The sequence below is a fragment of the Parus major genome, chromosome 2, assembly GCF_001522545.3.
Source record: "Parus major isolate Abel chromosome 2, Parus_major1.1, whole genome shotgun sequence".
Lineage (NCBI taxonomy): Eukaryota > Metazoa > Chordata > Aves > Passeriformes > Paridae > Parus > Parus major.
The window spans coordinates 15872173-16014508 of NC_031769.1; the positions used below are offsets into that span (position 1 = coordinate 15872173).

Below are 142336 nucleotides of genomic sequence, written 5' to 3' on the forward strand. Positions count from 1 at the left end.
CTATTCACTAGCTGCTTGACTACCCCCATGTATGCAAAGTAACTCAGCAGCACGCTAAAAGAAGGATGAACTGAAAGCTTTTGCAAGGATGTATTTTCTTGTCTCTTGCCCTTTGGCATGTAGAAGCACAGGCAGACACTCAGTGAGGCTGAATGAAGGAATAAATGTTTTTGCCAGTACAAACATACATCTCTAAGTCCTTTCTGGCTTAGAGCCCAAGTCATTTTGGCATGACTGAAAACATTATTTGAAAATTTACCACTGTGTTTGGAAAGCTGAGAGTTGTAGCTTTTGAGAGGTATTGGCAGAGTGCTTAATAACAGCAGAGCCCCTAACAATATGGCAGGATTAGGACTGACAATAACAAGAAGCCAGAAGAATACTCAAACCATAGGCTTATGTGATGAAAATTTTGAGTAGCAACTGGTTAAAAATGTTGCTTACAGAGTCATTTTAAAGCCTGAAAAGTTAGAAAAAAATGGATGTTTCCTCCCTGTGCTGGACACAGCAGCCTCTAGCAGACAGCAGCATGTTGATTCCTTGATGAACTGATGTGGAAAGTCCTCTGATTTCAGTTTAAGTTGGCAGTGATTTAGGTCCTTTCCTTCAAAGCAGAAGAATCAAAGCCATTAACTGTACATCTAAGGTCATGATGCACTCCTCTTTCTATCTGAAACTAGACTTCTGTCCTCACCAAAAGCAAATTTCAAGTATTTACATGACCATCAGAAAGTAGGGTATTTAGAAGTTTTCCATGTATGTCTTTGTTTTACTTTTTGAGCTGACTGCAGGGAAGAGAACCACTGGTCTCTCTTTTTCTCATGTTTTGCCAAAGGGAGTGTTTTGCTTTGCTTTTCAGAAAATTAAGATATTCTAAAAAATTCACCTTGTCATTGGGTAAAGGAAGACAGGTCCTCTCCCTTTATTTATTTAATTTTTTTGGGTCTACTCTACAGTTAAAAAATATTGATTTCTGTTGGTTTTGATAATTGTAGAGTAAGTGTATTTGCTACCTCTTTGAAATATCAGGATGAACATCTTGTTTTGCTGCTCATTAGTTGGCCAAGTTGGGAAGCTCTGAATATTTTGCCAAAACACCAACCCAGTTCTGAATTTATAACTAATATCAGGAAAATCAGTAGGGGAAAGTGAAAGCATGTGTAGACTGTGTAACAGCCAAGGTCAATTCTTACATGATAATTTTTACTGTAATAATTTTATCAATGTGGTACACAGACAGCTGCTTCCAGTTCATAGGAGAATATATCAGTGAGCAGCTTTAAAAATATGCTAACTGAGTAGTTTCATAATGAATGTACATCAGTGAAATCATTTTGGGAAATAGAAGCATATTTTGGAGCTGAGTCATGATCAAGTGATAAATGAAACAAACCAAGTTACCTCAAAGTTATAAGAAACCCAAAGATCTTCAGCCCTTCAAAAGAGACACATAAAGAAAGACCCAAAATATTCTGTTAGAACAGACAGAAATACAGCAAAAAGGGAAGTACTGAGAAGCAGTACGATGCATCAGGAAAAGCTTTCTTTAAGTGTAACGAAGCACTGAAGCAGGTTACTTAAGAGTGCTGTGGAATTGTCATTGCTGGAATATTTCAAGGATCAGGCTAAACAAGTGTTTGCCAATAAAGGTTTTGGGAGACTACATCCTGCTTTGGATTATCTCTTAGCATGTTTCTTTGAGTTTGATCAGTATGGTGGACAGAAATAAAAAACCTTAAACAAATCTTCCATCTTCCTACACTCAGTCCAGAGCTAACTGCTTTCCCTAAGAGGTTTCATAGTTGTAATTCTTTGTCAGGTTCCAATATTGTTTTTACTTCCCTGGTTTTGACATTTTTGACCAAAGCATTTCAGTATTCACTTTTCATCTGGCTGCTGCGGTCATGACTGTTACCACATACTTGAGGCAGCAGATAAAGTGCTGCCAAGGCCTCAGCAACAAATAAACATGGCAATTAAAAGCAACAAATGAGCCCTATGGAAAGAAAAAAGGGAAAAAGAGAAACCAAGCAGGCTGCTGGCCGCTGAAATTTTTCAGGAACTCTGTTTCCTGGAGCTGGCATCTCATCATCCTCCTGCCCAGCTGACAGGCTCCCAGCCCGGTGCTGGTGCAAGGGAGAGGTGCAGAAGTGTCAGGGCATGGCCAGAGCCACGGGGGGAATGTGGCAGGGACAGCTCACCCAGCATGGCCTGGCTGCGAAGGGAAGGGAAATGAACTTGCATGCTGAAATATGTTTCATGTGGTATCTGTCTCCTGCAGCTCATTGATCAGCTCCCAGGGAGAAAGGAGGAACACCTGAGGGGTGCTGGGGTACAGGGTGAGGTTGAGGGTACTCACGGGGCTAGAATTGAAGACTTTGAGGTTTCAAAGCCTTTAAGCTACTGCAGTACTGCAGGGACCTCCTGTGGTCAGTGGAAACAAGGCACTGCACCCAGCCCTGGAGATGGGGCACGCTGGCCAGAGGGCTTCCTGCTGCACTTGGCCCTGACCAGCTGCACAGCACAGGGGTGTCAGCCTTGGGAGGTTCTCACATACACGAGGCTGAGAAATGGCTCTGGGACTGGGAGTTCCCCACTGAAAAGAATGGAGAAGCTTGATGCAAGCGAAACCCACTTCCTTGTCCCACCCTTCCTCAGAAATGCCCCAAATACAAAGATACAGCTCACAGCTCATTGCACTGACAGAGAAGTGATACTCCCACTGCTTTCAGCTTTGCTGCATCTTATGTAAACACTGAAAAAACTGCAGGGGAAAGTAAAATTTTCAAGAGACAAATGTAGATGATGCTACAATTAGTGGCAGTAGTCAAAATTTTCATGTTTCTTCTTTGTTCCATAGAAGCAATTTTATTAATTTTATTTTAATTCTTGGAGCTTGTGACGTTTCATCTGGCATAAATTTCTTCACAGTAGCTGGTATGGGGTTGTGTTTTGGATTTGTGCTGGAAACTGTTGATAAGTGAGGGATGTTTTAGCTGTGGCTAAAACTTGAGCAGTGTCAAGGCCTTTTCTGCTCCTCACCCCACCAGGGAGGAGGCTGGGGGTGCACAAGGAGTTGGGAGGGGACACAGCCAGGACAGCCAACCATAGCCAGCCCATGGGATACCCCAGATCATGCAGTGTCATGCTCAGGACACAAAACTGGGGGAAGAAGAGGGAAAGGGTGATGGTTTTTGTCTTCCCAAGTCACCATTACACATGTGCTAGAGCCCTGCTGTCCTGGCTGAACACCTGCCTGCAACGGGAAATAGTGAATTCATTGCTGATTTTATTTTTCTTGTGCATGCAGCTTTTGCCTTTACCTGTTAAACTGTCTTTATCTCAACCCACAAGTTTTGTGACTTTTACCCTTCCAATTCACCTCCTCATCTCCTGGGGAGTGAGTGACTGGCTGTGTGTGGATGAGTTGCCAGCTGGGATTAAACCATGACAGATGTTCTGCACCTGACCTTTCTCTTTATTTGACAAATGTAGTAATGGATTTAAGTTCAGAAAAATGTCAGGTCAGCCTTTGTATTTTTGCCCCTGTGTCCTCTGAGTAGTCCAGACCTGGCAATGAAAGAGCCTTTGACAATTCTAGGTTCAGAACTTCTCAGCAGCAGAAATACCCAGACAGGCCATGGATTTCTTGTGATCAAATGGGTACTGTGGAATGGGCACTCAGAGAAATGATTCAGGTAAATTTCAAATGATGCACAAAGGGGCTGGCAGTCTGTCATACATCCCAGATCAAATGGGTTTGTGATATCCAGTGTTGTTTATGATATCCAGTGTTAGTGTGCCAGTGTCTACATATCACTTGGCCTCTCTTTGAGGATATGTTTCTATAAACACTTGGGGTTTTCTCCTATTTCTGTGCTATTGCTTACCTAAAAACAACGCAGCATCAAGTTTTTTGTGCATTTCTCAGTGGCCTCTGAAGAAGAAACAGCAATCCCAGGCAGTGTTAAATCCACTTCTGTTGGTTTAAATTCAGTATTATTTTTTCCTTGGTTTCAAGTAGGGTATTCAAGCTGTGAAGCACAACTTGGATGTCTAAAAGATAAGGACAAACATTTCTCTTTTTGCATGCTTGTTCTGGTTTCAGCTGAGATATTTATGAGTTAATTTTCTTCTTACTAGCTAGTACAGTGTTGTGTTTTGGATGTAGTATAAGAATAAAGTTAATAACAAACTGATGATTTCTTTGTTCCTTCTAGTTCTTACTCTAAGTCAAGGACTTTTCCATTTTCCATGCTCTGCCAACGAGCAGGTGCACAAGAAGCTGGGAGGGAGCATGGCCAGAAGAGCTGATCTGAAATAATCAAAGGGTTGTTCCATATCCTAGATCATCATGCTCCATATATAAACTGGGGGGATTGGCCTGGAGCTGCCAATTGCTGCTTGGAGCTGGGATGGATCAGTGGGCGGTGAGGAATTGTATTAAGTATGACTTGTTTTTCTTGGGTTTTATTCCATTATGATTACAATTATATTAATATTACTATTCATTATATTTTATTTATATTATATTTATGTATTTATTATATTTCATTATTGTTACGATTACTATTACTATTAATATACTTCATTTCAATCACTAAAATGTTCTTATCTCTACTCACGAGTTTTACTTTTTTCTGCCTCTTATCCCACCAGGGGAAGGAGGCAGGGGGAATTTAGCAAGTGGCTACCTTGTAGTTTGTGGCCAGCTGGACTTAAGCCATGACAGTGCTAAAACCAAATGTTTCTGAAAAGCACCAACAAACCCAGCATTTCTCTGGGCAGGTAACTTGGCAAGTCCAGAGACAGCAATTGATTTCTCACTTTCAGCTGCTCAACTGTGGTTTATATTTTGAGAAAAGAGAAATAATTCCAGGCTTCCCCTACTGGGAGGACCAGTCTATATTTTCATAAGCTATTTGAGGCTTTGTTTCCCCTAAACCTATCCCACCTCAGCCCCATATTTTCCCAAACCCACCAGCTTCTTCTTGCTTGCATAAAGATGATGAAATCAGGCAGTTTCACTTCTTCATAACCCTGTGTGCGTGCATTCAAGGACCACAGATATTGAATAATCTCTTCCCTGATGTGATGCAAACATCCTTTGAAGAAGATTTAATTAACCCCAGTTGATTTTTAACCAAGTCAGTCTTCGGAGTAAGCACTTTTGAAGATTGCTCAATAGATCAATTATCAACTTGGTAAATGGACTAAATGGAGTCTTGAAACTGAGCAGGGTTTGCAGCCAGAGTATGGACTGTTCTCATTTGCCACACTAGTATTTATAGCATATAATCTATGAAATGCATCCATAATGTTCATTCATAAATGTCAACAAGAACTATCAAAGCTGTTCCTACCATGTTAAATCTAGTGTTCAATAACTCAAATGTTTCCACGTATTTTAGTTCCTTCTCTATACCTGTGGGGATACATGTCTCAAGTTGTAACAAACATCACTCTCTCACCCTGAAACTACTGCCTTTATGACCCCCAAAATACTTGAATCTGTATCTTCTGTCCCCATGTCACAAATTTCAAATGTCTTTCTGCTAACTGAGAGGAATATATGACTTCTACAGTATCTTCCTCCCTCCCACCAGAGAACACTGGGAATTGTTGCTTTCTTATTTCTGGTCTGAACGCCAGCTAACAAAGATTTCATCATGACCTCAGAAATTCCCTTCTGAAAAACATAACCTGGTATTTGAAGGTCTGGGTTATTTTATTCACCATTGTGCTGCTGCAAAAAGGTACCTTCTTGCTAATCACAGACCATCTCTTGTGTTTTTATACCTTAGGAGCTGTCCCTGGGAGTTTACACTCACACTGTTAGCTGTAAGTAGAAATTGTTGCTTCAGCAGGTCTAACCAGTTTAGTAAAGGGCTTATATTTGCTGTAATGCAACTTCAGGCAGCAAACTTTAAACAGATTTTTGTTTAAATAACATTTAATGCAATTCAAGTCCTTATTCATTGAAATTATTTGGAAGAAGAATTTTTAGCAAAATTTTATTTCAAATATAGATAAGTCCTACCTTGAAAGCTCTTTTGTCAAACAGATCTCCCTGAAAGCAATGCTAGCACAGCAACTGTGGTGCTGCTTAGAAGGTGGGTTCTTGATTTGAAAATATATTGCAGCATGAGCAAGTAAGTTACATGTGGATTTAAGCTGTTTCCAAAGAAGCAGGTACATTCTGCTGAGTTTGTTCAATGCCATCCTGGCCACAAATTGGATTCCACGTTGTCCCATAGCCACATCTAGCCCCAGCAGCCAGCACAGGAGGTGAAGCCACAGGAAACATTGCCCTGTGCCCATCTGCCCTGGTAACAAAGGGGTTTATCAAATAACATCTGAGAGGTGAAGAACTGTTAATCCAGATATCACAATAAAATAGATGAGGAAACATGCAAACTGTTCAGGTAATTAAATGTGACATAAAATCCAGTCATCACCACTGTTTCCCATGGCTTTCCTAGAAGAAAAGCCAAGGTTTACAAGACAAAACAAGGGTTAAATTCCTGGAAGCCTAAGGAATGGCTGTCTGTATGCTCACTGGGACAGGCTTCCACAGCCCATGGAAAACAATGTTATTTACTTCATGGAGAGCAGTATTTGAGTTTCCATGCTAAAAATCTGATTTGAAGTTTCAGATTGCAGTAACATACCTACTCAACAGGAAGACAGCTCACACCATGCACATTTTCTGCTGTGTACACTATGTTTTGATAGTAAATCTTTCCAATACTATTTCCATCTATTCGTTTTGTCTGTTGCCAGAAATTATCAGTTCCATCACCTAGTGGCTTCATTACTTAAAAAGCAGAATAACCAACTTTTTTCTCTTCAGTTCACCTATGTGAACATAGTAAACACATAGTCACAGTAAAGGTACATTATGTCAATATGAAACATTGCGCTCTCTGAATTTCTTAACGGTTTGGCAATAAATGGTATCATGACAAAAAATTGCATTTCTGCACAGAAGCCTGTTTTTCCTGTTCTGAGTCTTGAAAAGAAACCCACCATCTGAATGAAATCTTCCTTTACTCTCACATGGAAGATGTGTGTCTTTCTGAGCCAGTACTGTGGCTCAAGCAGTTCCATCAGCTGTCATCCGTGTCACAAGCATGGACAAGGCTACTCCTCTGCTGGGAGCTGATACATCTAGACTGGAGTAACACCATAATGAATTTTGTCTGACATTTTCTATATTCAGCCTCCTGTCCAGTTGCACAGACTTCTGCCAAGCATAGGCAGGCCAGAAGGCTACAGATTTTCCATCCATGCTTTTGCAAGTTGAATTTCTGTGAATACCAACAAAATCAGTTTGGCTGTCTCCAAGAGAGCACTATGTGAGCCTGTCCTGGATTCCTCCTGCTGCCAGCGGTTAAGCAGGTATTTTGGAGAGGGGAGTCATTAGGCCTCATTCAAATCTATTGAATGGTTTATCTTGGAAAATATTTCTTCTTTCATTGTGTCTGAGTGCATGGAGTGTCTGTGGCTAACTTTGCGTTGAAGATGTAGCTCTGCTAAAACGATCCATGAAAATAATAGGAGAATGGGTCAACTTCTTTCCTGCAGGGTCACATGCTGTTGTCCAACTAGTCAAAACTAACACTGCAGCTGCAACAAGCAGCCTGTCTGCTCTGTGAGATGTGTCAGCTATTCTCAAAGCACTGTTACCACCCTCGACTAATCTAGAATGATTTGGTCTGACCTGAAGAGACTAACTGAAGAGGGTCTTTACATGAAGCAGTAGGTAAGACTGTCATCTCCTAATGAATTCGAGGTAGCATATAAAGTCAGAGGTAATGACAGCATGCATGGAAATCATGTTTTGTGTTTTATTGATTTAAGTGGAATTTAAGTTTGCAATAAAAAATGCTTTCTTAAAAGTATAAAAATTATGTCTTAGATGTCAAATTGAATATGATGGTCTGATTTTAAACAAAAATACTTTAAAAATAGTCTTGGATTTGTGGAACTGCCTTACTAATACATAAATATCATTAAATTTGTCTCTCTGGGCACTTCTTTCAAAAGTGGGGGGTTGATCTTCCCTTAGAGCATGAAGGGTGGTCAAAAGGGATATATATAAAGGAGGAAGAGGGAAATCAGTCACAGGCTTCTGAACTAATTTGTTTTGTTTTTTTTTCCCACAAGGGTCTATTTGATGTGGTAGTGTCACACATTACTCAAGTTTTGAACTTATGGAGATGATCAAATCCATCTGCCAATGGATTTCACACAATCACAGCAGCTTGGGACAGATCTCCAGAAGCCATCTGAACTAACTCCCTGCTCAAGCCAGAACACATAGAACCTGTTGCCAGGACCATGTCTAAAGGGCTTTTGAATACCTTCAAGGATGGAGACTCCATAACTTCCCCAGGCAACCTGTGCTAGTGCTTGGTTATCCTCCCAGTAAAAAATCATTTTCTGGTGTTCAGAGGGAACCTCTTATGTTTCAGACTGCACCTGTTTCCTCTGACTTTGTCACTGGACACCAATGAAGCCTGACTCTGCCCCCTTTGCACTCCCCACATGTTTTTACATACACTAATAGGATCCCCCTGAGCCTTCTCTCCTGAATATTCCCAGCTGCCTCAGCTTTTCCTATATGTGAGGTGCTCCAGTCACTTCATCATCCAAACAGCCTAGTGTGTCTGAGTAATTTTGCTGTAGCTTTCCAAGGATCCTGCAAAATATATGTCTTGTTTTGTTATTAATGTCACCATTTCTTATAACTGTCTCTGAGCTCACAGGTACAAACACTAAGTGGCAGAGTCAGGATTACATTCCACCAGCACCATAGGAACAGCATGTTGAGTAATACATGTCTTAGTCTGTTGACTACATTAAGTAAAACATTTACATGGGTCCGTCTAGGATATAGCATTTTTACTTTACAGCGATAGTCAGTGTTTGATGTACTTGTAAGGCATGACTGAAAGAAGCTGTTATCAGTAACATTCCCACTATCAGCTGAATGCCTATTTCTCTGGAGTGTTATCTGAAGAAGAAAACACATGTTGGCTTCATGAGACCCTGGGGCTTGGCTGCTTGGGCCTGGGGCCAAGGCAGCTCAGCTGGGACCATGGGGAAGAGGCTCCCAGAGGCACAGTGCAAGGCCATGGCCACAGCCAGCCCTGGCAGAGCTTTGGCCACTGCTGTGCTGTAGTACTGCCACAGGCTGGCTGTGGCCCCTGATCCAGGTGCAGAACACCCAGCATGGATGTTATCAGGTGTTTTATGATCCAGGTGAAACCAGAAACAGACATTGGTTTACTTGCAGGATAATGCATTTATTAATTCAGCCTGCAAGATCCTGTTATGCAATAGGAGGATGTTTTGATGAAGTGCCTAAGCAAAAAGTCCATCCGTGAGCACATTTTCCAGAGAAGCATTAGGGCTCTGTGCCATTAATTCTGTATTTATGCTGCTTCTGTTTAGAACATATCCAACTAATTGCATTTATGGTTGTACTCAGAGAAGGGAAGCCAGGTGTTTTAGCAGTTTGTCCAAATGCTATATCACTTCAGGCTCTGCCTGGAAAAATTAATAATTTTTCAAGTATTGTCCCAGAGTCATATTTATCTAATTACTGAATACGCATCCTGTTAATGGGGTCCTTCATCTGATAACAGTATTGAGAGTTTGGATACTGAGGGCACAGAATTATTAAAAATATCCCTATGTTAACAATCTGAGATTAACTGCAAACAACAAAGAACATTGTCATTAGAAGCCTTCTGTTAAACACAGATACAGATTTATTTTTTTTTTCACAAGTAATTTATGTAAGTACAAATCAGGTTTTGAAAAGAACATAATTCTTTTCAGGAGGAAGTGGCAGTACAGGTCCCTGCAATCATTTTGACAGCAACTGATGAAGGGAAAAAGACCCTTTTAAACCTATTTAAGCTAAACTGGGTGAACACCAGATCCCAGAGTGTGATACTCAGTGGCACAGGGTGTAGCTGGAGGCCTGTCACCAGTGGGGTTCCCCAGGGTTCAATACCAGGCCCAGCATTGTTTAACTCACCCAGCAATGGCTTGGATGAAGGGGCAGAGGCCTCCTCAGCAAGTTCACTGTCAGCACAGAGCTGGGAGGAGCGGCCGATACCCCAGAGGGCTCTGCAGCCCTTCAGAGGGACCTTGACAGGTTGGAGAGATGGGCAGAGAGGAACTGTCTGAAATTCAACAAGGGCAAGTGCAAGGTCTGGCACTTGAGGAGGAATAACCCCCTGCACCAGGACAGGTTGGGGGTAAACCTGCTTCAAAGCAGCTCTGTGGAGAGGGATTTGGGGGTCCTGGAGGACAACAAGTTGTCCATGAGCCAGCAGTGTGCCCTGGGGTCCAAGAAGGCAAATGGTACCCTGAGCTGTATTAGGAAAAGCATTGCCAACTTCAAAGGCCTGTTTGTCTGTTCCATTTATGATGTTTAGTAGGACAGAACAGGACTCAGGACTTTCTCACTGCTCTTACAACACTGCAGGTAGTTTCTATGTTTTTTGCAGTCCATTCTGCTTCTTGTAGATATCTTTGCCTTCTCCTCCAGCTGGTTGCTGCCCTCAGGACATTAAACATATCTTTGAGTTATTGTGTCATCTGTTTGAACTTTGCAGGCTATTTTTCTGGTCATATGTTTTATGTATTTATCAGACACAAATAAAAGAGTACTCAGTGCTCTGCCATTGCTGCCTTACCCTGTGTTACAAATTACTAATTCTAGTTGCCCTGGCTGCAGCTGAAAATCCCTTTGCCAGAGCATTTCTTGAGATTAGGTTTCTCACTGTATTTCTGGAGGCTGGCAATGATCTTGTTTTTGTTCAAATATTCTGACCTTTGGGACATTTATGGCAGATTCACAGAAGCAGTCAAGAGCAAAACACAGAAGAGATGAGATTTCATAGTACTGACAGAACAGTGATTGCTTTGGCAAGAGAAAACCAAAGAGCGAAAGCCAGCCAAAGTTGGTGCTTCAGTCTTTCAGAATCAGAGCTGTCTGTATAAAAGCTGAAATCAATAGGTTCAGTCACAACTGTGCAATGTGGAAATCTATGAGAGATTGTCATGCACCTAACATCTGTCTGACATACCTTTATCTACTTCTGCTGTGCAAAGCAGCCCTGATAGATTACTGCTTTGACCTTGACACCAGTACTGCAAGTTTCTTGTGTTTTTGCACAGGGAACAGGACAGAAAATGAGTACAATGAATATGTGTTTTTCTGCTTTGTAATTTGTTTGGCTGTTGATCAGGCTATGCCACACCAGAACCACTCTGGATTTGAAATCTCCTCTGTGCATTTCTGCATGTGTATGTGTATGTGTATATGTATTTGTATATGCATATGTATAAAGTTAACTGTTCCTCACTTCATTACTGTATTTCCCTCCAAATGTCTGGGCAAGGTCACAAGCATTTCTGCCCTAAGGGACATGAATAAAGAAGTGTTCAGGAATAACCATCATGGATTTTCCACAGAGGTATGGTGACTGTCTAGCCTGATTATCTTGAAGAATGAAAACACTGAGGAGAGAGTTTTTATGCACCTTGATTCCAGAAAGACTTTGAGCAATGTCTCAATGCATCCTTGTAGCCAAACTGAAGCTAGATAGATTGAAAAAGACAACTGTAAACTGGGTGGAGTATTCACTGGGCTGCCATGCCTAAAAGGTGATATCACCACAGCTGGTGACAGCCAGGCTGTGCTGAGTCCATCTGGCAGTGTGTCAGTAGCAGCATCCTGCAGGCTCTTTATTAACAGCCTGGCCAACATCGAGTTAGGTGAGAGCACTTGGCACATCGAAACGGAAGGCCACTGTTCAGAGGGACAAACAGCTTTACAGAAAGTTCATTATTTCCATCCAAGGCTTTGCACCTGGGATGGCTTATCCTCCCTGCACCTGTTCTGCACATGAAACAAGTGAAGCTTTGCAGTCTAGGGACTGACTGGCTGCAGAGCAGCCTGGATGGAAAGGACAGGGGGGTCCTGATGGGCAGTGGATTGAACATGAGTTCACACACAATGAAAGCCAGCAGGCAGCTGGGCAGGGAGCTCTGCATCACACCGGTGTAACATGCACAACCAGTACACCACCCTTGATTCATTACACCCCATCGAGAACCCTGGTCCAGCTCTGGATCCTCCACTGTGAGAAAGGTATAGATAAGCCTGAGTACTTTTGGCATAAGACCACCAATATCTTTGGGGCTGGTGCACCAGAGCTAGGAGAGACTAAGGGAACTTTTCAGCCTGGGGATCAGATTATTTCAGGGGGACCCCACAGGCCATGGATACTCTGTGCAATGGAGAATATTACCAGATCTGTAAGGCACAACTCCTCATAATTAGGGAGAAGAGGAGGAATAATACCATACCCTATTCCCATGTTAAGAGACTATAAACAAGTGTTTCAGTGTCTTTGTGGAAAAGTCTGCTTTTTCTCACTGGAACAAAAGAAGGGCAGGTATTGGGGTTACAAAATTTAAAGTATGAGAGCAGATGAGTGACAAAAAAATCAAATAAGATAAAAATACACTTTAGGAGGCTTTTTTAAACATTTTACTACTCTTTTTTATTTGGGCTTTCATAAAAATTGGTTAATTCATAATAAAAAAAAACTTGCTTTACTGTATGCTTCACAATAGGTAACAATTGGTAAATTGTTAATATTTTTGAAGACATAAGCAAGACATTAGATTCACAACATCAGACTTTCAAAAAGTAGCCTGTATTTATAAACATTTGGTAATGTTAAAAAAATAATTACATATTAACAATAGAATATGACAAAAATGCTGATAAGTTTATTCAGCTTTATGTATGTATTTACTATTTAGAGGTGCAAATATACAGTTTTCATCAAAACTTGAATACAGTTAAAAAAAATGCAATGTGCAATAAAATACAAAGGAATTTACCTACTTATTACCAGTTAAAACTATTGAAAATTATGGTAAAAGACATTGAAAGTAAAAAGTCAAACAACTGACTGAAATCAAAACAGCTAGCAGAATAATGTCAGAAGAACCTGGCAAAGGGGTTTCTGGGTCAATGCAGAAGAGTACATCCAGAATCACCAGATGTTCTACCCTGTCTTCAATGACAGACATATTCTTAGATGCTGCAAAGGGTCTGAGTATTGTCAAAGTTACACAATTCCTAATTGGGAAAATTACTATGGCAAGGTATCATTTTCTGCACTTTCAGCCACAGCATTCTTCTTTTCAAGTGCTCCATTTGCATTGCTTGTTTCTTCTAAAACTACCACTAAACTTGACAGAGTTGTGTGAGGATCAAGCAGTTTCACAAGGGGTATGTCCACCTTTCGCTCCTGAAAGACACGGTTCTGAATTGTCATAGCTAACATAGAGTCTATGCCCAAAGATGAAAGTGGTGTATTCATGGTTAGTTCATCTGCTTGCACTCCTGTGAGGTCACTCAACAGTGAGGTGATGTAGTCCTCAGATTTGAGAAAGGCAGTCTCTGGGACTTCAGTTTCCTCAGAGGTTTCAATCTTGTTCCTGAAATCTTCTGACATAAGTGATATAAAGCGACTTTTGAGAGAAATAATCTGAGTAAAAACATGATGATACAAAGCTTGAAAATTCATTTTGACAACTGCTTGCTGTGGGTTGTTTATAAGTAAGGTCTTTCTGAGATAGTCCTGAATTTCATGCACTTGCAGAATGTCTATGCCCTTGGATGCCAGGATGCTCTGAATGTGGTTTTGATTGAGCAGAATGCCAAGGTTCAAAGCACCCCAGTTAATGGCCTGGCCTGAAAGCCCACAGTTCCTCCTGTAGAGGCAGAAGACATCCAGGAAGGAGTTTGCAGCTGCATAGTTTGTCTGGGTGGCATTGCCCAGAAAGGAAGTAACAGAGGAGTAGCACACAAAGTAGTCAAGCTCCTGGCCTCTGGTAGCCCAGTGAAGATTTAGGGTTCCTGCTACTTTTGGGCTCAGCACTTTGTGGAAGTCAGCCAGCCTCAGGACTTCAACGTGGCCATCATGTAAAGCAACAGCACTCTGGAATACCCCTTTGATTGGAGTCCCCACAAAGGTGTTGGCAATGGACTGGAAAGCTTTCTCAACATCACTGGTCGAAGCCACATCACACTGCACAGACACCACTTTGCTCCCTTTGTACTGCTGCTGCAAAGCCTTCATCTCTTTTTCCTTCTCACTGCTGGGAATTCTCCTGGAGAGTATTGCAATGCACCCTCCTCCGTTCTCAGCTATGAATTTCACTGTTTCAAAGCCAAGTCCAGTGAGCCCCCCAGCTACTACATAAACAGCATTCTGCTTAAACAGCTGCTTCTGGGGCTCATACAGCGGGATGTCTGAAAGCACACTGATGTCCTTCTGCCTTCTCAGAACAGCAAGGGGGACAGAAGAGCAGGTAAAATAGGACGTCACAGATTTTAGCCCTTCAAAGTTCTCAGGCTGCTGAAAAACAGAACCTGAGAGATAGTTAAACTGTTTCATATCCATGGAACTGATCCAGGCATGTACAGTCTTCTGCAGTTCCTTTAGAGGTGCTTTCCGGAAAAGGCTGGCAACAGTGAGGATATGAAAGGTGATGTTTTCATTATCAATTTCACTGACATTCTGGATACATTCAGACTGTTGATTGCCACACACTATCACCACATCTTTAAGAAAGTACATGTGGGCCAGATCCTCCTGAGACAGTCTGTTGACTGGAGGAAGAATAAGAAGGGCACTGCACAGGTTGATATACTGGAACACGTTAGGAGTGGGCTTTGCAAGGACTGCTCTCCAGCCCATCTCTTCTGCTGCTGCTGAAAGAACATGGCACAAAACTGATGATGGCTCTGTAGTAATAATACCCAGTGTTCTGCCCTGTTTCCCCTTGGGTAACCTCTGAGTGAAGATTTCCCATGCGATGATGAAGTATGACACACAAGGGACATTCTGGAGGAATGGGAATTTTCTTGCATTGAAACAAACTGCTCCTGGAATCTCAACTCTGGATGATGCAGCAGTGGGATAGCATGAAACCACATAATCTCCCACTTTGACTTTTTTTACATCAATGCCTGTTGCAGTGACGGTGCCACTGAAATCAAGACCTAGAAGCCTGTGTTTGTCTCCTGCTTGTGAGTTCCAATACAGTGTATTACCAAAGTTGCAGCTAGAAACACTAATGGGAAAATAATCTTCTGAATGAAGACAAATTTTATCTACTTGAATTTCAACACTCTGTTTGTCAAGCTGAGTAGCAGCATTGGTGCATAATTCTCCAGACAAATCCTTCACTGTGTATGGATCAGAAGTGTACAAAGTGAATGGCTGTGATTCCTGGAGAGATTTTACAGGTTGGATGTAATCTACATCTACAAAAGGAGTGCGTCTGACTTCAGACACATAAATTCTTCCCTGGCTGATGCAAACTTCTGGATAGTCCCCACCTTTGTATTTGACAAGAACATCTGCTAAGGCTGAGATGTCCAGGGAAGTGGAGGAGCTGAGGTCAATCAGCTGAAATGTGACTTCTGGAACTTCAACAATACAAGTTCTGGTCATGCCATACAATGCAAACCCACAGTTAACGTGGTCCACATATCTCTCTGTTGTTCTGTAGGTGATCACTCTGACGGAACAGCGGCACGTCTTCTCTCTTAGGGCCACCACTACCTGGCGATAGGCTTCACAGCACTTTGCCAACTGATCCACTGCTTCACTTGGGAAATCTTCATTTAACTTTTGAATTCCCCACAAGAAGAGGATTTCATCATAATCCTCAACTTCTGCTCTCATTTTATTCTGTGAATCATCTTCCACAAGGTATTCCCAGCCTTCATACATAACATATCTTGAAGCAGGATGCAAGTATTTTTTAAGCTGCTCAGCTATCCCAAATTTGTCTGCAAACACGACAACTCTGGGCTTAACCCTCAGATGTCCAATCGTCTGTGAAAGAGAGATTTCTTTCCACATGTTTTCAAACAGGAACTCATTGTCCCTGGAAGATGCTTTCTTCACGAAAGTGATGGCAACACGCTTGAGCTCAGCCAAAACAGAGCCGTGTTTGTCCACAAAGCATCCACAGACCTCAAGGCAGTTTCCAGTGGATTTGCTCATTCTCATGTATATCATCATTTCCTCCTCCAGCGGGCGGAGCACCACCAGGCTGCCTATCCCTGAAGGAAAACCTGCTCTGGACTGGAGTGTCCTTGAGGTCAAGACGGCGGTCATCTGCAGAAAACAGTCGAGCAGCACTGGGTGGATACAGTGGCTGTACATGTCTCTGACAGTCTCCTCCTTCACCTTTATGCTTGTTATAGCTTCCTTTATCTCCTGGCAATAATGAACATCACTGAGCTGCCTGAATATGGAGCCGTACTGAAAGCCAACCTGAGACAGTGCTTCATAAACCTCCTCTTTCCTAATCACTGACCTGCATCTTTGATAGATGGCTTGGAAGGAGATGCTGCTTTCTTCCACCACACCTTCAAGCCCCTTTGCCACTTGGCCAGCAGCATAAACTGCATTGGAGGAAGAGAGGACCTCAAAGGTTGTCACGGCTTTTTGTGGACTCAGCTTGATACTCAGCACTTGGGAACTCTGTGTGAGAACACATGGCGCAGAAAAGCTGATACTCAGCTGGCAAGTGCTCAGAGGCACTTTAGGTCTTGAGCTGCTCATCACAGAGGCCAGACCAAGCTCCACATAGAAAGCACCAGGGACTAAGGCCACGCCATTGTTCTTGTGCTCATATAAGTATGGTGTTGTGTCCTGAGACACCAGGCAGCCAAACTCCATGTTGTCAGTGTTTATGCCATAAATCAAAGGATGACTGGCATTGCCACCTCTTTGGTTTGCTTGCTGATGGATATCCAGACAGCCCATGAGTTTTTGGCGATCAAATTGATATCGCGGAATGGCTGCAGGAACACTTTGATACCCGTTATAAAAGTGCTGCCAGCTGGGATTAAACCCCAGTTCAAACAGATTTCCTACCAGGGTGAGGAGCGTCTGATATTCTGCATCTGTTTGCAAAGAAGACAACACTTTTGTGTCTTTTCCTAGTGTTTCTTTTATGTTTCGCTGCAATGCTCGGTGAGGACTTATTTCTACAAACACCACGTTTTCCCTGCCTCTGGCTGCAGTTTGGATGGCCTGTGTGAAAGCAACAGGCTCACGAGTATGCCGCACCCAGAATTTGCCCTGAGCAAAGTCATTTTCAGATGCAGCCACTCCAGTCAGTGTTGAAATCACTTCCATTTCCCCCTTCTGCTTTTCTAAAGGCTCTATCTGTTCCTCCAGCTCCCTGAGTATCATATCCATGCTGGGACTGTGATATGCAACTGGAACATTTAAAACATGAAGAAAGATGTTTCTCTGTCTAAAAACTTCAGCCAGCTCTCTCTGGACAGCTTCCACAGCGTCTACATTCCCAGACAAGGTGCAGGAAACAGGGCTGTTGAAAGCAGCAATGCACACCTTTCCTGAGTAGGGATGAAGGCGCTCAGCAATCTCTTCAACAGGGATGTTTCCGACCACCAGCATTCTGCCACGGGCAGTCTTTGCCTGCAGCCTGCTCCGGTGATAAATCACTTTGACTGCATCTGCCAGAGAAAGGTACCCAGCAATATGTGCAGCAGCAACTTCCCCCAGTGAGGCGCCAACAACAGCAACGGGATTAACACCCCAGTGCTTCAGGAGGGAAGCTACAGCAACCTGTAAGGCAAACAGCAAGGGCTGGGAAAGCTCTGGATTCAACAAATCCTTTGGGCTATGATTTCTTGCTGGCAGGAGGCTGATGGTAGTGTGCTGCTGAAAAAGGTCTTCTATCTCCTTACACTTGTCTCTGAACACCGGCTCTGAGCTCAGCATTGCCTCACTGAACTCCTTCAGCGTTACACCGTTGCCGCAGAACACAAACACCAGCTGTGGTTTCACTTTGGACATGGCAGGTTCCATGCTCACTGCTGACTTAAGCTCTTGCTGCAAGTGTTGGAGGGAATTTGTGACAAATGCTTTTCGGTACCTGTAGTTGGCATGGCTTCTTCTGCAGGCAGATGTATAGGCCAGGCTTGGGAGAGTTACGGAGTTCCTTGTGCTCAGCTGCTCAGCTGTATCAGCCATTGTCATCTGAAGGGACTTAGGGGATGCTGCTGACAGCAGAACTAATTCCAGGGGCTTCTTAAAGGCGGGAAGAGGCTCTGGCTGCTTCATCTGCCTGACTACAGCATGAGCATTGGTTCCTCCAAATCCAAAGCAGTTGATACCAGCTACTCTTCCATACTCACTGGACTCTTCCCAGGGCTCCACAGCTGTGGCAACAGCAAGGTTTAATTTTTCTGTATCAATGCTGCTCATCTCCTTCGAGTAATGCAAGGATGGAACAATCTTTCCATGATGCATCATCAGGAGCACTTTGATTAACCCAGCTGCTCCAGCAGCCGATTCAGTGTGTCCAATATTTCCCTTCACTGAACCAATTTTCAGAATGGAAACTCGGGAAGGCCTGTTTTTGGTAATGACACTACCCAGGCTCTCAGCTTCAGTAGGATCTCCAGCAGCAGTTCCTGTGCCATGGGCTTCAATATACTGCAGAACTGAGGGATCAACATGACTTTCATAAATGCTGCGCAGTAACTCCTCTTGCCCTGTTTGAGACGGTCTCATGATTGGAGTTGCGGACCTGCCATTCTGATTGACTGCACTGATGTTTATCACACCCCAGATTTTGCTGTAGTCTTCCTTTGCCTGTTCCATGAAAAGTTGAATTATCTTTAATAAACTCATCCTTTCTCTTTAAAGAAGACAACAAAACACCACAACAAAGCCAAGAACAACTAGAACATGACGATGAACTTTTAAATGTGGGATCCTTTCCCTATGCTATGGGAAGTGAACAAATTCTTAAGAAATGCTTCATTAATCTTAAATTTGAATTGGAGAAACTTCTCTGGAATAGTCATTATTAGAGCTGAAGACACAAAATTCAGGCAAGCAACCAGTCTTATTTCAGGCTGCTTCACAAGCAATCTTACCTTTTTCAGTGGTTTGAGGAAAACAACACCGCAGCCTTCTCCCCTTCCATAGCCATCTGCTTTTTTGGAGAAGGGTTTACTTATGCCCTCTGGAGAAATCATTTTTGCTTTACTGAGAGATACAAAGGTGCAGGGATCAATGATGCAGTTTACCCCGCCACAGATTGCTGCCTCACATTCTCCTGGAGTCAAACAGAAACATACCCATGTTGATACGGCCCAGGTGATAGACAGAAACAGTAGAAATACTGATTTCATTGTCCAGCACCTCTTCAGTTCCATTACCTGATTTAATGGCTTGCAAGGCGTAGTGCAGAGCAAAAAGAAAAGATGAACATGCAGTGTCAACAGTCAGAGATGGTCCAGTCAGATTAAATGTGAAAGAGACCCTGTTGGCAGCAATGCTCATTGCTGTTCCAGTTCCATCATAATGATTTATTTTATTCAGTGCTCTGCTGGCTATGATTTCATAGTCTCGATTCATGAGACCTGGAAAACATCAGATTCGCGTCAAGTTAACCCAAGCCAACAGTAGGTATGTGCATCTCAAAAACTGATGGTGTGGTTTGGTTTTCAGTGTTAAGATGAAACAATGTGGCATCAGTGATCCTGCCATGAAGCTTTGCTCCATCACAAGTCAAAGGCAAAACTCACAGCAATTCCCCCGTATTCAGCTTACACAAACATACCAAACACTTGAAAATCCTGCATTCCCAGGAAATGACAGGTTGTTCATGATGACTCAGCTCATTGTAGGATGTAGCTAAGGTCTCTCTAGTCTGCTGAGACCCCTGTATCTTAGTTTGAGATGGGTTGGTTTAGTTTAGCTATAAGAATATTTATCAATAAATTGCAAGGAGAGTAGTTCAGACATAAATGTACAAGAACTTAGCTTCAGTTCCTCAGATGTACCAAGGTAAAGGTCACAGCACAAACTACATCCAGTAATTTGTATTTACCTTTGTTTTTCACATTTGCAACCAGTAAGAAGTAGTAAAAAAGAACTTTACTATTCTGTTACTATGCCTGTGAGAGCAGTTGTGTGCTCTTTCTGGGAACACTATGCTTGAAATATTGTGGATCTCCAAGTCCATGAGCACGTGTGGAAAGTGCAGTAGCTCTCTTCAGAGAGCAAGAAATAGTGCCCCCAGTGGAAGAACAGCATCTCTCAGACTAAAAGGTAATCTAAAGCATTTCCCCTATATGTACATCAACCAAACTCCCCCAGAAAACTCCTTTTTAAAGAGACATAGATTACACCAGCAATAATATGCTGCTACTCTAGTATTGTCTCTTAAATATCTTTCAACAACATCTGGGATCATCTCCTCTGTAACTTTTTGGGTACTGACAAAGGAAGTTGGACAAGTGCACTGTGGTACCATTCTAATGTCCACAAGGAGGATTTCTGCTTCTTTAAAGAGATGTTAATCCCCTGAACACCTTAACCAAAATTATACTGGAAAACAGTATACTGGGGAAAAAGTGTAGGCCTGTGTAGAAGCCCAGAAGATAAGGGGCTAATGTGGACATCAATTGCCAGATAGCCATGGAGCTAGGCTTCTAGAGCAGCCTGGTAATTCTTACCAGAAGTAACCAGTAGTGCTATAGTACAGTAGCCTTAGATCTCCAGTCTAGATCCAGCCTAAAGCCGGTTCTAGATAACATATTGAAAGGTTATGAAGGATGCCTCCAATCTTTGTGAGGTTCAAACACACTTTGCCATAAAATTTTCATCTTACCAATAAAAACACCTGTTTTGGTGCCACTGACAGATTCTACAGGAACTCCTGCATCCTCCAGGGCTTTGTATGTGCACTCTATCAGTAATTTCTGTTGTGGATCCATACGTTCTGCTTCCATATTATTAATCCCAAACAGATGGTTGTCAAATGAATTAAATCTGAAATACACAGACCAAAATAGGATATGACACAACATACGTGTATAAGATACATTTACTTCTAGACTCACAGTAAACATTTTTTGCAGCTTCATGAAAACCAGAGCAGTAACTGGTGTTTAAGTCACAGTTCCCTATTATGAAATTCAGATGAAAATATTTATAAGCCAAGTTGTTTTATGTCCCACCACAAAATATGTCAACTTTTCAACAATACTGCATTTCAGAGTTAAGAGCCCACTCCTGCCCATTTTTATTCTCTTAGTTATTGCACTACTATCAGCTGGATTCCTCAAACTATGAAATGTGCAGAATGAGACTCCCTCTGCTGTAATGTGGCCATAGACAATAAGTTATAAACAAATACTGTTTTCTACATTGTTTTTAGCCAATACAGACCAATGCTTCACAATTGAAAACAAAAAGTAGAGGATCAGCTCAGGTATTTTCAAGGGATACCCATGCCTCTCCTACAATTCATTCAAAATGCTTTCTCTGTGTATGTGTGTGTCTTTAAAAGCACCTTCAAAATAGGCCTATGCTTAAAAAAGATCCTGTTCAAATGTAATCTTGTGTCCCAAGATCAGATTTATATTGCCTTCTATCTATTGATTCAGTCCAGGATTCAATATCTAACATGGGACTAAGCACTAAATTAATTCTGGGTCCTATGGTTCAACCCTGCCAAGTATCAATCTCAGGAGACAATACGATTTCTTCTGTGCATGTCAGCTTCTCCTTTGACTGAAGCTCTACAGCCTGAGGATTTAAGGTGAATGTGGAATTCAAATAAAAGACACCTATGCTGACTTTACTGTTGTTTCCTATTCTTCACACTTGTCACAGCCCCTGAGCAGCTGTACCCATAATCTAAGTACTACAAAAATCAGTGGTGCAGCAGGAAAACAGACTCACTCATCGAGAAGAGCAGCTCGTGTTGTACATATTTTTCCTGGCTTGTTAGCATCTGCATCATACCACTCCTTGACATTAAATCTCTCAGGGGGAATTTCTACAGTGCAGTTTCTGCCTTCCTCCAGGACTTTCCAGAAATTGTCAATTCCATCTCCTGTTGTACAAAATTTTTAAAACAGATTAAATTATGCACATCCCCACCCCATGCAGACTCAGAAATGTGCAATCAGCAACAAGGACCTCCCACATGTAAATCTAGGCTTCTCAGATAGACTTGGAACAGAAAGAAATGATCATGCTTTGGTGAGAGGAAAATAGAAAAGTATGACTGATCCCCTCACTGTTTGTCTGAAAGCAAAGGAACCCCACAAAATCCTTAACCACTTTCTCTCCCCATTTCCCTACCATCTCATTGCATCTATTGTCAGGACTGTAATAAAGCAGGAAGCTTTCTTCTAGGAAAACCCAACCTGTTTATATTACAGGCATTGCTGATGAGAATGTCCAGCCCTTCATCTATCCTGTCCCTATGGCTCTAGAGTCCTGTTACAATGCACAATCACCCAGCCAGTGAACACACAGAAAGTTCAAATCATCCCAGACCCATTCAGGTCATTTGTATGAGTTTCATGTGCAGTTCAATGCCCTGTCCACAGCCAGCACTGCAGCTTCTTTTGTGTCTGTCTGTCTGCCTGTCTGTGTGTCTGAGACAAATTCAAGCCAAGTAGTTTCCACCACAGTACCACCTTTCAAAAAGATCCACAAGCAGCAAAACAACAAATTCGACTAAGGGACAAACATGTTGGTTTCCTCCATTTCAACATAAATAAAAGACTCTGCTTTTCACACTCACAGCCTGCTTTGCTTTTACCCCAAGCTTACCTCCAGGAAAGTTGCATCCTATTCCAACAACAGCAACTTCATCTGCAGTCTCAATCTCCATCTCCTGGGCTGCACAAGACAGGAGTCATGTCAGTCCAGTCCAACAGCTATGCATTTACCATTGATAAATACTAGGTTAAAAGGTGAACTTTCCACAAACACACAAACTTGTTTAAAACGTAATTAATCTGGAATGATCTACTGTTGGTTGTGATGACAAATGATACTGCCCACAAGTGACCAGAGCTGTACTATGTTTTTCCTCTTGTCACTATTTTTAGGGGAAATTACCTGTTTAATTCTCGAAATTCTCTCATCCATCATGCATCTCATGCATCATTTTACTGTTTAGCCTCTGGTTTTACTGTTTAACCTGATTTACCAGTTTAAATCTAGTTTACTGTTTAACTCTGGTTTACTGTTTAACCTCTGGTAAAAAAAAGTAGACATTTCCAATAAATCAGATGGCAAAGACAAGAGTTCCTTGTGACATCCAATTAAATATCTCAGGATAGAATTGACAGATGGTTTCATTTTCCTTGATTTTGGGAAAAGAACTTGTCAGATGAAAATCAGTTTAGTTGAACCAATTAGAACTCACGAATGCCAAACTTTAAACCAAGCAGTTGATGCCCAGCTCCAAGCCCTGCCACCCTCCTGGACATCCTACAACCCACAAAGAGGAGAATATTCCTCTAGAAAGGTTTTGTGGGGGATTCTTGGCAGTGGGGAGAGTTTCCCATCTCAGGGATAGCACAGCAGGTTCCAAAGAGGCTTTCTCAGTCACTGACTGACAATAGTGAAGCAGAGATGAGGCTGTTTCACAGCCCCACACATCACTCAGAGTTACCATTTCTTGGAGGTTTGCTTTGAAAGGTGAAATTAAGAGTAGCTGCTTAGATTCATACTTTGAAAAATTTACTTCAAGTTCCATTAAAAACAGAAAAATACAGAAAAAGAGCTACCTAGCAAAAATTAGGAAACCAGGATCTGGCTTTCTAGGAGTAAATTCTATTTTACTAATAATGTAAATTCAAAATTGACACAAGAATTGTTTCCTCTAAATTCTTTCAGAATTATCTATGATTTCTATGATTCTATGATTTCTTATTTTAATGTAACTGCTAAACTAAAGCTGCAAATCCCAACAAACTTCTTTCATTTCTCAAGTACATTTTAAGCATTTTTCCTAAATTATCACTTAAATAGCAAGTAATAGAAAATTAAGGACCTTCCAGTCATAACTTAAAACATATCTTGGTCATCTCTAGAGCTATGTAACTCTTACCTTATATAATCCCAGTGGTGTGGAGCAATAGGCTGTCTGTGGAAGTAGTTTATATAGGATTCTGCGTGGTTTCTTTTTCAAGCTGGCATGCTAAATTGGTAACGCCTTTTAAAGGAAAAATGAAAATGAGTCATGTGATTAGTCAGTAAACCCGACTAAAGTTCAAAACTAATTCCCTGAAGTAGTAAATTCTTGATGTCATAAGTTTTCACACCAAAACAGTAGTAAAACCTCTGTCTTATCTAACATTTTACAGTTAGAAAGACGGTTAATTTGAGATATCTTGCCATGAAATAGCCCATAAAATCTTTATGATCCTAAGACTATGATTGAAAAAACTGTCTTTAAAATAACAACTCAACGTGGTTTGCTCTTAATATCAATAAATACAAACAAGCGTTAAGTCCCAACTATTTGTTGAAGGCATCATTTGTGAAAATGAAGAACTCTCTATAAACTTAAAACCTAAGTCTCATGTTTGATTCCACGGCTGATTTCTTTTACTGAGCATGATCATTTAAATGTACAAGCACAAAAGCCTTGTCAAAATACAAAAAGTCCTAAAATATTTCTGGGTCTACCACAGCATGAAAGGCAATATTGAGCTTTCTTTGTAAAAACTGCCAGCTGCTTAAAAGCCAAACTGGAATATCCAGAAGTAAACCCTGAAGGGAACAAGTCCAGTAGTCATTGCTAGATCCCTTTTTCACTCTTCCTCATCTAAATCCATCTCAACTACCTAAAATGATCTTTCTCCTCTTCTGACTTTGCCATGGAAACATAGGGTTACATTCTCTTATTGTTAAAGTTCTCCTTGATGGTAGGACCCAACTCTTTCCACAAAGACAGCAAAAAAAAATTGTGCTAAGAATAAACAGCTTATTCTACCACCAAGTAGCTTCATAACCTGTACTGAAAAGTTTTAAATTCTGCTCTCCATTTCATAGCTGAATATCTCACTCACTTTGCTGAATTCTGAGGCTGTTGGGAGTTATTTAATGATTTTTTACCTTAATTAACCCACCTCCCTGATATCATTACGAGGCTTATTAACAAGATGGCTAGTCTGAAAATGTCTTGAGAACCTCCATAGTTTACACATCTCTAAAGAGTGCTCTTATTAGTGCTGGTACCACTAACATTCCCTGGCAGAAGAGATTGTGGATTCATCAAGTGAACTAGGATTGCACTGTGGAACCTCTGTTACAATTTCACAATCAGCTCCTGAAAGCAATGGTTGCTAAGCCATATTTTGAGGTATTGGTTAGGTATTGGTAGAGTATTGAAAAGAAACCTGCACATCTGTGGCCATTAATTTCAATGCAAGTTAAACGAATCTGAACCTCAGTGATCCAAACACAATGGAACAATGTGAACACTGGTGCAGGACTAAGAAAGAGCTGTTCACATCATTGGTTCTGAACATTTTTGTTTACAGTTTAGCAGTGTGTTGCCTGAGTGCTGATGACTTGCACTAGTCTCATCATAGTTGGAATATATTAATAAAACCCAAGTGCTTTCCCAATCCTTTTAAGAAATGACAGAAATAGAAATAGGAACTAAGTATGGATGCAAATGTCGCAATAATGAATTGATTCTGTTACTAACGTTGCAGTCTATTTATAACTGAATTACATGTTGTTTTATCATCAAGTTACATGTTGATTTGTCATGCATTTAATCTAAATTTAAAAGTAAAAAGTTGAAAAGGGAGACAAAGACCTGTCACATGGGAGGCACTGCATTTGTTTTGTCTCCCATTGGCTTCCTCTATCCAGACCTATATCTGATAACTACAAAAAGGAAAATAAAATATAAGAATATTTCCCCAAACAATTACATTCAACTGAGACTCCAATATAGGAAAATAGCTATTTATTTGCTATTAGTCTTCATTATTTCAATCAAGTTTTTACTGTCTTCTGATGAGAAAACATGCATGAGTGAAGTATCTGTAGGGCTGTATGTCTTTCAAAGATAACACGGACAAAAAAAATTTTAAATGCTTTTCAATTCCAAGTAAATTTTAAGACTAAAATACTTGTGGGTTCCCCATTTCCATCAGGACACAAGAAGGATTACTACACAAATCACTAGATATCATTTCTTCACTGACGCAGTGCTCTGACAAGATAGGAGGTTGTGACAAATGTCGTTCTGCATTATCACGAAAATACAGTAAGAAAAGGCACTGGCTATTGGGCAAAACAATTTCCAATCAGTCAAATCTCAAAAATTAGATTTGCATATAATTATAATTAATAATTAATTCATGTTTCATTGAATAAGGGAGCAGTTTTTACCTATTTTATTTTACACCTATGAAGTTTTCCAGTACACTTATTATCACTGTTGTTTTTGTTTTAGAAGTTTTAATAACACCAAGCACAGCAGGGTTCAGCTGTGTTGGGAGCTGTACTAATCCTTAGGGAGAAAAAGGATCCCACCACAAAGAGTAATATATGTGACAATCCCTAGTTCTTTTTATTAGCTCTGAACTATGGGGCTACTCAGGAGGAACAGAAGTAAAAGGAAGAGCAGCTTTTGGCCTCTAAATTATTTTTCTTGGATTTTTTTTCCACTTTTATAGTAATCTCATGTATAATTGCAAAAGCTTTTTATATGACAGTAAATGATGTAAAACTGTCTGCATGCATTTGCTGAAAGCCTGAAACAATATCCAGGCCTTGCCTCATTCAGACCAACTGTGGATAGTGTAGTGCCAATGCTAATAGTCTGAGCATGGACAGAAGCTTTCCTGATGATCAACAAGGAGAAGAGAAGACATGACATCATCATATAAAGATGTTTGCAAAATTTTCCTAAAATTTGAATGATAAGGAAAGGATGGAGCACAAGAGGATTTCTCTTAACTTCCTTGAGTGAATCTGGAAGCTGCAAGCCTTGTATAAACTCTGGACATTGCTGGGACAGGGAGAGAGTTCACCCCATTTAACTGGAGCTACGCAGCCACATAGTCTGGGGTAACCATCTCGCCTTCTTCTCCAAAGACAACAGGAAAAACCTGCAGTGGGAAGATCAGATCAATTTAGAAAGTTAAAGTTGTATGAAACCACTTTCACTGGCAAATGCAGTAGAACAATAATTTCCCAATACCTATCCAATATTCCTTTTCATGTATGCAGGGATGGCATTAATTCTTTTTCCCCGCATTTAATCTGAGATGTGAAATAAGGTTATTATCTAACAGGACTCCCAGTTTCCTTTTCAGAATTGCAGCTTCTCAGAAGGAAGTACTCCTTCCTTTCAAATCCCCACTTTATTCTTGATACATGACACTGCATTCAGCTATCTCAAAAAGTTCCCCTGGCAATTCCACTATTGAGTAACTGCATCTGGTATCAAGGTTTAAATTTAGACATTTAAGATGTTATTTTTTTTAAAGATGGAACATATCTGGGCATAAATAGGTATACAAAAAAAAAAAAAGGTAGAACTAGCCTTGAGCTATGCATAGTCTTTATAGTAAATACAAACAAGCATTTCATAGTACCATAGAATACCAGGTTGGAAGGGACCCCAAGGATCATCTGCTGCAATCCTTTTTAGAAAAAGCACCAGATGGCCCAGCACCCTGTCCAGCTGAATCTTAAAAGTGACAAAATTGGGGAATCCCACTTCCCTGGTGAGATTATTCCAATGACTGGTTGTCCTTGTTGTGAAGAATGTTCATCTAAACATCAGTGTCCAGCTAGAATCTCAATTGCTGTAGTTGACCTCTACATATTCTGGTTTTCCTTATGATACAGCATGACTCATTTTCCTCTTCATCCCTGCCTGTCTTTACGAAACATCTATTGCCATCTATCGTGATTCTTCAATCATGTGGGTTGTCCCATGGTTCACTTATTCCTGAGATATCGTAACTTTCTGACTGATACACAAAGTTCCAGTTCCTCCTGTTTGTTCCTCAAACCGTGTGCACTGATCAACACACACTTGAGGTATCAGGTTGCTGCCTTCCGGTTCTATCTGACCAGGCAAATAAGGAAAATTTGTCACTACTCTGTTGGCCTGACTTATTCCTCAGTCGGTTGCAATGGCATAAGTGTTGCCACTTTGCACCCCACCCCCAGAGTCCTCCCATTTAAAGTCAAGTTCACCAAGTTGTCCAGTCTGCTACCAAAGATCTCCTTTCTGCTTCCAGAGAGGTGGATTCCATCCCTCCCAAATAGATTACAGTTATGAAAGAATATCCTGTTCCCAGGCCAGCAGATGGGTGCCTCAATACCCCTTAACAGAGTGCCACCCACTCACTACAAGCACTTGTCATTTCCTTCCGTGGCACCCACAGCCTGCTGCTGGTACAGTTTCTCCCTTCAGACCTTGTTCACGAGTGCCTACGGCAGCTCAAGCCTCATACCTGTTTTTGGTTGCAATGATGGAGGGTGGAGAATGAGGCAAAGTCAGGCTTTTGTGGGTACCAAGGGTCAAAGATGTCACATTCTCTGTGTTGTCTGCTACGGGTGTATAGTTCTCAAGTCACTTATCTATCTCCATCTCAGCCTCTCTAGTACTGCACAGCCTTTTAACTGTTTCCTGCAACTCAGCCAGCTGATGCAACACCCTGTGCACATCTTTTGAAGGATTTACCTTTTCTCCAGGAGAAGAATGTGTTCACTCATTGCAACCTACTGCTTCTACTGAAGTCTCCTTTCTTGCCATTCCTATCTGCATGGAAGCCTCAAACATCTCAGAGGCTTTCTCTGTAGAAACACTGGGTTTATGTATGAGGCATGTGCCCACTATTATGGCAGAGACTTAGAGCACCTCCCTGGGCTGTGGGCCCACAGGCAGTGTGCACAGCCCTTCCCAAGTGCCCTTCTGTGCAAACCACTGCACTCTCTTGATCCCCATCTGCCCATCCTGGTCACATTGCTCCCCAGGGCCATTTCAGCCTCCCACAGTTGCTCCTGGCAAGGCCTGAACTGCAGAATCCTCTCTCACGAGAGCTGCTGGCTGCAGGCAGGAGCTCCCTGCCCTGCCTTGGGTGTCCCTGGCACCAGGAACCCCCTGTACCCTTTGATCTACACTCAGCCATGATGCACCTTACCACAGCCACCCCTGCATGCCTCACTGACTTCCCTTAATATCCAAGAGCTGACTTCCCTTAATATCCAAGAACAGATAATTTATACTTTTCTTCAGTATTAAATTACTGAACAATTAAGAACTTTAATGCAAAAATAAATTGTGCACATTTTAATCTAGTCAGCAACCAAAACAGTTATAAGTAAGGCAGAAGCTGTCTATTTGACAGCTGCTAAATTGCAGCCTGAGGCCTCAAATAACAGCCCAATCAACTTTTCCTTTAAGAAAAGCTGATTTTCTTGCTGGTTTCTACAGACCTGTTAGCAGCCCTCAACTTGAGAGCATGTATCAGCCTTTGCAGATTGGCAGGCTGTTACAGGATTAGACAGCAAACAAGTTTTCACAGAAATTGCATCTTCTGGCAATTCACAAGGCTCTTTTGCAAGGGGTGAGACAACCATATAACTCTGTTTAAATATACAGGTATTACTGAATATACTGAATAAATATAGGTATTACTGCAGGGAGCCTCTAGCTGGCCAAATGTACAGGTTACTTTGTCAGTCTTGTAGGCACCAATAACACCTTTAACTATTTTAATAAATTTCACATACATTGACACACAAGACATGCAAACCTCACAAACATATACCAGGTCATGAAGTGCAAATAGCTAATGTTAGCCAATAGAGAGATAAGTAAAGTCAAAGGAATTAAATAATCCTTGCTAAAGATAAAGGAATTTGAAAATCCTTGCAGGATCTCAGATACACAAATTATACACATTCATACTCACAGTGAAAAAAAGCAACATACAACTTGTCATGCAGATAACACTGCACTGTAGAGATACCTCTGGGACTAACATGTGGGCAGAGTAAGAAACAGTGCTTCTCACTAACAAAAGTGCTCCTAAGATGTAATATGTGTTGTAGGCTCCTAGCAAAGTAAACTCAGATCCACCTCAGACATTTGCAGTTCAGGGTACAATTCCAGTATTTATTAATAATTCTTTACAGCACAATCACAAAAACAGGGGACAACAGATGAGCAACAGCCCAGGAGAAAGACTATTGGTGGCTCTTCTGTCTGCCTGTGTGTTTGCTTCCCTGCAGGCATGACTAATTGGCATGTCAACAAAGTTGTGGGAAATGCAAGTTTTCATAGAATCACAGAATGGTTTGTGTTGGAAGTGACCTACAGAGATCATCTGATTCAACTCCCCCATTCAAGAAGGAACTTAAACCTTGTCAACAGAGTTTGGTGAAAATTGCAAAGTTGAAGTGAGGCTCCAAAACACTTTAGTAATGGAAGTAGAAAAAAGTTACTAAGTAAGTGAAACTGCAGTGTAGAGACCAGCGTGCAAAGACCCTTTTATTTTCTGCGCTGCATGCCGCACTCCAACAAAGATTATTTTTGTTCTCTGATTAAAAACATCTTACAAAACATGTTCATCTACCATTGTCAACAGGAAGGCAATGTGGGCTATATCCTAATAAAGATTTTGAGAGCTATCTCAGAATTTCAGTGAATGTTTGTGACTTAACAGACAAATTTAATTCAAAACAAAACAAAACAAACAAAAAGACCCCAAAACTTAATCAAGAAGACCAGAATATGAACTGGTTAGATACCTCTGTCTTCAGCTTAGAAGAGCTGTCAAGACGTCATTGACATCCTGTTCAGAACCAAAACTTCTGTGTGCTGAAAAAGTAACCATCCTGTTCTAGCAAGCCTATGAGATTCCAGAGACACACTAGACACTCCTGTGAGTTCAATCTGGTCTAAAAGGCCCAGAGCACAACGAACATATGTAGATTATTTCAAAACATAGCACTGATGACATTCTATTCATTTAGTTTTGTGAAGATGGTGCCTTTTTCCAGAGATAATAAATTGCTCACCATAATGAAGTTCTCTGTTATCTACACACTACATAATTACTACAGAATCACCAGGAAGACTTTGAACCATCTACACTGAATTATTTCGCTAGTGAAGGCAGTAGCAATTTCTGATAAAACCCTTAGTCTTGATTCAGAAGCAGAGTCGGTCATTTTCATCCCCCAAATGAGTACCCTAGCTGCTAGGTTGCAGAGCCAAGCTCCATTCTGCTTGCCCTCTTGGCACCCTCTTTAACCTCCTCATGAAGCCACTCAGCTAAAGGCACTCATAACCATGCTCAACCCTTCCTGGACAGTGGCTGTAGGCAATAAGAGGCTACTGAAGAAGTTGTCACCTCTGTACCTGGTTGCTATTCACTTCTTTTTAACTCCAGGTACACTAAATTACCCATCTGGAGCCTGTAGAACATGGGATAATCTATGCCACCCAGAGTAATCATTTCCTTTTTTTTTACTGGTAGTAGAACTTCTTCCTACTCCTTAATCTCTGCATTTCTTGTTGTTCAGCATCCTGAGTCTCCCATTTCTTCATCCCACTAGGGGATTACAGCCACCTACCTTTGGCTTCTGGATTCACTGTGAAGTCTGTAAGCTTATCAGCTAGGTGAGTGTCCACCATCAAGGTGTTAAAGTCTTACCCACCAAATGAGTTTATCCTTTCTGGCTAAAGTCTTCCTTATAAATCCACAGCTGATTTCTTCTGAAGGCTGTAGAAAAGCTTCAAAGTGTCAAGTGAGATTGTATTTCTTGATAACAAGGTTGACAGCAACCTATGCCACAGAAAATTAGCCTAAAAAGACTCCTGAACTAATCTTCATCTTCCACATTTTCTCAAATGACAAAAAAAAAACCCCACAAAAAACCCACAAAAAAAACTGCAAAAAACAAACAATGAACCAAAATCATTGAACTTTCAAAATCACAGCCCATTCAGAGACAGGTATTATGCTCCAAATGAAAAAGACTAAGATGCACACTTGACTCAATTATCCTGAAGCAGATAATTAATTACCCTGCTTATTCCTGAGCAGGGCACTCCCTACCCAGATTATGTCCTCTTGTTTATCTTGCATGACAAGAACTCTCTGTGAGAGCAATCACAAAACAGAGGGAGGAAGACAGGTAAGTACCAATTTTCAAGGAGTCTTTGGAAGAAGAACAGCAATGTTCTGCTGCACCAAAAATTCTGCCTCTCTGCAAGAGGTTCTGTTCCACATCAACTAACAGTCCTCCCAGTAAGGAAGAATGGGTTGGTTTCTTGGTCTTTTGTTTATTGATTTTTTTTTAACTCAAGCCATTCCCATTAGGCAAGAGACCTTAAAGTGATTTGAAATATAATAGTTTGGGTTAGAAAGAACCTTTAAAGGTCATCTAGTCAAAGCCCCCTACAATGAGAAGAGATCTCTTCAACTAAACCAGGTTGCTGAGAGCCCTGTCCAACCTGCTCTTAAATGTTTCAAGGGCTGGAGCACCTAGCACCCGTATGGGCAACCTGTTCCTGTATTTCACCCCTCTCATTGTAAAAAATTTCTTCCTTATATCTACTATGAATCTACCCTCTTTTATTTTGAAACAATGAGACCTTGTTCTATTACTACAGACCCTATTAAAAAATCTGTCCCAGTCTTGCTTAATAAGCCTCCTTTAAGGACACAACAAGGTCCTCCTGAAGCCTTTTCTTCTCCAGGCTCAACAATCCCTGCTCTCTAAGAGCTATTTAATCCCTGCTCTCTAAGAGCAATGGCTTTGGGTTCTTTTGTGGCCTTCCTCTGGACCCCCTCCAACAGGTCCATGTCTCCCCTGTGCTAAGTACTCCAGAAATGAATGCAGTATTCTAGGACAGTATCACAGATTAAGTGATGCACTTCTCCCAGAAGAGAAAAGTAGCAATGTGTTTATTAATATAAACAAGCAATTTAACAAAGTCTGATAGTAAATATGACAGTGGTTTAACAAGACTTAATTCAAGGTACACTTGATTTTTAACTGCGTAAAGGTCAGAGTCAGACAAAACTACCAGGGACACTTTCCTATTGAGTCACAAGGTTCAGAAAAAACCCACTGCTCTCTAGACTGCTTTCCAAGAGGAATTTAGATGGATGCAGACTTAGTTCCAGACTAGGCCAGTGGTTTATGCCTCAAGGATAACCTGTGTACAATCAATCCTTTATATCACTCAGCTGTGATTTCAAAGTTTAGCATGCTATTAATCAGTTACCAAGAATCTGTTACAGCAAAAGTCTCTCAGCCATGAAGAGTAGACCTAAGAGGTGCCCCTGCTCAAGGGGAGATCCTGGCATGAATTCCCCTCCCATACAGGGTAGCTCAATGGGCTCAGACTGTCCACTGTTCGTAGAATAAGATTGACTTACATACCATGAAAAATGTATTTTGGATTGTTGCACGCTCAACTAGCCCTGACCTGTTGAGCAAAACTAACTGCCCTTAGGTGTCAAGTAAGATTTAGGGCTCTTAGCCATTGTGGTGTTATCTGTAAGTCAGACACAGACATCACAACCACCACTAGTGGCTATTACTTAAGCAGAAAAAGGCAGGGTGGGGACTACACTGTCACAGTAGTGTCCCACAAGAGGAAAGCAGAGGGGCAGAATCATCTCATCCACCACTGTATCTCCAAGTTGTCTCAGCAGGGTTGCTCTCCTTCCCTTCATCCCCCAGCCTGTATTGGTACCAGAGGTTGTCCCAGGCAGAGAACCTTGCCTTGTTGACCCTCGTGAGATTCCCATGGGACTACTTCTCAATCTTGTGCAGCTCCCTCTGGATGGCATCCTGTCCTTCAGGGCTGTCAACTGCACCATTGAGCCTGGTGTAATCTACAGATTTGCTGAGGGTGCACCCAACCCCACTGTCTATGCCATTGATAAAGTTATTAAATGCTACTGATCCCAATTTGGAAGCCTGATGACACCACTGATCACTAATCTCCATTTGGATATTGAACAATCCAGCACTAGTCTCATGTTGTGGAAATTTGGCTTTTCCTAAAAGTTTGTTTTGGTAACACTGTAGCCTTAGAATAAGCCAGAAGAAACTGAGCAGCTGAATTTCTGCTTTACTGACAGAAAAGTTCTTTGGAAACATTATTCTTCTGAGCAGAGCTCATGTAAATGTCAGACAGGCACGTGAACTGAAGATTCATATACTAATCTAGCACACATAAATTGAAGCCTCTTTACCTAGGACTGCCCACCCACTCTAGATGGTGACAGTACAAGGATCTACTTACATGGGAGATGAGTGTCTAAGTGTGTGCCTTTAACAATTTATGGAGACCTGGTGTGCTGGTTTGGGCTGGGATAGTTAACTGTCTTCACAGTGGCTGATATGGGGTTGTGTAATGGATTTGTGCTGAGCAGAGTTGATAATACAGAGATGTTTTTGTTATTGCTGAACAGAGCTTACACAGAGACAAGGCCTTTTCTGCTTTTTGTACTGGGGCAAGGAAGCTGGGGGTGCATGGGAGGTTGGCAGTAGACAGCTGGGACAGGTGGTCCAAACTGACCAAAGAGATATTCCATACCATAAAACATCATACTCAGTATATCAAGCTGGGGAGAAAAATAAGGAAGGGGTGGGAGAGACACAACACATTTGGAATGACGGCTTTTCTCTTCCCAAGTAACTATTGCACATGCTGGACCCGTGCCCTCCTGGAGATGGCTGAACACACCTACCTGCCAATGGGAAGAAGTGAATGAATTCCCTGGTTTGCTCTGCTTGTTTGCACAGTTTTTGCTTTCCTTGTTGAACTTTCTTTATCTCAGATTATGAGTTTTCTATCTTTTATCCTTCTAATTCTTTTTCCTAATCCTGCAGGCGAGGGAGTGAGTGGCTGCCTGGGGTTTAGCTGCTGAGTGAGGTTAAACCACAATAACACTTGCTTGGTGCCCAACATGGGGCTTGAAGGGTTTGAGATAATGACAGATCTGACTGGGTTGTGCTGGACTGAATTTATATCTGTTAGTGCTGTTTAGCTGGTGATGAGTGGGTACCTGTTCTTGCCATGGGGCTCACTTTCCTGACTGCATGTTAGGGCCTGGTGCTAGTTAGTGACTGCTTTTTGCTGCTTCTCTCCTTATTGAGTTGTGCCTGGGAACATCTTGATAACAGCCATGGCAATGTGCTTGGGCTGGCAGGTGGCCAGGGTGCTCCTGCTGGTTTTTTGCTGCTGCACTGGACAGGTCTGAACCTGAGCTAAAGCTCAGAGGGAGTGAGCAGCTGTGTGGTGCTCTGTTACTGCCTAGGGTTACACCACAACATCTGGCCAACTAAGGCAGTGGAGCACTGAAGAGAGCTGTGGAGCAGCCAAGTGGTTACTGGACTCCCACTCCAAATGGATACAATGAACATGAGGAATGGCTGAGAAAGGAAGAAAAAAGACTCTTTCAGTTAGAGGATAATTCCTATCTGAGAAAGGGAAAGGGAAAGGAAGACAGCTAGCATTACATTTGTGTTTTACAATTAGTAGTCCGAGAGCATTTCTAACTGAACAGGAGTGATTTCCATGGACCATATTCCAGCTGACCAGTCAGGAAAAAGAAAGGGATGAAGAAAGACGAAGGTACAAGGGGAACACTAAGGTGGGATCAGGATGCACTCTGATTCATTGCTGAGAAGTAATATTTAATGTGGCTGTAAATACTCAGGGATAAAAAAGGTTTTTTTCTAAGGATATGAAGTCTCCATGTGACATGTCAGCATTCTAAGAAACATACTCCCAAGCTGACAGGCATTCAAGAAGCTGAAATTCTCTATAGGGCTTTGCTATACTGTATGTCAAGCAGGTACTGACATCTCTGGAAATATTCTGGCTCACAAAATGAAGTTTAAAACCACACGTTGATAAAAATATATAGGCATAGATAGAGCCAGACAAGCAGACTTCCATGTTTGCACCAGCAACCGAAGAAGATATTACCCTGACATGCACACCCATAATAAATAAACATATGGCAGAGTAGACTGGATTAACCTGAGAAGCAGTCACCTTCTCTAATATCCTGTTGGCACAGAAACACTGGGGCAAAAGGGCAGTGGTCACATTAGTTGTGTGTTTGGCAGAAAATTTCCTTGTCAGGGAAGAAAATTTCCTTCCAGTAAATGAAATGGGGAGGGATTTGAAAGGTCATCCCCTCCACAGGTAACAGAATGAATGCTCACATTAGCCCCTACAATATATTTGCTGTGTTTCTAAGCTCTAATAAATCACAGTTTGGTATATATTCAGATCAGTATTCTCCAATACATAAATATACAAAATAAGGTAGTGTTTAAAAAAAAAGCCACCAAAAATTTTCAAGCATACTCCTGATCAAAGCAGGAGTAAAAGAGAGGCACTGTTGTTTTACTTTCTGTTTTTCTCCATAATAATGTGCACTTACAGTTCCTGAATGACTGACCATTCTATGAGGAAACTTATAAACATATGCAAAAAGAAGCAGACTACAAAGATAACACACTCTAGTAATAACAACTGATTAAAGAGGCAAACAAATTGCTGTTCTCATGGAAGCAAGTTGGAAAATCATTCATGCACATTAAGGAAAGTGAAATGTTATGGACCTTTTATAGGGATGTACAAGTACAAAAGTTGATTGGGTTTTTCAGTAGAATGATGTTCACATTACATCAGATCATTGCCTTCCAGGGTTTTATGCAGTCTTCTTGGGAAACCTCATGATTATGAAATCTCTGTGGAGACAAGAATTTTTCTTAAGTCAGCTTGGAAAAAATATTCCCCAGAATTAAAGTAATAAAATCTGGCAGCTCACCTTGCCTTTCTGGTATCTTACACTGATAAGCTGAAATTCTGTTCATCATGATAATGTTCAATTGAAACAGACGGTTTCTATTCACAGTATCATCCAGACAGTTAAAACATTTAAGCATCTTCATTCTTCCCAAAAACAAAAATGGAAAAAACAAACGAATGCAGTCTCATCATGCAGCAGAGGAGGCATTCATCCTGCCAGCACCCAGCACGTGGCAATTTCAGTGTCACTGTGCATTCCCAAAGCAAAGGAAAAGCAGCTCCTCAGCATGAATAAACACCTACTGAATAAACTATGAATAAACAAGTCTACTTGATGTCACTTTGTTTTACTCCAATGTCCAGTGTGTCTCACACAATTTGCAAAGCACTTTCCAAGGGCAGACTGGAAGCATTTGGAAATGCCCCTCTGCCCTGGCATTCCAAAGAGAGGGTCAGAAATAAGCCATTTATGCTCTGACTGAGAACTTGGAACTACAAATATCCCTTCAGAATGTAAGAACACAGGTCTGCATTTTGAAATTGAAACACACTGTGTTTTCTGAGACTTGGTTGTGTTGCCCTTCACCACAGCCTACCACTGAGCTCAAAGACTTTGTGAAAATAGACAAGACAAATTCAGTTCTTAACTTCTTGATAGCTGCACTGGTGTTCACAGCGGATTTCACAACTTTTCTATACTACTTCCATAGTAAGAATCAAACCAAAACCTTTTTACAGTGAGGATTCTCAGGTACTGGAACAGGTTGCTCCAAGTTGTGGAGGATCCACTACTGAAGATGTTCAAAACTGGACTGGACAATGTCCTGAGCAAGAGGGCCCTTAAGCAGGGCAGAATGTACTAGATCTCTAGACAGTTCTCTAACAAGAACTATTCTGTGAAATTTATTTTGCTTTACAATTAATAATGACATTTTGATTTCCTATTTTTTTCATGAAAGCAGACAGCTAAGAAATGAAAAGTAGCTAAAGAACAGTATTAACATAACTTGAAATAAAGCACAGAAAAATAGTAATTTCTCCTGTGTAAACTAAACACTCGAAACAATAGAACGTACAAGCTAGAATTCCTAATGAGGTTTTCAAAAAATTGGGAAAACTTATATGAAATGTTATCTCATGGCATTTTATTTCAAATAACACGATTGCAAAATATCTTTGCAGCTTTGTAAGGAAATTACTTTAGGCTAAAGGGATTTATTAAGCAAAATAAAAGAATTAAGAAATCACAAAGATATTTTCTACCTATGAAACACAGAGCAGACAGGGATTTTCATTAATGCATGCTTGGAAATAAATACTCACGGAGCTGAGAAACTAAAAAGCACTCAGTCTGTTGACATCCCTTCCTCCTTATTTCATAAGAATTTACACGTCACAGTTTTATTTTAAACCCAGACAGCTAAGCATGAGTTAGCAGTGTATGAACATGAGTCAACAACACAACCTTGCGGTGGTGACAGCCAACCACACTGGGGGCTGCATCAGTGAGAGAGCTTAGCCAGCACTGCAAGGGAACTGATTATCTTCTTCCATTCAGCTCAATACCTCCCCATCACCATGGTGCTCAGGGCAGGGCTCTCCAGCACAAGAGAGATACCAGCTCACTGGAGTGAGACCACTGAGGGGCACCATGATGGTTGGGTTCTGGAGCACCGAATGTACCAGGGCACAGGACCTAGGTCTCATCTGGAGATGACCATGGGTAGGGAGCATCTTGATGTCTTCAGCCATCCTATGGGAAGGTACAGGGAAGACATAGCCAGGATGTTCTCAGAGGTATCTTGGGAAAGAACAAAGATCGACTGTTACAAATTGTATCAGAGAAATTTCCATTAGATTTTGTCATGGGCAAAAGCTGTTTCGTCCTTCAGGGAACTTCAATGAAATTAATTTATTTTCCAATTAACAATTTAATAATTACAGATTCTGGTATCAAGGGAGACTGAAAAAAACCCAAACAACTCTCAGGACAAATCCTGCTTTCCTTCAGACACTTCCTCCTCCCTCCCCAGACCTTTTGCTCCTCAGTGCCCTCACCCCAGGCCATGCTCAGCTCCTTTGCTGAGGCAGTGGGTAGCACAGGAGACCAGTGCACACGGGGCTGATTCCTTCACTGGCAGCAGCTTCTCCAGGCTGCACCTTTCAGCTCCTGCTCTGGTAAAACCTTGGACCCAACCCTTGCTCAGGTATCCCCTCTTCCCTCCTCCTCCATTGTGGATTTCTTTCTCCACAAGCATTGCCTCTGCCTGCAGCTCACTGTCCCTTTCCCGAACCTGCTGAGCTGCGAGCAGCCCCTGTGCCTGCAGCCTCTTGGAGCGCTTCGAGCAGCACGACCGCCGGCTGCCCCTCTTCCTCTTCGTCTTCCTCTTCCTCTTCCTTTTCCTCTTCCTCTTCCTCTTCCTGAGGGCGCTCAGCAGTGAGCAGCCCGCAGCCTGCCATCACTATCGCCCTCGGCAGCAAGCAACACTTGCTACTAAAGCCTATTTCCTCGCTCATTTAACTGGTCCTTTCACCAACCCCTGCGGAGATCAAATCATTTCTCCCCCTGCCTGTTTGTTGGCATACCTCTCCTTTTGGGCAAAAAATAGCAGATAAAACTTTTTTACTTTTCTGCTTCCGTACCTTTTATTCACTTAACACCACATTTATCCATTTAAGTCCTGCCTCAGGGCTATTCCAATTTCCATTTGCACATTCTGTGCCCGGGGGAGTTGGGCACACCTTATATTCTTCCCATCACTACTTGTCTGGAATTCAGGGGTGATATCCCAAATGGATCCCTTTAACCACAGCATCCTGTCCATGAAAAGGGATGTCACACTTTAAAGGGAAGGGAGCAGGCAAGATTTGAAATGCTCGTGGTTGAAAGAATGTACAAAAGTTAGAGGGTCCTCAAAAAAATTGCAAAGGGAGGGAAGGAAGGAGGGAGGGAAGGAGGGAGGGAAGGAGGGAAGGTAGGAGGGAAGGAAGGAGGGAAGGAAGGAGGGAAGGANGGAAGGAGGGAGGGAAGGAGGGAGGGAAGGAGGGAAGGTAGGAGGGAAGGAAGGAGGGAAGGAAGGAGGGAGGGAGGGAAGGAAGGAAGGAAGGCCAAAGAGTAATTCACTGGAATCTCATTTTGAAACTTCCAGCAAATGCAACATAACAACAAAGAGAAAAGTTGTGCCTTCATCCAAAAAATACCAGAAACCTTGACTTGCTGGAAGTCTTGTGACTGCTCCTGGCCCTGCCCCAAGGAGCATACTTTATCTTATTAGAACTCAGATAAAGTGCATGAATAGACCAGGGAACAAGGACAAGCATCCAAATTCTGAGAGAAGACTGGCATGCACTTGTTATAAATACATATTGCAATATTGGCTTTTTGCAAGTATTAAGATGAATACTATATTATGTATGATGTTAAAATGGCCTTGCTGTAATAGTCAATATAGTATGTTTGAACTGTCTGCTTAGTTAGGATAACATTCAATGAACAGAGGATGAGGACCCCACTGCTTATCAACACTCACCATCTGTGGAAAGAGGGAGCCAAGGCCCAAATTAAAAGGTGATAAGAAGAGGATTAAAACCACAAGCCAAGAAACACACGTGCTCTAAAAAATGTGGACCCAAGGAGTAGCCATGCTAAAAAGTTCCTTGAAAACGTAAACTAGTTAATAGAAAAGTTTGAATATGCATAAAGTCTATGAATATGCATCAAGTTGATGCAATATATAAAGGTATATAAAGGGTGTTTTCAAAACACCAGGTGTGCTCTTAGCAGAGTGCCAAGCACCTGGCCATTTTAACCCTTTGCTTTATTTTCTTTGTCTCCTATTGTCTTTTTTTTATTAAACCTTTAAAAATTTACCAGGAAAGTGAATGTTGTTTTTCACATTCTTGAACGCCACTCTGAACTGAGAGTTGGTGGAGCCATCTTTCCATGCTGTAAGGCAGATTCCCAAGCCTCAGAGTTAACCTAAAGGCATTGGCCTATGCCCAGTGTGCCCGGTGGGTATCCTGACTGAGCAGCTACTGCCACCAGGCCAGTTCCTAGGTTTCAACAAGTTAGGAGCTACAGGAAATAGTTTCTAAGTGCCTGTCTGACATACCCGTATCAGAACACCTATGCACGGAAAAGGGAATCACCAGGATCCAGTCTGCCCCAGGTGCTGAGTGAAGCAGGAGATATATAACCTTGCTCAGAGCCTGGCTGGCTTTTATACTCACAGGTGCCAAGCCTGTCTTCCCTAGATGTGAGAGAAGAAATACCTACAACTTCTGCAAGTACTGACAGGAGAGAAGGGAGTTGCTTCTCTCAAAGGCAAGGACAAGTGCCTGCCAGTGACATTGTCTGGACACCTCTGTAGCACTGTCACATCTGAACTTAATGCTCTTCTCAGCCTGAAACCACTCAAATCACTTGCAGCAGTGTCAGGAACACCAGGCTGCATGTTAGTTTTTGGACTTGTAAAAGGTCCTTTCTATCACTGCTACTGCATAAAGCTCTGACATATCACACCGGTGATATTCTTGTGACTTGACAATTGGAATCACTAACCCTTGTTTCAAAGTCTTTTATTTCTTCTTCTGTCACTTTCTTGTTTCCTAAACCAGTACGCTGAGAGAGCAAACACTGCAAGGTTTACATCACCATTGTCTGTCTTTTGCTTTCAGATAGAAGAATAATGCATAGTAGTAAAGCAGCGACTGCAGCAGCTTCGGGGAAAACACTTAAAAAGCCGATGACGTCTAGAGGATGAAATGCAGGCGTGGGGTTGTGCCGGGAAGCGGCAGGGACAGGCACGGAGCCAAAGCAGGGCTCCGGTCAGCGGCTCAGCAAGGCGGGCGATGCAAACGGGCCGGACCTCGCGGAGCCAGAGCCAGGGGGAAAACGGAAAGCAAGGGGGGCACGAAGCCGGGGTGGGACGCGGTGAGGGGAGCCTGCTCTGCCCTCCCGGCCCCCGCTGCCTCGCAGGGAGGCGGTGGAATCCCCGCTGAGTCACGGCGGGGGCGGTTCCGCTCGCTGAAAAAAGCGGTTCGAGGTCCTGACAGGAAGAGCGCTGCTCTGAACTCTCTTTCTTTCTCTCCTCTCCCCCGGCGCCGGCACAAACCTCACCGCCGGGCCCCGGCGTGGGACGCGCCCTCGGCAGCAGCTGCGGCCGGCAGCCCGTGCCCGCCTCGCCCATGCCGGGGCCGCGGGACCCCGCGGGGCGCTGCTCCTGCCGCAGCACCGACTGCCTGGAGCGGCCGCTGCGCCGGCTCTTCGTAGGGCTGGCGAGCGGTGTGGCCGCCTGCCCCTGGCCCTTCGTGCTGGTGCCGCTGCTGCTGTCGGGCGGGCTGGGAGCCGGCTTCCTCTTCCTGCCGCAGCGGCAGGCGAACGACATCGAGGGGCAGTTCACACCGACGTGGGGGCCCGCCAAGGCTGAGCGCGACTTCGTGCGGCGGCACTTCCCCACCAATGACTCGGAGCGCTTCTCCGCCCCGCGGCTGCCCACCGAGGGCTCCTACGCCGCCCTCATCGCCGTGGCGACGAACGGGACCTCGGTCCTGGACCCGGCGGCGTGGGCAGAGGTGCTGCTGCTGAACGCCACCGTGCACGACGCCGAGTACGAGCGGCTTTGCGCCCGCACCACAGGCGGCTGCGCCAGCCCCAACCCGCTGCTGTCGCTGCGGGGCGATGCGGGACCGCCCTCCCCGGGGAGCCTCCGCTTCCCCGTCAACGACAGCGTCTTCCTGGGGACCGCGCTGGGCGGCGTGGAGACGGAGGGCGGGCGGGTGCGCGGGGCGCGGGCCCTGAAGCTGGTGTATTACCTGCGGGAGGACGGCCCCGAGGCGCAGGACAGCCGGCAGTGGCTGGAGAGCTTCCTCCGGGACATCTCGTCCAAAGTGGCGGAGTTGCGCCTCGGCTCCATTCAGGTAACGCAGGAGTGGGTACGGCCGTGAGGAGCCGCCGAGACAGAAATGTCCGGACAGCTCCTTCGCGGAAAGAGAGAGGAAAAGGGAAAAGGAAAGGGAAAGAGACGGTGGCAGAGGACGGAGGGATGGCTGCGAGGGCCAGGGCAGTGCTCCTCTGCCAGCTTGGTGTTTGGCCTTGCTTGTGTGTGTGCAGAAAGACCAAGAAGAAGAGGAAAAGTGTTTCATCGTTTCTTTCCTTGGTCTTTTAACGCCAGGTGACTTACTTTACCTCGCTGTCCAGACAACAGGAGTTTGAAGGAAATGCCAAGAGTGTGATTCCGCTCTTCTCCATAACATATTTCTTAACAATAAACTTTGCAATCATCTCTTGCCTAAGGTAAAATGTCTCTAATCTATGGCTCAACGAGCAGTGATCTTTGCTCTTCTTTACCTCCCTCGGTTTCTGCTCTTGCTAAGTGAAGGCATTCTTGAAGCTGCATAATTTCTGTGACATTTTAGAGGCAAAATTTATTTCTTTGATTTTTATTGTCCCTCTATGTGTATTTCCCAGCTGCTTAGATGGCAGACGAAAACTTGAACAAGTTTTCAGTACTTAGTTAAGGATCAAGTGGATGAGCAGTAGCTTCACAGATTCCTGCAAGTCTAGGTACAGCCTTAGTTCTTTTGCTTGCTGGTAGAATCAGAGCTTTATATGCTGTCCACAGAGAACTTAACCTGCCCTTTCTTTGTCCTGATGGAAAGTGAACCACAGCAGTGTCTGTGTCCTGTACTTCCAAAGAAAATTGTACTTGCAGGGTGAGCAGCCTGGTTTAGTGCTTGCATCACACATCATACCTGTTAGAGCGTTTATTGTGGAATGCTTGAGCCAGCCCTCAAAGGCTGTTAGCCAACCTGCCTGATGAGAAAGTTTCTCTACACGGCACGTACTGCCTGAAGGGTGCTTCCACTGATATGCCATGGCAGGGACTGGGGTAAAATCAAAGACATTCTAGAAATTCACCTTTTTTTGGGTCACCCAGAGTCTAGCCTCACCGGTAGAGTTTATGTATCCTTATGTTGCCATCATCTCTTGTTATTGATGCAAAGAGCAGTACACATCTTTACTCTTCCAAACAGTGTAATTGTTTGGAATTAATAATGTATTTGTAATATTGAACAGTGGTAATAAGTGTATAACACCTCCTATCTTTAGGATTTGGGACAGCAATATAATGATACAAGACTCCAAGCCTTCATCAGAGGGCATGACATTGAAGGTTTATTAGAAAAACACTCTTTTTTTACACCACTTTGGTACAATGAATATGATTCGTCATTTAGAACAACACCTCTTGACCATTATTTCCAAGTAAACAACAAGTTAGAAAGACACCACCTGCTAATGGTTTTTCACCTTCCAAGGATTGTTTGGATTCCTCCTTATGATTTCCCAGGCCAGAGTGAGAAAGTTGTGTACTTGACTTTCCCACAGGCTCAAGCTAGTGCCTGAATCCTGAAAATCTCTTATTTGACCACTGTCAGTTCCCACAACCTCCTAGAGAAATTAATTTTGTGTAATGCTGACACCTGGGAACTCTCCTAGCAGCTTTCATCAGGAGTTATTCTGAGAGAGGGTATCACTGGTATCTGTGTACTTGTCATGCTAAACACTTGGTGAAATATTTCAACTAAAATATTTCTTGAAATATTTTCAGACTGAGCTGTATAAGAAATAATATCTGGCTTGCAAGCTGTGGAGTGCTTTCTTCTGGCTTAGCTGTATTAAGCAGCTTTGGATTGATGCTCCTCTGTGGAGTGCCGTTTGTGGTCACTGTAGCAAATGCACCATTCCTGATTCTGGGTAAGTAGAAAATGTGAGTTGTATTCAGATACAAAGACCAGAGTGAAGTTAAAACAATGTCAGTCTTTTATAATGTGAATGTCTGCTAATACAACATTTTCTCCTGAAGTGAGGGAGGAGATACCCAGAGGTGCAGACCTCTCAGAGCACCTACAGGTGGGCAAGCCCCTCAGCTCAGCTCAGCTCAGCTCAGCTCAGCTCAGCTCAGCTCAGCTCAGCTCAGCTCAGTGTGCCCATAGTGGGACTGGAGATGGGTTCTACTGCAAGGGCAGCTTTTTCCAGAGGACAAGCCTGATCTAAATCTACTGCTACAGCAGGAAAACTGTAAATGAGAGAGTGGTAAGGGTAGTACTTCTGGCATTCTAGTGTCCCTGGAAATGTAGCCAGGATGATTAATCCTCTGCTATAAACATCTGTGTACTAACCAATCTCATTCAGCTGTGCAAAGGAAGTGATGCACCAGTTTTGAAAGCAGCTCCCCACAAAAACCAAAGGAAGTTGGTATCTTTGCCTCCTTGTTTCACAGACTGCTTAACAGCCAGTGCTGAACTTTCCAAATACTGTTAGAGAATGTTGCTGCAAACAAATCATTGCTTTTTAAATCCTTTCTGGTTTCCTATATGATACATTAATCTGATGTTTTCTTGGGCTTGCTCTCATGCTGAGGAAAACAAATGGAGCTCCCAGGTTGATAGAGGCTGTACATCATCCTAAACTGTCCAATGCAAATGCTCCTTAGGGCAGGCATTGTTTCTTTGTTTCCTGCATAATTCCAATTAATTTTTATTTACTTTTGTTTGCTCATCAATTGCAGTGGCTCCAACTATCAAAAAGCCCCTTTTGTATGGGAAAGGGCTTAAGCCCAGTCTCTTCAGATCTTCAGAAATAATATACAGAGTTTTCCTTGAGTTAAAGCAAATAAATTCTCAGTACATCAGAGGGTTTTTTTTTGAAGGCTGCTTGCTTTTTGAAGCAGCCAGGCTCATCCAATAGTATCTTTTGACATGCTGATTAATTCATCTTTGCATGTTTACTGGCAATTGCCTGTTCAGGTAGCAGGTAATGATTTCATCTCTTCTTCTGTGCTTGGCTAAATCTCACTCTGCTATTCACACAGCCTTGCTTTCCCTTTTGTGTGAGTAATTTTTAGTGAACACAAGAGCTCTTAATAACATGGCAAAATACTGAAAGATGTGAGATAATAATCTTGGGAGTTAGCAAGAGGTGAGAGAAGCCCATTGGCTCTCCGTTTTTGAACATCAGCTCACTTACTGTAGCATCTTAGCAAAAAGATCCAGGAAGATCCAGTCTTCCCAGCAGGTTTTCCCAGAGACCTGGCAGGTAATATATGTAAGTGCATCAGTATAAATGTGAACAAAAATGGGTAATAAATTGTGAATAAGTGCTGGAAGATAAACTGGAGAGAAGTGAAGGGCAAAGAGCATTAAAAAAGTAAGCCACTGGAATCATTCTTCTCCCATGTGGTAGCAACTGCTCTTCCTGCATTCTGAAGGCAGAACAAGAAATTACTGGTCAACATTGCTGCAGTCCTGAAGAAGAGATTCCTGAGATAATGGGGGATGCTTCCAGTGATAAGAATAGTTGAGCATCAGAATATGTGATGCTTTGAAATCTGTGTCATCTGCATCAGGGGACATGTGGACATCAGCTACCAGACACTTGTCAGAGATGCAGTAGGTGTGCTCAGTCCTTCAGCAGTCAGTGAGGGAACAACAAACCACCAGGTCACCAGGAATACACACAAAGGATATGTTTTCCTCATTCTCTTGTAACTTGCATCAGCACTAGAACATTGCTAGTAGTAAAGCTTCCTTTTTCAAAATTTTATGCAGAATGAAATGTGATTGATGTTGTTTTGTTGGGTGTTGGAAGCTGCCATTTGCAGTGCAGCGTTAACAGTGTCTCCTCTTGCAGGGGTTGGCGTTGATGACATGTTCATCATGATTGCTTCCTGGGAACAAAGTTCAAGGAAAAAAGAGAAATCCAATGTTAAATCTCTGCTGACTGAGACTTACGCAGAGGCAGCACTTTCTGTGACCATCACCACTCTCACGGATGTTTTGGCCTTCTTCATTGGCACCTGGACTGCTTTTCCATCCGTGAGGTCTTTTTGCCTCTATACGGGTACAGCTTTTGTCTTCTGCTATGTATATACCATGACCTTCTTTGGGGCAATTCTGGTGTTAAATCACAAAAGGGAGCAAGGGAACCGACACTGGCTGACTTGTATGCGTGTGGATGTAGGTAAAGATCAGGCTGAGAACTCCTGCTTGTACAATGCTTGCTGTATCGGCAGCTGTTCTAGGCAGCCTTCTCAGCCAGAAGGGGAGCATCCAATGAGTGTATTCTTTAAAAAGTATTATGGCCCTTTTGTTACAAATAAATGGATCAAGCTGCTCATGGTGTTGCTGTATGGAGCATATTTGGGTGGCAGCATTTATGGGTGTACTCAGATCAGGGAAGGCATCGATCTCCGAAATCTGGCAAATGATGACTCCTACATTATTCCATATTATGATGATGATGATAAATACTTCTCGGCATATGGACCCAGGGTCATGGTTGTCATTACTGAGCGTGTAGATTACTGGAATGAGTCGGTGCGTCTTGGCATTGAGAGCTGTGCACAGAACTTAGAGAACATTTCCTATGTAGATAGAAACCACTCAGAGTCATGGCTGCGGGCATACACAGAACTTGCCAAAAAAACCAAATTGATAAATATAAACAGTAAGACTAACTTCTTAAATAACTTAACTATACTGTTCAGAATTCTTCCCAGTTTTGAGTGGGACATAGACAAGACTCAGGATGAAATAGAAGCTTCACGCTTCTTCATCCAGACAGTGAATGTGACATCAGCCGTGGATGAGAAGAATCTCCTCAATCAGTTAAGAGAGGCAGCCAAGCAGTGCAGCATTCCACTGAAGGTGTATCACCCAGCCTTCATCTACTATGACCAGTACCTGGTAATAGTGCAGAACACTGTTCAGAACGTTGTTGTTGCTGCCGGGGCGATGCTCGTTGTCTCCCTTCTGCTCATTCCCAACCCGCTGTGCTGCTTGTGGGTGACTTTTGCTATAGCCTCTGTTATAGTTGGTGTTGCTGGTTTCATGACATTCTGGGATGTCAATCTTGATTCCATATCCATGATCAACCTGGTCATTTGTATTGGGTTTTCAGTAGACTTTTCTGCTCATATTTCTTATGCCTTTGTTACAAGTGGAGAGTCATCAGCCAATAAAAGGGCAATTGAAGCTCTGTCCCTGCTAGGTTACCCGGTACTACAAGGTGCAGTTTCTACAATATTAGGAGTAGTTGTCCTGGCTGCAGCAAACACCTACATCTTCAGGACATTCTTCAAGATCATGTTCCTTGTTATTTTGTTTGGGGCTCTTCATGGTCTTGTTTTTATTCCAGTGTTTTTAACACTTTTTGGAAACTTTGGCAGATCTCCCAATACCAAAACTAAAAAACTTGAGCTTGAGAAATTGTAACAGTTGTTTGTTACTAAGTTTAATGTGTTATAATTTATATTTATTATATGTAGATTCAATTGTAATGACTGTCAGGGAATATAAGACATGAAGAAAATGAAAGACAAAAATAATAAACAGAACAGGGAAGGAAAAACTTCAGAAAAGCCAGGCAAGAAAAATAACAGAAAAATTAAAACTTAGAGATTGCATTTGCATTTCTCATTTTTGTGTTGTCTTAATGTTGTTAAATATTTTTTTGTGCTTATTGAATGTATTAAAGTTATTAAAAGTACTGACCAATGCATCAGCTTAACAGACTACATTACATGTTTGTCAGGACATGTTCACAATGGGGAAGAGTAGCTTCCACCATACTGCATTTTCACCTGTTTGCCTTGGTGCTGTAACTCATCCCAACACTGAGCTGGAAGACAATTTTTGCCCAAGATGCTCAAGGCTGGATGTTTTACAGCAAAATTACAAGAGGTCAGAACTGTCTCAGACTGTGATATCTTGTAAACCTTCAGGAGACAACATGTTCCTAGGTCCCTAATGCAGCATGAGAAACCCTTGGGGAAGACTCAGCCCAAGCTGACTCCCATTTTCTATTCAAAGCCTTTTCTTGGTGTCCTGTTTTCTAGCTAAGGTTGAACATCTGGTACCCTTTAAGAAGTTTACATGTAGCTACTGTTGGCTGCACTCCCTGCAAAGGGATTTGCTGTAGGTTATTCAACTTGCATGGACCTCCTGAGTAATCACCCTGGGAGATGCTGTGCCATGGTATGACAGTGCAAGAATTCACTAGAGAGAATCACAGCCTGATTTGGGACAAAGTGAAAAAGCATCTCAAGTTTAAGCAGATCAGTCCTGTAAACCCATAAATTCCATTCTGTTCATCCTGTGATGTGTTGATAGAGCAGAGGAGCTTTCACTGAGTAAGAGCTAAAAATATATGAAGTGCCTTCTAACAGTAGGTAGAAGTAAATTCATAATTTGTTGCTGATATCATGAATGACCCATTGGAAATAAAGTGAATTATGGTAACTGATGTAATTAGGGAAAAAATTGGCAAAGGACTTATTAAACCCTTCAGGCCAAATCTGCTACTGTGGAGGGCTTCTTCTGACTAAGTGTGACAGTCTGCCTCTGTTTCCTGTGACTTCTGGCCCGTTTCATGAGACCCAGTAAACAGGGCAGGATCCTTCTGTTTCCTCCAGAACAGTTTCTGAAAGAGTAGTGAAAGACTGAAAACTCCTATCAGTCTTAGAACAAATCTGCTCCTGAGCTTGAAGTCAAAATCCCATGCTGAATCAGAATTATAGCTAGCAGCATTAAGTTTCCGGGACAGGGCACTAGCCACAAAGCTAGATTTGAGGAAAAACAAATGCACTAGACTGCACAACCCCATGCACTAGTCCCCACTTCTCTCACTAAACATCTCAGTGTTCATAGTAGTGCTCTAATGGCTAATGATGCAGCCATTTATGCACTGATGATGCTGTGGAAGGAGCAGACAATGCTCTCACACTGGTCAATGGCAGAGAAAGGCCTCTTAATAAACACATGTGAGTCATGGCTTTGGAAAAATGGAAATTGAGGAAAGCAGAGCGAGCAGCCTATTTGAAGCACATACTCTCACCTCTCATTGTGGTGTTTGGCCATGTTTTAGAAGCAAAAATAGCTCTCCTTGCTTCTAGCCAAAGTTTCCAATCAATAGAGCAGAAAGTTAGGAATGGCTTGATTGTTCTAACTTCACAGCCAGTTTAAAGGATTAAGATTTAGAAAACTCTACTGACATTTCAGCTGACTGAGGTCATCACAGAGTAGGAAGGAGCCAGAAGGAGCAGGCCATGACTTTTACTGGAAGTTTGCATTTACTTTGTATTAAGCTTGCTAGTAGAATTCTGGCATGCCAGCCTCAGGAATAGAAAAAATTCAGAATTATGTCCAAGTCTGAATTTCTTATTTTTATGTGCCATCCTGCTTGTGACTAGAGGTATTTAAAATGCAAACAGTCTATCTAAGTACTTAGCTCTGCCCCATTTTCAACAGCAGGTGGCTGTTAGTATTTGAAGGGAACTGAGGTTACTCTTCTCACCCTTTTGACTGATTTCTGGAAGCTGCTTTTGTGGTTGTGATGCATTGACCCTGGCTGGACACCAGGAGCTCATCAAAGCCACTCCCCTCCTTAGCTGGACAGGGAAATCATGGCTAAAGGCCTGTGGGTTGAGATGAAGGCAGGGAGAGATCACTCACCACTTAACATCATGGGCAAAACAGTTTTGAGTGGGTAAAATGAGTTTCATGCCAACCAAATCAGAAATAAAACCAAATCTTACTACCACCTCTTCCGCTACCCCTTTTCTTTGTTTTCAACTTCACTTCCACTTTTCTTTACCTCCTCCCCCTGAAGTGGTAAGAGCAGGGTGGGGGTGGGACAGGAATTGGGGTTGTGGTCAGTTCATCACAAGTTGTCTCTGCCACTCCTCCCACTCTAACCCTGCTACATCTCCTTCACTGACCTTGGTGTCTGCAGAACTGTTTCTCCCACACACTCACTCCTCTGGCTGCAGCTGCTCTTAGGGCAGAGCTTCTTCCCCTTCATTACATGTGTTGTCTCAGAGGCTTTACCACTGGGGCTGATGGGCTCAGCCTTGGACAGGAGCAGGTTCTCCTAGAGGTGTCTGTCTCTATTAGATATAGAGAAGCTTCTGGCATCTTCTCCCAGCTGCCACCCATGTAGCCTCCTCACTACAAAAACCCTGCCACACAAGCCCAACCCAGCGCTCTTCTATCTCTCCCCAATAATTTTGAAAGGAGACCTTTCAGCTCCTAAGTGCTCCCAAGAGCATCAGTGATCAAATCCAATGCCTCAACAGGCAAGTTTCTTGGAAACCTCACGTTGCACACACAAAACCAACTAGGAATGACAATAAACTCTTCAGCAACACTTGTGTTACTAAATTGGCCAGAAAGCAAAGACAGCCTTTACAACTTTATGGCTAATCTTGTAATAATCTTTCATGACTCAATGATACATCACTATTTTTTTTTCCTTTTTGACACTATCCTATGCATGTAGCAAGAAGTTTCTGAATAAGAAAAGTAGCTGGAATTCAAGGACTTACCCCCCCAAACAAGATCATTCAATACAGATTTTAGTAACTTCAAACAAGAAAATGTTTTTTTGCTTCTCTTTCTAAATGCAAATTCACACTATTTAGCTGGAAAAGATTACTTTCATATCCCACTACTGAAGCAGCAATTGAAAAAATGTGTGAATTTCTAGGGAGAATATTCCCTAGAAATCTTACTTAGAGAGAGTGCAATTTTGCCATAATTCTTGAATTTATTTACAATTTTAAATGTTTTATACATCTCAATTTACATTCTAGGGAACTTGGTATTACATTTTATATCACTTTACAGTGAGTAAGAAGAAAACCAATGTGCATAATTAAAATTAACCTTTATTACTCCAAAAACAGATGCCAAATATGCAGTATATTTCTGTTTCTGTTGGCATATTTCTGAAATACAAGTACAACTGTAACTAGTCAGCCTAGATATTTTCTATATTGTTTTATAACATTTGGAAGTTCTCCCACGCTGAGTGGGATGCCACTATAGTAAGCTGACAAAAACAGGCAAGAAGTTGATCTTGTTTTGAAAGGGAAAAAAAAATAAACCAAATGTGCTCCTACTAAAAAAACTAGGTTATAATCAAGCATTACACTCAGAAAACTCTAAAGTACTGTTACTTTCAGTTTCAGGTGTAGCTACTGGTATCCTTCACATTTATTGGCACCAGCCCAACTATTTGAATGTCCAAGTATGGTAACCCTCAACATTAACATGTTAATACATGCCTCTCTGCAACAGAAGCTTGTAATACCACAACGCTGTGAATGATTGTGCAGAAGAATTATGACCAAGATGTGTTATTCCTAAAAAACAGCTCTATGAGATCAGAGGAATACTAGCATATAATTGCTTGCCATCACTTTGACTTGATTGGAAACTGCTCTTGTTTTCAAAACCTTTTTTTTGTATTTTCTTAGAATTTCCTGAGATTTCTGTAAGGGTTGAAAGAAAAAGTTTTATTTCCCTACTTCTACCATAGAACAGAACTGGGAATGTTATTTGAAACAACACATGCTTCAAACATTTTCTGAATTACTCTTCACTGAGCAATGTTGTCCTCTTCAAAGAGATTATCTTTTGGATTATCAAACGCCCATACACAGTATTAATAGAAACTAGTTCTGCAGAATCTCCAGCAGTGTAAAAGCACTGTCATCAAAGCACTTCATCTGTCTACTGCAGTAATAAAAATTTTAAGAAACTTGTCAGCAGCACATCAGAGGTCACAGGTATTTCTCTTATCCCTGCTATGGCTCTGCCCAAAACATGGTCCAAAGAGACTTAGAAACATTTAGCCTGTTGTTTTTGCAATAAAATTTCTCTCCCAGCCATACATGCGCGTATTTTAGCCCCAAGAGTACTGGAAACATGACCACTAACATTTTTGTTTAGCATGGTGCTCACACAATGTAGCTTGTTCATTCTTTGAGATGTTTTGTTTCATTTCTAAATAAAAAGTCTTTAATAGTGGTCTCTAACCTCAGAGTATGAGCAATAGCTACACAACATACTACTGCTTTACACCTCAGTCTGTCACTCTCCATAACGCATTCCAGCACACATATTGTGGGGTATCACTTCAATCATACACGTAGCAGCATGGCCCAGGAACCTGTGCCAACACACACCAGAGTATCCGCATGTTTTTCTTCTCAGCTTCAACACATTTGATTGAATCAAAATGCTGGATTCAACCCTGAGATTTATCCTTCTGAAAAACTTCTTGTGCGAAGAGTATAAGGAGCAGAGCATGAGGAACTTGCTTTATTTTGTGTCTTATTCTGATGAGACACAACAAATAGATGAGTAACAGAAGCTCACAAGAGACAGATTAATATTAATGCCATACACACATCAGGAAGAGAAAAAGAGGCTATGCTGCATAAGACTACTGCATTGCTAGATGTACATTCTTCAAATTATCAGTTACATATCCCAGAAGTTATCATCTTACTTCTAGTTTTTTCCCCTCTAGAACAATTTGGATTTCTTTGGCATCCAGAGTCTCATATTTCAATAAAGCTTCTGCTAAATTCTTGTGTTCTTTTGCATGAGTCTTCAGGATGTTCTTTGCTCGCTCATAGGAGTCCTAATTTGAAGAACAGGTATAAGGAGATTTTAAGACTTTACAACAAAAACAATAGCAAGATTCCACTTTAAAAATTGTTTCCAGGTAAACACAGCTTGAGACAAACATTTAAATTGTGCCTTACATTTCAAGGCTAGCACGGCCCCTAATTCATAAAGCTTTAAAGTATAGTTGGCATAATGAATAAAAAACAACCAAACGCTTTATGCCACCTGTGTATTTTGCACAAGTAGGGCTAGAAACAAAATTCTGAGACAAACCTTAATCTTGTTACATATGACTTGGAAAGACTTACTAGATTTAAAAGTTCCCTGATTTTTATAACTATTTTTTTTTTGTACTATGAGCAAAACTACAACATTCACAGATTGTTCCTCAAAGACTAGCATTTTTTAATATTTATAAAACTCAAAATACTATGTAGTTTTAGAAAGCTGAAAGCTACCAGCTACTGAAAGTCACAGTTGCTGCAAGCAGATGCACACTGCCAGCATTACCAGCTTCAACTTCTAGTTCTGCCCTGGTAGCTCTCACAAGGCCAAGTGAGTTCAAAAACAACTGCAGCAAAAGTGTTACTCATTTAAATGTTATAAGTAATTCTCCTGCTTGTACCAAACTCAGTCAGATTACCAGAACAGTGATCAGTAAATTCAGCGATTATCAAAAGCTACAAATTTTCCTAAGCATCTGACACTGATCACTGTGAGGAACAGGATACTGAAGGCAACACTTTGATCTCATACTACCATTCCTGTGATTTTGTACAAAATTATCTGTCTTGGGAGTTATGAAATGTGAAAGTAACATAAAACATCCATATCTAATCTAAAACAATTTGTAGCCATACTTTTCCTGTGAATTGAATCGGAAAAATACAAATCCTCACCAAATATGAGAGTATGTTATATTAAAGAGCCCAACACCACCAACTTGATTCACACTACTTGTGCATGACAATCACCAACAAGTTTTGATATGCAGAAATTCAAAGTTGCAGCTACATTAAATACTTGGGAATATTTCCACCCATTTGTGTATTTTCACCAGTACACGTTACTTAAATGAATTAATCAAGCAAGCAGCTGTTCAATTCATGTCAGAAGTATGAGAGTGGAGGGGGAGAGGCTCTTACCCGTAGAAGCGTCCTCACTTCCTGTTCAATTGCGGACTGGGTTTCAGGGCTGACTTTCCCCGTATCAGTGTAGGTCATAACACCAAGCTAAACAACAACAAAAATATCTCTATCTTGCCACTGCTGTTGCAGTCATACACATAAAACTCTCTGTGAGTTTCAGCACCTATTGCTTCTGCATGCAAACAAAATCATGAGTCAAATGAAGTGCTTTAGGCAGAAGCAAAACAAGAAGCCTATTCATCAACTATGTAGTTACTGCAGAATTCTGTTTCAATAGGTCACAGTACAGATTCTAATTAGGCGCTCTCTCACTTAAAAACCAAAACAAAATGCCTAGACTACTAACACTTGATGGACGATCAACACGACTAAAGAAGCTTCTAAAGAAACTCTAGAAAACTAACTGTGGTTACCCCCTTTGCCCACCCAGATTCAGAATTATCCTCAATTCCAAAATGTCTGGCTTTTTCGTAACTATTTCCTGAAGAGATTACTAATTTTCAAGGCAATTTTGAAGTAAAAATCCTGCAAGGTAATTTTTTAAACTGTCAAATATACAGGTTTTCTAGCTGACCTCTCTGTAGCAGACCAGGTCATAAGGCTTACTCATTTTGTGAAAACTACTTACCCTAATCTCAGAGATCACTGACAGACAAATAGGCTTCAGCTACAGAACAGAACCTGGTTTTGCTCCATATAAATATTAAGGGATTGATGATACTACCTTCTCACTCATTCCAAATCGAGTCACCATCAGTTTTGCAATTTTAGTAGCATTATCAAAATCACTGGAAGCACCTAGAGAGCAAACAAATCTAAGTTATATTATTGAAACCACATTAAACATGCCAGTCCACAGCCTTGGTCAAAAACTCTTAACTACAAATCTGCTGACCTGTTGTGATGTGGTCACTTCCAAATATGAGCTCCTCTGCTACTCTTCCTCCCATACAGACATCCATCTGTGCAAGCAACTGGGATCTAGTTTCACTCCATCTGTCATTTTCTGGGAGCAAAGATACCTGTAAGGTACAGAACTGTGGTCAGGTAACAAAACCTGAAGAAGTACTGAAGTAATCTCACAAATATTCTAGTTTATATCTGAAGCAGGTAAAGATTTGATGTAACACTTTGCATGCTCTGGCCTGCCTCTAGTATATGCATTCATCAGGATTGCTTGGAGGTCCCTCAGTCAAACCACTGAAACAGCCTCCTCTGACCCTGAGCACCCCATCGGTGCGAGCAACTTGCACCTACTGCCAGAAGAAACAGAACAACCCATTCTATCAATTTCTCCTTATTTCTTGCATCTGGACTGAGTACAAATCAACTTGCCCAGAGGATTCAGACCAATGGTTTTCATTAACTGAACACATAAACTTGAAAATGTTCACCAGGAAGAGATGTAATAGAAATATTTTTCTGTTCAAATGCATGGTAGATAAAGGCAAAATAGAAAAACTTATGGATATCTATGCAAAAAACAAGGCAGGTAACTGATGAAGTTTAAAAAAGTCAAACTGGGCAAAGAACAACCTGATAAAGGATGTCTGTGTTAGAAGTACAGTTAGCTTCTACTTGCTAGTCCTTTAGATGTTCTTCAAAGTTTCGCTGTTGGGTGCTATTTCAACTGCACACAACATTTCAAAAGAACCAAACTTATATTTCCCATGAGAACTGTTATATTAGTGCACAATAATTTATTACAAAATTAAGAAAACAAGCTTTTTATCACACAAAAAAGATGACCTTGGGTTTTCCAAGAGATTGCTCATAACTGAGTATTTCAACAGACTACAGTATTTATTAACATAATCACAGCAAATAGCATCCTTACAAATTCCTCTACACCATCAAACCAATATAAAAATAAAACTAAATAAATAAATATGAATAAACTAAATACAATTTAAAAATACTAAAAAACCTGGATGAAGAAACACTCACATGTCCCAGTGTTGTTCCTCGTGTCATGATCGTGGCCTTGTTGATCGGCATGGCATCCTTGGTGTAATAGGCAATGATTGCATGTCCAGACTCATGGTAAGCTGTGATGGTTTTGTTCTTCTCATCAATTTCTACACTTCTACGCTCAGGTCCTTAAACAGAGGAACATTAAATTAACCTTTCTGTACAGCTGGCCACCACAATCCACACATACTTAAACAAAGCACAAAGCAGCCAAGGAACAGCATATGATCAAAGGGAACTAATGCTTAAGTGCAAAATGTTTACCAGTCAGATTTTAGTGCCTAAAAATGGACCCAAACATATTCTACAGACAAGCTGCTTTTAAGGTAATACATTTAAAATGCAGACTAAGTATCTGAGAAAATTCCATTTCTTCTCTCAAGCATGAACAGACCAGATTTATAGTGGTTATGTCTAAGATGTTTAAGATTTGTGCAGCCACATGAGAAGTTAAACAGAAGTTCCAGGTTTCTGGTCATAAGTAGGGAAAGGATAAAAAATCAAGCCTGTCTCCCTCCAGAATGAAATATGGCATGTAGCATTTTTAACTTTAAAAATGGCATGAAATTTTAAAGAATGTATTCCACACTAGATTTTACACACTCTCTGGTCAAAAAAGGTTCTATTCAAAAATAACTAATAGGAAACTTTATTTGTTAAAAAAAATCCAAACAAACAAAAAAATCGCCCACCCCCACGATAAAAAAAAAACCAAACCAAACAAAAAAACAAACCAACAAACAAAAAAAACCCACAGTGCAACAACCCAAAAAATAACACCATAAACACTTCTCTATTTCCCTGTAAAAGTCTTCATCGTACAAGAAAAGCTCTGTGTTTTGTAATATACAGGCCTGTCTTTTGTATAAAATCCTACCCATTAGAATTTTGTCCTTGGAGAATTCTAGTTCTTTCATGGTTACCATATCTTTTCCATCAACAGCTGCCTTTAAGGCAGCTTGATTTACAAGATTTTCAAGCTCTGCTCCAGAAAATCCTACTGTGCCTCGTGCAATTATTTCTGGATCAACAGCTGCAGGGGAAGAAAAAGCAAACAAAACAAAACCATTTGGTTTATTAGAGTCCATATTGCTCCTGAAATTTTCTACTAATCATATTCTATTAAAAATTATGCATTAAACAAAACAAAAACCCCACAAATAAAATAAACAAATTAAACCAGTTTTAGAAGAAATTAAGCCTAATTTTCAAGACACCACTATGACCTCTAAGAGACTAGAGAGAAATAACACATATAAGACAATTTTTGTGTTCTTTATTGATGCAGTAAAGCCGCAATTGCCAGTGGACTACAGGACAAATATGAGCGGGTTGATCCCTCATATTATATCTATCTATCTATCTATATATATATCTCCCTAATATAAAAACTCTTACATAAAAAGATACTACAGTAAAACATTTACTTACATGGGTCATATTTGATTTTATTAAGGTACCACTTCAGAATTTCTGTGCGACCTCTTACATCAGGCTTGGGAACAGTGACTTGCATATCAAAGCGACCAGGACGTATTAGAGCACTAAAGGAAATGACAGTTTAGTACATTGATTTAAAAATGCTGCAGTAAACTCACTAAGGTATATCAAAGAACAAAAATCCATTGCTAAAAATACGTATATAGATTATGCCTCATGCACATATACAAAGAATATATTTTTCTTATCTGCTTGTAAAAAGATGAAAGATATTTATTGACAACCCATTTTAAAGAGTTTTACGCATTTAAAAATTTTGCATTGTGAACAAGAAAAGCAGCTTATCAATTTAGCTGAAAACTTTACAGAAATTTCAAATGCTTAGAAACATATTAATTATTTCTCACTATTTAACTCTGCAACCTATTAAATGCCCAAAAACTGGTCAATACACATCCTTTTTAACCTGTAAAACTCCAGCTTTGACCTGTAAAACTCCAGCTTTGACACTGTAATACTTGAAGATTATCACAAGCAGCTTTGGATTTGTTGCAGTTTTTTTACTACATGGTCTGTAAAACAAGCAGTGCATTATACTCACTTGTCTAATGCTTCAGGGAAGTTTGTTGCACCAATAATAACAACACCTTCATTTGGTTTAAAGCTGTGTGGAAAACAAGGTGTGAATTTTTTTTTTCTGGACACAGAATTTACAATTTTGTCAGTAACTACTGCTACTGACCTCATTGGCCAGTCAAAAACATGCTTTCACACAACAACGTGGGATCCAAAAATGACCATGTTTAACCCAACAACTGGTTAAAAACATGGTCTAATCTCAGTGTTGAGATTCTTCCTATAGATATATTAAACTAAACAGGCTAAAAAGAATGAGAAATTATTTGAAATAAACGACAGCTATTGTGCAAATACAACTCAAAAGCTTCTATATTCTTTACAATAAGTCCATTAACGCTACTGTTGGCAGTACTAGAAAATAGCCATAAAAGCATGTTAAATATATATCCTAAAAAGCATTACAAAAAATTACACAAAACTTCAAAGGTGTCAGGAAGAAAACATTCACCCACATATCTAAAATACTAGTTAGTCAAGCACCTCCTGTGCCCTCAGAATCCATATATTTACCCATCCATTTCAGCAAGGAGCTGATTAATGGTCTGTCTTGAATACGGGTGCATTGGAGATTCAATTCTCTTCCCACCAACAGAGTCCAATTCATCAATGAAAATAACACAAGGTGCATTTGCTTTTGCTTCCCCTGACAAAAGAAAAATAGCAGAAGGAGCCCTGAACCACACAAAGGAACAGACAGTGTATCAGGTAGTTTAGGATTCTACTGTTTCTCTTATTCTTGGAATATCAAGTGTTCTATTAGACATCACCAAATGGTCTTGCTTTTAGCCTAAAAACAGGAAAATAGAATCTTGATTCTCTTTATCTCGCCATTTCAAAAGTGTATCTCCTCATCAGCTTATTTTTGTCATGCTACAAGAAATCACTAATAAAATAAACTACAAAATTGTCATATTTTGTATGAACTTCCTATGAGAGTTTATTTTATAGGCTTGGATAGAGAATATTTGCCTATTAAATAAAAACAGTATGAAATGTGACGGGTCGCAACACTAACTTCCTTTAACAAAACTTGTTATTTTACAGCAAAGGGTTCACGCTCAAGTTTACAGGCATTAAAACACAAAATAAAAACACATTAATAAAAGTGAAGACCATCAATTGGTACATGCATAGCAGGATGCAATTCATCTCACCCCCCATGTGTATCTGTAACATTATTAACATATATGTAATAATATTGATCTGGCATCAACACTTCTGCAGTCAACAGAAGGAAATGCATTTTTAAGGTACTACATGTATCATATTTTGCATCACATCCATGTGAAGTCACATTTTTTTCTACAAATGCAAACTATAAACATTGTATATATTTGACTCTACCAATCTTCCATTTAAGAGGGAAACTGGATTTTCTCATCCCCAGTAATATTTTCATACTTAAAACAGGAAGTATCTTTTGTGAAAGATATAAATCTAAGCATTAGTTTTGAAAGTTTTGTTATCATGCCCTTTACTCTGAGACTGTTGATGGGTCTGAGAAAGGAAATCTCAGCTTATTACCATGCCACAACACCACAAAGCTTTAATTCAGAGTAAAAAAAAAAAAAAATGTAAATATGAGGGCAGTAATTAAAAGGTTAACAATTTTTTTTATCTGAAATTTACAATTAAAATTTACAACAATTTATGTATGACTAAAAAAGTTACAACTTCAAGTATTCAATTTAGTTTATAGAACATTACATCTCAAATTACTACTTCTCTCTGAAGCTATAATTTCATGTGGTGGTTAGGAAGATTCTACAGTTAACTGATGCTCACAGAATTGTGACATTTACCTACACAACTAAAGCTTTATTCATTAGCCTGATTACACTACTGCTTTCCAGTAACCAGAACTGTAACTAATCAAGCCATGTAAACAACACTGAATACTTGCACGTGAAAAGATTTCAAACCCACGAATATTTAACTTACTGAACAGGCTTCGGATGCGACTGGCTCCTACACCAACAAACATCTCATCAAACTCTGACCCGGACGCGTAATAAAATGGAACATCAGCTTCACCAGCCACAGCCCGTGCAAGAAGTGTCTTGCCAGTACCAGGTGGTCCAACTAACAAAATGCCTAAAAAACAAAACAAACAAACAAAAAAAAACCAACAAAACCACCACATCCACACAGTCATCTTATATGAGTAGTTTCTTCCACACATTGAAAGAAATAATGTACATTTGGCTCCAAAAAGCTGTTAAGATCTCATTTCAGGTACTGCTCTTTACTGCCAGTCTGAAGGAGCTTCCTTGCAATAAATCTAGATAAAATTTGATCCATATTTAAACAACAACAAGGACTTCTAAGACCATCAAAACAGAAGCCTCAAGTATTCTGCAGATTCACTGTTGAGTTTAGAAGCTGAGTCCCTAATAGTGTTTGCTTCAAACTGACATCTTCCTGGCTGTTTCTGTGGAATCTTTCATTTTTAAATTAAATCCTTCCAAGTAACTGTCTTTAAACAGTGCAGAGCACTAACAGTAAACAGATTTCTCAGGTCTACACATTTCAGATTCACATGGATTTCCACTATGATCTTAATCATCCTTTTACATGAAAACATTTGTTTCTGAGCTATCTAAAGCAGTTAGGAAGCATTCAAGGTGCTAAAAGCCATAAGGAAGAAATAAAGCCCTTTCAAGAGTTCAGTTAATAAACCCCCTGCTTTACAGGGCAAAGTAGTACTGTTTATTAGCTCAGTAACTGAAGAAGGCACAGTAAATTTTGTCTAACTCCAAAATTTTCATTTGCATAACACATGCAGAAACAGTAAGAAACTAGGCTGTAGTCACTCAGTACAGAACAAACCTCACAGCCATGGCTACACAGGTTTTTCACTTCTGCTGAACAATGATTCTTACCTTTTGGAAGTTTACCTCCTAATACAGTAAATTTGTGAGGGTTTTTCAGAAATTCCACAACTTCTTGCAATTCCTGCTTAGCTTCTTCAACCTGTACATGAAAAACATGCCACAAATATGACTAAGCATTTATAAAATAGTGCATGTTTTTGTACACAAGTTTTGCACTAGAGATTAAGCCCTTAATTTTGTATTGATCAAAAATACAAATAGAAAAATATTAAAGTGTATCACAGAATTTGTGTGGATACCAATATTTAATTCAACCTATCCTAAGTAAACAGTAAACTTACTAACAGTGAAATAACAACCAAACAGTTCAAGACCAGATCTGCCCAAAGAAATAAATACAAAATCAAAAATTCTACATTAAGGTATTAGTCTCATTAATTACAAAGAGATTAATTCTATTTGCCCAAGGGGAAGGAAAGGGGGACATCCTCGATTTGCCACTACCACTAACAGTCAAAGAACAATTGAACAGAAAAACTAGAGGTATCCCGTAAGCAGTGAAATGCCCACTTCTTTCTGGGAATCTCCATATGTCCTGTCCCAATAACACTGCCTGAAAGAGATGGTACTAAGAGAGAAAGGATCAAATGGCATTATCTTCTTATACTAATTAACTTCTGCAAAAGGTAGATAAACACTGATATTTATGGCCTGCCATTTATTCTAGCCTTAAAATTGTTATTCAAGAAGTGGAGAGTGCATCTTTTGTAAGGTATTAAATGCCACAAAAACAAAGTAAAAAAAGAGTGGTTAAAACTTTCCTTCTTCTTGGAGTGGCCAATGCATACAAGGCTTCAGTTCATACAAAGATATTTCTTGAACAGAGCAAGACATTCAGAATGATTAGTTAAACATCAGACAGACTCATAATGATTACTTGAAACAAGAACTCGCACATATTTTACTTTTGATCTTACCCCTTTAACGTGTTCGAAGGTGACATTTTTCAACTGGATTGGATCAACTGCTGCATCAAAGATACTTGATGTTCGAAAGCGTACTAAGAGCAAACAGCAGATGACGAACAACAAATTTACATACAATGTCATTTCATTACAAGACTGAGTGCTGCACCTGAACGCATGCAGGAAAGACACTGACCTTACACCTGCCCTTTTGATAGGGCATGTGTTCATTTACAAGTGTCCAGCAGGAATAAGATTTATGTTTCAAAAATAATCTTTAAAATATTTGCAATTAATTCAGTGATATGCATTTTAGTCATGTAGTACAGAAAGCTCTTCATCCAGAAGCATGTACATAAAGCCAGAACTTCTCCCTCAATATTTCTATACATATCCTAACTTTGAGACCTAGGTGATAATAAAGCATCAATTTGAATGTTTCCAGTTACATGAGCTCAGCCTTTTGATTGTTCCACTATTTCCAAGAGATTTCTCAAGATGGCAATGTAACAACGCAAGCTCCTAGTTGCTATAAACTAGGCTGTGATTACAGATTGAAAATTCAAACCATCTTGCCTACAGCTGATCTAGACAACACATCATCTAAACTGAAAGTCCAATACATAATTGGTGACCAGCCTGACTTCTCTGGTTCCATGCAACTGCTTAACCAAGAGAAATAAAGTAATTATACTGATACAGAACATTTTTGTCTTCATAAACGTTTTGTCACACTATCATCTGAAAGGCTGTAGCCAGAAGCAGTAAGTAACTCTTAGGATAACTTTTCAATGTACTAATAAAACCGAATCATAATGTCAAAATATATTTAATTTATGCTAAACCTGCTGGAAGAAACAACACAAGTGAAACAGTGTGGAAAACAAAAATTAACTAACCAGCATCAGAAAAGGAACCTTTCCCAGGTAAAAATGACGAATATATAGCAAGATAAAAACAAAGAACGAAGAGAAAGAAAGAAAGCAAACGTGATCTTCTTAAGGAATCTGTAAAAGAAAATAAAAACATATTTAATATGGGCTAAAATAGACTTCTTTCTGATTGCAAAGGTAAGATATGTAAATTAAAACAACTTACCAAGTGTTTTTTGCAGGAATACCTGTGCTTTCAAAAAGCCTTCTGCAAAACCAGTTTTAAAAGCATCCTGGTGCGCCTCTGGGATGTTTTTTGTTTTCATTAGTGTGTCTAAGTTTTCAACATCAATTCGTCGCCTTCTCAGGATAAAACCCTGCAATATTTTCCAAAGCAGTGTTAGTATACACCAAGCTTTCATAAACACTTATCATCTGGCTAACATGGGTGATGGGAAAAAATAAAATTACAACAGCATGTAATTCACATGCTGTTGGGGTGGTTAGAAGGTACAGGCCAGTAGTTCAAGTGTGGAATCCCCATGGTGTGAGCACAGGCATTCTCATTTTTGCTGGGCAAATCAGTTTTGGAGCCCTCCTGGATCCCAGTTCCAAACTGAAAATGCAACCTAACACAGATCTGTACACAACCAGCTTTGTTCACTGGATTCAGTGGGACTTTCTAGCTTAAGCTTCTTGCTTTATTTCCAACTGCAAAGTATCTTTGCAAGTATTGTTTTGATGGAACTTAAGCAAATACATCTCATATGCCCTGTCAAATTACAGAGCAGCACTGCATGGAGCTAGCTCTGGTTTATCTTCATCCACAGTACACCTAGTCCACAGATGAAATAAACCACATATGGCTACAAGAAGGGAAGAGTTCAAAAACAATTTACACACACAGTAAAATGAAAAGCCTTAATTAGCCTGACTTCTGTACAACCAATTAGAAGTAAAGAGTACCCAGGTTAAATTGGTTTCGTTAGTGCTTTCAATAATTATCTGCTGACTTGAAAACACACATTCTTGTATGTTAAACTAACTGTATTTCTGCTTAAAGAAATAAATCCTTTGCCTTGAAGCTATTTTTAGTTTATATTCTGTTTTAGAAACAGAATATGAAGAATTTAATTTCTAGAGTTAAAATCATAGTTATATGCTGAAACCATTCTCCTAAAAATTCAAATAATCTCAGTACTGGGGATATGTGAAGCAAATATATGCATTGGTAAGAAAAAACAATACATTGCCATTAGCTCAAGTTTTACAATTAAGAAGTTTTTTCATGCTAATGAGAGAAAACACGAAAATTTTGAAGGTTTGTTCAAGAGAAAGAGATGGCCTGAGTAAGCCCAAAACAACTTCATGTTACTCGTATTTACCTTCAAAATTGAAGAAAGCGAACTTTTTGTTTCTGTGAATTGATCAGATGTTGACTGCAGACGTCTTGCTCTTGATCTCAGAGTCTTAAAGTTCCGTGTCTGTATGTAAACTTTACATAGTAAGAATAAACAGAAATTAAAACCTAATTATTATTACTAGTACAACAAAAAAGGTCTTAAGAAAATTCAGAAACTATTATATGAAAGAATATGGAATATAATCTTCCCAACATATCCACTGTACTGTAAATGGATAGTTATGTGATCACAAACCCTATTTGTAGTCTGCCCTTGCAAGCAAACTTCTGTTTCACGTAAAATTTCATGTTAAAATAATCAGGGTTCATGTTGTAAATTGTATCTAATTGTCCTACTCAGGGAAGAGGAGACATTCAGGCAATTAAATCCAGGCAGGCTGACAAACATGAAACATTCAGAAGCAAATTCAGCAAGATGGGAATAATGCTTTGTGAGCTCTGCTGATCAGGTGCCCTGAGGAAATCTGTAATGGCTTCAGTGTGCTGTTAACTTTGGAAGTGACAAAAGAAATGAGACCATTTAATCACAGCGAGCTTATGGCACTCTAAAGTCATCTCCTACCACATCAGAAACCTTGTGATAGACATTTTACCACAAGCAAAGAATATTTTTCTCATTTCACTACTGTGTTTTAAAATAAACATCAATCAGATCAGTCAATTAGATCAGTTTCACTAAGCTTTTTGGTATTCTAGAACAGTACTGGATAAAAAGAACTTCTGCAGCTGACCCTTGAGCCCTGCTCAAGAAAGGTCTAACATTTAATCAGGTAGCTCTGAACCTTGTTCAGCTCAGTTTTGAAAATCTCCAAGGATTAAGATAACCAAACTTCTCCAGACAATCTGCTTCAGAACTTGGCCGTTCTCAATGTGAAAATTTTCAAGCAGGTTTTAATTTGCTTTTACATGTGATTGTTACCTCTTCTTTGAGGTGTATGTGAGAAGGGTTAACTGATATGGCTCCAATAGCAGTTGGATCACTTCTTGCTTTTTATTCTGCTAACTAAAACCTCAGATCCTTCAGCTTCCTCCCCATATAAAATGCTTAAAAATCTGCACCCTTTCTTGTGACCCATCACTGGGCTATCTCCATGTTGTTAGCATTTCTCTTCACTACAGGATACAAAACCTCTAGATATATCTAGAAGTAGCAACAGAAGAACTGAATTTAGGACAATACCTGAACTTCCTGAACAGTTGATTATGTTTTCACTAATGCTGCTGGTCACCAAACCCCTCAGAAAATTCAACTGGATGAGTACTGAATTCAACATATTTAATTCAACATATTTATTGATTTAAAAATAGTCAGTTTGTCTGTGGTCTTTCAAGTTTATGATCCACAAATACTGACATCTTAGAACAACATGGTGCTTACTAAATTCTAGAATCACACTACTCAAGTACAAAAATAACTTCATGATTTAAAGTGTTAATATCAATGTAAGTTCCTCCTGGAAGCTTACTGTTATTTCCTGAGTGATACCTCTACAACAAATGCAAAAATACTTTTCCAGACTAGACGAATTCTACACAGATTAAAACCAGTGTAGTTTAATGCTTTATACCTGGCCAACACCGAACATCTGAACAGAAATTTTGGAGGGGATTAGGATGTTGCCTGTACAAACAAGATGAGCGTAAAGCACTGAAAACATCCACAAAACCTGCAAAAAGATACAACAAAGTATAAATACACCCTATTTTAAATGGCAACTCAACATTACTTCTTGAACAGTTTGTCTTTTTAGTTTTTTAAATATTAATTCTATTTTACTACAGTACTCCAGACATCTTTAATGAAAGAAATTACCAGAACATTATCAAAACTTTGAAGCATTTCCAAGTATTTGTTTGCTTTCAGGCAATGGTCACTGAGATATTTTTTTGGCAGTTTAATATTTCTTCTCTAACAGGAGCCCTGCAGTATTATTCTTAACACTCCTCTCTACTGCAGTACTATATAGGCAGTATCTCAAATGCCAGCTATATGCTTCTTTTTCTAATACATTATTAAGCATCTGCAATGTTCTTACTTCATTTTAGACTAATTCCAACAAAATATCTTCACCTGCAAAGAAGTACTCTTGTTTATTTCAGCAATTAAATACTCTGCATGGAGTGTTAACAGTCTGCCACCTTGAATTCCTTTCTAATTATTATCTTTTCATAACATTGCTTCAAGCAAAAAATTGATAAAAATATAAAATGAAGATGTCTGTGACATAAGTAGATTAGCAAAATCTAATGTCTTGGTGAAACAAACTGGTGGGAGAAGTCACAGCTCAGGCTCATCATTAAGAGAAGTGCCTTTTACTACTGCTGAGTTCAGAAAAGTTTACCAGCAATTAACTTGAAATCTGAAGGAACGATTTGTTGAATTTTCTAAATTTCCCAAGTTTACAGAGACAAGCTATATACAATAAAAAATAAATCAATACTATTTGTATTAAATATGTTTAACTACAAATTATTGACAGCACAAGAGATTAAACTAAAGGATAACTCTATTCACCTTTATAACTTAACTTCCACCAACTCTCATAAACACTTCACTCAAACATACCATGCTTATTTTCAAAGAAGGACTGAGCAGAGACGTACGACGTGTGCCACTGTGAGGAGACTTTGCTTTCTGTACAGAAGCCAGGAAGTAGTCTGTTCACCAACTCTCTGAACTGGTTAGCTTTCAAATCAGACAATCCCAGATCTCTTAAATTTTTAAATACAGACTGAAAAATAGAAATAAATGTTCAAAATTTATGAAAGATTACCTGAGGAAAAGCACTAGCAGCAGAAGCAAATATAGACTGAAGAAAAAAACCTAACCAAACCAAAAAAACCCACAAAAACCCAAGACTGGAATTATAACACAGTGGTGAGCTGTACAACCCATGCTATTTTCCACAGTTCTGCAGTTACTGAGGGACTCCATGTTTTTCCTCCCAAAAAAAGTGCTTGGTTAAAAACTTGTAAGAAATTAGTTGAAAGAGAAGTGGTAATATCTAATACTAATTGGCACTCTGTTTTAATTTTCAAAGTCAAAAGCAAGAAATACCCAATGATAATGAAAGCTATTTTAACAGAAAAATAAAACCAAATATGAAAATATGCCATTTAATCTCTCAAAACCTTCAACACACCTTAAGTTACAGTCTCCATTTTCTCACAAGCAATAATTAAACAAACTTTGCTAGAACTCAATAAAAATATAGGGTCTATTAACAGAAAACTTACTGCTGCTTTTACAGAAAGAACCATTACATTGGAAATGAAAACAAATACCTTTCTCATTTGCAAAGTACTACTGAGACAAGTACCAGCTCCTTTTTTTAAATTAAATACTGTCTTTTTGTAGAATCCTTACTGGCAAAACACTTTGATTGACTGCAGTTCTGCCACAAAGATACACTCTATATGTTAACACCCTGTTTTGTTTAGTCACATTATATTATTTTATAGACCAGACATATATTACACCCACTTAAACTGGTATTATTGAGATTTAACATCAGTTAAACCATCACTTTTTCAAAAGGTTTTTTGTACCTCACTCTTCTGAGGATCATGCTCTGGAGAGGTGTCCCTCTGGACAGGCTGTATGGATGCTTTGCTGGCAGAAGTTGTGGAGCTTTTTGGTGAATGAAAGGCATTGATAAGGTGACTCAGAGGAACAGTAGCCTGGAAAAAAATTAGATAAAGACTTAAGAAGCTTGTTTAAACTATTTAAACATACTTCTGCTCCAAACTCTAACTTATAATTGCATATCTTGTTCACTGCTTTTTAACTGAGGACTTAATTATAAACCATAAGATCTTCAAAACCACAGTGTTAGCTGATACCTTCTTTAAAGAGAAAAAAGACAAAGTCTAAGCATGTATGACAGATTAGAAGCTCCTATTTTCATCTCTACAGCAATACTTTCATAACTCGAATTATCTATACTTTTTCTTGCATTATTATAAGCTATTTCTAAACGTTGCCTTTATGTTTTTCCCTTGGGATCACACTTTCAGTTTAAGGATCAAAATGAAAGCATACAGTCAAATCTGCAGTTCAGCAGCATTCATTCCACCTCATGAACCAATACAAAAGCCCAGGTGCACCACGTATCAGGGCTCCTCCTCTTAACACATGACTACATCTCTTGTGAACATATGGGATAAATAACCCCAGCATTTCCCAACCTCCCCACTCAGTACACGTCACTAGGAAGGAGCTGGGACAAAACCTTGGCTGCTGGAATGATCCCTGATTGAAGCATAATTGGGCATGTCTATGAACATCCTTCTGCAAGGACTACCACCTTTGTGTTGACTAGACAGAAGATCAAAAGAGAAAATGCTGTGAGACATAAAAACTGCCTCATAATTAATTGCCCAAAGTTGTAATTAGACTCAGAGCTTGTGGTAAAACCATAAAGCTTCTAGAGGTGAATGCAAACATCCCAACCATAACCAAACTTTCCACCTGTATTTCTCGCTCTGGTGAAATGACACGTTACTAGAAACTTGAAAATTCTTCCATTTCACGACTCTGATTGAATCTTTAAACACATTTTCCACATGTGGAAAGAACAATCAAATCCCATTCTGGAATCTGATTATAATACAGTAATAAAAAGCTTAAAAATAAAACCAAAACCACTGGTTCAGATCAAAATCCATAAAACTCACCAATCCCACCAGACTCATTGTCTAATTGACGATGCCTTCCCGATTGCATTCGGACTATTCTGTGAAACAAATCACCGACGGTTTTCCCTCCACTAACCCTTCTAAGCCATTTCCTTTTGGCTTTCACAATAACCCGTTAAAATTAACAGCATAGTTTAACTGTAGTAACACACGTCACCACCCCTTCCTTCTGCTACAAAAACAGACACTAAAATGCGCCATCTAAGGTTATTTCGTCGTTTCAGAACGCTTTTACTCTTTCCAAGCTTTTACAGTCCCTTCCTCTCTCCCCCATTTACGCATCTTTTTCCCCGATGCGGACCCCACACCGCCGTTGCCCCCACCCGCTCCTCTCCCCGTTGCGGCCCCGCTGACGCCCAAAGCTCCGGGAACGTGGCAGGCAGGAACTCCGTTCCTCCTGCCGCAACCCCCGGGCCCTCCGAGCGCCTCCGCCTGGACAGGGAGAGAGCCCCCGCCGGAGAGCGGGCCCGGGGCACGGCGAACCGCGCACCGCACCGGGCCGGAGCGCCCCGCCAGCCCCTCACCTGGGGCTGCACGGTAGAAAAGGAAAACATCCTCCCGGCGGGACCGGCGGCGGCCGCAGGCGTCTCTTCCGCCTCCCAGGCCAGCCGCAGGAGCCCGCCTGCTGTGGCGGCCGGCGGCTGAGGAGGCGCCGCGGATCCGCTCCGGGAAATGTCCGCCCCGCGGCCGCGCCGACCGGGCCGAGCCGCCCCGGAAGCGGCGGGAGCCCAAAGAGCTTCCGGGCCGCCGCCGCCCCCCCACGCGGCCGCCGCCCCGAGGCCGAGGAGGAAGAGGGGAGCAGCCGGGGCCGGGGGTGGCCGGGCAGGGCCCCGCGGGGGACCCGCTCTCAGCCGGTGGTGGTGCAGCTGCCAGAGGGGCCTGCCCCTACTCGGTGTCATCGCCTCTGGGTATTGTCCGGAACGCGGGCTCGTTAACCGGCGCGCAGCGCCAATTCATGCACCCAGGCGAGGTATTTCTAATTTTTATTCTAGTTTGCACAAAGTAGGGACATAGGTGGTGATCCACGAAAGGGTGGCTTATCTATCATAAAACTTGACACTATACACTTTAACAACGACATCAACATTTATTGGTTACAAATTACATCAGTCATTTGTTAATTCGACTTCAACCCCGTATTTGTTAGCTATAGATATCGCTTCTCGTGCTAATCAGTCTGTAGGTGCAGTTCTTCCTTCCATTTGAGTCTGGGGTTCGTTTTGGGTAGGTGGTCAATGAGTTGGTGGTCAAGGTCTCCCACTGCCAGAATTACCTTTCCCCAGCTCAGCCCTGACTTTGCTCCTGGTGGCTCTTGTCCAGACAGTCCATTTGTCTTGAGATTGTCTTTGCTTTTCCTTAAAACCAAAGGTGACCCAAGTGTGTTTCTAAAGCAATGGAGGATAGGGAGGTGATTCAAGACAGCACAGTGTCACCAAGGGAAAATCCTCTCCAACCAACCTAGTGGCCTTCTGTGATGGGCTAACTATACCAGTGGATAAGGGAAGGGCTGCAGGTGTCATTTATCTACAGGTCCATAAAGCAAATTTTTGGGGGTTTTATTAGAGTTTTATTTCTTTTGCCTGACCACTGTTCTTTGCTGAAAGTGCTACCCCACACCAATTTACACTGCTCTGGGTGAGCACAGCCCCACTGCTGCCTCCTCTTGCCTTTGTGTACATCTCTCCTGTTTTCAACTAGCACTCTCATGATCAAAGTCATATAGCTCAGCTTGCTGGTTTGGCAGAAAACTCACCCGACAACAGCAAAAAATCCTAAAAGGTGATGAGTGTTTGCCTAGATCCACGCCATGAAGCAGTTTTCCACATAGCTGTACAACAGCTCGTGCTGTCTTGAGGGAAGGGAGAGAAGCTGTTACACTCCCTCCAGTGAGCTCAGGCTGTAGTGGAATACATGTTCCTGATGCACTATCAGTACTGGCATGACCTGAAGTCTGCTCAGGGTGCCAGCACAAGAAGCAACCCCTCCCACTTCTTTCAGCTGGATTTTTCCACAGGCATTGCAGCCAGTGAGACACACCTAAACTAACGTTGCAGAGTTAAATGACAAACACAGCCAAGGATAAATTGCATTTAATACCATTACAAAAAATTTAATTAAAAACATGGTTTCTGCATGTTCTCATTAAATTGTACATATTGCTATGATCTGTGGGATAGCAGTAGCAGCTCTCCTTCACAAGTAACAAGCAAGGCCTCCCCGAGTAGGGTCAGATTTTAAGTGATGTATTTTGAAGCAAAACAAGGGCCTAATGATTAATCTGCTGTGTGAAAGGAGACCCACTGTTGTGCACTGAACCTCTGCAGCGATAGCTCTTTACTGATGCACAGACTGCAACAGAACAATTATGATCATTGTGAATGAAACAGGAACAGCAATGTATATGTGAAACCAACATAAAAGCAGTAAGGCAAGGGTTAAAAAAGTGACCTAGAACACAGCTGAGAGCAGTAAAGCTGGTAAACACTGAGGGCTGTGCAGTGTACACAGAAGGCCTGTGCTCTGGGAACAGGATGGCAGCTAGGTCAGAGTACCCTGTGAACGCCATCCCTGCCCCTGCTGTCACAAGAGGGAGGCTGAATGTAGCCATGGAGATACCCAAAATAAGGAAACAAATTGCGGAACAACGTTGCCTAAGATAAACAGCAGATGAAGTAACCAAGAATTGGTGGAATGCAACCTATTACATTAGTTTAACTGCTGATCAGTATAGACCCGCCCAGGGAGCAGTCATCACTAGCCCAAAGTGAGAGGTGAAAGGTAGTAATGAGATCTGGACAGGGAATGTTCTCTGGCAAAAAGCCCTCCTGACCCTGCCGTTTGCACGCAGATCTTGGAGCTATCAAGTGTGAGAAAATTACAGGAAAATAGAATATCCTTGAGTTGGAAGTGACCATCAGGACCATCGAGTGCCTGCAAAGGACACCACAACAATCACACCATGTGCCCGAGTGTTGTCCGAATGTATTTTGAACTTAGATGTGAGTGAAGCATATGAGAAAATCATAATGTGGACACAAGGTCGTTGCTTCTTTCTAAGCAAATTTTATCTTCCAGTTCCGTGATGTCTCACACCAAGCTCTGTTCAATTCCTGCATCTTCAAGCCTCCCATGGGAATGGGGGGACAGTACCTGCTCATAGCAAGCTACAACCTAGAGCCAAGCAGCGATCAGCCGGCTCGGAGGTGCGGTGCTTTGTCACGGGCACGTTCTGAGGGCAGCACAGGACAGGAGCGGGCGCTATTCCCTATTCCCGGCCAGCGGCGCCATGGCCGGCGCTTCCCGCCGCCGCCGCGCGGGGTCTCGCGAGAGCTCGCGCTGCCGTTGGTGAAGACGCGAGCGGGGCGGGGCTGCTTTGAATCGCGGCGGGCCCGGGGCGGGCGCGTCATGGCACCCGAGCGGCCCGGGGGGGAGCGGGGCGATGCTGCCGGCCCCAGCGCCGCCACAGCCGCCGGCCCGACGCGCGTCGAGGTCCCCCGGCCCCCCTCCATCGAGGAGTTCACCATCGTGAAGCCCATCAGCCGCGGTGCCTTCGGGAAGGTGTACCTGGGCCGCAAGGCGGGCCGGCTCTATGCCGTGAAGGTGAGCCGTCGCCGGGGTCGCGGCGCTGCCGCCTCCGCTGCCGAGCAGCGGGAAAGGGGAGTCCCGAGGGGACGGAGACGCGGGGCCCCGGTATAAGCCCTGGGCCGGGGGAGCGGCCGCTGCTCGGGCACAGCCGGTGCCCTGGGACGCGCTGTCCGCACGGCCGTGCCCTGCTCGCAGCTCGCTGGGGTCCTGGAGGGTTCGGTCCGGGGACCTCTGATACGACAGCTGCTTTTATAAGTCCTTTAAATAAGGGGAAATAACAAAATACCTGACCAATGGCCGCAGGGCTGTTGGCTTCTCGTTTGTAAACAGCTGCTGTAACTGAGCCCCCTCGGCTGCTGCACCTGCCGGGGGGCTAAAGCACCGCCTCTGAGAGACAAGACGGGAATGAATTATAGCAAACGTTCTTGCTGAGTGTTAAAAAAAAAACCAAAACAATTGCGTTTTCTATGTTGTTACACAAAGGACTAAAATCTAAGCTTGTCGTTAGTAATAACTTTACCGACTATTTGTGCAAACTTGACTTTGTCATTTAAAGGATTATAACAAGCCACGTAGTACACAAAGAAACATAAGAGCAGTCATGCAAAACAGGTGTTGCTCTGCAAAGCTATATGTCTCTACACGGTTTTATTATGAGCATTTTGAGGTTAAATAATTTTTTGTGCTCTGTTTTGTTTTTCAGGTGATGAAAAAAGCAGACATGATTAACAAAAATATGGTTCACCAGGTGCAGGCAGAGAGGGATGCATTGGCTCTCAGTAAAAGTCCGTTCATTGTGCACTTATACTACTCACTCCAGTCAGCAAACAACATCTATTTAGTGAGTAAAAAAATGGCTGTGGCGTTTTATGGCAGTCATGGAAATTGAATGTGAACTGTAGTGATATCTCAAAACATTTTTTCCGTGGTATTCCTGAGTCACTTTTGCATCTTTCTCAAAATGTTTGAACAAGTAAAATATTTCTCTTCTTCTGGTGTCTTTGGACTCTTTCCACCCATGTTCCCTTCTGTTACAGGAGAAGCTTTTCTAATATCTACTCTGTCTTAGAAAGATGTAGCAATCTTAGGGAAAACAAGAAATCATTCTATTCAAGCAGAAGCCAAGTGACTGGAAGATATCCATGGCTCACTTAAAGGAAATCTATTTTACTTATTGCTGGTGCTCCAGTTTTGTTATGGTTGTTGGCCTGCATGACAAGATGATAACTGAGTGGCAAAACTAAATGCTGGTCCACATGGAGCACTGTGGAGCACAGCAGGACTTGTGTATGTGTTTATATACTGTCTCCACATAAGGATTCACACTGTCTGCAAAGGGTCTGGCACAATTTGTGTGGATTGCTGTAAGCACACACAGGGAACAGCTTGATGAAACAAACAAGGTTGCTATGTACTCCTACAATGCATTCTGCATGTAAACAAAGGCTTCTTTTTTTGGAATCTCTGCACTGCTATGTGGAGTATAAGACTTTGGGGTGAAGGATTTGTAAAGGAGATGCTAGAATTATGTGTGAGTGTATATATTTGTTTATATGCAGAAGAATATTATGTTTTGGCATGTAAGTACTGGTGAGATTTCCTGACCAAAACACCATAAATGCATTCTTGAAATCAAAGAGTGATTTCAGAAGCCCTGCTGACTTCTGTTTTATTTTAAATATGACGTGGGCCATCATAATGTGTCTGCATAATGGTTTATTGGGTGTGTATAATTTTTTTCACTCTTTTTCATATGTCTTAAATGCATAAAAAATTAATAACTCTCACTGTTTGCATTTTTGATAGTTTGTACTTAATTCACAAAGCTTGGGTCTGAATTTAATATTGTGTATAAATGATTGCAAGATAAAGAATTGAGATACTTTGATTTGTATGGATCAGGTGGTCTTTGGCTTCAGGCCATGAGTTTCACAGGGATGCTTGGCACTTCATTTTCTATACTATAGAAATATACAATATTAAGCTAAATATAGATTAATATATGAATATAAATATATGTTAAAATGCATAATATTCAATATAGAAATACATCACACTTATAGAAAATTTTCTACAGTTGACTCTCAAAAGCTATAGTCAACTTTCTAATTAGCTTCTAAAAGTAATCTAGGCAAATAAAATAAGCAAATGGTCTACATTAAATATAATGAAAATGTTTCATGTCTGCTGTTACATGGAGCTTTAATTATTTTATCCAAGTGAAAAGTATTGTGTGGGAAATGAGGTTTTGCACAAAGGTACTTCTATCTGCTTCTGCTCCTTTAAATAATTTTTTTCTAGGGGTAAAAGTTATTTTGTATTTTACTTGCAATTTTGAATTGTGTTTTAAATTTAAAATACTTGAATGGCAGGTGATGGAGTACCTTATTGGTGGAGATGTCAAATCTCTTCTCCATATTTATGGATATTTTGATGAAGAAATGGCTGTTAAATATATTTCGGAAGCAGCGTTGGCTCTTGACTATCTTCATAGACATGGAATAATCCACAGGTGAATTTTTCTTTTCTTACAAATAAGTATTGATAGTTTGGGTTTTTTATTTTTTCACTCTAACACATAACCCTCACCATTTCATTGTGGCAGCTGCCACAGGCATTTCATTTGCTGGAGCTCCTGGAAGCTCTTTGTTCACATGTGCACTGTGGCAATGTCACAAAACAATGGCTAAAATCAAATCTGTCTGTGTGTGCTGAGCACACAAACTCACACTGCTTTCCCCTGCCAGCTCTTTCCCAGTCCAGTGCTGTATTAGCAGCTGTGATGGTTCAGGAACCCTCTGGGAACTGCACACATGGACCCATAGGGCAAAGGGACAATGAGTGCCCTGATGTTCCCCCATAGTGAGAGTTCTTTTTGCACTCAGCAGTGCTGCAGAGAGCACACATGAAAACTCACTAGAGGTTTGCTTGTCACCTCTAGGAGCTGCACATTAGTGAATGTTATGATGGTAGTACTTTTGAAGGATGCTTGTTGAGCCTGCTGAAGCTCAAATTATGCAACTCTTGACATACATGCTGCTTTTTACAAAGCCTGACATGTTTGTGCCATATTTAATGCTAAATATATTTAGTTCTTTTAGTATGTTCCTCAAATTGGAATCTTCTGCTGGCTAAGAGATGTTACTGTTAAACAGCTCTAACCAATGTTTTGTATTGAGTGTTTCTGGTCAGTTAACTTTCTTCATGTTGTTCAGTGCTCTTTTTGCTGACTTCAGCTATATTAATATTTTCAGGGATTTGAAGCCAGACAATATGCTTATTTCTAATCAGGGACATATAAAGTTGACAGACTTTGGACTTTCCAGAGTTACTCTGAATAGAGGTAAGAGTTGTTTCTATCCTTTTGTTTGTATTAAAATGTATTTTTGCATCACATTTTCATATTCTTGAATATTTCACATTCCTGTAAAGGGCACCTTTTAGTTAAATAAGTGCAAAAGTTGCAGTGATACCTGGTTTCTGATAGGTAAGTACTGATTAGCTACACCCTAGTAAGGGGACTGCTCTTTGCATTACACTTCAGAAGGTAAAATATTTATTCTTTGGGACTATGAATATGATGGTTGTATGAAATATGATCTGGAGCCCTTTATTTGGAGGGATATGGATTTCCAAGTTTTCTGAAGTCTTCTAGGAGATTTCAAAGGGTGAATGAATAATTCTGACTTGTTCCTGTTTCTATGACTACTTCTACCCTTCAGTTTATGTATCTCAGTCCTATGTAAATTAATTTCCAATAAATTAACTGGAACATTCCAGACATTAATTTGAGGGATAAGGGAAAGTGCTAAGTCCTTAACAGAGGGTTAGATCAGTGCTTTGGCATGTGAATGTTCTCTTTTCAAGGAGAAACCATAGCTGAATAGCCTTGACTGTCTGGCACAAGCTGCAGATATTAGGGTGAATAGCCAATTTCTGACCTGGTTTGTACCTCCTTAGCCAGATCATCCAAACTTATTCTGCACAGCACCAGTTCAGGTTTTTTGAGACAGCTGCTGGAGAGTACATCTTTTTATACAGTTGAAGGAATGTAGAAATTCAGAGTTGTCTATGGAGTCTGATTCATGCTTTTAAGAATATAAAGGAAAATTGTAGGTTTTCTGTATTTTTTATGATGTACTGCTTTAACTGATGTTCTAATGGGACAGATTATTGTGTCTAGTTGAATGTTATACGTAAGCTTTAAAACTACTTACTGCTAGTGAGCAAAAAAAATGTACCTATGGTTGTAATTTCACCTATTAAAAATTCTTGTGTAGCTTTTTTGAGATTTTTTTTTTGAGAGATGGCACGTTTGGAATCGAATTTAGTATCCTGTCCACAAGCCATAAGATGGAACTGCTGCCTAAAAACCAAAGCTGATATCAAATTAGAAAATGTAGTGCTTTTAGCCTAGTATGTTGGAAAAGGAATTTGACTTCTACAACTTTTGTACATATGAATGTATGGATGTACGAGAAAAAACACCTTGTGTTAAATAAGAATGTACAGGTAAGTCTTCAATTGGTCTTCGTGGCTTCATTTGTATGTTGAGTACGTGGCTAAATTTTTTCTTTCCTTTTCTTCCTTTTCATGAAACTTAAGTAAATGTCTCCAACTTTGCCTTTGTTTAATATCAAAATGAAAACCTGACCTAATTTATTTTGGTTTTTTTTCTTCTGTAGAGATAAATATGATAGATATCCTTACTACCCCATCAATGGCAAAGCCAAAACAGGACTACTCACGTACTCCAGGACAGTTGTTGTCTCTTATCAGTTCTCTGGGCTTTGTAAGTAATTTTCACTGTCTTTGAAGTAGTTAATCCTTTTAGTTTATTTTCTATCTTAAATTCAATAGTTGGCATGATAAGGCTATTCTTGCATCTCTTCTCCCAGCTCGTAGAGTGATTTATGGTATGTTTAGATGACTTTGACATTCTGATGTGATTACCTTGGACTGTATTTTGAATTGCTGACCTTTTGCATGGCCAAACCCATGCAAACATCATAAAGAATGGGTGAAGTTACTCTCTCAGTCCTGGACTGACAATTTGTTAAGACTCTATTAACTTTTAACTATGCTTCTTTCTGCTTGTTAGCATACTCCCCCTGTAGGAATGAAAGTGCCAGGGCAAAAATCAAGTCCATCATCTGACAGTCTGCATGGAGTGGTTTCTCCTGTCCCTATGGCCCAAAAGGAAAATACCCCTCTTTCAACCAAATTATTCAAAACACGTGAGTATACCAGGCCTTCTGCTGAGGAATACTCTGGCTGTAAGGTTCTGATATTTTAATTTTATATCAATAGTTTGGACCCACTTCATAAAAGGTGTGATCCTATTGGTGCCTTGCTTTCCACCATTCTTCCAGTGCTTTACATCTGGCATGCTCTCACCTACTCTACTTATGTCATCTTCTGAGTGGTTTTGTTTGATTGGCTTTTTTCAAATCATGACCCCTGAATTCAAAATCACCCTTTAACATTTTATGGAAATAGTGTCAGGTCTTGACATACTTTCACTGAAAATTGTTGAATATAGCAATGTATGTCTTCATTTAAATTGTCTTATCTTTCTGCTTTCTCATTTCTCACCTGAAACGAGAAAGAAGGCAACTATGCTGCTAATGTTTGTACTGCTTTTACATTCTTTGCAAGTTCCTAATTAAAAAAATGCTTGAATCAACTATGCAGGAAAGATGACAAGACAAATTGTTGTCATGCATAACTTTCCTTAGCTTCCTTTGATGTGAAAGCTTAGCATAGTGTGAAGTCAGTCAGTACATGTTACCTGTTTGTATCAACATTTGAATTTTTTTTCTCTTAAGATCTGGATAATTCTCAATTAACACCTGTGATGCCAGCGAGGAGTTTAACTCCTACTCTGCTTCAGTCAAGAAACAGGTTTGGTACCTCCAGCCTCAGTAGTCAGTCTCACACAAACCTGTCCAGTGTGGAATCAGAAAACTGTAGCAGCCCCAGATGGGGGAAAGATGTAGAGGTCAGGACCGTTTCATCTTCCCACTCTAAATTAAAATTAGTTTGTACTTGTGTATAGAGTGTTGCAAATATCTTCTACTTGCTTACTTGCCTCAGTTATTTCAAGTGTTGAGAAGCTTTCCTGCAGTAGAAGGAGCAGGGCCCGTAATTTGTGTTGAGTAGGATTTTGGATCAAACCAATATAACCTTTTTCTTCAAACTAATTTTAGTCCTGTGTAATATAACAGGAGAAGCAAATCCTATTCAGCCTGCAGCAAAGGACTGAAAGAGAAGGCTTCACTGACTGTCACTGTTTTAGCCCTGTGCTGCACAAGGTGGGCACTGCTGGGAGCAGTGTTTTTTTGGAAGCTGACCTTAGCCCTATAGCTTTTTTAGCTCAGCATTGTGGGTGAAAGAATTTCTTTAAAAGACAGAACTTGGGAAAAAATAAAATCCACTTCAAGCTTCTACTAGCTATTAAACTGAAAAGTTTAAGGCTTTTATTACTGAAGTGTTTTGTATCAACTAACCTAACACAAATAATCACATTTGATAATATTTTATCCTAAAATATTTTATCCTATTTTAATGTGTTAATGAAATTCTGCACAAACACAAAGCTAAAAAATAAATGCTGCTACGATATGTAGTTCCTTGCCATGATTCCTGTTTAGAGCATAGAGAACAACTTACATTTAAAACAATTTATTGTTCTGTATCTATCTGTTCCTTAGGCCTTGGTTTCAGTATTGCGTTATCAAAACATTAGTAATATCAGATTTTCCTTTTGTCTCCTCTGATTATAGTACCACAGGGTACTATAATGGGGTTCTTTCCTTTGGACTTTCTTGGAAACCGAAAACTTCTTAAAAACTTAAAAATTCCTAAAATAAAAAATTCTTAAAATAAAATCACAAATACAGCTTCTTGCTCTATTTTTTAATCCTTTGATGTTTAAAAATATGAGATTTTGTATTGTATTCTAGCAAGCTTATTTTATGTTCTTAAAAAAAGTCAAATTACCAAGTTATCCTTAATTTGATCTTGATTTTTTTTGTATTTTGGAGTATGATTTTTCACTAGCAGTAGTTAGAAAGAGTAACACTTTAAAAACTGCATTTCATTATGGAGGTTGTAATAAAGTATTTAAAAATAAATGTTTCTATACTGTTGTAATCATATTTTTTTTTTGATACTCAAAACCTAATGTGCTTTTTTTGCAGCAAAGTGAAGATGAACCTCGATCTGCAACATGCAAAACCAGTACCAGTGGGTCAGCTCTCCTTTCAAATATTACGTTGCCAAATAGCAAAGGTACTGAAGTTTTAAAGAAAGAAGAACTTGAGTCTGCCATTTCTCCCATTGCCAGCAATGATTCTGGCAGTAGGGAGAAGTTGGAAAGTGGGCATTTGAGTATAACAGATACTCCTGTGAGCACTCTGGATGTGAAAGGTGTAGTAAGAAAGTGTATTTCTGAAAATAAGATTTGGAAAGAAAAAGTCTGTGTAAATAAAAGAGACATGACTTACGAAACATCACAGACTTCCAGACTACGACAGTCACTTTCAAGGCAGAATGAGCCTGTCAAAGAAGAAGAAATGTTTGAAAAGCCAGGTGTAAAAAGAAGCTTTGAATCAGTTGACACTAGTCCTTGTCAGGAACTTAACTATGTTAAAAAAAGCAATGCAGAATATAAACGTGGCTGTCAGATCTCAGAATTTCCAACAAACAAAGGGACAGGTTTGACAACAGAAATTCAATCCTTAATGCTTTGTAATGACAGATGCCTATCTGACACCTGCAAAAGCAAGGAAGAAGTTGGGAGTTTTATTAGTAACCAAGAAACAGTAGAAAGATCGCTTACTCCAACTGTAGCTAAAAATCTTATGTGTGATCTGGATGCAGACTGTGGAAAGGATGATGAAAAGGAGTACCTGAACTCAAGTTTTTTAGGCACTGATGATGAAAAACGTTTAGGTGTCTTCAGTGCAGATTCTGACTTACTTCCTGAAGTGTCTGTTACAGAAAGCCATCTAGAAAAACAGCTTTTAGATTTGGACAGAAGTGTTAAAGACCTCTCCTTTGAGGAACCAAAATCTGAAGGTGTGCTAATAACATCACCAGAGTCCCAAGGTGTCTCACAGAATGGAGAGGAGGCACATACAGTCCAGGACTGCAAGCCATTACATCAGAAAAAGGATAATGACCAGAAACACATGGAAGAAACTTACCTTGACACAGTATCTTCTCCTTCAGAAAAGATGATGGAAGCACTGAGTCTCTTAAAAAAAAATGCTGTTGTTTTTCGGAGTTATAATAGTCCAATCAATGTATCCAATATATCTGAGCCATGCAGCATGACTTCCTTAGATATAACGGATCTTTCACCTGCTTGCAGTGGCTCTTACCCAACAGCTATCACTCCATTACAGAAAGGAAGACCATATCACATCTATCAGGTACGTAAGGAGACTTTGATAGATAGAGACTTCGTGCATGCATTGGACATTAGGGACCTGAAATTATTTCAGTGGTAAATTTAGGAAAAACTCAAGTAAGTTGAGATAGTCTGTCAAAATGATCTTTGTTGGCAGAGTTTCCTTTCTGCACTTGTGTGGCCAAAATTACAATTTCTGTAAGAATTTAGCAGTAGCTTTATGTTCATTGTTTTCCTTTTGGCTCAACATGCATTGACTGCCCATCTCTGAGAAATCTTTGCTGTTACAGTGAACTGATTTTAAAATCCTGTGCTATTTTGTCTCATTCTGCTCCTAGTGCAGTTACTATCCTGCCAAATAATCCACCAAAACGGTCTATGAGTGCTCTTCAGCTGCTGGTAACTGCCACTGTACCTGCTACTTGCTTTTTTTTAATCCTGGTAAAAGTGATGGTGTAATGTATTCTGTCAAGTGTCAGTTACAAGTCTATTACAGAGACATAAACTGTGATAGCTGATGGATGTGACACTGGAGGAAGAACTTAGGGAAAAATTTCTCAAAGAGTAGACATCTTTGTGCTTCAAGACTGTTGAGATAAAGCAATGGAAGCACATTTCACATGTGCTTTTCAGGGACTGTTTTGTGACTTGTTCTTGACTTGAACTTAAGTATCAGTATCCATGACTAAACGTGGAGATGGGAGTTTCTGAGCTGGTTTTATTTGACATCTGAAATCCTTGTCTCATCTTTTCAGACCCCTCATCGAGGGGATGCTGGCACACCGTACAGAACTCCAAAGAGTGTTCGAAGAGGAGCTGCTCCCGTAGAAGGTGAACGTATCCTGGGGACTCCAGACTACCTGGCACCTGAGCTGCTTTTGACACAGCCTCATGGTAAGACAAACCAGCCATCTGCCAGTACCTGAAAAGTGACGTCTTTACATTTTTAAATATCTGTAGAACTGTAAACCCTTCAAGCAATAAGATTGGGAATTCTTCAAAAATAGCTAGTGCTAAGCTTTTGTCATCATGGATGGCTGTGTTTACTTCAGCTGCTCCTTCTATTCATTTGCTGCTTTCTCATAACCACAAGTTTTGGCTGTCCATCAGTCTTGCTTGCCAGTCAGCATTGGAAACTGCTTTGGCAGCCTGAGACTTGTATGTTGCTTAGGAGTAGCAACTTGGTCATCCTGAGTGCCTCTAAAGATTCTTTGGGAAAGGGGGAATTTAGTGAAATTTTAGACTAAAAGGCTTAAGCCTCCAATTATTTTTAGAATGTCTTCTGTGTTTATTGATATTAAAGTGTTATGTGAAACCAGACAATTTTATGAAGTTGCCTTAAAATAATTTATTGAGTTGAGTGAACTTGTGAAACACTTCAGATATCTGACAGGATTTTCTGTATAAGGGTGCAGTAATAGTCGACAAATTTTTGGAGGTTGGTTTTTTGGGTTTGTTTCTTTTCAAAATACTATACTAAAATATCACAACTTTGAAGACTAATTTTGTCTCGGATTCTGAGATCTGCTGAGATTAACAAAAAGTATGAAATAGTTTTCTGCTAACTTGCAAGAAGCATTAACAAAAATTAAATGCCATGTATCAATCTCTAGTACAGTTATTGATGCTTAATTGCATTTTATTTCCATCTCAAAAGCATGCTACTATTTTGTAGAGCTGCAAGTCTTGGGAAACTTACATGAGAGAGAGACCTTAATTGAGAGGTAGTGATTACTGTCCTGTGGAACAAAAAAATTCTGCTAATATAAATTAACTAAAACCCTATGAAGAGATTTAACAATTTAATGGTAAAAACTGAAAATACTAAATGTATGTAGTTGTTGTTTTGCACTTCCATTTAGGATTCCTGGTTATCTGGCAGATGTTAAAACTGAATAATATTTTGTAAATGTAATTCGTGCTAATTAGACATTGTGAAATTTGGTCACAAGGTGATTTCTTTGTGGTTACTGAGTTTTCAGGACTTCAGTGAAAAATTGTAGAGTCTGGAGTTTGTGTCAGGAAATTACAAATCTTACAATACCTTCAGCAAAGCAAGGGTTTTGGGAACTTCAAAATTTTCCCCAATGAATTTTTTGTGTGTTGAGCTCCTTGTAAATGTAGTTAATCCTAAATTAATCATATTACAAAACTATTTTATTTTTGTTTCAAACTTAGATTTAACATTGCCATCTTTCTTTTTTGTGGAATACTACCTTAGAAAAAAAAATTCATTCCCATGCCTTCTGAGAATCATACTTGATATTCAGTGTTTGTATTTGTTTGGTTTTTTTGACAATAATTGTAATATTTTTACTTCATTGTCTTTTCATATGCAGGGACTGTGATCTCTGGTGAGTTTTCTATATTCTGTGCAGGAGTGAAGTGTCCAGCATAAGTGAACAGTCAAAGTATAACCAGATCACAGTTTCTGAGAACATTGTTTGGGTGAACAGTGTTTCTTTATAGAAAGACATGTCCAATATGCCTCCACATAAAAAAAGTGTGATGCTCATAAAATCAGGAAACGTCATATCAGTGTGACTAAGCTATAAGAAATCACACATGTAAACATGTACTTCAGAAGGAAAATCAGTATTCTTAAATTGTGTATCAGGAGGTAAAGCCAGAGATACTTTTTCTCATTGCTGCCTTTCACTTCATTTCACTTTATTGCACTCAATCTGATTTACTTTGCCTGTGGGTGAAGGAGGTTCAGATGCTCAAGACCTGGTGTTACTGCTTCTTACTTCAAATCACAGAATCATAGAACATCCCAAGTTGGAAGGGACTACAAGGACTATTGAGTCCAACTCCTCTCCTGGCACAGGACAGCCCCAAGAGTCACACCATGTGCCTGAGAGAGTTGTCCAAATGCTTTCCTTGCCAGGCTTGGTGCTGTGACCACTTCCCTGGGGAGCCTGTTTTAGTGCCCAGCCACCCTCTGGGTGAAAAAGCTTTTAATATGCCACCTAAACCTCCTGTGGCACAGCTTCATGCTGTCCCTGGGTCCTGTTTCACAGGGATGTGGTAGGAGTTAATCTAATTTTAGTTAAACTTTGTGTGGAAAAAATTGCTGCTGAAACCTTGTTATGACATTGCTCAGGTTGTGATCTTATTAGACTTTGACTGGAGCTGGGAGTATTTTACTGAACATCAGGCACTCTAACAACAGTGGATATGAACTCACTGCTTTGATGTGCTTAGCTTGGTGGGGCACTCTTACTGCTGTTAGGAGTTGCTGAAAGTGCTTTAGATTACTGGTTAAACACTTTGGGTTTTAGCATTTCTAAACTTAACAGTCTTTGTGGAATGGCTCAAAACATTCATTTGCTTGGAAGCATCTTACGTTCTTTTATATGCCAAAAAAACAAGAACAATTAGATTTCTTATCTTTTGAAGTTGTTGTTTTTTTTTTTAACAGCAATCGTGGCATCTTTTCTTTATACAGTAGAGTGGGCATGTCTTGAAGATGCAGAAAGCTTAGAATGCATGCAGTGGTGTCTGGGATTGCTTTGCCTGCTGGTTTCTATGTAGATTAACAGGAGAGATTGGCAAAAAGACAAAACCCTGGAATGTGGAAAACTAGAACTATTGAATAACAAAGCAGATAACTAGCTACACATTGCCCCAATCAATTCAGTGTAGTGGAAGGCAATTCCAGCTTCATGTGCGCTGGCTCATTTATGCAAGCTGTCTTCATGATGTTCACCATAACAAAAATAAAGTTCAGTAGTCTAAAGTTCTGGAGACTTTTAAAATAACTGAGAGAAGGGCACAGGTGGCAACATGGAGCACTCATCCAGGCTCTAGTCATGAGGCATCTATTTCTTATCACAAGACAATCTCTTGGAGAAGTCAGCTCCTGGGCTCTCTGTGATGGGAGTTGATAATTAGATTGTTACTAAGAGCCCCCTTGGTTTTATCAGTAAACCCCAGTGTTACCTATAATGAATTAAGGAGCAAAATGGCTTTAAAAAATATTTATTTTCAATCTGCATGAATATTAAATACAACTTGTCTCATCATAATTTTCCAGAAACTTGCAGAATTTAAACACTCTTCAGTTTTTGCTAATTTTTAAATCTTTGCAAGTATCATTTATGTAGGTGTAATGATGCTGATTTGTTTTGCCAGGTTCTGCTGTAGACTGGTGGGCCCTTGGAGTTTGTCTGTTTGAGTTTCTAACCGGAATTCCACCTTTTAATGATGAAACACCAACACAGGTCTTCCAAAATATTTTGAAAAGAGGTAATCTGTTTCAATAATCAGGGTAAGTATATATTTCCAGTATTTCTTTTATAGTCTGAGTTACCAACTTAATTGTTTCTTTGTCTGTAGATATTCCCTGGCCTGAGGGTGAAGAAAAGCTGTCTGAAAATGCCCAGAATGCAATAGGTATTCTTCTAACAATTGACACTACTAAGAGAGCTGGACTGAAGGGTTAGTATTAAAATAGTTCTTTGCAACTAATTCCAGATTTTTAAGTGGTGATCTCCTCCTCCTGAAACTTAGAGTAATAAACTTCAATACCTCACTAGGTTCCATGTATAGTACTGCAGCACTTAAGAAGTTGTGGTATTTTCTGTATTTCTTGTGGGATTTTTCCTTTCTGAACAAGGTAATTCTGAGGCTGGGTTGTTTTGTTGGTTCTTAGTTTTTTAATTGAACTTCCATTTTGCTTTACTGATGTTCTGCTACGCATTTTTAGTGTTTGACATCTGATGTGCCAAAGTTCTCTCTTATCTAATGGGTATTTGGAATTTTTAACCTACATGACATTGGGAACCTTGATTATAGGATGATAGTTTGGGAGAGAAGCCTTCTACAACAAGCAGTTAATTTAGAGAGAGCAGCTTTTTCTTTCAGCCTGTCTTTGCTGAATGCATAGGAGAATACAAAATTGGACAATATGTACTGAATAAAGTCTACTCTTTTTTTTCCCTTTTAGAGGGGCTTAAACATTTGCTATTGTTAACAATGACTATGTTTTATTAAAAATGGTTGATAATGGAAAGAAATTTAGAGTGAGATATTTCAGAAATAGAGAAAGAAATCTTATGAGAACTGCTCAACAAATCACTGGAGAAGGAAATTACTGTGGAAATTCTTACACATAAAGAGACTAAATGCTAGAAACTGAAATAAAGCTAAATTAAAATAGAGAAGTCACAAGATTATGAATGAAGATTATTATGTCAACAGAAAATCCTATGGGTTTGATATTTCCCAAAAAGCCATTTGAAATTGTTTGTTAAACACAAGTTATTGTCTTTATTTCTGGATTTTAGAGTGAAATCTAATTGCCTGTCAAGGGCAGAATTTTAAAATAGATGACATAATGGTTTCTTCCTATCTGCTTCTTCAAAATTCATTTTTTGTTAAGACTTACAACTGTATCTGGCCTCTTTGTCCAGTTTATAGTCTGCTGAAGTGAAGTTGGATGAGTAGTTTTCATTAAGTTTTTCTTCTTGTATCTAAGTTTCCTTCACCATCATCTTCCCTCCCCTCTCCAAAATTTGTGCTATCCCTTTTGTTGCTACAGGATGAAGCCTCTTGTACTGGGAGATCCCAGTTATGTTGTAGCACTGTGCTTCTCTAAATTCAATCTTTCTGGGTAAGAGCAGCTTTAAAGCTGCTTTTGGCTCAGTGGAACTGCGTGGAACAGGTTCCCTGGATGGGGGTGGCAGCTATTCATCCTGCCACAACAGTTTGATCCTACTAATGTTGGGGGTAATCAAAGCCCAATTTCAGTTTGCACTTTCATGAACTTCTAAAAAAGGAACATAGAGCAAATCTACTGTCAATTGTAGATGGTGGAACAAAGTGACTGTGGGGCTTGGACATAAGGAAGTTGATAATGCTTATGTGAACTTCTGTTTCAGAACTGAAGCATCACCCACTCTTTCACGGGGTGGACTGGGATAATCTCCAGAATCAAACCATGCCATTTATACCTCAGCCGGATGATGAGACTGACACCTCTTACTTTGAAGCTAGAAACAATGCTCAGCACCTGACTGTGTCTGGATTTAGCTTATAGCATCAAGATAAGTGAACATTCTCCATAGTTTTGCACACTTACAGATTGTCTTGTAACCCTGGTTTGATCTTGACTAAGTTTCTTTGCTGAATTTAGTGTGTTTCAAGTTACCAGTCTATTTTTATTATGGGTTCCTTTATGCTAAAGTGAAACTACTGTATGAAACTGGTATCAAGTGCCTTTGTGCTACTTTTTATCTCACTGCACCTTACTAAGAGGCCAGAGCATTGCATTTCTTGGAGCTAATAACTCTCGGGGCTTTTTAATAGCAATGAATTATTCCATTTAGGAAGTGTGGAGTTATTTCCCAGCTAAACATAATGGGAAAAGGATATAAAGGAATTGTAATTGTATCTAATTAATAACTTACATACTGGTGGTTCAGTGTGGCAGCAAGCTGGTTTGAGAGCAGGCCTTTCTGACCATTGTAAATATATATCTACTGTGTAAAACTGGTCATTTCTATTCAAGGTGGAAAATTGAAATATTAATGCAGCATTGAAATGTCTTGTCTCCTGTTTGTCTTATTGCCAAGAAGGGATGAGAAGATACAATGGTGTTGTGCTAGAAGTGGCACATGAGATTGGCAGGAGTTCCTCTGGTTATTATCGTGTCTTAGAGAAACGGGACAAGGAGAGGATACTTGGGGCAAGTCTGTTAATGCTCTGCTCACGTTGCTGAGTTGTAACCACTTGGGCTGTAGGAAGCTGGACTGAACATACATTTTAGGAGTTACTAGCTTTATATAGAAAATGGCCAGTGTGTGTGTACACTCACTTGTGTCAGATGAAAAGTGACAGGTGATTTTTTTGTTTTCTAACAAGTACTATTCATACTGAAGCTGACAAATATTAAAGACCATAATATATTGTAGGCTAACAGACTGTTCTGTAAACCCACAGCCAGAGCATAGATTTTGACTAGAATATAAGATAGAAGTGTATATTCTGTATAAACCTGAATTAGGGGGAAGTATATTTAAATTTATCTTTAATTCCAATATAAAACTTGTGTCTTCTGCGTTTTAGAGGTTTATTTGTAGATAATCCTGTTTAAATAATCTTCAGTATTTTTCTTGCATAGGTATCTAACTTAAAGATTTTAATTTTTTAGGTTAATACATGTTAGATAAAGATCATTTGTGCTAGATGGTGTTGTCAGCCAAGGGCCATGTGCCAGAAGCCGAGCATTTTGCCAGTGATTTTTGCCAAGTGCCTTTTGGTTTCATGAAGTGACTCTTCCTGTAGCGGTAGTGAGTTGTCCCTTCATTACCCTGCTTCTTGGAAGACAAGATTTATTGATGGAATTCTGAGCAAATAGTGTCTGCCAGGCTGTCCTCTCAGGTTGCTGAGAAAGGAATGGGAATGGTGAAGAAAAAGGAAGTTTCCTAGAAAGGCCTGAAGAGCTCAGAATGACCAATTCCAGCTCTTGGTGTGATAACTCAAATTTGTGAAACAGAATTTTGGCAAGTTGCAAAGCATACAGTGAATCTCACTCCCTTTGCTAAGGACTGCACTTTCAGAAAACTTCTAAAATTGTTCAGTCTCACTGGAATTGTTACATGATGGAAAACAAATTAAAGCACTACTGAAGCAGTATTCATAGACAACATTCTCTGAAAGTCACGAGAAGTTCTACAGTGGTTTTCATGTTAGAATATATAAACTGGGGTAAGAAGATACCTTAATCACTGGTAGTTTATGCAATTTATTCTTCCATTTCTAGTACTTTAGTTTAAGAAAGCAAGTCTTACAAGAATTAACTATGATTACATGTTGAAGAAATAATATAAACTGAACACAACAGGTTTTTGTCTTCAGTGCTTTACAAATGGTTACACCTGTTCCCATTTGGCAGTATAACACATTCCCATCAAGGCGGAAGAAAATCCTTGCACTGGTATAATCTTTTCTAACCCCTTGTAATAGTTCTTAATCATCTACAAGGGTCAAGTAAGCTTCTATAAAAACGTTATCCTAAAAGAAAATTGTGGGGTTTCTACCAGTTGATTAATGCAGTACAAAAGCATAGAATCTGTAGAACAGTAAATAGGCCAATTGACAAATCTTAATGTTTGATATAAAGTTATCACTACACTGCTGTCCAAAATTTAAATTTCACACAATTAGCCCTGAAAATACTGCAATACCCTGCTCTCTTTATTATCTTGCATTTATCCTGGTCATAGCAAACATGGAATTAAATGTCAGATATTGATTGTTGAGATTTGTGATGTAGTTTTGCTTGTTGTGGGGTGTTTTTGGTTTGTGGGGCTTTTTTGTAAAAAGGTGAATAGTGGCTTTATTGTTCAAGATGGAATTCCTTATCATTCCCATTTGTTTTGTCCCACTTGTTACTTCAACAAGTGAGAGATACTACAGGTAAAAGTTTAAAATGTATAATGTAGTAGCTGGAAGAGATTTAGTGTTTCTTCTCAGTAGCAATGATCTACAAATTTTGGCCTGCAAAAGTTTCTGATCCTTAGAAGCTGTGGAATACCACTTGGCAAGTGCTCCAGCTGTTACACGGGGCTTCCTGAAGGCCTAAACTTTCTTTATGTGCATAGTACATTTAAACTCTGTAGGCTTCCAGGTTATCTTGGGAGACAGTTGATCAGCCATTAGCACAGTCCATCTGAGAACTACTGGAGAGATCAGTGTTGCACTTTGATGCACAGAAGCAGCAATCTTGGACAGTTATTCCCAGCCCTTAGGTGCCTGGAGGCTGAGGTGCTGAAGTGCTGCCATGTGTTGTTGAGCTCAGAGGCTCCAGTTTCAGCATGGTCAGGTTTACCCATGGTTACTCTGGCAATAAAATTCTTTTCATCTCTACTCCATTCTCCAAAAGTTCACTTTGCACTTACTTTAAAATTCATACTTCAAAAAATTACTTTACATTTGTGTAAATATATAAAATAAAATAGTACAGCTGTGCTATTGCTTCTGCATATTGTTTTTCTTTTATTGTGTTACTTTTGCCCAGCTGGGAGTGTGGCAGATTGATTTTTACATGAAGAAACCCTGAGAGTTTCCCACTACCTCAGCAAAGGCAGTGATTTTAAATAAGGAAATACCTAGTTTCAGTGTAGGTGTGTATGCCCTTCAGTTAGTTCTTAACTTGTGAGCCCTGTACCTGTAAGCTTTAGTACCTTTAGTACATTTGTGTACTGAATGGCAGAAGAGCGAAGGCCTGAGCAGGTCTGTAACTCCTGTAAGGTGTGAGTCTCCTCTGCATAACTAGAATGAGACAAGAAAGAATGGTGGCTCCATCTCCTCAGCACTTGCTGTGCTGCCACAGCACCAGAACAAGAAACAGCCCTGAGGATGGAACAGCTGCACCATGCACACACTGAGACCTGGCTCTGCTTCCGTGCTTTCAGCTGAGCAGCTCTGAGGGGTGGAATGTCTAATCTGCTTTGATACAGAGCAAGCTTCTGCCTTTCAGGTGAAGCTTGATTTGCTGCAGGAAACAAGCTTGATGTTTGCTTCAAAAGTGCAGTTTGGGGCTGGGGCTGGCCCTTTCCAGTGCTGTGCAGAACTGATTTGGCTCCCAGCCCTCCTGCAGCGAGCACAGGCTCAGACTCTGTATCCCAGGTCTGAGTTCCACCTGCCTTATGCTACTGCCTCACATCAAAGCTGTATCTCTTTCCACCTAGGCAAATGATAAAAAAACTAAAACAACCAGTTTTCTTTACCTTTAAACTGAAATAGCTGCCAATTAGGAACCTGTTCAAACTATGGTGAGTTTGAGGTAGGCCCAGTTCTGAGTTACAAGTGAATTGTTACTTGAGTGATGTTGTTTTGTATTACAGTTTTCAGGTTGTGACTGATTCTTCATGATACAGCCAGCAGACTCTTGTGTGCAGTCACAGCATCTGATGTACAGCATTTAGTAAATATTAAGTTCAAGATAAAATACAAAATATTAAGGGATTGATTTATTGAAATATGAATAAATAACAAGGATAGTACAAGCCTACATTTATTTCAGGGGTAGGTTAACAATTAACCTTTGGGAATGTCTGTCCCATCTCTAAGAGCTCAACCCCTACAGGTGCCACGGTTCTGAGCTGTGGGAGGCACTCCAGGGTGGTTTGTCCTGGCAGAAGACATGCTGCTTCAGGAGGCTGGGGTTTTCATGTGACCTTCAAGCTCGAGTGTCCTTCCTGTATGATTTCTATCCCTTATGATAAGAAATCAATCACTTCAGGGATTTTAAGCTCAGGCACAATGGCTTCAGGTCCCAGCAGAACTTCCCTTCCAGGATAAGCTTTGTTCAAACCTGAGTTTTCAGTACATCTCATGCCAAAACTCATTGCTGGCACATGAAACCATCTGCTTGTTACAGCAGTCTTCAAAGAGGTTACAGCAATTTTATTTTTTAGTTCAGCTTTACAATAAGAAAATCAGAAGAGAGGAAAAGTAACTAAAAAAAAAAATCTGCACGTAACTAAAAATCAAGATTAAAATTTCTCTGGTAAAACCAACATTAAATTCCGTGATTATATTTTTATACTGTATAGCTTATATGAAAAATGTTTTCCAAACTATAAAAGATTTTCAGGAAGGACCAAAAAAACTTTCCTTTAAAATTATTTGTAGGATGTAGTCCTGGTGGAAAATGAAAGCACATCAATAATGGTGAAATTTCTGAAGATTCAGACCTTAACCATGGATTATGTTGTGATATAATTCTTCATAGCAAACTGTAAGATTTCTGTCAAATCTCATTTTAGTTTATTATTTTCCATAGATTTAGACAGCTTATATATTAATTTATTTTAAAATCAGGTTTAAAGCATGATTTTGTCAAGCAAACTTCATGAGGTTGTACCTCTGTCTGTATATGGGTTAATAAATATTCTGTGGGGAAAAGAAAAATATCAGCTCCAAAATTAGCTGAAAAGGTTTTTTCTGAGAGGAAGTAGAAGGATAAGAGAGACATACCAGAATTGATATGTTTCATGATGTGACTTGGGAAAAATCCACAACAGATTAAATCTTAATTTAACATTAACTGCCAACAAAAAACTTACAGTGCACTGAGCTTTTTAAAAGCTTAGAGCTAGACTTACTGAGCTAGTTTTCATCTCATTTTAAAGCACCTTGTGCCTAGACTATGCATTTCAGTTAAAATAAGCTGTTTTCAACAAGAATACAGTTAGGAAAGTTAAAAAGATAAGGTGCAGCCTCTTTACATGGATCCCTTGTACCACACACTGTTTCCAAATTTGTATTTGACAGGCCCCATGTTATTAATGGCTCTGACTTTCAGGTTATATACAAATTCCCAAATCTTCTTTACAATTTTACAGGATAAGTGAAGGATTCAACTTCATTTCTGACCAATTTATATGGAAATTGCCCCACACTAGTTTAGCAGCAAAAATAACAAGTTGAATTCCTCAGAGCTATATTGTATCTTTCCAACAGCTTACAATGTATTGAATTTATAAATTTTTTGAGCTTTCACTTGGTAATATGTAACACCGTGGAAAAACCGGCAGGGATCTTGAGATTGTAAAATTATTTCACTGTTAAAGTGACGGGTTTACATATTTTTCACTTATTCTTTTACAGAGATGTTATTCTCTTCATCAACTGACATCAGCAAGGCCAGTAATTACTGAAGGCCCATCCACAAGCACATTCCAAAATAATTATTGTTCATATGGTTTTGAGGATGGAATTATTAAATTTATTTGTAACCTAGGAGCTGTGATTCATTCAAGTTTCAATAATATTAGTCCTTAAACGTTTAGCTCAAAGGTAGTACAAAATATTACTGTAACATAAGGAAGATCATCCCAAATTCTGAGATTCTATGAGAATTCAGACTTCCTTTGCTTTCCAGGGCTGTCTTCTTCTCCTAGAAGTCCTTAAGCATAGTAATGAATTCTCAGTTCAGTTTTCTAGAAGAGGAAACAAATATATTAGTTTAATGTTTAATTCACATATGAGATGATTTTTCATTTATCTAAACAAACATATCAATTAAGGCTGTATGTGAAAGGTTTCCATTCCAATAAAACACAACAGGGCTTCAAGATACTTGAAAATTTGCCCTGTTACACCAAAGAGTAAAAAATTCACTAAGAATTTGGAACTGTAGATGGAATTCCTCAGAAAAATCCCTGACTCTGTGTCAGTGGTATGCTGGCTCAGCAGAGCAACAGTTCAAGAGCTGTTTTCCCCATGATTCCATAAAACATAAAATTAGAGGGTTCTAAAATCATGAGCTGAATCTAGAAAATTTTTATTATTATGAAAATATATTTCTATCTGGGTTTAGGGCCCTTAGGATTCAGGTTTTCAAGCCTTCTTGGTGAAGGCTTCAGTATGAGTACCTAGATTTCAGCATTAAGTTCCCCATAAAGGAACAGGGGACAGGTGCTGGGATGGAGCTGAGCTACCCCTGCCCAGGGACAAGAGCAAAACACAAAGCTCTTGGTTACAGAAGACTGTCCCTCCACCAGTTACATGGAATTTGCCACACTGTGCAGAAGAGTTTAGAAGTCATGGCTCCACAGCTGCAGCATGAGAACTTTGTGTGGTAGCAAAGACGTGTAGTTTCTGCAGGGACAGTTAATGTAACTTAAAACTAAAAGTACAAAGACAGGGTCAATGTAGGTGCTGTGAACAGCTATTGCCTAAGAGCTCACACACCTGAACAGAGGACAAGCTGAGACTGGCCATGGGACAAGAGAAAAGGACTCGTTTTGCAATTCCATTTTCTCACTGAGTGTACTTGATCAGCTTCCTACACGTTGTTAAAGGAGAAGAACTCCAGATAGAAACATTCTGCAGAAACACAGTCCTTAAATTCTGCCTATGAGTAGACTTCCTCAGAAACAGAAAAGCTCAAGAACACTGAAAATTCTTTACTTGTTTCTGTTATTTAAATTCATCTCAAAACAATACATGAATGAGTAAACAAAACATGGGGCTATGCTATCACTGTTTCACACTGACACTGGTAATTACCACTGGTACAAATCCTGGTGTTCAAAACTCAAAAAGAATGTTGAAAAACTGAAGCATTTGGCAGTGAGCCACAAGAATCATTCTAAGACTGGAAAGCAATTTTAAAATGAGATTCCAGTTGTTCTATTTGTTTTGTTTAAGCAAGAGATTATGAGATGACCTGGGGATAGCAAAAAAGTAACCATGGAAAACACATCACAGGCTCTTTGTAAACTGCATAGAGGAAAATCCAGTGGATGCAAACTGGAGCTAGACAAATCCAAACTAAAAGTAATGTATCATGTGTTCATTCATTGAAGCACTGAATCACTAGGACAATATACTAGAAAAATTGCTGGAAAGGGTGCTTTTCTAAAAACTGATTTCTGTCTGAACCTGTGGCTGGATTGAGGGTGCTACAGAGGTCAGAATAGATGATCAAAAAAGATTTTCAAGAACAGCACACTGTTCAGAGAGAGGAAGAGAACATAACCATGCAAGAACAATGAGCAGAACACTGAAATTCATAGAAGCTTTAAGTAAAATACTAAAAAAATCGTTTTGATTTAAAACACCCCAACTTTGTCCTTGCTGACAAGGGGAAATTTCTATCTGCTAGTGCAAAGAATGAGCAAAATGTGCATAACTGCCTGAAAGTCTCAGTACTGCAATCTCTGGTTTCATCAGACAGTGCAGCAACACCAAAGCTGCTGCTGACAGTTCTGAGCCAGGTGAGCTCCCTGGCAGATTTGCAGCCTTTGTGGGTGCTGTATTGTTTACAAAGCCATGGGCTGGGCCCAAACAGGATGATCAGTGACAGGAGCGTAACTGGAGACCAGTAATTAGTGGTGAATGCCAGGGGTCCCTACTGGGGCCAATCCTGTTTAACACCTTTAGCAATGGCCTGGATGGCGGGGCAGAATGCAGCCTCAGCAAAGGTACAGATTACACAAAACTGGGAGTGGCTGATATGCCAGAGGGTGGTGCTGCCATCCAGAGGGACTACAGGTGGCTGGAAAAATGAGCTGACAGGAACCTTATGAAAGGCGAAGTGCTTAGTCTGGCACGGTTTGGAGAAGGACTTCAGGCATCAGTATGTACCAGCTGGGAGACAGCTTGGCAGAAAAGTATCTGGGCATCCTGGTGGACTCCATGCTGAACATGAGCCAGCAACGTGCCTTTGCAACAAAGGCCAGTGGTGTTACATGCTTCCCTTCCAACATTATCCCTTCCTGCATTGTCCCTTCGAACAGGGTGAACGAGGTGACCCTCTCTGTTCAGCACTGGAGAGGCCACACCTGGAGTGCTCTGTCTGCTTCTGGCTACATGAGAGACACGGACAAACTGGAGAGAGTCCAACAAAGGGCCACAAAGATGATTAAAGGACTGGAGCATTTCTGAGGACAGAGAAACACTGGCACAGGTTGCCCAGAGAGGTGGTGGAGCTTCCCTGCTGGGAGATAATCAAAAGCTGCCTGTACATACTCCTGGGCTTCTAAGCGTCCCTGGCTGAGCAAGGATGTTGGACCAGATGACCTGCAGAGCCTTCCTTCAACCTCAACCACTCTGTGTTTCTTTGATTTACCAGAAGAGAGAAAACTATACCATGAAAACTAGCAAACGTTAAAAAGCTAGAGCAAATTCAGATAATTCTCCTAAGATCCATACACATGCAAACTCTCTGCAGTCTGACAGAGGGAAAAAATATAAAAGCCAAGAGCATACTAAGCTAACATAATCAGGTGTGAGGCTGAAGTAAGACAGTAACTAGAGAACACTCATTTGATCTTCTGATGCACAGAGAGCTGAGAAGATGGAAGATCAGAGTACAGCTGTCCTTCAGCTGAAGGAAGCCAAGGTAGATGTTACAAAAATATAGTGGTGCTAGAGGTGTTAAATATAAGTGACAGATGGCACTCTACAAAGGATGTGATAGGAAAAAAAAATTCTCATGGCACAATGGGACTAGGAAGTCTAGAAGCAGTGAAAATAGCTCAAGAGAATATAAGGAGTGAGAGGATCAAAGAATGTTATGGAGATGCTTCCAAGCTATCCAGCCTCACCCACTTGTGTATGCTGGAAATTACTTATCCTGCATCACATTTCATAGATTTAACATAAATTGCCACATATAAAGCATACTACATATAAAGTCAAATTAACCAATGCCTTCTCATACTGACAAACTTTTAAGGCAAAGAATTTTCTGTCCTGTCTAAATAACATGATAATATGACTTATTGGTTTAAACAGGTGACACACAGTGTATGTATTCTATTGAATGCATATCTTTACCTTCGCTTTCTTTGGTGATACACATGTACCAACCACTGGGCAATAAATGGCCATACAATAGCAAAAGCTAAAACACCAGGAGAAATGTCAAAGGGCCACCACGATGGTTTCTAAGGAAAACAGAAAAAAATTCCAGTCAGCAATCTGTGTGCACATATTGAATACCAACTTCTCATCACTTCAAATGCTACAGTACCACAGAAAATGATAGTAAGACCAGAAAAAAAGATTAATCTATCAAGTAATTTCCTCAGACAGATTATTTTTTATCTCCTAGTCAAGGAGAGACAATACAAAAAGCACATACCAAGAGCTAGAGATAAAATATTCAAATTCATCTTTTTTCACAGTTCACACTTTTTACACATCATAAAAGCAGTATTTTACCTTGACAGAGGAGGCGGGCTGGTAATTTGACTGTAGTGTTGCAGATTTTGCCTTTAAATACAAACAAAGGCTGGTTAGTATAAAAAGGGAAATTGCAATTAAAATTTTTCTTCTTCACAAAACAAGAATATGAGGTTTTTCATCTTGTGATGGCTTTGCAATCTGTATATATCACAATTTATTGCACAGAACCACCCCCATGTGACCCCACATAGCTGCTAAGTTACCTCTCATGTTTCCACTATTCTTTATAGTAATTTTATCACTTCTCTGTGTCTTAGAAAATGAATCAATGACACTTACTGGACCTCTTTATAGTTTTTGAAGGCTCTCCTGATCAACTTGTCCTTGCAACTTTCTCAGCTCTGGTCTAGTCCCAGTTCCAACCCAGAGCAGAAATCGCAGCAGCTTAATTTGCCTGCTTGCATGTCTCAGCACCAGTCTATACTAAGGTCAAAAACACTGTTTTAGTTTGCCCTGGGCTACAGCTACAGGCATGTCTAACGCCACAAAGGAAAGAGAAGGCTCTGTTCCATGTCTTCCAGGCAATCCTGAAAATGGAAATACCAGAATCTTTTCAAGACTATTCCCATACCCCATTGTGGCTCTTCCACAAAAGCAAAGCAGCTGGTTTTCTAGGTCTTAATTTATGTAAGCACGAAACAGAAGCTTCTGTTTCTCCTTAGGTAAGGACAGCAAGCACAGCATGAACTGTTGGGGAATAATCTTTTAACACTTCTTATATTGCTCATACAAAGATAAAAAAATCAATCTGTATTTAGCAAGACATTATATTCTTGAATATCTGTGATGCAGCAAAATTACAGTATTAATAAATGGTTTTCTGTGGCTGCCTTTGATTTGGAGTATGTGCTTCCCATAGGATATTGCTTGCTCATTATCAAGCAGATCAAAATATATCAGCAAGTCAAACAAAACCGAACATTTTCAGGTTGCTGGTTCAGCTATATTCACAGCATGTTCTATTGAAACAGAAGGACAAAGAAACACTGCATCAATAAGATCTACACTTGCTTAAGAGTTCTACTGGCTGGGTGAGGACATGATGTACAATTCCAATAAAGCTGGATTACTTCACGAGGAAAGAAAGCTATGAACAATCAAGTATTTTGCTAACTGAAAAATGGAATCTGAAGTTCTGCCTGTGAACATTCACCATCTGAAAGATTTAAGGTAATTTCTCACTTTCTTTAAAAAAGCTTTGAATTATCTGGGATCATGCACACTAACATTAACTGTGGAATCTCCATATAGAGCCCGTGTAATGTGTATCAATAACTATGGCTAAGATCAGAAATCAGTGAAATAACATATAGTTAATATCTAGGTCAAAAATGAATGGTTTTGCTTACATGTAACAGAGCTCTGAATTGTGCTCCTGAGAGTAGGTACCAGTAGGAAATATTAAGTTGAACTCATGACAGAATGTAACTGAAATGTCTTTACAGTTTAAGAAAATATTGTCAAAAATTTTCATCTGACAAAGCAAAAAGATATCCAAGGACATTTAATAAAAGGTAATCAAATAATTCCAAAAAATACTACCTGTGATGCTGCAACAGCCTCCAGCATATGCAGCCTCTGCAGGACATTCTGCATGTCCTCCTGTAGCCGCATCAGCACCACTGCAATCTGCTCATTGAGGCTTCCCCGGGGGCCTCTGTCAGAGCCCCAGCGCTCGCCGTCCCCTCCACTGCCCATCTGGCCACCCTGGGAACCGTCTCCTAAAGGCTGAAGTCTATGCCCTGTTGTGAGGGAGGAAAAGCAGAAACACAAAACACAGAATGGGCTACAGCTCTACTGAAAATTTTTAATAGTTCACTTTTCTCCCTCAGTTTTCACCCAGGAGTTTGGTACTCCTCACAGGCTATATTCAGACAGTTCAGCAGCACTAGGGGGATCACTGAAATGTCATCTGAGATGTTTCCCTACAGCCTTAGTGTGACAGTATCATTCAGATTCCTAGAACTGCAAGAACATTTAGAGAAAGCTATCAATACACAACTAGTTAAGTTCAGCAGTAAATTCTGCCCTAGTAAAAATTAAGATCTGTCTTAGTATGTGCTTTAAGTTTGGCAAAGTCTCCAGCTGGGAAACAAAGACCACTGGAATACAGTGATAAGAAAGCATAATTCTTTGAAAACTAGATACAGCTACCACTAGCCTGTCATGTTTCTGCCCATAAGTAGCAAACCAATAAAACAAGAGAGAAGAAAATAGTTAACTATAGTATGTTCTCTATAATGGTTTTCAACATAAATGTTTTATTTGGATTTTCTTTTTAGTTTTTCCATCTGATTACTTATAGGCGCTATAAAAGGCATGCTATATATAAATAAAATACTTTCTACCTTTTTTTGGTTTGTACAAGAAAAACTGATTTTATCCTTGACTTTACAGATCATACCACTGGAATATGGTGCTGCTCGTAGGTGACAGTAGTAGAAGTATAATGGAATTAAAAAGCACAGAGGTTCAACAGAAACTGAACATCTGGGCTATTACGTGATTCATTAAGTTTCAAGAATCATAATGGATAGTATAAGAATCACTCAAAGGTATGGCTAACATTACAATTATATACAAAACAATATGTCACTGATATCTTTCCATGGCATTCCATGGTTTTAATAAACCACCACAGAGATACAAATGCATATGTATTTAACAATAAGTATGTAACTTCTAAAGAACTCCTCTCAGGCACAGACTGGTTTTGAGGATTACATTTCTAAAAACCCAAGTGCAATAAGCAGCAGCTGGAGTATAAGTTACCCACTGTAAAAGGCATTTTGTTATGTATTTTTATTGTGAAGAGCAGAAGCACTACACACATGACTGTCCCACTGGACAGTGCTTACAGGTGCTTCTCAGACACCAGTAATTTATGGCAGTGAGGAGAGTGTGGAACACAAATGCAGGGTCACAGTACCTCTCCCTCTTCTGACACTGTAGAAATCTGCTTTTTCTCCACCTTTTTTCTCCTTGTGAGGACCCCCATTACTGGCTTTGCCATCTTCTCCTCCACATTTGACTTCACCTTGTTCTTCAGCTGCTCCCTCTCCAGTATTTCCAGGCTGGAGATTCCCATAAGTCACGCATGTGTGCCTTGGAAAATCCGTATTTTCTAACAGAAGACTGTGATCTACATCCAAGAAATGGGATGAATGCTTTAAAGATCCTTTAGCTGATGTGATGATCTCCAAGGGCTACAAATTAATATTAGCAAGTAATTAAATTCTGTAAAATATGACAATTAAACATTAAAAAGGAAAAAATATCATCTTTACTTTCACATTAAGAAAATACTTTGCCCAGAGTTAAGACTTTTAAGGGAAGCAGTTGTTTCCCTGTAGAATATACTTACTATTGTCTAAATGTCATTTCCAGACTGAGAAGGCATTTCAGGCAAATCTCACAACAGTGATACCACAGGAATTTCTTTAGACATTTCCAGCATACACTAATACTCAATAATTACTAAAATAGAACATTAAGGTCTAAAACCATTCAGTTTTCCCCTCTAAAACTGCCTTTGCTTCCTAGACAGTGAAGTGGCCTCTTCCCTTGAATTTGGGAGCCACGGTCAGAAGGCCCATGCTGTCAGCAGCTTTGGGTAGGCAGTGTTTGCACAGCAAAGAGCACACACCTTAGCATCAGCCTGCTCCAGGCAGCTTGGCTGCACCTGCACCTCACACCAAACAAAGGAAAGACAGAGTATTCTATGAACTTCTCACTCAATTAGTGGTACTGCAGGAAGACAGTAAAAAAGGATGATCCAGGTGCTGTTCAGGTTCTGCACTGGGACTGCCTTGGTGGATGGTTCAAGCAGCCCCTGGCACAGGGCAAGGACATGCCCTTGCACAAGGATATGCTGAAGCAGACTGGGGACCTCAGTTAGTTGAAAAAGCTTCATGGACAAGCCCAAATAACCCGAATGAGGGGCAGAGAAATGGAAACTGCTGCCCAAATTTGTCAAATAGTACTGCTGGATTAGCAGAACTGAAGGGCAAGAGTGCTGGCTACATCTTTTCCAAGAATTAGCTATATTTATTTCTTTAGGTGAACCTCTTCTAGCTTGAACTGATTCACTTGTAGTTCAACTTGTGTATTTATTTACATATACCTAAACATTTGTTACTTTGTGCAAAACTAGAACTTTCCTCATGCAGGTTGGGAAACTGACATATTATCCACCCACTTCAATTAGAGAATCTCAAACAAGCTTGAATGATGTACAAGATTGGGTAATCAGCTAGATAAGACAGCTTGCAGCACTTCTATCAAATTACGTTTCCCAACATGCTTCATTACTGGGGAGAATTTTGATTTGTTAAAATGAATTCCCTACATACTCAGGAAAGAGAATGATGCAATATTTGAGTGCTTAATGGCTTTTCTGATGCCAGGCACCGTTCACACATTTCCCTCCAGAATTAGGAAACAAGGTGTCTGAGTACAACTTACAAAGCCCACACTTAACCTGGGCCTCTGAAGGAGGTCTAGGCCAGAAAGCCAACAAAGACTACATTTATGGGCAGTAATCAGAAGGAGTGCAAATCCAGATAAAACTATGGCAGCACGGCTGGTGCTCACCTTTTACAGGAAAGTCAGAGGTGTACATTATGTCTGAAGAGAATACAAAGCAACACAGAAATCCTTGTAATCCCCCACTTCTTTAGACCTAGGCCACTTGCAGGCACTGGCCTACAGGCTACCTGCTAACACTTATTCTTTATTTATTCTAAAAAACAAATGCAGAAGTTACCAGATCAGAAAAAAAGAAAAAAAAAAGTGAATTGTTACAAAGATACTTCACATTTCTTAAAAATAGCTGAATTCTGGTCCCTTCATGTTATGAGACCCTACATTAATCTGTGGACACAGACCTTTGTTTCTTTATACTGTTTTTTTCTTTTCTGATAATTGTTTCTTTGTACTGTTGTTTTTGAAGCCTTCTCATCACATAAATTCTCCGAGGGCTTCAAGGCTTTTAGATCAGCAGTAACCAAGTTGTAAAATGCTGACAATGAAAGGAACAAACCCCTGTAGTTCAAAGAGAAGGACAGCATGCATGAACCATGTCATTCACCTCTGCATGTCCATGTTCATTTGATTGAGAGGAACCTATTAAAAAATAAGCAGCATACCAGCTTCAAAATACACTCAGGAATACTAAACCCCTACCTCTTCTAGTCCAAGTTGCTCCATAGAGTCACAATAAACTTCACTGTCTGAATCACTGGTTAAGTGCTGAGCTGCTGAGATCTCTTCAGTATTCTCTTCACTTGCACCTGCAGGGAAAGAGGGATAGCACACATGCTTTGTAAATGCGAGCCAGTTGAGCCAACCCTGGCAAGGACTAGAGCAATGAGTTAAAATGTGTATGTGAGCATCAATTTGTGACCCTTCTATCTACAACTGTCATCCTAAACTTAGATTCTGAATAAAGATGTTATGTTCATTTAGGAATTATAGAAAATCTTGACTAGTGGGAAAACTATACTTCATCTTGCCATTCTTGCATTATAAATTTTGCCTTTTTCATTACCCTCTCTTTCCTAAGTACAAAGCAGTTTTGCCTAAAGTTATGTTAGTATTAAAAGTATATACTCAGATCCCAGTTTCAACAAACTAGTATTTATAAAATGTTCAGCTTTTCAGAATGATAAACCAGATATAAGTGATTTTTGTTTTACTACAAATTCACTTTTAAAGGCAAGTAGTATTTGCATAGGTAGCATAATGATATTACAAGAAAACTTCTATTTCTGTGGGTTTAGGCCTCTCTGTCTCTCTTAATCTCTCTTTCTGTAGGATATACTAAAAGAAAACCTTATTTTTAACTGGAATTAATTAATTTGTTCTACTATTCTGTCTTCAGATTTCTGCAACTGAAAGACACCACTGCTGAATCTAACTAAGCTTTTAAGAAAAGAATATTTTCCATGAAAAACATATGCAAATGAAAACATAGTTTTGGAAGAACAATACCTTGGTGAGCAGTGTTATGAGCTATTTCCAGGCTTGGCTCTGTTTTATTTGTTTCTTCCTCCGGGTTCAAGCCATTCAAGGCAGATTTGGTCTGGATGCCATTCTGCATATCTGGGATAAAGCTGTCCTTGCAACAGCCATTACTAACAATACCTTCCAAATCCTTAGCAGCTGCTGATTCGGGTTTCACATTCTTATAATCTGTAAAAGAAAAGAAAACTTTGCAAAGAGAAAGCTCTATACCTAATAGCTCCAACCGTATTTCTTCAAGCAGCTAGCTTGCTAATGGACTGTGCATATAATGTATCTGCAGAACAAAACATGTAAATGCTCTGTATTCCCATTTGCCTGGATTGTTCTCTTCTTGTAAAAAGCATAAAGGGCAGATACTTAAAACATAAGTAAGTAAATCTGAAATAGGTGTCTCTTCTAAACGAAATAATAATCCTAATGTCCTTGGAGGACATCTGTATAGAATTCTAAATATGTAATTTCATTTGGTTTTCACTAGATGCTGTTATTTCAGCATCAAGTTCTTTATGGGCCCTCTAAATGAATCTCACTAAAAGTTCTGTTTTATTTTCCCTGAAGAAAAAAAAGTAGTTTTCAATTCTACTCTTACAGGCCATGTAGCCATTCATACCTCTAAAAAAAAATCACTGGCAACAAAACCCAAAACAACGCAGGGTATAAATATTTAGATAACCTTTTGACAGAACTTGCTAGGCAAGTCAAAAATCATGGCATAGCTTGCAAATTTGTACAGACATTTTTCACATATGCATTCACATGTATTTGCATCATTTTTCCCTTGAAAAAGTACACCATTCATGATACTTTGGTATTTTCTGTCACTTAGGTGGCAGACACAACAGTCCAATTTACCCTTTCCATTTATCTGCAGTTCTTTTTCTTCCTCTTCACGAAGCCCTTCTTCTTCTGATTCTGCTCCACTATCGCTGCTTTCAGCTTTTCCATTTACAGCTTTCATATTTGGAGTGGAATTCATAACATTACTAAGGTCTAAGAAAAAAGAAAATAAAAAAAAGATGTATTTTAAAGGAAACAAACCTACACCACCACTACCACCCCCAAAACTATCAGTCACAGTTCTACAAAAGTATGTCCATATTAGAAGATGTACCAAATAATGAAAGCTTATTTCTATAAGGTCTTTATTAATTGGTTTAATGTTTCTCTTTTGTGGCCCATCACTTGAGTGCCTGACTGCTGGTGCAGATATCCTCAATGACTCTGAGGCAGCCCCCAGGGAAAAGACTGCAGCCACTTTCAGGAGGAGTCTCAGACCAAGCCTATTACTGTATTTAGGTTACAGCTGCAGCTGGGACTGATGTGGCCATGTTCTTTTAAACCCAGAAGTCACTGTTTAAACAGAATTTCCCTTTTGGGCTGAAATGCTTTAAACCTGTTCACAGTTCAAAGGCAAATCTTGAAACATTATATTCAATTATGTGAACAGCAGAACTCTGAATAAGGTAAGTACAATATTCCATACATCTTCTGCTGTAATTTAGGCAGATGCAAAGTATGGTAAGAAGATTCATGTTTATACAGATCTTTACCTAACAAATGACAAATGGAAATAAATTCTCTGATTTCAGTGAAAAAGTTGATGAAATGAATATATACACTGAGCATTTTTGACATAAATATTTTTAAAAAAAACCCCAAAAACTGAAATAGACAAAGTAACTACCAAAACCTTGTTTTCCACACCTTGGATTACTCCCAAGATCACAATTTACTGTAAATGTACAAAAAACTGAAAGATAAAGATTCTGTAAAAATATGAAGTATATAATGGACAATTATACCACCTTTTGTAAAAAAAGTTTGGTCAAATACATCTTGATGATCATTTAAGCCTCTTATGTTAGGGCAGAGTACAAAGGTACAAAGAAGGGACAGTTTCTGTGACACACTTGCACAGTTTACATGTTGGCTCCAAGGCTGAAATCTGACTGTTGTAATTGTCACCACAGCATCTCATTTGCATAATTTCTACATTCCCTTGTCAGAACTCTGAAAGATTTATTCTCACATTTAGGCTTAACATTAAACAGCAAAATAATATCCAGTTATACTGGAGTTGCCAAACCAGCTTCACTACTTTATCTGCTGCATGGTAATTTAAAGCTAAGGCTTTTTTCTACTTTAACCTTCCAATGAAGAGCCTTCCCACATTTCTCTAGTTTCCAAGCTTATCCATAGCACTTTAAAAAATAAAAAAAGGTAAAATAACTTATTGTATAGTAACAATGAATATGCTAAATACTAAGTTCACCTTAGTTTTATTGCAAGGTAATGTTTCTATAGGCACCCTGCATCACTGCTTTGGATTGATTTAATCCATCTCATATCTGAAGATTAAAAAAACCCTACTTTATTGTAAAATGAGAATTGAAAAAACAATTGTCTGTCTTGTACACTGCAAGAATATAAGCACCTGCTCATTTTCTCCTCATAGAAGAATGCTACTTATTTGCATGGAAATTTGGTTCACAAAAGAGAAATCCCAACATAGTCCCATTTTTTTTCTCACAAGTGTGTTTCATGCACTGTGAATCCCAGTTCTCAAGATATTTTTCTGAGAAGCAGCAGCATAAGAAGGATAAGGCAGCAGCTCTGTCCTCACAGCATAAGCATCAGGCACAGACACAGCCCCATCGGCACTGTAAGGCACACATAACCCTTCCCTCTAACAACAAGGAGGTGGGGACACAATCAGCCATGTGTCCTACCCAGCCGTGGATGTAAACAGGAAAAACAAGACCAGGACAAGACCATTGAGCTGTGAAGGTGAATTAAAACTGTAATGCTCCTCACCCTACCAATGATACTGCAAAAAGCCCCAGCTATGCCAAAAGGTTTTTCCTAAGATTTACTTATTTTCTTTTTGACAGGAATGTTTTTGAACATTCAAGTATGTTCTTTCTTCACATATTTGCAGTAAGGAGATTATTCATTTGGGGAAACTTCTAAGTGATATATCACATACATTTAAATTAAGAGGAGGAACTGAGAGAACATGTCAACAGTTACAGATTCATGGTATCACATCATAAGACACCTGAATAACTGAAATACATCAGGACTGTATTTCTTCCACAATGTCATTCTTAGCAACAGTGCTCCCAAAGACCATAAAGAGGCATTGCTTTGATGCAGACTCTAAGAACATAACCCCATACAGAGTTTGTATCCAAAATTCCAGGCCTAATTGTGTGCTTTTCCTCAGAACCCTTACACTTCTATTCTTATCAGGTCCACCCCCAATTGCTTTTATTACATGGTAAATCCAAGGCTGGCTGCCATTCTCACTGCTCTGAGTATCTGCTAAGGAACCAGACATGATGGTCAATCATCACTTTAATCCTGGGGATGACAGGTTTAAAGACTAAGCAAAGCCAACTAGCAGTGACTTCTACATCCCCTTCTAGTAGGTTAATGGCTGCTCCCTGAGGACTGTATATTCTCAATGTGAATGACACAAGTTAAGGAAGCTTTTAAAATCTTACTTGGTTTGTGCTAATCCCACCCAGCCACCCCTCACCCCTTTATTTCATGCAAAATGTTAGTAAACTTTCACTGTTATCCTACATTAGATACTATAGAATTACTCTTATTATTATTTATTATTAATTTATCTTTATTTTTTAATTTTTATTAATTTATCTTTATTTATCTTTATTGTTTTCATCTCACTACATACAAAATCAAACTGTGAGATTTGTGACAATTTTTAAAATAAAAAAGACCAAAAAAAAAGCAAGATGGGAAGGATGTGAAGAACAGACATGCAGCTTCTCTGCAAGCTTTCACTGGGTATTTATTTTCTAGTATCAGCTCCATTAAGGGATTTCTTAAAAGCCATTCTAAATATATTTCTTTAAAGGCAGCACTACAATTCTCCTCAATGACCTGTATAATGGGGCTAAGTTTCTCAAACCTAAGTATGTGATTTTTAACTCTCCGTATTTTGAGGCTTTTTTTCTCACCCAGATGAAAGTACAGAGCTTAAACAAATGCCTCTTTAGATCTGCCCCAGCTTGAAGGTCATTTTACAAAGAGAACCTTACCTAGCAGGTTTTTCTCAAATGCCTTGTATTTTTGTTTTATGAACAGGCATGTAATTCTTAAACAAAATGAACATGCACTGCTGGAGCTGTACTGATGGTTAGCCCAGTACACCACAGTATCATTCTCACACAAGTTCTACAGCCTCTCACCTGCTTTGAAAATACCAATGATCAGGAAAACATTTCATGTAATACCATAACTTTATTATCTGCTCAACATCTTAATCACTAGATTATTTCCATGACCTATACTTGTATCACCTTGTGTAGGGATCTCCCTACACACCTGTGTTTATGTTAAGTCTCAAGGAGTCTATATGCTGTACAAAATTGTTTTCATCATCAGGTAACTGTAATTATTTTCTAGCCATCACCCCTTGATGTTTCATGCTTGTTACTGATCCAAGTAGGCTCCCTGCTTCAATTCTAAGTTTGTGCAACCCTGTTCTGCTGTTTCCAATACACTTGGTTACACAAATCCCCACCTCATTTTGAAACTGATGTCCCAAAATACTGCAAGGAGTGACTGTATGAGACACGAGGGGTACATGCAAGCATCTGGGAGCCGTAAGCTCTTCAGCTAGAACAAGAGTTTCTATTCCCTCCCTTCCTTGCATTCTTTTTAATATAGGACTATACAAAGAAAATTTCTGAGGGCCCAGCCTGCTCTGTAACATCTGTTCTACACTACTCAAACAAGCAGTCATCATAAATAAAGAGATTTTAGAAGTCTGACAGAAATACAGACTGAAAAATTAAAAATCATTACTTTAACTACCATGGTTTTATTTCTTTTAAATTTAAGTGCATTAAGTGCAAGTTCTCTGAAAAATGTACACCCTAAGCATACATATTGGGGCAGACACATCTTCCTCTATATAGTTTTCCTTTTTTTTTGTGGTTTAGTCTTCCTAAACTTTACTATAACAGAAATAGCCTCTCCTCATTTTTATTTTTTTTAATATACTCCAAAAGACTACAGCCTTGTTTTGTCAGCATTCCTCTCTCTATTTATGTGCTTTTCAAGCTGTTACACTCCAAGGGATGCCTCTGTATTTAATAAAATAATTTAATCAACAATACTCACATCTTTATTTACCATTAAAAACATTAAAACAATAGTCTGTGGATAAGAACAAACACAGAAAACAGCAACTTCTCAGGCATTTATAAACACTTGCAAGTACAGTATTTGGGATTACTGGCTAGTCATCCCAGACCTTTACACTTTTCAGCATCTAAGGAGTTTCTTATCTCCATCCATATCACCAGTACCTTTTCCCAAGGATTTTCAGAATATGTGCCATATAAATAAGGATATCAAGTTTTGGGGTTGACTTGGATACATTTCCCTCTTCCCTGATGCTCCTCAGCCTTCTGCAGTAGAAACAACGTGCCTGGGGATTTCCTGTCAGAGAGAAGCCCAGGCAGAACAGCAGCTGATCCCCAGGCATTCCCAGCACTGGCAGGTAGTTCCACAAAGGCCCCCAGATGTCCAGGGCCACCAAGCACACACAGCTTGGTTACAGGTGTGTGTGCAGCAAGACCAATGGATCCAGGCTTTGCCAGCTTTTTGTCAGCACCTCAGCCAACATGTGAGAATGAACATGAAGAACAGCTGCTTCTTAGATGTTGTAACTTGAAAGCATAGTAATGTCATTCCAGGATCCAGGATGTCCCCAAGCTTGGTACTACCCTTTGGGAGGAGCAAAACTTGCTAAGCTCTTTTCTGTGCAGAACAAATTCATCATTGTCAACAAAGTCATCATTGGAACTTTCAGTTTGCATGGCAATTAGGAAGGAGCATTATTACACTCTTGAGTTTTGTCCCAGAAAATACAAAATGTGAATATAGTGAGCTCAGAACGCTATAAAGAAAACTGAATTATGTTTGAAAACAACACAGAGCCACATAGCTGAGTTGCACATTGTAGCCTGAATCAAAAACTGTTTTGCCCTGTACCAGAAAAAAACAAAAATTAAAAAATGTTAAGGCCATATTCTCCTCCCATCTGCTCCAAGCCTACCATCTGAACTGCCTTTTACAAAGCCCATACCAAACATAGCCCTAGAGGTAAAACAAATGGCTTTTCCAATGCATCTTAAAGGCTATAATTAATTATATTTTCCATAAACAGTTAAACATGAAACACCAGTCTGTGTCCACTGGGCACTTTTTTGACAAGCAATCAAGATATGACTACCTACATCTGTCCTTTTCCAGTCTCCCACACATCTATCCACTGCTTCTTTGTACCTTGTCTTCATAGAACAGAGCTCTGAGAAATACAGATTCCAGTTCTTTAATCACAAGATCTTAACTACAGTAAGACAGCTAAAATATAAGACACCAGAATTTTATAGCAAGTGGGTACAATTTATAAATTATGAAACCTGAAGAGTTTTTGACATTTACTTTCCCTTTTGCAGGGAAATCTTGGATTTTTTTCCTCCAGCCGGACAAGTTCAACAATTATGCGCCAAAACTGTTACTGTTGACTCAACCCAGCATGAATCACAATACTGACAGGCTTTTCTTTCCATGGAAGAAATCTTCTCATAGCTCCCTCCACTTAGAAAGAAACAATTTTTAATCTTACATTTTCGTATTTGGATACTTTGCTGCTCACCCTGTGGCAATACATTTTCTGATCATTCTGTTTGAGAGGGGAGCTGTTGAAATACTCAAGCTTAGAGCTACACTGATGCTCTGCCCTGATTTCCAGCACTGTTAGATATCACTGACATAAAGCCATCAGCTTGAACTCAAGTCACAAAGGAGGCTGAGATTTGGTGTGTAAAGCCTGAAGCAGGTATAGATTGCAACAGGACAAGCCATGGCTTGTTGAGACACTGATTCCATATCTCACTGAGACTCTCCACTGATTGGCACTTGCTGGCCCAGCCCTTAATCTTCTATGATAATCCCATCCTGCAGCAAATGCTGGAGAGAATGTTCTAGACCCTTTTGAAAGCTAAACAACTAAGATTTTAAGAAAAAATATTTGTATAGTAAGTTTCACACTCGCCTTTCTGAATATCATTTGTAACCTTGATTATACCTGTTTATTTATAATTGGAAACTAGAAGGGGAGAAAAGTTTAAAGGATGGGATTTCAAAAATCTCACTCACCCACACATCCAGCAGCTCCTCCTACTTCAATACTACTCCTCATTGTGGTGCAGCCACTAATAGAACCTAATAATGCATTGCATTTTAGAGCAACACAAATTTTAGCTCTTTTCCCCCTTCTTATGAATGAAGATTCATAAGATGGTAAGAAGATTCACCAACACTGAGTTCTGTAAAATTCCTAGTGAAGAAAGGTGGAAGGAAATCTGTTAAGGAAGTATCTTTGAAGTCAAACAGACATGAAAAAGTGAGCTTATGAAGCAAACAGAGGGTGTTTCAGAGCAAAGGCTCACACACGATCAGAAAAAGCCATCAAATAACCCATTAGAAACCAAAGATGTTGAAAACAACCTGAGAAGATCTTTGAGAAAACAAAACTATTTGAAAAGATAAACTAGTCATATGCAGCCTAAAGAAACACAGTTGGAAAATATATTGTATTTTAAGAGTAAGAAAAGTATTTCTACCTGGAAAATAATAATTAGGAACAGGCTCACTTTTTTCAAAGCTGATCTATGTCCTGTACTAACTACTGCCTTTGAAATCCTAATGTCTACATGTATTTGCCTGTTCTGAAAGCGCACAGACCTCAGTGAGTATTGTCTTTTAAACCTAGCTCCCATATCCAATGCAAGAAGACACCAAGCAAATTGTTAAACAGCTGTGCCTGCCTGTGCTGCCATCAGCACTGCCCCATACCAGCACATGCAGCACTACACAGCACCTTGCTTTAACAGACCTTCATCTGGTGCAACTGCAACACAGCTGGGAGAAAAGCTTTTGGGAGAGAAATGCCCCTTAGGAAGCCAATGTTTAAGAGTATTATAATGCTGAAACTTCCTACAGCCTCTGCAGTACCTAACTTATTGTTCCTGGAGGCAACACTTAGTTTTCACAAAGGTTTACTAACACCACTACTACTCAGCATGCAGGCAAAGGGTCATCTTTATTTGGTAAGATTTTAGAACAGATTAAATGCCTTATCACAAAGCAGAAAGATTATACAGAAATATTCTACTGAACAACTTGTAAACCATTTCCAGATACTTTGCTTATTTGTTCAAGTACCTTAACTTAGTGTGGGAGCTTGTCAAAGGGGGTTTCCTTACCTCCCTTTGGATTTACCCTCATTCTAAAAAAAAAAACAAAAAACATCCACAAACATTCTCAGGGAAACATTCTGAAGCACGAATTGGTTCTGAAAGTCTCAATATTTTCCACCCTGTATCAGATCATTAGGGTGCCAATCCTAGTCTACCTTTGGCTTCTTCAGCTATTACACAACAAGAAAACTTTGAATGCCCATTTTAAAAAAATTCACATTTACTGAGCAATGGTGTTTTGAAGCTTCTTTGCCTTTTTAACATTGACTTAGACATCAAATTTCTTGTGCATTTACTAGCAAGTGCAAAAAAAGTTAAAATGATGCTCTTCTAAAGCACCCACCCACTTTATGTGTCCCTCTACTCTTCCAGCAGCTACAAACAAGAGCCTCCCCTTCTGCAGTGCTATATCAGCTAAGAGCCCACTTTCTTCTTTGATGTCAAGTATTTCATGTACTCAAAAATAATTTGTCAATGACTTTGTCTGTAAAGAAGCACTTCATACCTGTCAGAAAGAGACTACTGACATAGCTTTCCAGAGAAGTCAGGCTTCTCACGCAGCTGCAGGGTGACCTTTTCCACCAGGTTTAAAAAAAAAACCTTTAAAAAAAACTCTTAGATTTCCTCAGCCTATTTGAGTGAATTCTCTATTTTTTTCTTTACCAACACATTGACGTCTGGATATTTGTAACCCACAGATCCAGTAAGTTTGTCCTCGTTTTTGAGTAGATGTTACAAGTCATTTATTTCAATGCTGGCATGTCAGACTTCTGTGTTCTTTATTAAGGAGCCACAGGCTCTATTGATTCAGAAAGGCAGTATTTCAATGGTTTGTATTCAACATTTTCAAAGAAACCGCAGACTAAAAATACAATTATAGAAGGCTGTACTTTTCTGTCGAGGCCAATTTGCTAGAGACAATACCCAAGCCATAACTGATGGTCACTGAGCTTACAGATAATTCTCTTCCACTAATTCAAGAAACTTGATTTTGAGGCAGTGGCATACAATTCTTAAACAATTAGATAATGATCTGCATGCAGATTAAAGTTTGATGGAAGAATGTAAGGCAAACTCAAAACAGTATGGACCAGAAGATGGAGGTACAATATGAAGCAAGGTAGTCAAGAGAAGGGTCCCGATTTTCAGAATGTACCCACTGCCTGTCCCTGAAAAACATACCTTCCACAACAGAACTTACAGACTGTAGGGGTTTGGGGGTGAGAAAATAAACAAGACTGGATAAACTCACACAATCAAAACATAATGATGTGTCAATTTTTAGCAGAGTTGTCACTAGTGTCTACATCACCTCAGACACAGACTTAGGCACGTTGGTTCTATTCTTTAGTGTGTATCTGAAAGACTGAAGGTAATCATGCTTCTATAGTTCTGTGAAATATTTTTATATCTGTACTGTAAACAACAATAATTATTTTCAGTTTCACTTTTAATCAGGGAAGTGGTTAGAGCACCACAGAAAGGGATTAAAAACCTTAAATGCAATGGTGAAGTTGTAACATACCAGGGACTTGGTGAAAATTCTGTCCTAATTATTGTGGCATAATCAGGTGTTGCACCTGTAAGCAGCATGAATGATGACATATCAACAGAATTATTGCAACAATAACAGAACAAGATAAAGCTGAAATCTGCTATTCTGTTTAACTTACACTACCTTATGTTTAAACTGCCTCTTTAAAAAACAAGTGTGCTAGATTTGTTATGCAACAGGTACAATTTAACTTCCATGATTCTCTGTGTATCTATGCAAGTCATTTTTTAATGCAGTGGCTTCTGGCCCTGTGCCACAGACACCAAGTCTAAGTAAATCCTTATTATACAGATCGCTGACCTGAATCTACTGATACTCTTACCTGCCCATAAATCCAGCTGTCAGGCAAACCTATTGCATCCCACACATGAAGTATACACAACTACAGGTGAGAAAAAAGTCACACCCACTTTCAAAATGGCCCTGAAACCTAAAGCCTTCTGATAATGTTTTCATAGTTTTAGTTACTTTCCCATGAAAGTTGTATAAACATAAGTTTATAGTCCTTCTAAGAAACATCTTTTGATGGACGTTGCGCATGACCAGTGTGCTTGGGAAGGTGTTAACTTAATTATCCAATCCCTGGTCATTGTTGAGAAACTATAAATATTGGAGTCAGAGAATAAAGTGTTTCTTTTCCTGTTCTAACACTGAGAGGCGTTCATGTGAATCATTTCGTGTCCTTTAGCGACAGCCATGTAAAAAGTTCTACCACTACTTTTCCCCAAAAACAATGAAAAATTATTTCTGTTTCTCGGAGGCTTGATAATAAAACCACATTCCTTTAAGGTAGGGAAAAAAGCCACATACAAAAGCCAACTTCACCAGTTGACTCTTACTTCTTAAAGACATTAACCAATTTATTTGTGCAATGGATTTAGCTTTTAAAAACAGTTTCAAGTTTTGCCCTGTTGCATTTCAGTTTTCAAATGTCATTTTAAGCCAGATTTAAACACCTGTAAGACTTACACAACAGCCTTATGAACATATTACCTGTAACATAGTAACTGGTATGATCAAAACATTCTCACAATGGCACAGCTAAATAAAAATCAACACACTTTTTATGCAGCTGTGACACCACTAGGTTTGCCACCTGTCAGTAATTTAAAATGTTTAAATATTCCCTTCATGAACTTAAGTCTCAGAAAACTTGTATTTATTAGAGAAGCCATGATTTAAAAATCATGAGGTTTATTGTTTGGTTGTTTTTATTAATTTTAGATTGGATGACAGAGCTGGATTACCAGAACTGTATTCAGTTTGACAATCCACACCTTCATCAGAATATATCAGTATACATCAGTTGTTCATTTTCTTAATGGAAAGGCACAAACTATATTTGGTTAGGAGAACTGTTTTGTTTTAAATATCCTCCTTTCTTCAGGCTTCCTTCAGCAGCTCAAAAAGCTTGTAGACAAGGACTAAACATGCAGCTGGACCTAATCACCTCAAAAGTCAAATAAAACAAAACCCAGCCTAATGAGGTGGCAAGCCCAGGAGTCACAAGTGTTAGCAGGAAATTCCTACAGCACCAAAACAATGGATATGATGGATTTACACATAATTAATTATTCCTACCTTCCAAATACTTAGAGACTTTCTCCATTCGAACTGCCATATGGTAAAGAGAATGAACAGAGAGATGCAACATTTAGCTTTTACATCATTTACAGAAAACAAGCCCCCAAAACCACTGAGTTATGATTATTAGTAGTACAAAGAAAGTTATTTGTCCGAACCTGATGTTAGGTCAGATCCTCTGTTCTTTTTATCTTCTACTATTTCATAGAATGGGCCTATTACTTGTAGTAACTCTTCAACTTTGTCCGTCATTGGCATACTCTCAAGAATCTGCACAAGTCCAAAACATGAAGCATCTTATGAAACAGCATTTCAATGATTCATTCATTCATTTCCACTGATTTTAGAAACTGCTGGCCATTGTAAAACTCAGCAACATTTCACTAAGTCAGTAAACTTGTTGTGCTGATTTTTTTTTTACTTTTTTTAATTACAGGGAAACAACATAAAACTAAATTATTGAACAAAAAATCTTATAATTATACTTCTTTTTTGGTGAAGACAAGATGAGAGAGCTAATGCATTTGCCAACAGTAAAACACAGCCATGTCACAGCATTTATTAGTGGACCTTGGAATCCATTTTTTCTTCAATTACGAACTAAACCATCTCAAAGTTCAACAGGCTGTTGTTAGCCAATTATTTTATAGACAGGTCTTTCTGCAGAGAAAATAAAACAGAAATACTTTTTTTGTCTTAGAGGATTCCTTGTATTGTTAAACCCTGCCACTTCAATGGAATGTAAGGAGCAGATCAGAAGTGCTCTACTAGGTCCTTCTAAGCCCAAACAAAAAATGGAGACAATACAGCAAAACTGAGACAGCACAAAAACTTAGAAGAAGAACAAACTAGAATCAAGTTCTGCTCTTGAAGTCATTTGGAGCATTTCTTCATTTTAAGTTACAAAAAATAAACTTTTGAATATATGATAGGAATGCAAATCTTAAATCTAAAATAAATTAAAAAGAAGAGATTCAACAATTGGATACTATTTTAAAAGCACATGGTATTATTGTCTCATTCTAGTTTAAGTCCTTTCAAACAAGCTTTTTGCCAATAGCTTTGTTCTTCTTTCATCCTCTACTTTTTTAGTTACCATAATCTAAAAGTGGCAATAGCTATAGAAAAAAACACAAGCTAAAGCAAACTAACAGCTACAGTGCACCTCCTCCTCCTGAAGGGCACCAAGAAAGCAACAGATGAAGGTACACGCTGGCACAGAGCATGCTGCTCAAAGGCACCAGGCATGCCAGCAAGCAGTAGGAGCAAAAGCTGCAGCGTTATTGCACGGAGCGGGAGCTCCAGGCAGGCTAACACCTAGAAAGTCAACACTTGCAAGGATACAACCAGTCAAGGATACCAAGAGACAACAATTCTATCAACCTGCAGTTTCATTGCCACTTCTATGATCTGTTCAGTGTAAATAATTCATTCTGGCTTTGTTAGAGAGAAACGCTCAGATACACAGAGCTGGATATGAAACAGAGATTGAATAGTTTTGTGATTGCTGATTTTTTTACTTCAATAACATTGAGAGAAACAAGAAGCCTATTCTAGAATAAGGCTTCTATTTGTTATGTATTTATTTCTATGGTCTGCTCTGTAAACTGTTTCATACATGCATTTCTATCATGTCTGCACATTACTGCTCTTCACGTATTCTAAACAGACTTCAATATATTCTGTGTTACTTACAGCAATTCTTAAATTTTTTTCTAACTGCTAGCTTTTAGGTGAGCACAAAAAGAGAAAATACTTCCACCAGCAAAAGTAACTGCTTGCTTATTATAACCACTAGGCTTAATAAGCAATCTCAAAATTTGAAAGTGAAAAATAAGTTATATGTATCCTGATTTACTGTTTTCCTTGGATGTCCCACAATTCATATATATTCATGTTTTAAATTAGAAACACCACATATTATTAACACTTCATGTTATGATATCAGTTATTTGCAATACATAACAGAACAAATATAGCAAATATATATCTGAAATGTAAATGAATTAGTTTAAACAGCATTGCAAAATAAATTTCAGAAATGCTACCTGAAACAAATTAACCTTGAATCTGAGCTCAGGTGCATTTTGTTTATTTTAACTAAAAATAAGACATTTGGTCATCTCTCACCAGTATATCATAACCTCACATTCCTCAACTGTGATTTTCAAGGTTACCCCATTAAGGAGGGAAAAAAAACCTGCAATGAATTTGTAATTTTGTGACAGGGTCATCTGATGCATGTATAGCCCAAATACTATGTGCAAATTCCAGGCAATGCCCAAGGGCTGGGGGAATATGGCAATCCTATACACCCTTAAACATAGTCCTGGGATATCAGCATACAAGTGGGTTTTTGCCCCCTCAGACATGGATACCTACACAGCAGCAGCCTGCCCACTGTAAGTCCATGAGGATTAGTGCAGTATGTGCTGATAGAACAACCCAGTGGATCCATCTGAAATGCACTTCCATTGACACTGCAAGTAGAATCAATTGGGATGGAAAAGCTGAAGCTAGTATTCCAAATGTGAGAGCTGAAACAGCACCAAAGCAGGGTAAACAGATTCCCTGGTTTCAAAGCTGAGCAAGGCAGAAGTCATTTGCTCTCCAATCCCTACACGTAATCCTCACGGAATGAGAATATTTGTGGTTTGTTAGGATCAACGAAGCAGACTTCCTCACAGGAGGCTTTACTAGAGTTGTTTTAGAACAAACATTGCAATTCCACATGGTTTTAGTGTCCTTACCAAACCAGTTACTGCACTAACAAAACCCAAAAGGTAATCTACTGAAATATCAACACAATATTGAATCCAAGCACTAAACCTTGTGGCACACATTCAAAGGAATTATTAAAATTTAGTGGGATTTTTAATCAAACAAACAGTATTTGGCCTTCTGTGGTTTATGGAGCTGCTTATTTTTTTTTCATTTTAGAGGAGATACAGTAATAGCAGCAGGAACTAAACTACCAAAACTACAGACAGGAAAAAGAACAATAAATCAGACTCCAGCTCCTCGCCTAGTAAAAATTTTTATTGTATCACACATTAAACAGATTCAGAGTTTGATGCCAAGATAGTGGCCTAATAAAAAAGCAAGTGTATTTGGAATAGAACATTTCCCCTTGACTCAAACATCAATATAATAATAGATTACAATTATACTTTTATTCAGATTGACAGCAAGTAATCTTTAAACTGAAAAAGTTCTCTAAATTTTCAGTGAAAAGACTGCAGTGAAAAGGGTTAGTTAAGACATGAAACTTTTAACTCTGTTTACTTTAGTTAATGCTGCAATTCCTGCTTAATATGGTAACTGTGACTGTCTACAAGTTATACATATATTTGAAAACAGAGCACATGACTCAATGCTAAATAGTTTCACTGAAACTATAATATTAATGGAATATTTTTGTAACAAGCACAGAAAATTCAGGTTGCTGAGTTCTTCCTGAAAAATCAAAAATTATTAAGTTTACGTATTTGATTATATTTGTGTCTCTAGTCATGAGTGAGACCTTTTCTCCTAGTCCTTCTGGAAAGTTGTTTTAGTTTCTTTTCAAGGATAGGGATCACTTACCTCTCTTGGCTCTAAGAACTGAGGCAGTGTGGTACAGTTTTTTTTTCTTAATGCCCCCTTTACCATGATTTCAATATTTCACTTTCTTTATCTCTGTCATTTAAGCTTCATATCATCTAGAGCTCTCATGTTTCTCTGAAAACAACACAAATTCTGTAGCTTTTAAAGGAACTTTGTCATTTTCTTCTCCCAACAGGGCAAACAGCATAGTACTAAAATATAACAGTTCACTTAGGGGATAACTCATTTGGAGCTTCAGCAGGAGTAGTCAGCAAGACCCACCTCATATTCCTCTATTTCTGGAACGTTTGTTCTAGAAAATTCCTTCATTAGTAAACATACCTTTTTCATTTCATCAACATAGGCTATCATGGCTTCTTCTTTGGACATGTTTCCCAAGGCACTCCAAGCATCCCTAGGAAAGAAAGTCGCACATACCTTCAGTATCTTCAGGGCGTACTGGATTTTTTTCAACTTGGCCCTAAGTAGGTCAGTTATGTAATGTCCAAAGTTTCTCTGATACAAGTAAAACGCAAGAATGATTTACATTATTTTTGAAGTATAAATATATAATTTGCTAGAATAATCACACAGTGGAGGAAGAAGCAACAAACTTAACAGACTGGGGACCAAAGAGTTCCTCACTGACTACCTATGACTTTGTACCAGTAAGCTGAAAATAAGCCCAGACACAAGACACACACATTACCCTTTTGACTAAATTGAGTTTGAGATCCTCTGCTGCATGAAACAAACAAGCCCAGACACGTCAGCTGTCACTGAGGTAGAAAAAGCTACAAGAAAAATCTTTTCGAGTCCTTTTTGAGTTTAGCGACTGGGGAAAGACACATCAGTCTAGTAGGCAAATAGTTACCACAGCAGCTACTTATGACCTAAATAAAATCTTCCCCTCTCCAATGCTTCAAACAGAAAACTCTAACCAAATTTATCAGTATTGCACAAGGAAGCTGTCAGAACATGGACTGCAATAAAACATTTCCTCAGTCTTGCACATGATTTGACATTCCAGAATATTTGTCCCACTCACAGAAAACCACCAAGGTTAGTGGCTCACATTCCAGCTACAGCCAGGGAGGAAGGAAGCGGAAGGAAGCAAGGAAGGAAGCCAGGAAGGAAGCCAGGAAGGAAGCCAGGAAGGAAGCCAGGAAGGAAGAAAAAAGTCCTAGGAATCATTTCACAAATTCCCAAGACCACCATGGCCCCAAAGACAGCAATAATATTTTTTCTTCAGGACAAATCATCGTTAAAATATTATAAGCAAAATATTCACATTGGCTTTTCAAGGAGAACTTAGCAATTTGGTGCATCAGAATCCCAGGCCAAGGCAAACACAGATAGTGGGAAGCCCTGCCACTGAGCAGACAAACCAGAAAGACATAAACCCAACCTCCCCAAGAGCTCAAAGCTGTATTAGTGGTTGCCACTGAGCACTTATTTACTTCAGGCTCACATCACACATGAAAACTCAAGAAGGAAGAACTCCAGACACTCATCCACATCACTCATTCTTCAGAGCACCTAAAACTTAATTTTACAACATGGGATAAACACTACAGAGGTACCATGACCAAGAAAAACCTGCCCACCTGCATAATCCAAGGGAACATTTCCACCTGCAATCTCAGAAGTTATAAATTATCTGAGTTAGAAAGTTGGAATACAACAGAAAACTAATTCAAGTAACAAAGGCTGTAAATGTTATTTTTATTTAAAAAAGAAAGAGTTCAGAGAGTTTATTTCTCCAAGTGCTACTCTTCTAAACATCTCCACTCCAAGCAAAAAAAATCCCCCAAACAACAACTCATGAAAAGTTACCATTTGTATCTACCGATTGGATCCCAAAATCCAGGTCGAGGAATGTTACAGGGTCCTTGGGTTGCTTGCTTATAAAAGCTATAGAACTTGAGCATCATTTCATTTGTTGGCTGGAATGAACCTAGTGAAAGCATTTTAAAATACAATTAAATTGTCATCAAGAATATTTTACAAGTTTAATGGTTCTATGAGAAAAAAGCCTGCAGCCTGTTACAGCCTCATTCACAGCAGTACAATGTAAGTCAACAGAGAACAGCAGAGACCATCTTCACCTCATCTACCGAGAACCAGCGCCACTGAAAATATTTACTGTACAAACAGCAAGTTTCAGATAGAGTTTAATGGATTATAGCCTTTACTGCTGCTAAGGTCAGACTCCACAATTAGAATAAAATAAAGGTAATAAGTAACATAAAGTCGATGTCCTTTCACTCAGTTTAAAGGGACAGGTTTAGCTCTCAATAAACAAAGTATCATGCAAGTCACTTTACTGTTAACAAATTATAACTTACTGAAAGTCTCCAGAAAAGAATAACCAAACAAGCACAATTAATCCAAAACACAGCCTTCTACAGTGTTTTTGTTTACTTTAGGTATTTGACAACACTTTCATTAACAGTTTCACCGTACCTCCTGATTTGGTATTTTCTTCTTCGTGGAACACACTTTTGTACAGGTAAAAAAATGTAAATATGAAACTCTAACAGCTGGCAGGGAAGATACATAACCAGTCCATTAAATCAAGTAGCTTGAGGTTGAGTTCTAATCATTAGACGCTTACAGTGACCTTTACCTCAGAACCTCAAAAACATCCGATTTTACTTTACATCTGAATTAGTGATGTATGTAATAAACGAATTTTTAAAAAAATTATTATCACAACTCTTATCAAAAAGATACGGGTTGTTTTGTTTTGTTTTTTTTGTTTTTCATTTTATTAACTCTTTCAGCAGAGGGGAACTCACGGTAACAGCTTTGTTAAAGTAACTTCAGGATTTCAGAGAGGCTGAAATCGCGGGGAGCTGACAGATCCCCTGGTCCAGGCGCCCCACTAAGGAGCTCCTGGCAGGGCTCGGAAGGCCCCCGAGCCGGCGCTTCCCCCGAGAGGAGGGGAGCAGCACTAATGCCGAGCTTTCCAGCGGTTCTCCAGCCGCTGCCGGGGCGGCCCCGCTGCCCTGATTCCCCCTCGGCCTCGGCCTCGCCGCGCCGCTCGCCGGGCCCTGCCGTCTCCCGGTGCCCGCCCGGCCCCGATGGCGCGGCTGCCGCCGGACCCCCCCCGCCACACTCACCATTTTTGGGCAGGCTCTGGATCACCTTCACGGCCGCCTCGAACCTGGTGGCGTGCAGAGAGCCGGTCTCGGCCATGGCTCCGGCCCCTCACAGCCTCCTGCTCGGCTGCCGAGCCGCGTCCGGCGGGGCAGGCTCAGCTGAGCGCCCCCGCCGCAGCCGCCTGCACAGGAGCAGTGCCGGGAGGTGCCGGGCCGTACTCAGCCCCAGCCCCGTTCTCGGCCTCGGCCCCCGCCCCTGCACCCTCCCCTCCGGCGGGGCCGGGACAGCCCGCCCAGCCCTTCGGACCGGCCTCGCCCCGCACACCCGGCCGGCCCCGCGCTCAGCCCACCCCGGCCTCCGCCCCGGCCTCAGGCGCCCATGTTACGTCTCCCACAGCTGCTCCCTGCCCTTCCCTCCTCCCGCACCGCCCCGAGGCCGCGGCGGCACGCCGGGAAACGTAGTTTCTTTCTCTCTCCTTCCTCTTCCTGCCCTCTCTCTGCCCTGCTTGTATTGCTACAATTCAGGAAAATGAAAATTTCAAAACGTGCCGTAATCGGGCTGTTTTACGGACCGCAGTTATCTTCAGGACATCTGCCACCTTACAGCCTGCTGTGCTGCTGCTTCCCCTCCTCACAGCCATCCTCATACCCGCACCTAGTCCCACACAATTCGCTTAAATTACCACTGTGGACACATTTTTAAAAATAGTTTTAATGACTCCTATTTACATTAAAATTTTAGGCATGCCTAGAACCCAGGCAGCAACTATTTCCATGGTATCCAGAGATGTGGGTGAATACCAGCACAGTACTACCACTTAGCTCAGTAGCTAAATAAATGAATGGCCTTATTCAAAAGCGTTACGCATCCAGCACTCTGCAAAGTCAAACAAAAGTATGCTAAACCAACTGCTTTTGTAGCAAATGGAATAATTTATCCAGTGAGCAACAGGATGAATTAACAGCCCCATTGAATGGAATTGAGTACAAAAACTTGGCATTCAAGTCAGTTAATTTATCTAGTACACAATATGTATTTTAAATTCCTCTGAAGGCAGTTGTGTGCTCACAGTGTATGCCCTCTGGTGGGAAAGAAGAGCTCCAGAGAGAGGGAATTAGAGCAGATCAGCCCTAGCTCTGCTGAGCTAGTACATTTCACAAGGTCAGTAGCCAACTGGCCTAGGGACAGCTTTGCTGGAGAGAAGCTGACACTTCCAGAGGTGTTCAGACAGGATTCGCTGCCCTGGGCAAATACTGAACCCGTATTAGGAGCATTCCTCTACTCCTGAATGTTACAGAATAATATCTCTGCACTTTTCATTTTGAGTACTAGATTTCTAAAGTACTTGTGAGCTTCATACTAAGATCTATCATCTTTTTTTATCCATGAAGGTAGGAATGACAGAAGCTCAGATCAAAGGGAAGTGCTTTTTGAAGATAAATGGGTCTCTGTATTCTTTGAGCAAGCAAGGAGTTAATTTCAAAAGTAATACAAAAATTAGGAGCCTTTTGTGAAGCCAGCTGATGTGTAAATTCTGTTTATCCGAGACAATCTATAATGATGTTACCTTTAATTGAATTAAGAGAAATGCAGTCTGCATTTTTATAATGAATGTTCCCAGACTTTCACTGGAAGTAGGCTTTAGAAGAGATGCAAAAGACAACCTATTTAATGGCTGTGTGCAGAAACACAAGCACACTTTGAAGATGTGTGAGAGTGTAAGATCTGCAGATCCAGAATGAGGTTATTGAAGTAACCCAAAATAATCAGTATCATCATGCTCTGACACAAACATGAAATAGTAAATGAGAGCCAAATTTTGAGGACTGTCATTTTGTGAGAGCATATCACAAATGACTAGTTAATTTTAATGATAATATTTAATATTAATTAGCATTGTTAACAGATATCCCTATGCATATTTTTGCATTCTCGGTGCTCACAGAGCTCTTTAAACTTCCATGAAGAGTTAACAATAATTAAATGTGGAGTACAGGTAATAAAGGAGACCCACTCATGTCTCACAGATAGCCAGGAATGGTTCTGCAGCTTTACCTTAAGGAGGACATAGACCCTGTTCTTTAGGGAACAAAATTATATTAAATGCTTGTAAAATCTAATTAAAATGTATGTGTTAAACTGGGCTGTGTTTGTGTTGTTCCACAAGATCAGTTTCCAAAGTAATCATAAGTATGACTTGCTTTTATTTTTTTTATGATCCAATGTATGAGAAGCTGAACTTTGGGGGACCAATGATGCCCGTCAGTTGGGATGCAAGAGAAGAGAGGCCATGGTGCTCTGCTACCAGAGTGATTTGGCAGTGAGTGCAATGTGTGACACTTGACATGTCTGAGTGATTTGCAGTCTTCACGCTCCTCTTTGCTTGGTGTTTCACGAACTACTTAGGAGAGCCTGTGAATCCCTAATGTGAGGCATTCCTGGCAGCATTGAGACACATGTATGGACACATGAGACACAAATCTTGTATGGGAGCATGCTGCTGTAACTGCTGAAAGAATACATTTAGGAGATGTCTGGAGAAAAGGCAGACAAGCATAATTTTGACTGTATCCTTGGACTTATCCTTCATAGGTGCATTTAGCATGGATATAGAGTTCAGTGCTGCTATGCCACACACTATCAAAGTCTGTCAAAGTCTGATGTGTGGACTTACCTTACAATCCTCCATTTGTGCTGTTTGTGAGCTGCCATTGTCCCTTTGTATCATTTTCATTTGTATCCTACTGCATTAGTTCTCTAGCAGTTGCTTCCAGTGTTGAGCTATACCCCAGCTCAGCTAGAAGAGCACCTTCATTTTACTTGGGGGACAAAGGAGTCAGTTAATTATGCAAGTGAAAAGCTGAAACGGGAACCAATTATGCCTCTTGCTCCCTCAAGGATCTGAATCACAGCAGTGTATTTTATAGAATATTTTATAAATCGTTCTCAAGAAAGTGGACCATAGTCTCATATGCATTATGAGCAAGTTCTGCAAGCTACCAGATCCAAGAGCATGTAATTTTAGCAAGGCTTACTTTTTGAAGTATGTAATCCAGTGGGGAGGAAACATGAATTATTTAAAACCTAATAGTCATAATTATAAAGAACTAAATTAGCATTACAATTTCTCAGTCAAATCTACATTCTGATGAAGAATGGAAAGATGTCTAAGAAGGGAAGAGTTTTTTATAAGGAGCAACTTTCTACACTGTTTACAGTAGAAAGGTTAATGTTTCAAATAACATTTACATAGAGGATTTTTTAATGAAATCATGAAGGATATTTTTGTCAAAACCAACAGCTCTGGAGAAAGAGAACTATTTACTTACCATGAATATGGCAAAAACAGCAGCTGATATTTGTTCACTTATGTAGGCCAATCCCTGTTCCTCAGGAAAAGCCCTTTGGGCAAAGGACTAGTTTGACACAAACAAGAATGCTTTTGGGGATAGAAGTTTCCTTGTGAGGTTCAGTTACACCCCTTAATAACTCAACTAGAAATACCCATTCATTTCACAGTTGGGGATTAAGTAATGGAATTATTTTTAACCATTATTAACAGCAGCTTCTTTGCCTAAGGATTAGCCTCCTCCTTGTCAAAGACATTGAAGGTAACAGATCCCATTTCAAATCTCTTTTGAGCAATTCAATTCAGGTATCTCAGGTCTTTCAGGGAACAGTATTTCAACCAGCGTTTTTGTTTTCCTCCATGTTCCCCGACTTCACACATATTTCAAAAAAGTAGATGGAGTAACAGGAGTATAAACTTAGATCTGTTTCATAAAATGCTCTTTGAAGAACAAAATATGATCATACTTCCAAAGAAATTCAGCAGCATTTGACTTTGCATTGAAGCATTCAGCACTTATGAAGTCAAAACCTCTTACAAAAGTTTATATCTTTGTAGGTTCCAAAGCATAATGCAGTGCCATATTGTGTCTTGAGCCCCTCTGTTTTTTTTCCAAGCCTACTACTCATCTCTTTGATGAAATTTTTAATAAAGTTCAGTTTTCCTTACTGCCTCAAGGTATTATTCTTGTAGAGCCAGCAGATAGTTATAAGAGAATTGTTCAGATTTTGCATATTCTAGAAAAAACATTCTAAAAATCCTGTTCCCTTACAGAGCCATAAACTGAGCTTTGAAAAGTATGTAGTTTCATCTTGCAGCAATGACAAACTGTGTCTTATTATAAACATCAGAAGACAGCTTAGAATAAATACTTAATCCTTTTCCTTCAGTAAAATACACAATTTCTGGAGGTCGAATTGTGATGTCATTTACAGTGATATAAATTTGGAACTACTTGATTGATTTGGGAATATTTATGGTGTTACACATTTTCGTAATGCAAATGTCTAAGAATTTGACTCTGAAAAATCGAACTGTGTCTGGTATATTTTTCCTGTTTTGACATTTGTGCTTCTTGTCTTCTCAGCTACTGCTGCTAAAGTTTTAGCAGCCTATCACTCTGTAATTTGCCTCTTGGGAATAGCAAACAAAATACTGTGACTGTATCATATTAATGCGCTTATGCAATGGCATATTTATAGCCAGACAGCTCTTGTGATATTTTCTTTTCAGTATCTGGAAAGGGAAATTTATGCATGTTCTTTTAAAATTCTAGCAAAATAATTTTATTATTCTTTGTAGCATTCTTTGTAGGTTTTGTGAAAATTTGATGAATTTAATGACATTTTTCATGAAACACATTTACTAGTGTGCAGAGCCTGGAATATAACTGGCAAACATCTTAAGTATTTTCAGGCCTGTGTTTATCATTGCGGATATTTAACCAGGAAGAAAATATATCGCTGTGGTTTTGGTCAATGGGTTTCAACAACCTATTCAACAACAAAAATTCAATAGATTGGTGAATTACTGGAGTGAGTCCTCCAAGGCTCTCAGAAGGATTTAAGACTGAGTTTAGTTGGGTGTCTCAGCGCAGGATGCCCACTTCATTACAATCTCCATAAGCACACAGCTCTTTTGCTGTACCACTCATAGTAAAGATCAGATTTCTGTAGAAATCAGTGCCAGCAAGACACTTTTCAGTTTTGAACCACGGATTTTGATTGTGAACCACTCTCATATTCAGATCATGTTTGCAGTAAGACATTTCTAATAAAATTTATCTGGGAAGCTTTATTGAGAAAGCAGTTTGACATTCAGGAGCTATTTCATTTTATACTGTTAGACCATTTCTGCTCAACTGAAATGAAGGCATTGTCTTTGCTTCACGTTTTTGGGGTGATAAGGCCTGTCCAATTCACTTAGATAGGGTAGATGGGTGAATGTACAACATCTCAAGATCAGAACCTCATGGGTTTTGCCATTTAAAACAGAAAATTAATTAGACTGAGTATGGAAAGTGAGGAAATAAAATGTCTTAAGTAGTTTTTCACTTTTATTTGCACTAAAGTATTTAGATCACTATAACATATGTTCAGCATGAGAAACTTAACATCAAAGTGTCTGTAAATGATAGGTTAATGAGGAAAGACACCATCAGTTTTTGTTTCCCAAAAACTAGAAAAAATCAAAGAACTTGCTGAGTAGATTTCTAAGTAAATTACTGTTGTAATTACTAAATTACTATTTAAAATTGAAAAAAATACTATTTAAAAATAACTCAAAAAATAGAGACAATTTAGCTGTACAAAATGAAAATGATCTTTTGAATCCACGGAAGTCTTTGAATGCACCTAGCAAGGTGTTTAAAGATCTGCTGCAGATAAAGACACAAATGCAGCCGAAAAGTAAGAGGGGAGCTGGGCGGCCATGTGACTGTGGCAATGACATTGAAATCTGTCACACTGAGCTATCAAACAGAGGGCAGAGGGCAGTTTTGGGAGGCATTACAAGTCTCCAACCAAAGATGTACCCATTAAGAGCCCAAGTCTTCAGTGTCATAGAGATTACTTTAACACACCCTGAAATCAAATGTTAATACTACATTTTTGCCATGCAAAAGAAACAGAACAGTAAAATATGCCCTGCATAATATTCAAATGTCATGCAAAATATTAAAAATATCAGGTTTTAATCCTGATGCAGCCACATCTACTAGATTACTAAGCTCCCTATTATCCTCCTGAAGGATTCTCCAACAGTCCTACAAACCTGTATAAATAGAAATCAAGCAGCTCCTGAATTTCTTTTATTTAGAATTGAATTCAACAATGTTTTCATTCCAGTGAGTTCATTCTTTCACTGCTATGTCTATCCAATATTTTAATATCTTTTGTGAATCATTGACACCACTACCAGGTACTTGTATTAATGTCAGAGGCAATAGAAGTCTGGAGTATTGCTTTCTCCAAACTCAATATTCTCACTCTTACGTCAAGACTTCATTGGCCTTTTTGGATATGAAGGTGGGTGAAGGCCTCAATGCACAGGATCTTCTCACCCTACTTGTAGTCAAGGAGCCCCGTTATAAGTGTGTACTCTTAAAGCTTTTGTTCAGTGTGGTGGGAACAAGATTGGGTTGCAATCAGTTTTATTGTTTGTGAAACCAGCTTATCAGATTGCTCTATCATGTCAGTCTGTTCTTTTAATTATTTGTCTCTGTCTTTATCACTGTCCTCTGTGGGAATTTTATCAGCAGTGATTTTATTCTTTCCTTGGAGGCTAATCAAAATAAGTTAACCAACAAGGAGTCAAGATCAATAGACCCTTTATGACCACTTTTGAAGTCTATCAGCCTTTTTTTTATTTAATATCTACCATGACGTTCTATTAAATGATTTTGTATTAAAATTATTATTTATTTTTTATTTTTAATTGTAGTTTCTCAAAGTTTTATTAAATTAGATATTTTACAGAATATAAATACATTTCTACAACACATTAACACATTATCTATTCTATCTATTCTATTATTAACACATTTATCTATTCAATTTGTGTTCTCACACAAAAAGATATTAAGTTATCCTGAAAATATGTATACTTCTCCATACATTCCTATTGATTTGCATTAATTAAATTTGTCTTCTTTAATTTTTTCTTAGTGGAATCTCCTATGTGTTCTGCCATATACTTGGGATCAATATTATTTTGATAGGACTATAATACCTATATATATCTTTTCAATATTGGCTCAACCTTTGCTTTCTTTCAGTGCTCTGGAACTTCTCCAATGTTTGAAAACTGAGAATGAATCTTAACAGTCCATAACATCCTTTGCTGGCTCATTTAAAATTCTTGGATGTGATTAAACTGTATGTGCTTATTTAAGAAGATCTAATTTTAGAAGATACAGATAACTAGACCACCCTTGTTTTTCCTTTCAATGAAAATAAAAAAATATGGGTTTTAAACACTGTGGTTAAAGCTTTTGATTAGTAGTGTTCTCTGTTCCAGAGTCTATGTCATGATAAATGTACTGCAGACACTATTTACTCACTTTCTTTTTCAAAAAGTTTTAAAATAGTTAAATATTTAGAGAATGTGTTTATGGTTTGTAATAGAGGGAACAGTGCAATGACCAACAATATATATGTATACTTCTACTGATAGAGCATAAAGTAATGATGTTCTACATGAAATTGATGAATTCAATAGTACATTATGAGCTATTGGTAAAATCAGAATCATTGAATAGTTTGGGTTGTAAGAAACCTTTAAATGTCATCTTGTCCAAACCCACTGCAATGAGCTGGCACATCTGCAAATAGATAAGGTTGCTCAGAGCCCCATCCAATTTCATCTTCAATGTTTTCAGGGTTGGAGCAGCTACAAGTTCTCTGGGCAACCTGTTCCCATGTTTCACCACTGCCATTGTAAAAAATGTCTTCCTTGTATTTAGTTCAAATCTACTGCCTCTTTGTTTAAAACTACCCCTTGTCCTATTGCAAAAGGCACTGATAAAATGTTTGTCCCCTTTATGTACTGAAAGGCCACAACAAGGTCTCTCCAGAGCCTTCTCTTCTCCAGGCTGAACAACCCCAACTCTCTCAGCCTTTCCTCATGGGAGAGTCATTCCCTCTCTCTGGTCATCTTCATGTCCTCCTCCAGACCTGCTCTGATAGGTCCATGTCTTTCCTGTAATCAGGACCTCAGATGATGCAGTACTGCAGGCAGGCTCCTCCCATGGATTAGGTTGGTTGTGCTGCAGCTCACATGGCAGCACAAACTTCTGACCCCACTCCCACCACAGCTTCCCCTTTATTCTGCATAAATAAATCCAAAATTGTGTGCAGGACAGAGGAAGGAACAAAAGACATTCACGAATCAGAGACCAAGCCACCGTAACCACAGCTCAAATGGCTTTTGAAGATAAAACAGCAGTTGTATTGACTTATGAACATGTTCAAGCTCAACAATCTGAGCATCCCACTGATTTTGTAATAATAAAATAATAAATAATAAAATAATAAAATAAAATTAAATCCTATGTACATATTATGTACAATATAAGCACTTGGCTTATATTCTGGCTTATTCTTCTGCCACCTGCCATTCTCCTTATTTCTTGACTCAGATTTCCACTCACAGTAGGACTCACAGATGGATATTTTCTAAATCATTGTGAAAGAGCTTCACGGTTGCTGGATGCTGTCATCTGCATCACCAAAGCATCATTGTAATGTATTTCATTATAGAATGTGTGGCCTAACTGGTATAGAGAATCAATGAGAACAGAATAAATATGTGCAAAAATTGTAAAATTATTACATTTTTGACCACAAATATTGAAAATATTGAGCTGTCTTACATGTCTTGAAATGGGAAATTTGAAGGTGCAACGAAACAAGCTAAGCCCCCAAATCAATGGATCTTGATATTTTACATTATTAAAAAGAGGTATTGAAAAGTGATTTGGAATGATTTGAGAAAACACATTTTAAATAGTTGTAGGAAAAGCAAGTGAAAGCTCATGCCTGTCCTAGAAAGCGGCTCTGTGGTAGCTGTTCAGTCATTCCAAATGAATCTTCTTTCCTTTTTCAGGTCTGCATCTCTTTCTCATGTGGCTCAAATTATGTGCTTTCTGTGCACTTTTGTGGGGCCCACCATATTTGAGCATTTTGTTAACACACTGAAGCTCTTTAAAATGCACACCATGTGTGCACAAAATGTCTTCATTTATCAGATTAGCTCACAGATCAGGCACTATTCAAAAGAGCAGTATGGTGCCAGAACAAGGGTGTCAACTCACCCTGCAGCGTAACTGAATTCCCTCTCCAATCCAAGGCTGGGAATGAAAAACAAAATAGAACAAATTACTAATTTTCAGTCTTTACCCCATTTTAACTGACAGAGGCAAATTACATTTTAATAAAGTAAATAACTTTTAAAACTTCTTTCCACAAATTCAGGCTGCATTCACACATTCCTTGCTAGCTACTTCCAAGAGGCTGAGGTGACCACCGCCTGCATATCTATGGCTGCTGATTGCTGCCCCTCTGATCTGCCTCTGCAACTGCTCTTCTTAATGCTCCTCTCCCTCTTCCAGAGAGAGTAAAGCAGCTTCAATCAAACCGTTTACATTAGAGGGCCTGTTACAGATTTATTCTGGTGGGGCAGTGTGAGGATGGCCCAATCTTGGCCACAAAACCATTCCAGTGCAAGCCTCTTGCATGGATGCAGATGTCTGAGCAAACCTCCATGGTCACAGCACAGTTGGGATTGTGCCTGGGGTTAGTTACACTGCCCTGAAGAACCAGGCTCCCACAGCTGAGCTGAAGCACTTTGGCAATACAGTAACAGGTATTTCTATCCTTCTGGAGCAGGATATTTATGAGCTAGACACATTTATCCATTCACCCCTGCACAAAAGTCAGGTGTGTCTTAAACATCTGTATTAAGTAGATAGGATTAATTCTTTGATCACGTAACACGGCCCTACCTGTATAACAGATGTGGCAGTGTGTTTTATAGTATTCAAATTTCTGTCCTTTCCTTTCTACAAGCACAATATTGAGAAATGGTTGAGCAAAACCAAATAACTTTAAGTGGTAGGAGACGTGTTAAATTATTCTGGATTGATTATTGAGTAATATAATCAAATATCAAACCAGATTTCTAAATGTCAGGAATAGTGGGAAGGGAGAAATTCATACCAACCCTCCAGCTAAAATCAGAGACTTATTGTTTCTGTGTCCTGATTTTAGCTTTCAGATTACTGATCCATATGAAAATAAACCCTCTTGTTACTAAATCTCTTCCTACTAACCAACACAGAAGCATAAGAAATACGAGATATATCATATATGTGGTATATTGCTTTACTATATAAATACATGCCAGCTGAGGGCAAAACATATCCTATCATTATTTTTAAGTTTTCCTACACAAATTCAGAAGACAAATGATAGGAGAAATCTGCTTGGCAAGGGGAGGTGGGGAGGAACACACAAAATCCAGCCTGCTATTGTGAGATTTCCAACATAAATTAAGGCATGAATTTGAAACTGATATAATACTTTTGTTATTACTCTGCTTATGAATAAAAATTACTTAGAGTTCTAGAATTTTCAAGGTTGCAAAAGACTTCTAAGATCATCACATCCAACCATTAACCCAGGACTACCATGTTCCCCACTGAAGTCCTCCATCCACATGTTTTTTCAAGACTTCAAAAGACAGTGATTCCACCAGTTCCCTGGGCAGCCTTTTTCAATGCTTAACCACCCTTTCAGTGAAGATATTTTTTCCTAATATCCAATCTAAACATCTTCTGGTGCAAGTTGAGGCCATTTTTTCTCAACCTGTCACTTGTTACCTGGAAGAAGAGACCAACCCTCACTTGGCTACAACCTCCTTCCACGTAACTGTAGAGAGTTGCAAGGTCTCCCCTGAGCCTCCTTTTCTCCAGGCTAAACAACCCCAGCTCCCTCAGCTGCTCCTTGTAAGACCTGTTCTCCAGCCCTTTCACCAGCCTTGTTGATCTTCTTTGGATATTTCCTTTTATTTGATTAAAACCTTTTATATAAAAATAGTTATGCATTAGATAGCATAATTTATACAGTCTATTTTGTGAATAAGCACTAGCAATGGATTATACGTAAATCACTACATTGTTGCTGTGATCCTTATTCCTAGGCACTTATAAATAAATATGTTCCCCTGTGGCTTCACTAAATCTTTGAAAAGTACATTTCTATGCAAATCTGTGAAAAGTTATATGGCAGTGTCACCCTTAGCATTGCACAAGTTTTCCAGTACCACAGTGGACTGTGGAACAGTCTGACAGCTGATGGACTGGAAGCTCCAGGCCTTTTTCAGTAGGTACATGTAAAATTAGAGGGTATAAAAAGCCAGATATAAAGTACAGAGGACAATTTTACCATATTCTATATATATACATATGTACTGGATAACCTCCTATTAGTGTCTTAGTTATGCACTTAGTTATACACAATATTCACAAAGTCCTTTGCTAAGTTTTTCTAACCTTGCTTAAGTGGAAGAACAAGTGATCCTCCGATCCAGAAAATGCAGCTGTCTGCCATGCACCGAGGGAAGGCTTGGCAGCTGCCAGCCTCCAGCCTAACCCTGCTGTGTGATGGCCAGCACTGACCCTGCTGGAAGGTGGCAGGGCTGGGACTGGCTCGCTGCTGCTTTAGCCAACACCTCCCAGCTTTCAGCTGAACCACAGCAATGGAACAGCATCAGCTACAGGCTTGGGTTACAGGTTCATGTAGTTTATATCCATCACAGAACTGTAATGGGAAATCACTTTATAGCAGTTTTATTGTCCTAATGGACTATTATAGTAGGAGGCTATTGTAAATAATACCTGAAGAGTTTACTGAAATTAGGCTTTTTCAGTTATGAAGACAAATCTTTGAATGAAGCACTGTATATCAGATTTGCTGCTCTTTTTCTAATGCAGAACAAGAAAACATTTGAATACTGAATTCTCTTCTCTGAAATAAGGAACCTTTTGGCCACACAATAAAAATAATTTAAAATTATATGTATTAGCCACTTGAGAAAAGATATTCAGCCCAACATTTTTCCAAAACTTTTTTTTTTTTCCTTTCACTGTAAACTAAAGGAGTTTTCAAAAGAGAGCCTGTTTCAACAAGTTTTTTTAGGATAAAAAGGACCTGCTCCCCTTAGTAGCTTATATGATACCCAGTCAAGTATGATGTCCATAAGATCTGAAGAGATTATGGTACTCCCTAGGTCATTAGCTGGCCGATACAATGCTTAAACTTGCTAAGAGTTTGGTGTGTGGCCAACATAAGTACCATCATCAAGATTTGATTTTTCAGATCTACAGCAAATGACCTTTACACAGCAGGAGTAATTGGCAATGACCATAGACTGTAGTCCACAGATTCCTGTGAATTTTTTGCCTATTGTGAGAAAACAAGAGAAAATAAAGTCCTGAGTCCAAGCCTAGATCCAGTGTAGAAAGTGTTTGTAGTTTTTTAGTGCCTTCCTCAGCCTACCTGTTCTCTGCTATGATCAGACACCATATATAAACAATCTTCAATCTCATCATAGTTCCTCTTTACCTTTTCTTCCTCTTCCTCCCCTTTTAAACCTATACACGCCCCTTCTGTCTGGCCCATGCAAGTGCCTGCACTATTTCTTCTCCCAGACTCCATCATACTGTTACATTAGGGATGCCAGGGATACAATCCCTCTATGCCATTATCCATCACAGTGATACTGTATGGGGAAAAAAAAAAAAAGTGCAGAAAAATTCCCTTAACCATTGCAATGCACACTGGAACATTATCAGCACAGCCCAGTTCCTCAGGTGACAAATTCTAGCTCTTATAAATGCTATTGAGAGTATGCAAATATATTAGTTCTAGAACTTCAGGAATTCACCAAATGTTGTCAGGTTTTTCAGGAAGAGCAGGAGGTATGGCCCTGAAACTACCTTCTGCTAACTATCTTCTTCATTCAAAATATAGAGTTCCTGGAGTAACTTCTTGGCTGAAATACTTGTAATGATGCTACAGAAAGCATTTCTTTCTGTCTCACAAATTCCTTGGAGGGGAAAAATAAAGTCTGAAATAGAAATATGTGCTACTTGTGCTAAATTAAGATTGAGAAAGGTATAAGCAACTAAAAGCAAAACTTTACAAGGGGAAAAAACCTGCAAATTTCACATACAGTATAGTGAGGGCTCTATAAAACATCTTCAATGTAAAACAGCATCTTAATCTCTTTTTCAGTCAGAACAGCATGAGTCTTATTTTTTCTTAGCATGTAAGAAGAGTCAGACATTTAAAGGGAAGTGATGGCATGAATAATTATCCACCTCACATTCAGAATTATTTTAAAGAATGTTAGAAATATTTTTAATACTGAATAGGTATGTATTTATTAAATGCCACTGATTAAAAAGTCCCCACCACCTTAGGAAACACACTGGCCAGAAAGATACTGTGGAATTATTATAGTGACGACCAAATAAATTAAAACATTCATAGATAATGGTGACAGCAAATAGTTGAGCATAGCAGGAAGCTGTCATCAGTAATTTACATATTCACTTCTAATTGTGCTTGTGCATCATTAGTATTGTTCATATTTGCATTTGCTGCCCTCTGAACCAAGTCATTTTCCAGTGGCATATATTCACTTTCACTGCAGGTAACTTTCATTAGTGATAATTAAAGGACAATTTTTACCGCATTATGCTACAGGAAACAAGAAGTGGCTGCTGAGATTGATTAATATCTAAACTAAGTTTGAGATGTAATCAGAGGCACAAGAGATTGTTCCTGTTATGTAATGAAAAGTAACAGGAGAACCCCCTCCTATTTGTTTTGAACATCCGAAGCTTATCCTTTAAATTTTGTTGGAATGAACTAAGCGGCCTGATTTATTTTTAAATGCTCCCAACAGAGAATAGCCTCAGTCTATGTGTAATGACTTTTTACCCTCATTTCTGCACAGTCTGTGTTTGAGCTCTGACTGGCACAATACGAAGGAGAATGTCAATGTTATCTTAGTGTGGAAGTGATCTTCTAGTATACAACTGCATCTGAAGGTTGCTGTGCATCCAGTCTGATCCCTTTTGCCTTCAGTGCTATTGAAGATGGTCCTTTTCAAACACCGCTCAACCCTACAGACTCAGCATTGCTTCCAGTTGAAGCTTTACTGTTTCACTGGGAGCTGGAACAGACCCAAGAACTGTAATGTGTTTTCACTTGCTGAAAAAAACCCCTATTATGTTGTCCCTTATTTTGCCATCCAAATACTGTGCTTGGTAATATTATCACTGCAAAATTGTTGTCAAATATTTATTTTTATTGGGGAAATAGCACTTCTTCTGTAGTAGCATGATGTTATCATTTAATTATTTTTTCTTTTCTGCTTTGTGATGGAAAACTGCAATTCAATGAAGTATATATTTAAATGCAAAAGAGGCACACCAATTAATCAGTACAGAATACGAATGCTTTTAATCTGCATCAAAAAAAAAACTGTGGCGCTTAGAAAAAAATCAATCTTTTAAATAGAAAGAACATAAAAGTAATTCCTATCCATGCTCAGATTTCCTCAAATACAATGTAAAATTGCAATTGTGCAATTAGATTATCTTCACAATAATATATTCTTTTAAAGTTCCGCATTATGCAAAGCACATTTTGATAAGCTTTTCATTCCTTTTTTTTTAAGAATAAAAATGGACTTAGATAAGTAATTTTAATTGGTAAAAAAAATCCACAGAGATAGCTCAAGTGTTGGCTCTGAAACACAGATGTTTACTATTTTCTGGTTTTTATTCATCCACTGTACCAAACACAGAAACTAAGTACTGAAGATAGGAAATAAATCAGTCTAGGTATATATAGGGGAAGTTAGGTATAGCCAGGAGCATGAAGTATCAATTCTGAGATGTGGATAAACTAGATGATAGTATAGTACAATCAACTCTCCGTTATCTGAGGTCATAGAAGACTGGGAACTGATGGAGAAGAGGGAAAACACAGATAGTGGAGCTGCTCCAAGAAACAACAGAGACACTTCTGTTCTGTGTGTGGTAAATGTAGTCCAACAGAGTTGTGGTCAGCACTAGGCAGTGGTCTCAAGGCATCTTTTGCAGTGCTGCAGGAATTTGCAAAGCCATCTTAGACTCTGCTTCTCAAGGAAGCAGTTAAAGCTCTGCAAACCATGTCTGAGCCAGTCACTCTCATTAAGCTTGGGGTGGCTCTATATGTGTTTTCCCAGGAACATTTTTGTTTGTGCTATTCTCATAGTCTTTATAAAGCAGTGCAAAACAGACCAGAAATGGTACTAAAGGTGTTTTTGGACTTCAAAATGTTTTCTAAGACCTTAGCAGTGTTTTTCTTCCTGTTAGGGAAACTTACTCCAAAGAGCTGAGCAAGTAGGACACTCTTGATGTGGGCCATCTACCCTTTCAGTGCCTGCTTAAATTAAGAGTCACAGGAGAATTGTCTTTGGATCTGTTATATTCCCTTTCACTGTTAATTATGCAAATATTTCTTTCTTTCTGGGCAAGGTGTCTCTCTGCTTTCGACCAGAAACTCTATGCAGGGTGAAAAACCTTTTCCAGGAAAATTTTTATTTCATATATACATATCAAATAAATTTTTCCATTTAAAAGGATTGCCATCCTCCAACAAACAGCTATTAGCTTAGGAAATCCCAACTTACCCACCCTCTAATGAGTATGCCAAACCTGCATGGGTCTATTCAAAAAGCTGACTTTGACTCCATGCCTACCCCTTGCAATAAGATGGTTCTTTTCATATTTAAATTACCTTTCCAAAGCCATAAAATAAAAGAATGAAAAAAAATGCTAATAGAAAGGATTACTGCCAGAAGCCCACCTCCTGCTTTAAGTGGTTGCTCTAAAGTCAACGCTTCCTCAAAATGTTTATATAGCAAAACAGTTTAGCACTATTTGTTAATGGTGTTAAAAGCAAGTTGTCATTTGTCATACATTAGCCATCCTCTCTGTAGGTCTAGGAGAAAGAAATGAGCTGCCTGAGGTTCTCGTATCTGGCTGCACCACCAGGGTCTAGATCCCCCATTTTCCCCATGTTCTTAGAACAGTGGATGCCTTGGTAGTATTTTGAGGGATTAAGAAGATAAGCCTACCTTGTGATGGGCAGCTGGAAGTGACAGCAGGAGAAGGGATCTAGATTGGTAGCTGGGAATGGAAAATAGGAGAGGAATTCCTTGGTACAGTGAAAGTGGAAAGGAAAAATCAGGAGACAACCTAAAGGCCAGAGGCTGAGCTGAGAAAGATGCAAGAATGAAAAGATTAAAAAAGATTAAAAAATTAAAGAGGCCAAAGGAACAAGGGATACAGTGGAACATGGGAGAATAACAACTGAGATGACAGATGGAGAAAAGGGTAGCGGAGGTGATGGGAAAGGAGGATTGCTGACACCAGAGTACTGCTGAGGAGCAAAGATAAGTACACAGGAGGGATGAGGAGCAGAGAGTTTTATGAACAATTAGGTTCAGACAGAAGGCAAATCCTGCAAGTGAAAATATATTAGAGGAGAAAGGTCATGTCAAAATACAGTAAAACTATTTATTTTTTGCCACTCTTATCTTGTGCATTCTTGAAGCTGCAATTTTGAATCTTATTACTTCTGTGCTCCCCAGCAGCTCAGGCTGCCTAGCAATGGCTGGCTGTGCTGGCTCTGCTGCACAGAGCTCGTGGCTGCCTAGCAACTGCCAGGGGGCTGTGCTGGGGTCCCCAACCAGCTCAGAGGTGCAGTCCTGCCCCAAACACCCCTGCTTCCATGGCAAGCCAGGAGGCAGCACCTCCAGTTGTTAACAGCTGTGATGAAAACCTTTAAAATATTAATTGGGAAAAAGGGCATGAGGAGGTGACCACGAGAGTGCAGAGTGCATGACAAACTGTCTCCAAAATGCAGGTACAGCCCCATTCATCTCTGCAATATTCAGACAACCTGTGATGATAACTGAAATATCAATATGGGTAAATATTCTGGTTCTTAAATAAAGCTCTGCGGTAAAGCAAAGGAAAGCAACCCAATGCAGATATGCATCTTCTTGGGCAGCTATTAAACTGGCAGAGCAAATTTTGGTACCAGGAAAAATAACCATTAAGAGTATTAAGTAGTCACACAGGCTTGCCCTAGTACAGCCATACTTGTGTAACTACTATTGCAATCAACAAAAATTTTCTTACAAGAAAATGAGACTTGGCATTTGGCAGCAGAGCTGATGTGGATGATCTGAACAGGCCCTGTGTCCTCTGTGCTTCCAGCTGCCCCCTTAGATTCCTCATCTCCCTTTCCATTGCACTGTCAGAAGCGCTTGTGCAGCTAAACAACCGAATCAGGAATCAATCCAGCTGAGAAATGGTCCAACAAAAAAAAAAAGGGTTATTTTCCAATCAACACTACTGAAGCAAGTACTGTTCGTTCCCAAGGGAAAAACAAAGACACATGCCAATCTATGGTCAAGGAAAAGGAACAGACAGTTACAGAGCTACCCAAATTACAGTGCAGAAGTTGCTGTGATACTGCTACTCTGCTGCTGTTCTAAACAGCACTTAGAATACAGTCACATTTTAATTTCCCAGCCAAAAATGGCCTATTGTCCCTATTGTTCTGAAAGACAGGGTTGCCCCTAGAGTTCATGCCCCACTGAAGAGGAGATAATCTCAGAGGTAAAGTTATAGATATATAAGACACTGAGAAATATACAAGCATATTTTACTCTGGGTAGGATCTCATTTGGGTGATTGTTTAGGTGGAGATTGATGGACATAATTACATGTTTTCCTCCACCAGTCCAGCAGCCCATGCCAGGAAAATTTTAATTACCAGCTCTTTTACACACTTGAAGTATCTTGTGTAAGTTAGATAATTTTTTTTCTAGTCAGCAGTTTATTGTCTGGTGCAATGAGAAAGTGTGACAGAGCAAAAAAGCCCAAACCCAACAAACTAAACCAAAATTAAAAAAACAACAGAATAAAATAGTTTCTGGAAAGAAACCCCAGTGAACGTGGTTTAGATGCACACTACTATCTTCAGCAAATGTCAGCTCAAGCCCAAGGTTTATTGATTGTGGCTCAGCACTGGTTCTGCTACATTTGCACTTTTTCAGGTGCTTTAGAGTCTCTCAGTGTACACACCGTGCAGATTCATGGAGCCAGCTTTGATCTATTGCACCTGAGTCAATGCACCCTCCAAGAGCCTCAGATATGAGCAACACCCTGCAAAGACACTCGAGGGACCCTGCAGAGAGTTATTTAGAAAGCTATTTTAGTTATTTAGGGCTAGCATGGGGCAGAAGCTAATAAGGCCTGCTGATCTAATCAGCTGAGCGTATCTACACCACAATTCCCAGTACATCTTACATTGTGTTGGTGCCCCCAGAGCAGCACTGCCATGGTTGCATGGCACCCAGCTGAAAGGTCCTGAAGGAGCGGACCTGGAGCCAGTTTGGGTGTTAGACCTACCCCAGGTCTACCTCGTGGGCGTGGGGACAACACCTGGCCGTGCCACGGCAGGTGCAAAAAAGCCTAAACGCAGCTGTCACAAGGTGGCGACCTTTGATGTGCTCCTCCAAGGTCTTCATGAGTTGTGAGAACATTTCGAAGTACACTGTGTGGGGTTTGTGCAAGGCCTTTCAGGTCGAGAGTCCAGCAGGGCACGAGGCTGCAAGCCCTCCTGGAGCCACTGCTCCACTGTGCGAGGTGGCTGCATCTCCTGGGAGCCCCCACTGCCTGCTCAGTGGCTGTCCTGCCACGGGCTTGCAGGACAAGCTTGCTCACTGAAGTGAAGCACAATTAGCAAAACACATGCCACTCATTTCTCTTGTACTGAAAAAAGCTGATGGGCAAAGCCCCACACGTGTCATTTCTTCTACAGGGGCAACTGTAACATTTTAAGAAGAGCCAACAACAATTGTGCTACGTTTGGGAATGTCAACAGCTTCCATGAAGCTAGTCTGTGATCTCTAGGCAATTACAGACTCATCCAAGCCAGTGGGTGTTAAGCAGTTTGCAGCCAAAGTAAGTAAATAGCAAAATCAAATTTGTCTTTGTATTTGTCTTTTAATGTATAGCTGGAAACAAGGAGAAATCAGTACAGGAAACAAGGAGGAGACAGTGCCCAAGAGGGGTTCTGGTCACACTTGCCCCAGGACATGTTTAAAGCTTGCCAATATCTCAATGCAAACCAATTGAATTATTTTACATTAAAAGGAATCAAAATTAAAGTGTTTTATTGGAAATTAAATGCTGCCCTAAAGAGAGCTATTGAAACTCCTTTGGAAACAATTTTTCTAAGCTGCCAAGTAAATGTAGATGCATTTCTAAGCCACAGCAAGTGCTGCAAACATACCAGCTCCTCTGGCTCCTCAAAGAGCTCTCAAATAATTTTCTTGGTACCCTTCTGGCTGCTCCCAGACAGGGGATGGTTTTTGTAACCACAGCTACAAAGAGTTCCCAAGGCCCACTGGTCCTTTCCAGGCTCCCTACCTTTCATCCTTGCCTCTACAATTCTGGGCTGAGATGCTGGACTTTGCTAACCTCAGAGGTGAAGGGAGATCTATTTTTTTCCCTCTCCACCTTGATTTAGAGACAGTGGGAAGTACACCAAAGCACAGCAGTACTGCCAACAGGACACAGACTACAGAGAACATGTAAAATGTCCTATGTTTATGCAAGAGATGAAGCAGTCTCCTCTTACTATAACGCTGAGACTGCTTTTTTTCTGAAACATACTGACTTTTTACCACTGTGTGGATTTCTCTGGGATAACTACTAAAATTCAAGGACTAACTGTGCTTGTGTTTGTGACTGCAGACACACAGCACATGGCATGAACAGCAGAGCCTTTGAGATGTCTTCTTTTGGTCCTGTTACTCATTGCAAAAGTAGGCACGGACAATCCAGCAGAGCAGTCACCTGCTGTTACTGGCTTCTCTTCTGGCATGACTGCAGAATCAGGATTTGCTTACAAAAAACACACGCAAGAAAGATTGTATCGAGTAATCACCAGACCTTTGTCTTCCATACCTTTGCAAACAACCAGAGGAAGCCTTGAACGATGATTAACAACTGAGGTAAATGAGTGGCTGGAATACTGTATTTATCTCAGCCAAGTATGTAAGCTCTTCTTCTGAACCTAAATCCGGGCAATCACTAATCATTAGTGAGCAGGCCTTGATGAAGATCTACACAGCTTAGATTCAGTATTTCTCCCTCCCCCTCATGGGGTAACTCCCTGGAAGGCACTAATTGCCCCAAAACACGATCTCTCTAACATCTTACCAGTGTTTTGTCATCTTTGGAATGGTCTGCTCAGGGAGGTAATGGAGTCACTGTCCCTGGAAATGTTTTAAAGAAACACCGGACGTGGGATTTAGGGCTGTGGTCTAGTTGACATGGTGTTCAGTCATAGATTGGACTCGATAATCTCAGAGATCTTTTCCAACCTAATTTTTCCAACCTAACTGGAAACCTAAGATATGCGATCTTCCAAATTTCTAGCCTGGCAGACAACCAGAGCACTGCTTCCCTCCCAGACCCTTCTGGCCTCTCCTGCAGAGAGGCGCTGTCTCCGGGCAGCACTGTGGGGCCGGCACTGTGGGGGCAGCACTGTGGGGGCAGCACTGTGGGGGCAGCACTGTGGGGGCAGCACTGTGGGGGCAGCACTGTGGGGGCAGCACTGTGGGGCTTTTCTAAGCGGGATGTGGGGATGAACATTAGTGCGTCCCTTCGTCTCTGGGCTCCCAGGACAGTCCGGCAGGCCGGCTGCCGCTCTCCCGCCGCGGTAGCCAGCCAGGCCGGGGCACTCCGGGCCCCGCCATGTCAGTCCGGCCCGCGGGCGGTGTCCATGAGCGGCGGCCGCCTCGCGCATGCGACCGGGGCTGCCTACAACTCCCGGCTGCCTTCGCACAGCGGGGGCGGGCTTTTCCTCTTTTTTCTTGGTCTGTTTTTTTTTTAATCTTTTTTTTCCCCACCCCTCGGAGGGGGAAGGATGGGTGGGGAAAGTGAGCGTTCACGAAAGCGAGGCGAGGAGGAATCCCACAATACCAGGCGGGTTGCGAGCCCGGCGCTGCCGCTGTCTCTTTAATGCAAGAGGAAGCGATGCGGAGGGGTGGAAAATGGCAGAGTTGCAGATGTTGCTAGAGGAGGAAATCCCTTCTGGCAAGCGGGCTCTACTCGAGAGCTACCAGAATCTCACTCGAGTCGCCGACTACTGCGAAAACAACTACATCCAGGTGAGGGGCGGCGGGGCAGCGTACCGGGGGCCGGCGGCGGCGCTCGGCGGGGCCGGGCTCTCCGGTGCGGGCGGCGGGGCCGG

At 39.9% G+C, this 142336-nt stretch overlaps 6 protein-coding genes and 1 long non-coding RNA gene across 24 annotated transcripts in view; 4 read left to right on the top strand and 3 right to left on the bottom strand.

Annotated features, from left to right (window-relative positions):
• Window positions 1-12545: 12545 nt before the first annotated feature.
• LOC107214187 (highly reducing polyketide synthase PKS6-like) lies at window positions 12546-24117 on the bottom strand. The gene is made up of 7 exons (XM_015649324.1): window positions 24028-24117; window positions 22740-22808; window positions 21858-22011; window positions 20782-20942; window positions 19325-19528; window positions 19040-19221; window positions 12546-18752 (listed from the first exon to the last, which is right to left on the bottom strand). Exons 2-7 carry the CDS (start codon window positions 22798-22800, stop codon window positions 13194-13196), a joined length of 6321 nt encoding a protein of 2106 aa, XP_015504810.1. The 5' UTR covers window positions 22801-22808; window positions 24028-24117; the 3' UTR covers window positions 12546-13193.
• Window positions 24118-41674: 17557 nt separating this feature from the next.
• Window positions 41675-48319, top strand: PTCHD3 (patched domain containing 3). The gene is made up of 4 exons (XM_015618696.3): window positions 41675-42675; window positions 42930-43051; window positions 44370-44515; window positions 46451-48319. Exons 1-4 carry the CDS (start codon window positions 41944-41946, stop codon window positions 48031-48033), a joined length of 2583 nt encoding a protein of 860 aa, XP_015474182.1. The 5' UTR covers window positions 41675-41943; the 3' UTR covers window positions 48034-48319.
• Window positions 48320-51465: 3146 nt separating this feature from the next.
• Window positions 51466-69960, bottom strand: YME1L1 (YME1 like 1 ATPase). Of its 2 annotated transcripts, none has more exons than XM_015618697.2 (19): window positions 69750-69960; window positions 68077-68208; window positions 67094-67259; window positions 66096-66194; window positions 64490-64599; window positions 63331-63481; window positions 63132-63239; window positions 62245-62327; window positions 61316-61406; window positions 60375-60527; window positions 58944-59076; window positions 58396-58458; window positions 57786-57898; window positions 57232-57387; window positions 56331-56482; window positions 55279-55405; window positions 55108-55181; window positions 54381-54467; window positions 51466-53248 (listed from the first exon to the last, which is right to left on the bottom strand). In XM_015618697.2, the coding sequence occupies exons 1-19, from the start codon at window positions 69777-69779 to the stop codon at window positions 53105-53107; spliced, it is 2172 nt and encodes a 723-aa protein (XP_015474183.1). In that variant the 5' UTR covers window positions 69780-69960; the 3' UTR covers window positions 51466-53104. The 2 variants fall into 2 exon arrangements, with proteins under 2 accessions (XP_015474183.1, XP_015474184.1); XM_015618698.2 differs by lacking the exon at window positions 69750-69960 and adding an exon at window positions 69205-69237.
• A 41-nt stretch (window positions 69961-70001) lies between these two features.
• Window positions 70002-90216, top strand: MASTL (microtubule associated serine/threonine kinase like). Of its 3 annotated transcripts, none has more exons than XM_015618106.1 (12): window positions 70002-70195; window positions 73514-73651; window positions 75183-75322; window positions 76065-76153; window positions 77496-77602; window positions 77912-78047; window positions 78639-78811; window positions 80013-81248; window positions 81982-82120; window positions 85364-85477; window positions 85568-85669; window positions 87112-90216. In XM_015618106.1, the coding sequence occupies exons 1-12, from the start codon at window positions 70181-70183 to the stop codon at window positions 87267-87269; spliced, it is 2547 nt and encodes an 848-aa protein (XP_015473592.1). In that variant the 5' UTR covers window positions 70002-70180; the 3' UTR covers window positions 87270-90216. The 3 variants fall into 3 exon arrangements, with proteins under 3 accessions (XP_015473592.1, XP_033367285.1, XP_033367281.1); XM_033511390.1 differs by lacking the exon at window positions 70002-70195 and adding an exon at window positions 72634-72825; XM_033511394.1 differs by lacking the exons at window positions 70002-70195; window positions 85364-85477; window positions 85568-85669; window positions 87112-90216 and adding exons at window positions 72631-72825; window positions 83566-84062.
• Window positions 90217-91179: 963 nt separating this feature from the next.
• Window positions 91180-121314, bottom strand: ACBD5 (acyl-CoA binding domain containing 5). Of its 2 annotated transcripts, XM_015618107.3 has the most exons (13): window positions 121114-121314; window positions 119825-119945; window positions 118331-118403; window positions 114562-114673; window positions 114401-114433; window positions 103814-103951; window positions 102929-103129; window positions 102122-102228; window positions 99867-100143; window positions 98480-98679; window positions 96914-96964; window positions 96527-96636; window positions 91180-93180 (listed from the first exon to the last, which is right to left on the bottom strand). In XM_015618107.3, the coding sequence occupies exons 1-13, from the start codon at window positions 121187-121189 to the stop codon at window positions 93168-93170; spliced, it is 1512 nt and encodes a 503-aa protein (XP_015473593.1). In that variant the 5' UTR covers window positions 121190-121314; the 3' UTR covers window positions 91180-93167. The 2 variants fall into 2 exon arrangements, with proteins under 2 accessions (XP_015473593.1, XP_015473594.1); XM_015618108.2 differs by lacking the exon at window positions 114401-114433 and having other exon boundaries at window positions 121114-121310.
• Window positions 97921-102917, top strand: LOC117243728. Its single transcript, XR_004495572.1, has 3 exons — window positions 97921-98107; window positions 99335-99492; window positions 102819-102917. It is a non-coding gene; the product is annotated as an uncharacterized LOC117243728 (long non-coding RNA).
• A 20664-nt stretch (window positions 121315-141978) lies between the features above and the next one.
• Window positions 141979-142336, top strand: part of ABI1 (abl interactor 1) — a 77447-nt gene continuing 77089 nt past the window's right edge. For all 14 annotated transcript variants that reach the window (XM_015617073.2, XM_015617076.2, XM_015617080.2 and 11 more), the window contains exon 1: window positions 141979-142253. In XM_015617073.2, the coding sequence (XP_015472559.1) occupies window positions 142137-142253 (117 nt within the window). In that variant the 5' untranslated portion in view covers window positions 141979-142136. The remainder of the gene's footprint in view (window positions 142254-142336) is intronic.

What these genes read in the sequence shown, in the direction of transcription:
- LOC107214187 (XM_015649324.1), bottom strand. Translation starts at nt 22,800, where the DNA reads ATGGAGATTGAGACTGCAGATGAAGTTGCTGTTGTTGGAATAGGATGC. An exon ending in CGAGCTGCTCTTCTCGATGA is followed by an intron (nt 20,943 to 21,857) that starts GTGAGTCTGTTT and finishes TGTGTATTTCAG; the next exon opens with ATTTAATTCATTTGACAACC. An exon ending in CAAAACAGGTGTTTTTATTG is followed by an intron (nt 19,529 to 20,781) that starts GTAAGATGAAAA and finishes GATGTTTTCCAG; the next exon opens with GTCTCATGAATCGAGACTAT.
- PTCHD3 (XM_015618696.3), top strand. Translation starts at nt 41,944, where the DNA reads ATGCCGGGGCCGCGGGACCCCGCGGGGCGCTGCTCCTGCCGCAGCACC. An exon ending in TGCGCCTCGGCTCCATTCAG is followed by an intron (nt 42,676 to 42,929) that starts GTAACGCAGGAG and finishes TTTTAACGCCAG; the next exon opens with GTGACTTACTTTACCTCGCT. An exon ending in GCAATCATCTCTTGCCTAAG is followed by an intron (nt 43,052 to 44,369) that starts GTAAAATGTCTC and finishes AAATATTTTCAG; the next exon opens with ACTGAGCTGTATAAGAAATA.
- YME1L1 (XM_015618697.2), bottom strand. Translation starts at nt 69,779, where the DNA reads ATGTTTTCCTTTTCTACCGTGCAGCCCCAG. An exon ending in TCGCATCCGAAGCCTGTTCA is followed by an intron (nt 59,077 to 60,374) that starts GTAAGTTAAATA and finishes TTCTTTTGTCAG; the next exon opens with GGGAAGCAAAAGCAAATGCA. An exon ending in TAAAATCAAATATGACCCAT is followed by an intron (nt 57,388 to 57,785) that starts GTAAGTAAATGT and finishes CTTCCCCTGCAG; the next exon opens with CTGTTGATCCAGAAATAATT.
- MASTL (XM_015618106.1), top strand. An exon ending in AGACATGGAATAATCCACAG is followed by an intron (nt 75,323 to 76,064) that starts GTGAATTTTTCT and finishes TAATATTTTCAG; the next exon opens with GGATTTGAAGCCAGACAATA. An exon ending in CCAAAATATTTTGAAAAGAG is followed by an intron (nt 85,478 to 85,567) that starts GTAATCTGTTTC and finishes CTTTGTCTGTAG; the next exon opens with ATATTCCCTGGCCTGAGGGT.
- ACBD5 (XM_015618107.3), bottom strand. Translation starts at nt 121,189, where the DNA reads ATGGCCGAGACCGGCTCTCTGCACGCCACCAGGTTCGAGGCGGCCGTG. An exon ending in ATGTTGATGAAATGAAAAAG is followed by an intron (nt 114,674 to 118,330) that starts GTATGTTTACTA and finishes GGACTTGTGCAG; the next exon opens with ATTCTTGAGAGTATGCCAAT. An exon ending in ACTGCAGATAAATGGAAAGG is followed by an intron (nt 103,130 to 103,813) that starts GTAAATTGGACT and finishes TTTCTTTTACAG; the next exon opens with ATTATAAGAATGTGAAACCC.